The 138,874-nt window shown below is 44.3% G+C and overlaps 12 protein-coding genes and 1 non-coding gene across 25 annotated transcripts in view; 7 read left to right on the plus strand and 6 right to left on the minus strand.

Moving 5' to 3' along the window:
* The first annotated feature begins 1,790 nt into the window (after positions 1 to 1,790).
* On the plus strand, positions 1,791 to 8,296 carry adhfe1 (alcohol dehydrogenase iron containing 1). Of its 2 annotated transcripts, XM_049012217.1 has the most exons (15): positions 1,793 to 2,006; positions 2,180 to 2,217; positions 2,371 to 2,417; positions 2,498 to 2,551; positions 2,918 to 3,072; positions 3,159 to 3,355; positions 3,630 to 3,707; positions 4,138 to 4,243; positions 5,072 to 5,224; positions 5,417 to 5,515; positions 5,597 to 5,675; positions 7,131 to 7,227; positions 7,312 to 7,469; positions 7,575 to 7,643; positions 7,677 to 8,296. In XM_049012217.1, exons 1-15 carry the CDS (start codon positions 1,954 to 1,956, stop codon positions 7,689 to 7,691), a joined length of 1,398 nt encoding a protein of 465 aa, XP_048868174.1. In that variant the 5' UTR covers positions 1,793 to 1,953; the 3' UTR covers positions 7,692 to 8,296. The 2 variants fall into 2 exon arrangements, with proteins under 2 accessions (XP_048868173.1, XP_048868174.1); XM_049012216.1 differs by lacking the exon at positions 7,677 to 8,296 and having other exon boundaries at positions 1,791 to 2,006; positions 7,575 to 7,667.
* Positions 8,297 to 12,621: 4,325 nt separating this feature from the next.
* Positions 12,622 to 22,325, plus strand: LOC125740696 (serine/threonine-protein kinase Sgk3-like). Of its 2 annotated transcripts, XM_049012211.1 has the most exons (17): positions 12,622 to 12,845; positions 14,507 to 14,686; positions 15,490 to 15,573; positions 16,060 to 16,132; positions 16,941 to 17,016; positions 17,257 to 17,332; positions 17,413 to 17,459; positions 17,781 to 17,838; positions 18,135 to 18,218; positions 18,318 to 18,449; positions 18,679 to 18,791; positions 19,234 to 19,270; positions 19,785 to 19,871; positions 20,115 to 20,210; positions 20,559 to 20,714; positions 21,142 to 21,231; positions 21,395 to 22,325. In XM_049012211.1, the coding sequence occupies exons 2-17, from the start codon at positions 14,609 to 14,611 to the stop codon at positions 21,563 to 21,565; spliced, it is 1,458 nt and encodes a 485-aa protein (XP_048868168.1). In that variant the 5' UTR covers positions 12,622 to 12,845; positions 14,507 to 14,608; the 3' UTR covers positions 21,566 to 22,325. The 2 variants fall into 2 exon arrangements, with proteins under 2 accessions (XP_048868168.1, XP_048868169.1); XM_049012212.1 differs by lacking the exons at positions 12,622 to 12,845; positions 14,507 to 14,686 and adding an exon at positions 15,939 to 15,973.
* Positions 22,326 to 31,183: 8,858 nt separating this feature from the next.
* LOC125740587 (centrosome and spindle pole-associated protein 1-like) lies at positions 31,184 to 42,590 on the plus strand. 3 transcript variants are annotated; one of them, XM_049011924.1, is made up of 26 exons: positions 31,184 to 31,318; positions 32,731 to 32,854; positions 33,095 to 33,176; positions 33,438 to 33,556; positions 33,936 to 34,276; positions 34,628 to 34,711; positions 36,136 to 36,215; positions 36,418 to 36,514; positions 36,695 to 36,752; positions 37,012 to 37,283; positions 37,402 to 37,511; positions 37,644 to 37,728; positions 37,949 to 38,015; positions 38,093 to 38,240; positions 38,498 to 38,623; positions 38,725 to 38,837; positions 38,926 to 39,075; positions 39,166 to 39,309; positions 39,570 to 39,677; positions 40,025 to 40,091; positions 40,181 to 40,307; positions 40,423 to 40,556; positions 40,765 to 40,808; positions 41,062 to 41,125; positions 41,223 to 41,329; positions 41,480 to 42,590. In XM_049011924.1, the coding sequence occupies exons 2-26, from the start codon at positions 32,750 to 32,752 to the stop codon at positions 41,699 to 41,701; spliced, it is 3,054 nt and encodes a 1,017-aa protein (XP_048867881.1). In that variant the 5' UTR covers positions 31,184 to 31,318; positions 32,731 to 32,749; the 3' UTR covers positions 41,702 to 42,590. The 3 variants fall into 3 exon arrangements, with proteins under 3 accessions (XP_048867881.1, XP_048867883.1, XP_048867884.1); XM_049011926.1 differs by having other exon boundaries at positions 31,194 to 31,763; XM_049011927.1 differs by lacking the exon at positions 31,184 to 31,318 and adding an exon at positions 31,770 to 32,545.
* Positions 42,591 to 44,458: 1,868 nt separating this feature from the next.
* Positions 44,459 to 58,347, plus strand: LOC125740636 (uncharacterized protein C8orf34 homolog). Of its 3 annotated transcripts, none has more exons than XM_049012069.1 (15): positions 44,459 to 44,654; positions 47,000 to 47,201; positions 48,650 to 48,772; positions 51,526 to 51,654; positions 52,082 to 52,110; positions 52,334 to 52,476; positions 52,642 to 52,802; positions 52,942 to 53,077; positions 53,297 to 53,367; positions 53,617 to 53,681; positions 54,370 to 54,472; positions 54,770 to 56,049; positions 56,913 to 57,007; positions 57,794 to 57,862; positions 58,240 to 58,347. In XM_049012069.1, exons 2-14 carry the CDS (start codon positions 47,057 to 47,059, stop codon positions 57,825 to 57,827), a joined length of 2,514 nt encoding a protein of 837 aa, XP_048868026.1. In that variant the 5' UTR covers positions 44,459 to 44,654; positions 47,000 to 47,056; the 3' UTR covers positions 57,828 to 57,862; positions 58,240 to 58,347. The 3 variants fall into 3 exon arrangements, with proteins under 3 accessions (XP_048868026.1, XP_048868027.1, XP_048868025.1); XM_049012070.1 differs by having other exon boundaries at positions 44,460 to 44,654; positions 47,054 to 47,201; XM_049012068.1 differs by lacking the exon at positions 44,459 to 44,654 and adding an exon at positions 45,157 to 45,465 and having other exon boundaries at positions 47,054 to 47,201.
* Positions 58,313 to 63,522, minus strand: lactb2 (lactamase, beta 2). Of its 3 annotated transcripts, none has more exons than XR_007397723.1 (8): positions 63,321 to 63,522; positions 62,742 to 62,905; positions 62,423 to 62,546; positions 62,153 to 62,331; positions 61,135 to 61,283; positions 60,502 to 60,589; positions 60,051 to 60,172; positions 58,313 to 59,591 (listed from the first exon to the last, which is right to left on the minus strand). XR_007397723.1 is itself a non-coding variant. In XM_049012072.1 (7 exons), the coding sequence occupies exons 1-7, from the start codon at positions 63,440 to 63,442 to the stop codon at positions 60,129 to 60,131; spliced, it is 870 nt and encodes a 289-aa protein (XP_048868029.1). In that variant the 5' UTR covers positions 63,443 to 63,522; the 3' UTR covers positions 58,313 to 60,128. The 3 variants fall into 3 exon arrangements, 1 of the variants encoding a protein (XP_048868029.1); XR_007397722.1 differs by having other exon boundaries at positions 58,313 to 59,594; XM_049012072.1 differs by having other exon boundaries at positions 58,313 to 60,172.
* A 121-nt stretch (positions 63,523 to 63,643) lies between these two features.
* Positions 63,644 to 75,452, minus strand: trpa1a (transient receptor potential cation channel, subfamily A, member 1a). Its single transcript, XM_049010276.1, has 27 exons — positions 75,384 to 75,452; positions 74,553 to 74,715; positions 73,995 to 74,170; positions 73,573 to 73,680; positions 73,323 to 73,431; positions 73,010 to 73,155; positions 72,658 to 72,794; positions 71,907 to 71,955; positions 71,594 to 71,693; positions 71,031 to 71,131; positions 70,698 to 70,867; positions 70,152 to 70,316; positions 69,717 to 69,831; positions 69,183 to 69,349; positions 68,799 to 68,889; positions 68,659 to 68,718; positions 68,461 to 68,559; positions 67,896 to 67,966; positions 67,550 to 67,706; positions 67,081 to 67,167; positions 66,773 to 66,942; positions 66,482 to 66,611; positions 66,106 to 66,288; positions 64,733 to 64,801; positions 64,479 to 64,577; positions 64,223 to 64,332; positions 63,644 to 64,125 (listed from the first exon to the last, which is right to left on the minus strand). Exons 1-27 carry the CDS (start codon positions 75,450 to 75,452, stop codon positions 63,897 to 63,899), a joined length of 3,330 nt encoding a protein of 1,109 aa, XP_048866233.1. The 3' UTR covers positions 63,644 to 63,896.
* Positions 75,453 to 83,936: 8,484 nt separating this feature from the next.
* On the plus strand, positions 83,937 to 109,253 carry LOC125739694 (potassium voltage-gated channel subfamily B member 2-like). Of its 4 annotated transcripts, none has more exons than XM_049010077.1 (3): positions 83,937 to 84,352; positions 86,014 to 86,558; positions 105,933 to 109,253. In XM_049010077.1, the coding sequence occupies exons 2-3, from the start codon at positions 86,016 to 86,018 to the stop codon at positions 107,637 to 107,639; spliced, it is 2,250 nt and encodes a 749-aa protein (XP_048866034.1). In that variant the 5' UTR covers positions 83,937 to 84,352; positions 86,014 to 86,015; the 3' UTR covers positions 107,640 to 109,253. The 4 variants fall into 4 exon arrangements, with proteins under 4 accessions (XP_048866034.1, XP_048866037.1, XP_048866036.1 ...); XM_049010080.1 differs by lacking the exon at positions 83,937 to 84,352 and adding an exon at positions 85,006 to 85,048; XM_049010079.1 differs by lacking the exon at positions 83,937 to 84,352 and adding an exon at positions 85,499 to 85,615.
* An 835-nt stretch (positions 109,254 to 110,088) lies between these two features.
* On the minus strand, positions 110,089 to 112,684 carry rpl7 (ribosomal protein L7). Of its 2 annotated transcripts, XM_049010086.1 has the most exons (8): positions 112,618 to 112,684; positions 111,940 to 112,042; positions 111,671 to 111,837; positions 111,335 to 111,472; positions 111,053 to 111,162; positions 110,726 to 110,943; positions 110,328 to 110,362; positions 110,089 to 110,142 (listed from the first exon to the last, which is right to left on the minus strand). In XM_049010086.1, the coding sequence occupies exons 1-6, from the start codon at positions 112,629 to 112,631 to the stop codon at positions 110,735 to 110,737; spliced, it is 741 nt and encodes a 246-aa protein (XP_048866043.1). In that variant the 5' UTR covers positions 112,632 to 112,684; the 3' UTR covers positions 110,089 to 110,142; positions 110,328 to 110,362; positions 110,726 to 110,734. The 2 variants fall into 2 exon arrangements, with proteins under 2 accessions (XP_048866043.1, XP_048866042.1); XM_049010085.1 differs by lacking the exon at positions 110,328 to 110,362.
* LOC125740892 (small nucleolar SNORD12/SNORD106) lies at positions 111,538 to 111,628 on the minus strand. Its single transcript, XR_007397806.1, has one exon. It is a non-coding gene; the product is annotated as a small nucleolar SNORD12/SNORD106 (small nucleolar RNA).
* Positions 112,685 to 112,912: 228 nt separating the features above from the next.
* Positions 112,913 to 117,908, plus strand: rdh10b (retinol dehydrogenase 10b). Its single transcript, XM_049010083.1, has 6 exons — positions 112,913 to 113,497; positions 113,870 to 114,078; positions 114,261 to 114,359; positions 114,742 to 114,887; positions 114,994 to 115,125; positions 115,215 to 117,908. The coding sequence occupies exons 1-6, from the start codon at positions 113,203 to 113,205 to the stop codon at positions 115,336 to 115,338; spliced, it is 1,005 nt and encodes a 334-aa protein (XP_048866040.1). The 5' UTR covers positions 112,913 to 113,202; the 3' UTR covers positions 115,339 to 117,908.
* Positions 117,909 to 125,431: 7,523 nt separating this feature from the next.
* On the minus strand, positions 125,432 to 128,429 carry elocb (elongin C paralog b). Its single transcript, XM_049010088.1, has 4 exons — positions 128,318 to 128,429; positions 127,435 to 127,466; positions 126,988 to 127,131; positions 125,432 to 125,856 (listed from the first exon to the last, which is right to left on the minus strand). Exons 2-4 carry the CDS (start codon positions 127,436 to 127,438, stop codon positions 125,666 to 125,668), a joined length of 339 nt encoding a protein of 112 aa, XP_048866045.1. The 5' UTR covers positions 127,439 to 127,466; positions 128,318 to 128,429; the 3' UTR covers positions 125,432 to 125,665.
* Positions 128,430 to 128,810: 381 nt separating this feature from the next.
* tmem70 (transmembrane protein 70) lies at positions 128,811 to 130,411 on the plus strand. Its single transcript, XM_049010084.1, has 3 exons — positions 128,811 to 129,145; positions 129,437 to 129,539; positions 129,663 to 130,411. The coding sequence occupies exons 1-3, from the start codon at positions 128,942 to 128,944 to the stop codon at positions 130,106 to 130,108; spliced, it is 753 nt and encodes a 250-aa protein (XP_048866041.1). The 5' UTR covers positions 128,811 to 128,941; the 3' UTR covers positions 130,109 to 130,411.
* A 5,011-nt stretch (positions 130,412 to 135,422) lies between these two features.
* jph1b (junctophilin 1b) overlaps positions 135,423 to 138,874 on the minus strand; it is a 16,283-nt gene continuing 12,831 nt past the window's right edge. The window contains exon 6 of the mRNA XM_049010082.1: positions 135,423 to 138,434. The gene's annotated coding sequence lies outside the window, so the exon portion shown is untranslated. The remainder of the gene's footprint in view (positions 138,435 to 138,874) is intronic.

The raw sequence follows: 138,874 nt of genomic DNA on the forward strand, positions 1-138,874 counted from the left end.
AAAGACGTCCTGGGGGAATAGGGGAGCGATATGGGAGTGAGAGATCGACAGGCAGCATCAGAAGTTATGAGGACACTGTACCTTTCTGTTTGGGTAAAGCGAGAGCTGACGGGGGCGGGGGGGGATAGATTGAATTAGCAGACAAACAAGCAAACAAATACAAAAGGGATGCCAGTAAATACATAACAATATCTCTATGTAAAGCCTGAACTATAATTCTGCATCAAGCCCACGCCATGACCTCCACAAGTGGTGTATTATGTCATGAGCATTTATACTTCTGAGTCGTGTGTTCGTGTCGCTCAGCAATTACACCGTTAAAATGCTAGATGATACATAGTTCTGGATATGGCATTTCTGTCTTCTCACCTTGCAATATATTGGACCGTTGAATCATGCAATTGAAACATAAAAAAAACAAACATTTAACAACGTATCCATTTACATCCGGTTACATTTGTACTGCTCCAAACTTCCCATAGATGAACTTGGAAAAATGTCACACCACTACAAAGTGACTTTTTATGCATCTTCTAAAGTTCGTGTCTGCACTACTTTTTACTTTCTTTTCAGTCTTGTATAGTGCAAATAAACGTATCAGTGTATGTGAAATCAGCGCTGTCATCCTGAGTGTTTTGTGTACCTGTTATTACGATGCCTAGGGTGGGTTATTTAATGAGATAGATATAAATAGCGCTTCAGGGTCAATCAGCGATATAAGTACACCTGGGATGCACGCTTTCTTTGCTCCCCCAAAACAATTTATGCTACCAAGTTCTTGTGAACTGTGAGAACTGTGACGTAAAGTTACACATCTGGGAGGTGTACGTCAGGCTTCGGCTTAGGTGTACGGTACACAGCTGCGATGTACTTATGGCATCGATTCAACACAAATGTACAAATCAGACTTTAGTCGGCTAGCTAATTCATTAGGCATTCAGCTGGTCTGCCAGCCTCCTCAGGGAGCAGCCTTACATACCCCTTCAATCGAGTTCTGGATTGGCTGGTTGGGGTCACAGATGGGTGGAAACTGTATGTAGTGTTAGGATTGCATGCTTAGATTGTGTTTTACAGACAATCTTACAGCTCAGATAACGTCAGACATCATTGATCTGTGTTTGACGATCATACAGTTTGAGTGCCTTGCAAATCATCACAGTTTCAACAAACACCAAAATGGGAGGGGGCACGAGGAAATGGGCTTTAAATACAGGAGAAACCTGGGAAAAGGGGGAATATTGGTAGATATGCCAAGCCCCTGCCCCCCCAGTTCAGTAGTATATACATGCTGGTGGGGGGGGGGGGTGCCCGTTTTGCCCAAACTAATTAATGTGAACCTGTGCGTGAGCTTTAAAGGTAATGAATTCCCCCCCTTTAACCTTTGAGCACCTGCCCCTCGAAAAGTGTCTGCATAGCCCTGAGATTGCAGAAGATGGGCTGAATAAGCAGACAGCTATAAGATGACCAGCTATAAATGACCTGGCCAACCTCCCATGTAGGACACCATGCAAGCTGTTGCTTAACAAGAGTCTTGCCTCCTCATCCAGTTCAGACAGTTTTGCCAACTACTTTTATTAGAAAGTAGCTAAAGACTGCTCGAAAAGTCTCTAGATGACGCATGCGCATCTTGTGACGTCATCGCATCGTATTTGCATTTTGCCTAGTGTCAGATGGTGTAAGATCTTTTCGTCTGTTTGCTTCTTTCCTACTCTATGTGCTCACGTATACTGTTTTATAAAACAGTATTATCAATGAAGCCGTTTTCATTTATATATACTTCTGTTTCTGTTGTCAGCTAGGAATTTTCCAAAAAGTCGCTAGATTTATCTTCATTATTTTTGAAGCAGCACTGGGAGTGACCTACAGTGACATGTACAGGAGCAGCAGCAGAAACTCGTTTTCCCACAATCCCCCTGCAGCGGTTTCAGTCATAAGCAAAGGGCGATAATTGCAATGGCAGGACGCGATCGTGTGGTCAGTTTGCTTAGGCAACTCGAGAGAGCTGCGTAAGTTGTATTGCATTAAACTGTTCTTTTAAATCATTTTCCTGCTGTACTGTAAGATATGTAAACTGGAATAGAAAACTCGGCAGCGAAAGGACGGTTACTGGACAGCGTAGTTACTGCATTCTGTAAATTTCGATTTGTAGCCTGTTTGTTTTTCTTGCTTTCTTCCCTAGGTGTAGATGTCCTGCTCATTCACAGACATACCATCAAGGTAGCAGTCATGCACATCATATCTCTATATACCTTTTTCCAAATAATATTTTGGGAAATGTCGCTGTTATAATAGTTGAGCTGCATTCGCGCATTTAAGTATTCCTGCAGTTATTGTTACCTGGCTAGACGCTGATTTTAAGTTGTTTTGTAGTTTCAGTTCATGGGTCGGGAAGCCGGACAACCGATTATGCTTTTGAGGTACCGTTCCGAAGCGCCTGCCACCTGCTCAGCCCGTATGGAAATGTACAAGATCCACAACTTTCCTCCGTGTCTTTCAGATGGCGAGCTCAAACATTAGATATGGAGAAGGCGTTACTAGAGAAATTGGCATGGTAATGATTGTCTGTTATATGTGTTTTAATGCAGTAATTTGAAACAAAGAGCGTAATATATTCAGGGGTTGCAACTGCCTAGCATCTGATGTGACACATTATGCTTTCAGGCTCTCATGCAAGAAATCTTATTTCTGTTTTAGCTGCATTAAAAGCGCTGGGGTAGTTTACAAACCCTACAGACTATTTATAAGTTAATAAAACTGTCACATGCATGTAAATGAGTTTGCAGACTGTGACACTGTATATCTTATTTCATGCACTAAAATGTCCTTGAAAGAATAATTGTAACACAAGTTACCCATTTCATAAGAAAGGTTATACTTTTTTATTTTCACTGTTTTATTTACTGTAAATGGAGTGCAGGACATACGGAATCTGGGAGCGCGGAACGTGTGTCTGATGACGGACAGGACTGTGTCCCGCCTCCCGCCTTTCACAGCGGTGCTGGACTCACTGGCCAAACATGACGTCACTTTCAGGTGCTACGACCAAGTGCGGGTGGAGCCCACGGATTCCAGGTCAGCACCATCGCCTCCACCTCTCTCTCACACCCCCGTGTCTGTCAGGCCAAAGCTCTGCGGTCACCCTGCACTCCTGCATGCAGCTTCATGGACGCCATCGACTTTGCAAAGCGTGGAGACTTCGATGCGTATGTGGCGGTGGGCGGAGGCTCTGTGATTGACACCTGCAAGGCAGCCAATCTGTATGCCTGTCACCCCGAGGCAGACTTCCTGGACTTTGTGAATGCTCCAATTGGCAAGGGGCAGCCGGTAACACGGACCCTTAAGCCTCTAATAGCAGGTAAATCAAGGAAAATGGCTGTCCAGGCAGGGATGGTCATCCAACTGTGTCAGTTGAACTGTTGATGGGGATTTTGGGGACAGCAGGTTGCACTAAACAGTGAAGTAAACAAGATTTTAGTATCTCTTTAGAGAAGGGACAAAATACAATTTATCACTTATTTGCTTTTGAGAACATACTTGTTTCCGTGTGTTGTCATTATAATTTACCATATGTTGTTTTATATCTTATTTGCATAATCTTCTTGTTTTTTTTTTTGCCTTTGTATATATAGTACCTACAACTGCCGGAACGGGAAGTGAGACCACCGGTGTGGCAATTTTTGACTATGAGCCTTTAAAAGCTAAAACTGGTAAAAAGAAAATCCTGTATTTCTGTGGTCGCACATATTAGGGGTTATATGGTTTATGTAAGGTACACTTTCAGCTGGCCTGAAAAGCTGTTTTTGAGTTTCAGCCTGATATCAGAGTCTGGCCTTATTTGACGCTTTACCATTTCATTTCACAGCGCTTGCACCGCACCGGGGAGCTTTAACAAGGCAGCTAAACGTTGCGACATGTTCCTTATACTGAAGAAACTGGGAATTTTAAATGTCACCCACTCATATTTTCAGACTCTTCATGAAACTCTGATAATTAAGCTTTAACCTCGCTGCTTTACACTGTCTACCGATTTGCCGCTATAAGCAATATGAATATTAATTTTGTTGTACTTGTTATGTTATTGACTGCTTGTAATGTAGAATGTATATATCTGTGTATGCGTATTGTGTGTATTTTCAGGCATAGCTAGCCGAGCCCTGAAGCCGACGTTAGGGATGGTAGATCCCCTCCACACACTGCACATGCCTGAGCGAGTGGCCGCCAACAGTGGGTTTGACGTGCTGTGGTACGTGTTACCTTAGCCTCACCGTGGCTAATTTGTGGCAGCTTCCCACGTCAGTATCTCATTTATCTCCTTCATACTTTAGCTTTATGAGTTTCATGCAGATGTATGTAGCTTGCAGGTATCATCTACATCAATGGTTCTCGACCTTTTTTTACCATTCCAGCTCAGTCGCAATCCTATATCAGGTACAGGTTTAAATTAACGCTATGATGAAGCAATTTGCGCCAATCAACGCACCAATATGATTGGATGTGCCAGTGAATTTTAAAGTAAGCATCTGTGGTTTGCCTTCTTGGATTGGTTGAGTGTTCACTAGTTTTGCGCTAAGCATTTGCAGACCTAAGACCCATTTATATAGGACAATTCTAGGATTGGGGCTGGGAAATCTGATCGTTTTTAAATGCTTGCATTTCCAGTTCTGCCTCGTGACCCTTTCAGAACTTGCTGCCGCCACCCAAATTTGGGTTGCGACCCATGGGTTCAGAATCGCTGATCTACATCATGGGTAGGCAACGCTTATCCTGGAGTGCCGGTATCCAGCAGGTTTTCTAGCCTACCTGATGAGTTACTGTCTGCCTGAAGTCTAGGTGTGGTTCATCAGAGACCAGATAGAATACAAATCCTGCTGGATCCCGGCACTCCAGGACCAGGGTTGCCTGCCCCTGATCTACATCCATAGCTAACAATTAAATGCAGAAACCTGAGTTGAAATGTTTAACTGCAGAAACACGTCATGTCTTTCTGCAGAAAGGGAACACTTAGTTTTCTCTATAAGTAGTAGCCTGTCTGGGTGGGGTGACTCAGCTGACGTCGTGCCCTCTTCCTCAGCCATGCTCTGGAGTCCTACACTGCTCTGCCCTACAGCCAGCGTAAGCCCTGTCCTACCAACCCCATCAACCGCCCCGCCTACCAGGGCAGCAACCCAATCAGTGACGTGTGGTCCCGTCACGCCCTGCACGTAGTGGCTAAGTACATGAAACGGTGGGTCCCGCGTCTGTCCTGCAGCCCTAATAATGCTTGCCGACAGTATAATTAATATGGCAGCCATTTGTCTGACTGCTGATTGGGTGGAGTAAGGTCAGCTGACTGACACGTCACAGTTCCTGATCTCTGTTGGTGCTCTTCCTTCCTCGCTCACCTCTGACCCCTCTGATGTCTTCCACGCTTCCCCAGAGCCGTGAGGGATCCTGGGGACGTGGAAGCGAGGTCCAGCATGCACCTTGCCAGCGTGTTTGCCGGGATTGGATTTGGGAATGCCGGCGTTCATCTGTGGTAAATCTGTACACTCTGCCCTCAATTTAAACTGCGCCTCATAATAAGCTAATCAGTAACACCATGTTCTCTGTGATCTAGCCATGGAATGTCCTACCCCATCGCAGGCAATGTGAAAACCTTCAGGGCAAAGGGCTATGATGTGGATCACCCTATAGTGGTATGACTTCCTGTTTTTCTCTCTTTCTGCTATTCTTGGGATGTGACGGCATAGCAGTAATGGCAGAACATATTCGGAGTACAAAAAAAAAGTCGGAAAGGCAGTATTTAAAAGTTTCAAAGCAAAAATCTTTTGAAAGATATGCCGTTTTTTTGTGTTTTTTTTTTTTTTAATCAAGTGCACGCTTTTCCCTTTGGCCAGCTGGGGGCAGTAATGAGTTCTATATCAGCACCGCGGCCATGACTGACTGTGGCGCTGTCGTGTTGTGGAAATACAAACGCCACTGTTTAGCGACAACTTAAATACACCGAATGTCGCTGGGAGACTGAGCAAGAAGGCAACGTGCTGCATGATGTGCAGTTAAAATGAAAGAACGCGGAGTTTCCAAAATGCCATTTACATTTCATTCTTTATTCCATCGTCTTAAAATCTTCCGTGTCCAGCTTAAAAAAATTCTTATAAAATACGATTGCTGTAAAAATTGTGGCAACTGCGACGGCGGACAACAAATTAAAAACATCTTCCTTACTCAGCCCCCACTGACTACTATACCGGTGAGCAGGTTGTGGTCCTGTCACTATTGTGATTTTCGACCAGCTACTCCTGTGACATTTACCGTATAACACCAAAAACAAGTGACACATACAAAAGACAATACAATTAACACACCTCACTTTTTCCAAGTATTTACTATGAAATGTCAGTGGTGTCTGCCAATTGTAGAAACTCCATCTGCATTGTAAGATTCCAATTCTAATTTAATAAAACCTCTCAACGAAAGCAACACTTTCAAGTTGAAATTTGTTTCAAGCCGACTGCAACTTGAACCACGGATATTGATAAAGATAAAATGATGCCTGGTGCATATTCATTCATGCATCCTTGCATGCGTAAACAGAACTGAATGGCCTCTTTTGTCACACACAGCTTAGCCTACCTGAGCATTCGCAACATCCTTTGGTCAGACGAATACAGCCTTTTAAAAACGTTTTCTACATCCGTTCGTAAAGTATTCTGAATACGTTGCTAATATTGCCAACTTTGGTCAGCTGCCTGCTGTGAGATTTTCATTCTGAGATCAGTCTTCATGCTCATTTTTCATGTATGTAACAGTTTAATTACCTTGTAAATAGTCTGTAGGGTTTGCAAACCCCAAGGCTTCTGATGTAGCTAATTTTAGGTTTATAACGGAATATAAATTTGCTGTAAGATTTCTTGCGTGACCAAGAGAGTCCGGCGGAGTGTGTGTTATGCTAGATGTGTGAGTTGGCAGCCCTGAATCACTTGATATGTACTGTAACAGAATACATCACTGAATATATTTAGGGCAATGTATTCAACCATCACTTCTTTTTTCCAAAATATATTGCCCGGCCGTGTCTTTAAGTTACCAGGAGGGGGCAGTCTCGCACAGGTTCATTTGTCCCGTTGTCTTGTCTCATGCTACTCCCTCAGCCCCACGGCCTTTCAGTTGTGCTGACTTCCCCTGCGGTCTTTGCCTTCACTGGACCCATGTGTCCAGAGCGCCACCTTGAGGCGGCACAGATATTAGGTGAGATTTGAAAACCGGTGAGCCTGAAGCCTGCAGAACTCTGTAGGGGGGAAAAAAGCAGAGCGTGACCTGGCATCTTTGTAGGGGCCGACGTGCGGAGTGTCAAGCGCAAGGATGCCGGATCAGTGCTGGCAGATACCCTGAGGGACATCCTGCAGGACCTGCAGGTGGAGGATGGTCTGGGGGCCGTTGGCTACACCCGAGCTGATATCCCTGCACTTGTGAAGGGCACCATACCACAGGTGGGTGGCCTGTCTTGAGTCCACTGCCACCCCTTAGCATGCAGTAAGGGAAATGTTACACTGAGGTCACACACATCTGTGTCTGAGAGGGTCGTGTCATTGCAGGAGAGGGTCACCAAACTTGCCCCCCGGACTCACACAGAAGACGACCTGGCCCAGCTGTTCGAGGCCTCGCTGAAGCTCTACTGAAGCTCTACTGAAGCTCTACTGAAGCTCTACTGAAGCTCTTCCGCTTGGCGTTTCTCCCTCCCCATATTCTTTACCACGGTGTTCTCACCAAGACCGTAACTTGTCGCTCTCTTGCTGTTGCTCATCACCTTAAGTACATCGTGTTCCGATCACAAGTCTGTAACACGAGCAGCGATGCTGGTTGTGTTTATGTTGCCATGGGGATTTGGCCGAGGACGTGTGATGCGTTTTATTTTTGAACGTCTTCCCTGTCTCCGCTGTTTCGCCAGTTCTTGTGATTGAAAACTTCTTTCCCGCTATGAAGTTCGTATACGTCAGCTGGGGAGGCTTCCTGCAGATTCCTTCATTCTTCTGGATTTAATGGAGAATATATTTTTTTAACGGTTAAAGTGGGGAGAGAAATAACGCGTGTCCTGCATTATGGGCTGTAGGCAGAGCTGGCTTGCTGATAGTGCACGCTGCAAGTTCACAGGCCTCACCAGAGCCTCTTCTATTCCAGCCAAGTACATCTGTGTCCTTGACGTCAAAGAAATACAACTACATGTGTAATTTTTTAATTTCTGGACCTTTAATCATACTTTTTTTTTTTCTTCAAGTAATTTTATTTAACTTCAATAAATGCACATTGTTCAGACTGATTCATGCATCTTTCAATATCTGATTATGGAGGGACCTTGGCTTCACTTTAAAAATATGAAATATTTTTAAATTGAACCATCTTTTCAATACAGATGCTGCTGGCAAGTTCCGCAGAGGTTTATTGCATTCTAAAAATAACCCAGGGACTTTGTACTGGGTTCCAGTACAGATCAATTATGCAAAGAGGGGCTTAGGGTGTTGAGCGCCTTACTGCCTTTAAACGGCTTAGCTTTCAGTCATTCGGATGTTGGGAGAGACGGCTGACTGCTGCGAAGCTGTGATTCCTTGGACCTGATTTTTGGAGTCCCCTCCATCGGATGGATCTTCTCCGATCAGCCTTGTAGGCATTGAGCTTTCACTGAGATACGTTCCGTCTCCTGCCAGCTACATGCTACATGCACTGTGATGGGTACTTTTGGTTGGGGAAAAAAAGGCTAAATGTTCTGCCTTTCATTGGGTTGTGCGACTCAGTGTCTCGAGGTTGCGAGGATGTTTCGATCGTGCGTGACGATGTGCTCTTTAGTGTGGAAAATGCCCTGACCAGTTGGGTCTTGTGTTCTATGCTGACGGTACGTCTGGCTTGTGGCTTCGATATGCTTTTTAAAACATAGATTTGAGTGCAAATGTTCCAAAGAAGGAAAAATGAAATTAAATGGATTACAAGAGAGATGTGACCCACTGAAGATTAATGGCACATGCAGTACTTGAGCAGCATGTGTGTTCTTGGAATTAAAGATGCCAGTTATATGTAAGGTAGCGCACACGTGTGTGCATGGTCTAGGTATACCTTACCTTATGGGGACACAATGTCCCCACAACGTGATGAATACCCGTATTTTTTTCCCTTATGGAGACCAGTTTCCTGGTAGGGGTTAAGGTTGTCATAGTTAGCATTAGCATTGTTCCCATAGAAATGAATGAGTGGGCCCCATAAGGATAGGTATACCCTACGTGTGTGTGTGTGCGCGTGCGTGTGTGTGCGTGCTGAGCCAGGACCCGATGAACGTGTGGCAAAACAGAGAAGGTAGGTGGAAGGTAGCTGTTACAGCCTGTCTAGCCCAGTGTTTCCAACCCAGTCCCCAGGGATCTCCAGTCCATGTTTTTTTCATCTTCCAGCTCCCAACACACCTATGGCAGGTGTTTAGTGTTCTTGATTGGCTGAGAGCTGAGAGGGAGCACTGGCCTAATTGGTCAGTCCTGCCCTTGTGTTTGGGGAACATGGACTACGGGGTCCTGGAATCTGATCCATTTAATTCAGACATAACTATATATGTGAAAACTAACCTGGATGTACGGTACCTGTCTCTCGTTACTAAAATGTTACTGGTTAATATTAGTATACTTCATTTATCAATTTTGAACTTGCCATATAGAATTTATCGGCAAGCAAAACTATTTTGAAAGTCAAACTAATTCAAACTGGAAAGACTCTCGCGGTGCTGCATAATGGAGCGACTGATCTGGTGTCTATTAAGGTAGTATAAGACGTGAATGAGTCATGGGGGTGTAGAATCAAGATACTTCGGCCACTGTGGTAATGATTGCGTGATGCTGGCATTTTTCGTCAGTGGCGCTCACATTCCTTACATTACGGTATTAGTCGTCGCGGAGATCAAAACCGCACCGAAGGTGTTACCGTGCGGCACGTTGAAAGAGTATCTGCATCTTGTTAAAGGTATTTGCAGCATTTAGAAACGCTTCTGTCGCGAAGAAATATTTGCAGATTTAAATCCAAGGAAGGCAACTGGGAAAACGTTTACTTTTAGGTTCCTTATATAAATATAACCACCAGTATAGTTTGGCACATGTGTGAAACTATTACTTACATACACTTTGGATAAAACGGTATACTAAGCTGTAATATAAATAACTGCAATAATTTCCTTCGCCCTGTAGATGGTGGTAGTAGCCAATCCAACTACAGACCACACTGGCCGGATGAGTTGGAGCGGTGTCAAGGAGAGGGGGGGAGGTATTTCCCTGCAGCATGTGTCATGAGACTCATATAAGCCCCGTCAGAATGGCGGAACCCTATAAACGGAGATGATAATGCAAAGCAATCCCGGTTCAGTTCATTATAATCCCTTGAACAGGTCCACAACGTGTCCACAACTGGTTTATTTATAGTTATTAGATATCAGATCACCATTTTAGGATAGGGTGGGTTCAGGTATGATGGCACATTTTATTATTATTATATATTATTATTATTATTCCGGGTTCGAGTCTCCGCCTGGGTCACATGTGTGCGGAGTTTGCATATTCTCCCCATGTCGTCGTGGGGTTTCCTCCAGGTACTCCGGTTTCCCCCCACAGTCCAAAAACATGCTGAGGCTAATTGGACTTGCTAAATTGCCCATAGGAGTGCATGCGTGAGTGAATGGTGTGTGAGTGTGCCCTGCGATGGGCTGGCCCAGTAGAAGCTCTGTTACAGTATTATTAGTGAAGGTAGGCACAAAGTACCTTTGGATTAATTAGCTAATCCACTAAATAGCTGATCAGCATCCCCAGCCTATGACATCGAGCGATGCTTCAGCCTTAAGTGCACAGGCTCCCTCATTGACCGGGATGAGGCTTTCTCTCCAGTGCTCTCATTCACAATTTCCCAGCTAGGGTAAATCACTTCATATCTGTTCCGTTTCACCTCCTCCTTTGTGACCCAATGGATACACGCCCAGGCACCTGAGCCAGGGGGTATCTGTTTCAGGTAGCCCCTGAGAGCGATGTCCACCGGTCATGAGGCTTCGCCCAGGGTTCATTCAGCCTGCTTCACCACCTCTTCTTCGGGGTTCAGAGGAAGAGCGACCCTCAGGGGATCCTCAGATCAGTTGAAAACGAGGCATCCGAGTCCGTCTGACAAGGCTGTCGCCAGCCAATGAACAGTAGGGGGTGGGACGCGGAGAAATGGGTGGCTACCAACTGTGATCCAGGGGGCTGATCGGTTGAACAGTGTTGTCAGTTACTCACTAGGTACAGTCAATTAGTAATTCTGGCTACATCACCCGTATACAGTAATTAGATTAAGAAAGATTAAAATGGGCATATATGTTTAACATTTCATTATTAGTGATGGAGATCTCTGGACACTGCGGGTTCGGCTCTTTAGGAAAAGCTCATTATCTTCTGCCAGTGATTAATTTAATCCAGTGTTCAGAAATAAGCCTGCTTGTTAGAATTATTTTTGAGCATAAACAATTCTAGACTATATTTCTTATCTCAAGCCCGCCTCCCAAAAAATAAATGCCATTTTAAATCCAATTGGCGAATCTGTCCTTTATTTCTTGAGGGCGAACTCGCCCCCTATCGTCAAATCCTAGAATCTGCTTGTGAGAAGATCTGAATGAAATTGTTTGTTTTGATTATAAATGTTCATTAACTCATGGTGTATATATTTAATTATAGTCCTTTTTAATGTTTACGTATCAAGATACATTGTAAAATGTGCATTTTCTATGCAAATATAATGTATACTAAATGACATTAAAATTAATTTAATTAAGAATTCCTTGCATCCCTTTCGAAGTACAGAGGGAATTATAGTGGTGGAGAAATGATACAAAATGCAATGACAACAGTGAAGATTGGAGATGTACACTGAGAAAAAATTAACAGTCAGCACAACCTTACAGAATGATACGAGGAGACCGTCTTGGTTGCTGGTTATTAATTTGCCGACATTGGAACATTCTCGTGACTGATGTGTCTGACCTCTTTCTACAACATGCTTATCAGGACAATTGTTTCATCATTGACGTCTGGAGATAAAAAATCACACGCATGTATGCACATGTGAGCAAGTGAAGAATCTAATGTCACAGAAGGAAGTAACCGGTTCGTCTTTTATTAGCAAGACTGGAATGCAACAACCCCCTGGAAATCAGTTCCCCTCTTAAGCATATACAATGTATGTAAGTTCCAGGTGGCAAAATATGAATCTGTGAAATACACACACTTTGACAATGGGTGGCTCAGTGGGTAGCACTGCGTGAAACGTATTTAAAGAAGAAACATATTCAAGCAGACCACAGTGGCATTTATGCGTTCAGCAAGGCTTAACTTTTCCTCTTTCATTGCATTTCCGCAAAATAAAATGCTACCACAGTCCTCAATCTTCGCTGCGTAATTATATTGAATGATCGCTGTCAGGCACGGAGCATAAATACAAACGCTGATTTCAAGAAGCTTTCTGTTGACGATCTGTTACATCTCTATCCTCTCTCACGTGTGCGGAAATGTGCGTCATTCGCTCTCCCGGTGACTACCTGAGAATGCGCCCGTTGGCCACTAGGGGACGCCGTCACGCCGTTTTTAGGGCCTTTCCCTGCAGTCGCGTGACTAATTGCACCGGAACGCGCAGAATAAACTTTTTCGGCGTTTCCTGCCTTGCCTGGAATTTGTCAGTATGTCTAATGGGATATATGGTGTCGGCTGTCAGAGAAGACCACCGATCGTGCATGCTCGTCTTTAGCTGAACTAATATATCCCTCTATTATCGATTTTTTGCCAAGTGGAGTTTATCGGTTTCAGAAGCCTACCAAAGTGAAAGATGTAAGTTGAGTTCGAGCTTCTTTGTCAGTTTGCGGCGGCAAGTAGTAAATCGGATGTGTAATTCTGGCTTTCTTCCATATCTACACTGAAATATATTTTTGCATGGTTGGTTGTTGAAAGTGTTGCTGACGCTGGAAAGTATTCCGCATAAGTCAGTAACTTTGTCTCTTCTTGCCAACACCTAAGATAATACCAGTCTTACAAAGAATGACTGAACTTTAATCATAATTGGTAATAAAGGAGTTTTGTTACGAAATGTCCCTTGTATCGTTTGTTAACCTGTCATTTGTCCCCGAACTGCAGTTTATTGTCTCGTATATTTCATTATATCTGAAAAATTCTTTTGGTTCCTGAACAAATCTACTTTCACTTATGGTTATTTTTTATTCTTGTCTTTTAATTTCACAGCAACTGACGACTTTCGCAGAGCTGACTGAAAAACTATCAATGTGTCGCTTTACAGGCGTGCTCGTTATAACTTTACTTTGTAAGCATGCAAATTTTGCTTAGCATTTAACATATGTTTCCTCTCAGCAGAAAACAAGACTTAACACTGGTCATGAACTAAACCAGTTTGAAAATTTGCTTGCTTGAACTCGCAGAATAGCCGATGAATGCCACTCTTGTTCATCCTTTCGCCTGTTTTCCTTTACTGTAAAATTCAACAATGTCATCACTGTCTGTGCCATCTGGGGGCAGCGACAGTATTTGTCTTTTTCCTTTTAAAAAAAAAATCAGATCTTATCAGTTTCATGAAACGTATTAAATGAAATATTAAGCCTACACAAGAACAATCAATCTTACGTTAAAATCATGTTAATTTTTAATTTTTATTTTAATTATCTGTATTGTCCGCGTTATTTTTTTTTTTGAGCTATAGATAAATGCGAGGACTGAGAAGTTATGTATATTTATTGCTTAGTTATAGTTTTTGTACATGTTGTGATGACACTGACCTTGACATCACAGAGAGTTTTGATTGACCCATGTTCCTGGAAGAGTCTTACTTGGGCTTTTGGGCATGCTGGGACAAGACTGCACAAGACTCTGCTTGATCTATAATTGTGTGTGTTATTCGCACACTGGCAGAGCCGGAAGCGGCAGTTCCACTGCCCAAGTGTCTTTCCAGTTGTTGTGAAATGGCTCTCAGTGGAAATTTCAGGTTGTGCCTGATGGGGATGTCAGTCTCGGGCTCTGAGAAGAGGCAGGTGTATCTGCACTTGTTAACAGCAGGTTGTGGGTTCAAGTCCTTGAGCAAGGTGTGCCTCGTGAATCCATTCATTGTTAATGACCACTTACTGAGCTCATGGTTATTCGGAGTCTCTTCAGGATGGCGCAGACTCAAAGGTGCAGTGCGCTGGACAGGAACATGCACATACACAACATTTCAGAGCTATCAGCATGACGTTTTGGGTTTGTGGTTGGAAACTGGAATTCAAACAACCTCCATGTAGAAGTTGCCTGCAACTCTAGACATAAACAAATATAATGTGTCTCAAAGCCGGTTCTGTAGCTCTTGGATTAAATATTGTATCCTACTGGCCCCTCAGAAATTTTTATACAATTACCTCAATAAAGAAATTAAGAGCAGATTTTCTGCAAAAACCAGTTGGACTGTTGTGAGGCGCTGCTTGTAATTTTGTCGATTTCTGTCTTCCTAGGCATGAAAGAACCAGTCTTCTGGCAAATCTGGGACCGGCTGGGACTCGGATCTGAGGAGCTGCCTACAGGTGGGAGCCTGACTTACTGAGGGACTCGTCCTCATGGAGGGACAGGCGACCTGGCCTGACGTCAGCATCCCCTGCCACAATGAGCAGAGGGACAAGAAGAAGCGCTACACCGTGAGTAACCTGTATGGGAGCGTTCAGTCTGAGTACTCAGAGTACAGTGAGTACTACACCAAAGCTGACTCAGAACAGGAACTTGTACAGGAACTGTTTAGCTTTAGTGTTTAGGTGTACTATTATAGTGTGTAGTGTATATGCCAGTCAGAGACCTAGGCAGGTGTCCTCCCCCACCCAGGGGGGACACTAGTGGTGAAGATAGAGAGCTGCTTGTGTCACCTAATGGTTTGACTAGTACTGCAGACAGTGACCGCAAAGTATTCTTTCTGAACTTATCTCATCGTGCTGATTCTGTAATATTACTCTTCCATGTACTCACACTTAGTAACCAATGTGCATCGAAGTCTCGTATAACTTGCACGGAACAGTTAAAGCCTGTCTTACTAATTTGTCCACAAAACTTCCATCCATCCATTTTTCCAAACCGCTTATCCTATTGGGTCGCGGGGGGTCCGGAGCCTATCCCGGAATCAATGGGCACGAGGCAGGGAACAACCCAGGATGGGGGGCCAGCCCATCGCAGGGCACACTCACACACCATTCACTCACACATGCACACCTATGGGCAATTCAGCAACTCCAATTAGCCTCAGCATGTTTTTGGACTGTGGGGGGAAACCGGAGTACCCGGAGGAAACCCCACGACGACACGGGGAGAACATGCAAACTCCGCACACATGTGACCCAGGCGGAGACTCGAACCCGGGTCCCAGAGGTGTGAGGCGACAGTGCTAACCACTGCACCACCATGCCGCCCCTTCCACAAAACTTTGTTTACGTTATTTTTTTTTTCTTTCTAGGTTTACAAAGTGATGGTCAGAGTAGGACGGAGGGAATGGTTTGTGTTCAGGAGATACACAGAATTTGACAAACTTTATAACACGGTAGGTAACGGAGTGTTTTCATTGATGCTTATCCAGACATTGCCCCCCAGTACATTATACAATGGAACACTTACCTTATTATATGCTGCCTTGTTTCACCAGGAATTTAGACAGAAATTGTCCACCTCTTAGATCATCATACATATACTGATGCTTTGTGGGCTCATTGAAGCTAAAGTCTGTTAACAGTATGCGAACTCAGGTTCCTTTGACTGTGCTCTCAGACTCCACTCAAGAATATGGGAGCCTAATACTGACCAGCACACATGATCCGCCGGATATCGCAAACCTTCTCTCCGGAGTATTCATTTGACATATATCAGGGAACTAGTTTCATTTAATCTCCCTTTTCTTACTGATCCCAGTTCAGATACTGCAGGGCAGACACTTGGGTAATGAGGTGAGACACCCCGACTGTCTCCCCGAGGCTATGAGAGGCTGAGCTGCCCCCGGCCCCCTCCCACACCCTGCATTCTCTCTTTCCAGTTACGGAAGCAGTTTCCCGCGTTAAACCTGAGGATCCCAGCCAAGAGGATATTTGGGGACAATTTTGATCCTGGTATGTATTCCGGCCATATAAATATTATAGAACAGTCAGATCCAGTGAAGTGGTGAAGCAGGAGACACGGAAAATGACCAGAGAGCAGCCGGGTAGAGCAGCCGGGTAGTGCAGCCGGGTAGGGCAGCCGGGTAGGGCAGCCGGGTAGGGCAGCCGGGTAGAGCAGCCGGGTAGGGCAGCCGGGTAGAGCAGCCGGGTAGAGCAGCCGGGTAGAGCAGCGGGGTAGAGCAGCCGGGTAGGGCAGCCGGGTAGGGCAGCCGGGTAGGGCAGCCGGGTAGAGCAGCCGGGTAGAGCAGCCGGGTAGAGCAGCCGGGTAGAGCAGCCAGGCAGAGGGCAGAAGCATCTTTCTAGTTCCAGAGATGTTTGTCAACTTATCCAGCAGTGCCTCATAAATCGGAGGATGACATCAAGTGACCTTTAACGAGAATGGGAAGCATTAAGTCGTGTAAAGTGCACTGTTAGGACAGTGCGTAGCTGAAGTCCCATAAAGCAAGGAAGAAGCCCTTCATTAATATGAAACGGAGAAGAGCCAGGCTGGAGTTTGCAGAAAATAAAAAATATCATTTACAGTCGCAGACTCATAAATTGAGAAATGAGTGAAACTGAAAATTTTGCTATGGTCTCAGTTTTTTTTTAGAGCTGTACATTTATTATTATTATTAGATTGGATCTATTCAGTAATTTTACATCCAAAATAGTTTCTTGTCTGTTTTTAATCTGTTTTAATCGTATGATATAAGTGTGTGTGGTAGCCTGTTCAATCCAGATGTTAGGGACTAGATGTATTGTTGCTGATGTCCTTTGACAGAGTTTATAAAGCAGAGGAGGAATGGACTCCATGAATTCATCCAGAGCATCGTCTCACGCCCTCAGCTCTGTACCCAGTGAGTATCTTGAAGACCATAGAGCTCTCACTCGCGCGACGTGGTGTGTAAACCGTGCACTAAACTGACAATGAACACTGTGTACAAGCCGTTAATTAAACCGGCACTCAAAACAAACATTACTTGCTGTAATTATACTGTAATACTATAGTGGGTAGAGCTTTGCGTCATTTGGTCATGTGACCCACCCTGGGAGCTCGGGCGTTACCTGTGGTGTGACGGTTCGCCTCCTGTTTCAAGCCCGGAAGTCAGAACCTTCCTCCAGATGGATAAACCCAAAAACTTCTCCGATGGCTCTGAGGATGATGATGATAAGGTACGGCATGCTAACCTTCAGGTGGTTCTCTCGAAGCCTTGGAGATATCACATTGAGCTGGCCTGCCATGTGTCTTACAGAGTAGCTCCCCCAGAGATGTCAATCTGGGTCCCTCCGCCAATCCACAGTGAGTTCATCCCTCGTCATTTTTTTTTTTTTTTTGCCAAAATGGACAGTAATTGGGGGTCTAGACTAGTGACTAGCAAGTCAAAAGTTGAGCAAACATTAAGCTGTTTGTAGCCATTGTCACAAATGTATAAATTTTTCCACCCTTCGTATTGTAAATAGGGGGGAAAAGTAACTCCAGAAGGATCTCCGCCTGTTTTTTTTTTTTTTTTAATTTACTGATGGCATATGAAGGGGAGCTGGGAAAGTATCTGACATTTTGTTCTGGGTTTTTCCACTTCTGAGTGAAGAAAAATGTACTCATTTGTTCTGAACTTTATAGCGCCAAACCGACAGACTTTGACTTCCTGGCAGTCATCGGGAAGGGCAGCTTTGGAAAGGTACGTCCTCAAGGAAGCTTTCAGGGCAGGGGCCCTTCGCTCTACATGCGTGTGGTCAGGGCTGGTGTGCAACACACTTGGAATTGCTCTGTGTGATGGATGGATGGATGGATGGATGAATGAATGGAGGGAAGGAGGGAGGGGAGTCCCAGTGGAAATTTCTCCTGTAACACATCTACACTTCAGTTTTGTTAGTTGAACAGTTGCCTGCTTCAGAAGAGGTTTGAGTTGGTGTTCAGCTTTTGTTCATTTGGAGCCGGCTGTCATGAATTTGTTGATGTTCTCCCAATAATTAGGTTCTCCTTGCCAAGCGGAAGCTGGACGGGAAGTATTACGCTGTAAAAGTCCTGCAGAAACGAATCATAGTGAACAGGAGGGAGGTGAGGGAGAGGTGCTTGGTGACGCTTGATGGCATTGGTGTGCGTTCTGCTTTTCTGGGGTCTCACCGGTTCCTCATGTTCTCCGGCATTGTGTCCCAGCAAAAGCACATCATGGCTGAGCGGAATGTGCTTCTGAAGAGCCTCCAGCACCCCTTCTTGGTCAGTCTGCACTACTCCTTCCAGACCACAGACAAGCTCTATTTCATTTTGGACTTCGTCAATGGTGGAGAGGTGAACCCCGTCTTTTAGCTGGCTGACTGACTGCCCAAAATCATCTACATGTATGGAATAACTATATAAATACTAAGCAAAATCTGTGAGCACATTTCCCATAGTGACATTGCAATCTGGCATATTAGTAGACGCCTAAAAATGATAGAGGCTGAGGAATTATTATTATTATTATTATGTGTGTTACATTATTAGTACATTCATACTGGTATTAATTTTGTCATTCTAGCTGTTCTTTCACCTCCAAAGAGAGCGGACTTTTCCAGAACCTCGAGCCAGATTCTATGTAGCGGAAATGGGATGTGCTCTGGGCTACTTGCATTCATTGAATATTGTTTACAGGTAGGTGACATTATTGAAATGTCCCTTGTCGTATCTAAGAGCCTCTGGGTTGCTGCGTCCCAGTCACCCCTTTGGAGTCTGAAGGGCAGTTAGTGAGGCCAATGTTTCCTGGTCTGCAAAAGTGAATTGGACAGCGGATGGCGGCTTGCCAATGTCATCAGACACAAAATAAGTGCTTTCATAAAGTCTCGGGGGCAGTCGATTCGTTATAAGGCACCATTTGACAGAGCAATATGTTCCTAATTTAGCTTTGATGGTTGTTTTAATGCTTTCTGAAATGCCTTTCTCGAGTTCAAAGTATTATGTTGTTTGGTGAAGAGAACATCCTACTTGTGTTAAGGAAATACAGATTATAAGATTCCAAATAATTTTTTTTTTTGTGAAATATGAAAACATTGTGAAATGTTTGCATACAACTGCCAATCTATTCTATTGTTTATAGGGATTTGAAACCAGAAAATATCCTCCTGAACTTTGAAGTAAGTTAAGTATGGTTGTCTTTTTGTCTGGAGGGTGTGGCTATGAATTAATGTGTAAAAAAACAGTTATCAATGTATTTCTTAACGTGTTTAGCTTGTGCAAATGTATAATTTGTATGTGTTAGACCTATGTTTACACGAGATGTGGAAAAGGTCTTTTGCTGTTTCTTACATTAATACATTTTTTGCTTTGCAACTTACACGACGTGACAAGATGATGGTGATAGAACTGTATGCTTGAATAGGAAATATTCCCTTTTGCTTCAATTTTGCAGCAGTATTAATGATATTTTATAAAAGCGGTATGGTTATGGAGTAATCTGGGACGAAAGTACTGTCAGAGGACTACAGCTAACCTTGAATTCTAACAAGGATCACGCCCTAATGAACGTGATGAGAATAAGCGCACGACACGACCTCCCGGCCAGCATTCCTGAGCAACAAAGACTCCTTTAAACCCGCGGATAATGAGTGGTCTGTGCTTGAAATGTCTCTGTGTTGCTGTTTTTCAAAGGGGCACGTTGTGTTGACCGATTTCGGACTGTGCAAAGAAGGCATTTCCCGCGATGAGACCACAAACACTTTCTGTGGCACCCCGGAGGTGAGAGATCTGTCCAGAATCATCGATAAATCGGGGGGGGGGGGGGGGGGGAGGAGTTTCGCTCTCGGGCTGCTGCTTTCCCCTCCATGGAGTCCAGTGCGCTGCAGGAGTCCAGTAGGGAGGCAGGGCTGTGGAAGGAAATTGTGGGGATGTTTCCCACCGCCTGTCCTCTGCGGCTGTTCAGTCAGAATGACGTCCGTCTTTCTGAAGCTTGCGTGTCCATGTGTGTGAATTCCCTACCAGTACCTGGCCCCAGAGGTGCTGAAGAAACAGCCATATGACAGCACAGTGGACTGGTGGTGTCTGGGCTCTGTACTCTACGAGATGCTTTATGGCCTGGTAAGCAATCACCCCCCCTCAATGTTTACACGTTAAGATGAATGTCCTCTATTGATAGAGTTGCTTGCATGAAACAAAAGGTGAAAACATCTTAATGTGTGAAATTTTTATGGAACTACTTCAGGTTTAAGTGCCCAGACAAGCCTATATTGTTAACCACATTCAGTCAAAATGCTATTCAGTGTAGCACAATTTTACAGACTATTGCTAAGCACTTTCAATTTGAACATTTTGTTCAGAGTTAGCATTTTAGCCGTATGATTATAATTTAATTTGCAGCCTAGGGTAAGGGCCCCATTGGAGAGAAGTAAATCCTAGTGTTAATAAACTTTGTGTGTGTGTGTGAAGCCCCCCTTCTACAGCAGGGACACCCAGGAGATGTATGAGAACATCCTTCATAAGCCGGTTCCTGTCCACCAGGGGGCATCTTCCAATGCGTCATCAATCCTGCAGGGACTGCTGGAGAAGGACTGCAGGCTTAGGCTGGGTGCTGCTGGGGACTTTGTGAGTACGGTTCAGTGTAGAGAGGCACAGTGAGCCAGTGGGAGGCCGTGCTGCCACTCTGTCACTGTGTGTGTACCAGTGATGACCAAATGAAGCTTCATGAACCATTTGCTGTATTTTCTGACACCACTAGATGGTGCTCTCTGTTCATAAAAGGCTCAAAGCATGGCCCAAAGCAAACCTAGAGCACCATCTAGTGGTGGCAGAAAATGCAGCAAATGGTTCATCAAACTTAATTTAGCCATCACTAGTGTGCACTGCTAGTTGTTCTTCCTCTGACATGAGGACCTGAAGGAAACCCACCCGACTTCAGTGCACAAGTTCTGCATTCTCAGTCCTCTGGGTTAATAACAGCCGGAACCCAAATTGTTCATTTTCTTTATATGTCTATTTTGTTGTATGTTTATAAGGTTTTTCTTTGTTTTAGAATGAGATTCAAAAACACCCCTTCTTCTCTTCTATAAGTTGGGAGGACCTGGAGCAGAAAAAAATTCCACCACCGTTCAAACCCAACGTGGTATGTAGTAGTTTTGATTAGAGGTTGATTTTTGGCTAAAGCTTGTTGTACATAGATTAAATTTGATGGTTTTCTCCAGTTAGTGGTGGAGTGTTTTATCTAGTCTGTGAGAGTAATTTTTTAAAATATGTGTATCAAGCTAACTCTGACTTTTACCTTTCAGAACTCGCCATGCGACATAAACAACTTTGATCCAGAATTTACGGATGAGACCGTTCCCAATTCCATTTGCTATTCTGGGGAACAATCTGTGGTCAATGCCAGTGTCCTAGAACCCGATGATGCATTTTTGGGCTTTTCTTATGCTCCACCTTCAGATGACTCCTTCCTTTAAAAGTTTCAAACAGGATCTACAAATGGCTTAAGTGACAAACACTGTTTAAAAAAAAAAAAAGGGAAGTGTTACTTTCCTGGGGTCAGATCTAGTTCTACAACAAGCCGAAATATTCGTATATTCAAAAATCCAAAAAATTCATTTGGGAAAGTGCATCACTGCTGGGTCGTAAGCAAAACTGGGTAAGTAGTGACTGGGTCTCAGTCACTAGTTTTCAATGTGTTTCTACAGCTGGCATTTAAAGGAAGTTCTTACAGGAAGAAACGGGGAAAAAAGTCAGGATCCAGTTGCCAAAGTCTAAACGTGATTAAACAGTCGCTGACCACAAAACACCCTTTTTTGTACCAAGTCTTAACGTTTCTGTGTTTCGTTGAACAACAAACATCTGACGGCGACCATGTCCTGTGCGTAGTACTGTAAATAAGATGTAATGATGTGTCGTTTAATTGTAACTCCAGATTATGCTAGAGGTTATTGGAGCCGTTTCTGTAAAGTTAACTGAACTATACTCAGAGCTCCATTATAAATAAAGCATTTTTAATGGCTACATCCATTTGCCGTATTTGTGTCTCATAGAGTCTGTTAGTGTTGATCACCTGCTAACCTGTGCTGAGCGCTGGGTTTGTATTCCGCGTTACCTGTGACGCGGCTCGGGGTAGCGAAGTGTTGACCTCAGTCATGTGACACGAATGAGGCGCCGTTTACCAATGTACAGCCTTTCTGAAATGTAGGTAATTAAACATATAATAATTATTATTAATTCATTATGGTCATTGTCTTTTTAATGGTGGGACTAACTTAAGTATTGTGTAGGAGGGCTGTGGACTTACAATGCCAACCGGGAGATTCTTCTTTAGCTTTATACAGATGCCGCTTTCTGTTCCATTTACATTTCTTAGGTTTCTGGAAGCTAGTATTCTGAAGCCGTCAATGGTTTTCATCCAAGTCTTATATAGTAAATCTATGTGCGTGCAACCAAATGCTACTATATCGAGTTTTAATGAAAACCAAAAGGCCAATTGCTTTTTAAGAGAACAGAGCGGCTTCAGATGTCCGCAAACAACACTTATTCCCGACAGGCTTTCCAGGATGGGGACAGTTTTTTTGAAAGTAATTAAAGATGACTTCATCATGTGTGGCGCTGTGCTTCACTGTCGCCTCACACCTCCGGGGTTGAGGGTTCGAGTGCCAGCCTTGCTGTGTGTGTGGAGTTCGCATCTGTTCCCCACGTTCTGCGATTTTCATTCAGAAACACTAACCGTTAACCCTTCGTCGGGTGAGTGGCTAGAAGATGGAAGAAGAGAGAAGTTACGACGATTCCACTCAGGGGCCCTAAAAAATTTGAATCATAATTGGATCGGTGTGGGTTGGGAGTCCGATATCTCTAACAGCACCTTTTGACTATGGAAGTCGGGAAGGAAAAATGAAGGTGTGAAGGGCACCCAAATGATGGAAAAATGAAAAAGGAGAAGAAGCAGCCAGGATGACAAAGTATTGAGGATCTCATGTGGTTTGCTTACTAATGCAGCCAAAAATGAAAACGGACAATGAGAGGAACTTGTTGAAATATTCAGCCGACGAGGGTGTGCTATGAGTAAGGCTGACACCCCATCATTCACAGCTCTGCGCTTGATGCATGCCTGGAGAATTAATATTAATTTTACATTTTGCACATTGTTTCTCAGCTGGTGTAGCCTCAGGAACCGCAATTTTTCTTGTTCATTAAGTCGCACGCCCAGTGAAAGCAGTCCAGCTACCAACGTGCCGAGAGAGTCAGTACATGTATATGACGATAGAAAAAAAATCTAATTATTATGTTCGCCTGACTAAAACCGGTAAAGTACATGTGAACATGTTAGTCCGATTGAAATCGTACTAAAATCGACTTTCCAACTCGCACTAAGACTCCCGGATAATGTGACTGGGAGTCGATTTTACTCCTGCATGTATATGTTCAATCGGACTCGCACTGGCCAAGGCTCTCTGCACATGCCCTGCAGGTTTCCCCCTCTGGGCAGTAACAGAAGAAGACATTAATCCAGAAGTGGAGCGTAGCAGAGGTTGCGTTGTTGGCGCGCTCCAGGACCATACAGCGGTGTAGCCTGCCTTTGGATAACACCATAGCCACAAGGAGTAGCGTGCATCTCGTTTGCAAAGGTACAAAGCAGTCCTCCCACAGTCCACAAACATGCATTTATGCGAATTGTCTCTAAGTTTGTAAATCTCATAATAAATATGAGAATCAGAATCATTGCCTATCATAATGTATGCATGAAAACACAAATGATACATGCATGTATAGTATATAAGAACATACATACACTGTATAGTCAGTAATGTTTGGACACCTGACTGTTACACTCACAGGGACTTTCATGACATCCCATTCTAAATCCATAGGCATCAATATGGAGCTGGTCCCCCCTTAGCCGCTATAACAGCCGCCAATCTTCTGTGAAGGCTTTCCACAAGATAATGGGGTGTGTTTTTGCCCATGTGAGGTCAGGCACTGATGTTGGACGTGAAGGCCTGGCTCGCAATCTCCATTCTAGTTCATCTCAGAAGTGTTTGATGGGGTTGAGGTCAGGGCTCTGTGTGGGCCGGTCAAGTTCTTCCACACCAAACTCACCCAACCATGTATTTATAAACATTGTCTTGTGCACTGGGGCACAGACATGCTGGGTCAGAAGAGGACCTTTCCCAAAGTGTTCCCACAAAGTTGGAAGCACGGAATCGTCCAAAATGTCTTGGCATGCTGAAGCATTAAGTTCCCCTCACTGGAACTAAGGGGTCTAACCCAACCCCTGGAAAAACAGCCCTATACCGTTATCCCCCCTCCACCAAACTTTACAGTTGGCACAATGCAGTCAGGCAGGTAGCGTTCTCCTGGCGTCTGCCAAACCCAGATTCATCCATCAGACAGCCAGACAGAAAAGTTTGATTTGTTACTCCACAGAACACGTTTGGACTCCTCCAGAGTGCAGTGGTGTCCAGCTTTACACCACTCTACCTGAGGCTTGGCATTGCGTCTGGTGATGTGAAGCTTTTATGCAGCTGCTCAGCCATGGAAGCCCATTCCATGAAGTTACTGCCAGGGGAAGTTTGGCTTCCGCATTTGGAAACATCGCTTTGTTACTTTACGTGATCTGCCACTTCATGACTTAGTTTCTGTTGTTCCTAAACATTTCGACTTTGCAGTGATGCCACTTACAGTTGACCGTGGAATATCTAGCAGGGAAGAAATTTCACTTACTGACTTATTGCAAAGGTGGTATTCTATCACAGTATCACGCTTGAACTCACTGAGCTCTTCAGATTGACCCATTCTTTCACAAATGTTTATATACCTGACTGCATGGCTGTGATTGACTTTATACCCCTGTGGCCATGGGTCTGAATAAAACTCCTGAATTCAATAAAGAGGTGTGTCCCAATACTTTTGTCTATGTAGTGTATTAGTAAAGACGTACTGTATGATGAAACGGTGACTACTGCTGATAATATTAATCTGAAAATGCTTATTTAATTATTTGCTTTGCAAAATTTTGCAATTTGTGTGTGTGTGTGAGAGTGAGAGTGCAGCTAAAATGTTGGTGGCAGTCATACATTTACTTAAGTTGGTCAGCCAGTCCCTGGACCAGCTGGGGTTAAGGCTTATAATTAACAGCTCAGCAATGAAATGACTCTGTCAACCATGAGATTTGAACCAGCAGCCTTCCGATCCTGGGATGCACAACATCCTAACACACACTATTATGTAATGCACTTCAAAGGCATCTTTTACCCATCAAAAACAGCAGTAATATGCCCACCCCCCAAATATTTTATTTATTATTTTGTTTTAATATTTTGGAAAGAAACCAAGATCTGATTCCTTTCTATTTGGATTGTTAGCTTGTTGGTGTAACAAGAAGCCAATTCATCATATCAGCTCATACATTTTCTGCAAAGAGTTTTGAAGACATTTTATTGAGTTGGCAGAATGAACAATTGCTAGCTGAGAAAACATAGTGCATGGATGTGTTTGTTAGGACACTAAAAGCTACCATATAAATGATATGATGCTATCATTTTTGAATTGCTGCAGTGGTCATCCTTGTAGTTTGTGTATTAACATTATACTGCTACTACAAAATTTTAAGGCCTTTAACATACTTTATTTGCTTGACGTTTGCTTTGTTGAAACTAAAAAAAAAACGTGGTGAGCACCCCCGCCGAGCCTGCGATATACGAGCCACCTTATTGTGTTCTGCTCAGCTGTTACATTTTAAATTTCTTCTCGTTGTGTAGATTATGAACATCCACATTCAGACTTGCTTGTCCATACATCCGCAGAGGGACACACATTGTATTATGGATTCACATATATAGTATATATCATGGTTATGGCTTAATTTTAAGTGGATAAAAGTCTTAGTTCTGTAAATATCAGCAGCAGTTTGGCTCATTATGCAGTGAAAGACTCCTACAATTCAAGAGGCGTAAGTTATCTGCATGATAGCATTATTTAATGCACAGCATCATAGCAAATGTGGGATGTCTGGGAATAATTCCCAAAGGCTATTTGGTAATGAATCCAAAGCATTACTCAATGGGAAGGAGGTGTGGCTGTCTGTATGGTATCAGGGCAGCAGAGGGAAATGCTGCTGAGAAATACCTGAACTTATAATTCCAATAATCTCTTCTGAACTCCGCTAACGCACAATTAACCAGCGTCCTGAAAAGGAAAGCTTTCTCTTCAGCTTAGTACTTAATTGATTAATGAAACTGAATTGCATTTGATCATTCTTTCAAAGTCAGTTTAGCAGTGTGAACCAGTGCTATTGTATATATAAAAACATTTAAAACAGTCTGTTATAACATTGAATGACCAGGTTTCTTTGTGCTTCTTTTAGGCTTTGATTGTCACAATTCAATATTTGGTGACAATAAATTGTTTATTATGTGAATATTTTTATTTCAAAAAGTGTATTAATTATTAAGGCTATTGTCTGTTTCTTTATGGGGACGTCTTGTAGTGCAGATTTCTATTCCTCTCCCCCCCCATTTTTAAAGCTTTCTGTGCCATATATCTCTCTTTACCGAGTTGTGCAGACTTTCCCTCAAGGAGGAACCACCATTAGCCGCATGACTTAATGCATTTTGGATTGAGCTTTCTGTGATAGATAATTCAGGCAGACTTTTTCCTATTACAAGGAGTACATGTATATTAGGCTAGTAAACAGATACCGTGTCGCATAGCTCAGTAACTGTTATATCTTACTTACCATGCACTACCTTTGCCATTATTAAGAATAGCGGGAGATAAACAGTATATCAGGTGGAGAGATAAGCTGATTCCCGTGTGCGACGCTGAACAGGCAAAATGAACCACTTGTGAAAGCGAATAAAGACTGAAAAAGAGGAAGTTTTATTAAGATAAATATTATACGTATTATAAGTACTGCAGAGGATGACAGGTTTGTACATGTCGTAAAGGGATATTACGAGACACTGAAGATGATAATTGTAAGGAAAAGTAGTAAAGACGTCCCAGCGTTCTTGGTTGACGATTTGAGGCAAAATCTGAATCTCTATTGCTACATGACCGGCGAAGACTGGGGGAAATTTTTGTTGGCACAGTTTGGTACTGAAGGAGGCACCATGATGGGAGATTCTTAGGGCGTAAAGCTGACAGAGAATATATGCAAGATACACAACAGAGAGGAGCAAGTGCAAAGGATTTCATACATATAATAGTGCGATTACAGGCACAATACAGACAACATTCATCTATACATATATAACACACACTCATCATACACCATGTGCAATGTTTACAAACGGCAGGAGCTGCTGAAACGTCTGATAACACTGAGGAAGAAGCTGTTTTTGAAGAGTTTCTTTTTTTTGGTGTGAGTGACGCGAGTCCTTTAGCTGAGGGAGGTGGTTGAAACATCATGCTTGGGATGGGAGGGGGTCCCCGTAATCCATTTTGGCACATTTAGTGGTGCGTTAGATGTAGAGGTGTTCAGACGGAAAGGTGGCACCGAAGGCCCTTGTGAATATTTACTGTAGTTTTTTCCTTAGTGACAGAATCCATTCCACCATACCAATCTGGAATGGAACCTTCCAAGATGTGTGGGTAAGGGACCTCCCAAGTGGATCATTTAAAGTATTTCTTGGAGCTGAAAGACAAACGGGGGGGAATTGGTCACTTCAATAATATGTCAATCGGCAGGGTACCAGCGGTAAAATTTACCGACCGGGGTGGGTGCAGGAGTGCTGTGGGTAAAATTCTCAGACCAGGGGAGAGGGTGTCACGCCGGCAGATCATTTGGTCAAATTTTTGAATTTTTTACTTTACCCTGATGCTAAGGATACTCTAGAATTTTTGCGCACGTTCATTTAATTGTGTTCCCTCCACATCTCTTCACAATTTGTCTACCACTCTACCACTACTAGTTTCAAACACATAGGAGATGTAATATTAGTCCTGTATCGTCGTATCATTTTCTCCTTCTGTTGGGCTACTTTTTGCCGGTTTGTTTGGCAGTAAAACAACCAGTAGCCTAGACTCCAGTGTGAAAAAAAAGGCTCCAGGGGTTGGTTAATGAAACTGAAACCCTTGTTAAAATAGTGTTTGAGGTTTCATGCCTACATATGCACAGCCTGGCAACCAAGTGATTGAACATTCCTGTCAGGGTCAGCACCCGTCCAGCTCTGCCCTTTGTGTCTCCTCCCGGTTTGGCCGGCAGGTGTTGTCGGCCAGCCTGTTCCCTACCCTGTCTCTTGTCCTTCAGCCCCGGTATGCTCCATTAATTCCCTGGTTAACGCAATCGGTTGAGTAGGTGGATGGCTTGGGGACTGCATTTTCCCCAGTCCTGAGTTCAAGGCTGGCTAATGACCAGTCTTATCTCTTTCTTTGTATATGAGTTTCTGTTCCTCAGCCTTTTATGTTTCCTTTCGAGTTTCCTGTTCCAGGTTCTGTTCCAGTTTTATGTTGTTCTTTGTTTTCTTATTTGTTTCCCTAATGTAGTATTTCCCTGTTTCCTTAGTTTCAGGTCTCTAGTTCCTTAGTTTTGTGTTCTTTGTTTGGCTCTGTGGGCTAAGCCTGCGTGCCTGTAATCAGAAGGTCGCAGGTTCAAACCCAGCCTCAGACTGTGGGTCCTAGAGCAAGGCCCTTAACCCCCAGCTCCCTGGGCGCCGCTACGGGTGGGAGCCCTTCGCAGACAACTTCCTCTATGAAAAAAGAGCAAGTTGTGGGAGGCGTAAAAGACAATTTCCCTACGGGGATCAATAAAGCATCGATTATTATTATTATTATTGTTAGTTGCTTCACCTGCATCTTGTTGTCCTGTGTCTTTGTTGATTGGTTGTTTTTGATGATTCACACCTGCCTTTTGTTAGTCTTTGTTATCAATGTATTTGAGTGCCTGCCTTTGTTCATTTCCACAATTGAGCATTGTTCATGTTCTTTTGTGTGTTGGTTATGCTGCCTGTTCTCTGTATTACCGGTTTCCCTTTGTAGGTTGTTTATGGTTTTATTAGTAGTGTTCTGCCCCTGTTTGATTGGATACAATCCAACCCAGATTGGATTGGATAAAACTACAGCTGTCCACCTCACTGCATAATTAAATGTACACCTGCACTATCCTGTTTCCACCAAAACAGTTTGTCAGGAGCTCCACAGGGTCAATATTCTTAGTTAGGCTACTATAGCCAAAGCTTTGGTCACTTGTGTGAATGCCTAACAGTGCAAATCTCGGGCAAAGTGAAACATGTATTGTTCCCCGATGAGTGCACCTTCCCTGCCTTTCCCAAATCCAGGAGAGTTATGGTGTGGAAAAGACCCAAAAGGGTTGCCACCCATACTGTTGCATAGGTAGAGTCAGGGACGGATTACGGACCGGGCCAGCGGGGCCGCTGCCCAGGGGCCCTTGGGGTGCAGGGGGTCCATGGGGCCCCTAGCCCAAAACAATTTGCAACACTTATCAACAATGTATTTTCGTTTGTCTATTTTAGAGGGCCTACATTCTTTGATCCTTTGCCTACAAGGGCCCCTGACCCTATAGGGAGGGTGTTTGGCTGCCAAGGGCCCTTGAATTGTGGTGGTTGTGGCGGTGGTGCTGGTGTTGGTGGTGGTGGTGGTGGGTGGGGGGGGGGGCCCTCGCGAACGTTTTGCCCATGGGCCCACACAACCCATAATCTGTCCCTGGGTAGAGTGCAGCACTTGGGTGGGTCAGTGATGGTTTGGGCTGCAATATCATGTCATTCGCTAGTCCTGCTACTTGTTCTAGATGGGCTTGTCACTGCTGAGGACTACCAAACCATTCTGCAAGACCGGTGTTCACCCAATGTATTGTGAAGGTAGTGCTGTGTATCGGGATGATAATGCACCAATACACACAGCAAGACTGGTGACAGAGTGGTTTGATCAACATGAAAGTGAAGCTGAACATCTCCCATGGTCTGCACACTCACCAGATCTGAATATTGTTGAGCCACTTTGGTGAGTTTTTGGAGGAGCAAGTGAGGAACCATTTTCCTCCACCAGCTTCACGAAGTGACCTGGCCACTGTTCTGCAAGAGGATTGGTTGAAAATCCCTCTGGCCTTTGTGCAGGACTTGTATCTGTCATTCCCAAGATAAACTGATGCTGCATTGGCTGCAAAAGGAGGCTCTACACCGCACTGTTAAATTATGGTGGTCTATAATCAGGAATTTCAGTTTCATTGTCCAAGTCCTGTAGGTAGAAATGGTCTATTACAGCTGGGATGAAGATAATATCTATTCTGAAAGCTGTCGCTAAAAATGCAAATAACAGACATGTTGCTTGTCTTGTATTCATAAGTATAATTTCTGGAAATTTTGTCTTCATGGAGCCCCTGGACCCTGCCTTATGGTAGGTCTGCTGCTGGCTGAATAAAATAGTACAATGCTTTTATTTAAAGCGATGTACAATTGAGAGCAGAGTCAGTCAATCCATGGACAAAGTGGGGGTAAAGGATGTTGTTTAACAGCTAAATCGTTCTTCTCACGATCGGATTTGAACCAGCAACATCCTGGTTATTGATTCAGGACACTCCCTGAACCACACACCTCCTGTATGAAATTTAAGCACCTTGTTTTGTAGTGTTCATTAAAGGGTCTCACACAGCCTAAGGACACTTCCCTCTAACAATGATTGTTACCAGGAGTGGGGTTTGAACCCACAAGGACAATAATCTTAAGGTCAACGCCTTAACCACTTGGCCATCCTGGTACATGAAGTCAGGTGACTATAAATTAACAACTGCAGGAGAATGCTGCGCTACATTCCCTAATAACGGCATGAAAGGCCTTAAAAGAATGCTTTTTATGGCATTGTTTATGAAACCAGCTTTCCATGGAGACTTCGATGTAGCCAGTGGTTCGTAGCTTAGTGATTAATGTTGCTTTTTATGCATTAATGAAAAATATGCATGTCTGTCAATGGCTGTAAAATATCACACCTGTAATCATGTGAGTGATTGCGCGCCTGCGAATGCTTTAGATTAGTTTTACACTAATAAATAAAGAACGGAAACTGTTCTGATCCAGACACACATCCTCGATGAGGGTGCGGAGCCTACTCCGGACCACCAGGGGTCGCTCTGAATGTGGTTTCCGGTTACCCGCTTCCTCTGATTTACTGGCGCTCGAGGATCCGTCGCTTCTGCAACTTTCTCTGCATCTGTTGCCGTCCGCCAGTCGAGCCGTTTTCATGGGCTTTTTGTGGAATTCGCTAACATTGTGAGCCGTCAGTTTTAAACATTTTTCGTAAATCATCTGAGCGCTAGACTAACGACCCATTTAGATAAGTAGTTAATGGCTACTTTGTGTCCCAGATTGTGCTCTGAATGGATTTTTAAAAAACGAAAATCATTTCTTTTCGCCGGAAAGCATAGACCAAGCAGCCGAAATATTCGGCATTTTTTGGATTTGTGTGTTTTTGTTTAGCGGCGGTGTCAGTTCAGCTAATGGTGGCTGGTATGAGACGGACCCAGTTACCCAGATCTCTGGCTAGGGGTCCCGTAACACATGTGTTTACCGCCTTATTCTTTGGCTGACATTTGAAAATGCATTTTGGAAATCTGCTTTTGTGGCTAAGAAAGGACGGGACTGCAGTCCACAGTTTGGAGATTGTTGAAATGTTGAATAATAAAAGAAGAGTGCATGCATGTTTTGGATTGCAAAGGTGCATCGACCAATGGGACGCTGGTGCCGGACTTCGCCGAACACTTATTTTTACAGATTACATAATTGGAAAATACGATGATTAAACTGAGACATTTTCTTTACTTAACGGCATTTAGTTATGCTCTCTCAGCACCGTGTTTTACACATATAGTTTGTATTAGTGACTAGGAATACTTTCTTATAATGAACCAGACAAAAAGATCGTATAATCCATTAGAAAGAAAACAATCATTTATAGTAGTTTGCAAAAGAGAATGTGATACGAATGCAGTTCATTATACACATTTAATCCCTAGACAGAGCTAGAGTAAAACATTAGTCTGAGAAGTTGCCAGATCCGATGTTGGCGATGCATTGTGATTAAATTGGCTTTTGGCACAGTGACAGCTGGCAGTGGTGAATGTGTGGGCGGAATAGGAAGGACAGGCGGATAGTGCAGTCACAATTCATGCACGTTACGTGTGTATGTGGTGCATGTCAGTTCACGTGTGGTCTGTGAGGAGGGGGCAGCCTCTAGACCCAGAATTGTCCTATGTGGGGTGTTTTTATGCTGACTAAAATCTCTGACGTATCTGTCTTCTCCAGGTGTGAACAATGTACTGACTAGACCATTTTATATGCTTGAGCCATTTTTTGTTTACCAGTTGAAGTCGGGTGATGTATTTGCTCCCAAAAGAGTTTTATTAGCTGAAAGCTGGAAGGAGTTGAAAATATCTGGAACGCAGTTTGCATGGACAGCTCAGATCTAACTCTTAAAAACAGGAATTCTAATAGTGTCAGGTTGGACTGATTTTTGCTGACCTAAACCACTCTCTGTCCTTTTCATACCTGCAGCTTATTTCTTACAAAATGTTTCTCAAAACAATACTACCATTGTTTAAAATGAGCAATAATATTGGAATATTGGAACAGCTTTAACCGTGAAACCACATTAAATCTTGGATTACCGTGTATCTTGTCCTCAGACTACCTTTCGACTGGTGAATGGAGATGGATGATGATCTTGAGAGCTTTCTGGAAGAACAGAGGGCTAAAGTGGCTGAAGACAAGGCCAGCCTGGAGCAGGACCCTCCCTATATGGAGATACGGGTATGTACGTCCCAAGAGCCATGCTTAAAGGATTCTGGGAATAAAACTGTCAATGAATCATAATGTTGATGGATGATTTCATTTCACAGACATATAAAGTATTTAAACAGGCTGTGAGGGCCTGGACTGAACCTTCTGGCTTTATGTAGGGGGCTTGGTTGTTTCAGGTTGTCTCCTGTGGATAAGGTATAGGAGATGCAGTGTGAGATTATTGTGTGTGCCTTGCTTTTTTTCCCACAGACCAGGCCTCAGAGTAAGCATGACTCCACTGGTAAAGAAAACATCCCATTGGCCCCTGCGCCACACCACAGCCAATCAAAAGGTACAGCTAGAGGTGACGAATCCTGTTCATCCCCATGAACACCTGGTACACCAGGAATAGCAAAACCAATGACTCTGTTCAGGCAGTTCGGAACAGGAGAATAAAAATCAAACGGAGTGATTTTTCTTTCTCAAACGTGGCCAGACTGTCAGTGTTGGAGTTTTCTGCCTTGAGTGTTTATGAAGCTGCAGCCTAATCTATGGGGCAGGGGGGAGTGGTTAGGTTACCTGCTAACTTCGCATCCTGCTCTCTGCTCCGCAGAAGAAGGTCCCGGCCTGAGTTTGCCCCTGGGGGAGGAGTATGAGAGGAAGAAGCAGAGGCTTCAGCAGGAGCTGCGTCTGGATTACAGACGCTACATGGCTCAGGTCAAACCAACTAAGGTAATGAAAATCAGGGCTAGCAGTCTGACATTGGGGCTGGACACTCATGATAAACATTGGGATCTGCATGTGACCCAGAAGGTCATGGGTTCGAATGTCGGTAGAGTAATATCACTGTTGGGCCCTTGAGCAAGCCTCTTATACCCAACTACTCCAGCGACTCTGACCGGCTCTGCTCCCCGTCCCCACAAATATGGCTGCTAAGTTGGCTATAATTCAGAGTAGCTGTACTGTGCAGTAAACTGGCCAGGCTCAGTCAGTAGATGCTATCCAAGCTTGACATGATGTGATATATCTAAGGTAATGGCACTGTCATGAAATCCACCGAACTCGCCAGTAACATCTGGCCCGTACGGCAAACCGGTTACTGTCATACCAGATGCGGGGACCCAGCTGGGGGTCCAGAACTGCTCCAGAAAATTCTGAGGTTCCCCTCAACCCAAATCAAGAGGCACGTCAAGAGTATCGGCCAAAGAGAGACGCGGCCACTTCAACAGAGGAGGTGCCTTGGCCATCCAGGGGGCGGGGTCAGGGGATGGAGGTGGAGACTGACCGGGGAAGCAGGTTCAGGGATGTAGTAGTGGACTCGGGGCTGGACTGCTCCAGTGAAGAGATGGACCTCCTGGATTGGGACCGGGATGGCAGGAGACGTATCAGGCGCCATCAGGACCTTAGAAGTTCTGACAGAAGACGGCAGGAGAAATACTACGGAATAGACAGGTAAATATACTTCACTGCAGAATCCTGTAGCACCTAAATGTCTCTAAAGAACAGTTTGGCACATGCCCTCTAATATAGCGTTTCTCAGTCCAGTCCTGGGGGACCCCTAGACAGTCTATGTTTATTTTCTCTGCCAGGTTCCAGTCGTGTGTATAAATGAAACTGCTTAGAAAATCTGAAAAATGTTTAAGCTCCTTGCTTGTGGAGTAACATACTTTTTCCCTTTTTCAATTTCATACCCTTTATCAACATAATAAAATCGCTTTGGTAAATTTCATTAATGCATTTATTTTTCGTGCCATGTTCTGTGATATCACAAAGCTAAATCAATGGAATTGCTGTGTCTGATAGACTGCTCAGGCAGAAGGAGGTGGAGCCCCCTGCAGTCCTGGGGGACTATAGACACAGAAGACAAGGGACTGCGCTACCCAGGCAGTATGTTCAGCTATTTCATTTTGAAAATCCATCACTATGTTGTTCACAGCACCGTGGAACAGTATTTCTCAAACCAGTCCTCGGGGACACCCATATGGTCCACGTTTTTGCTCCCTCCAAACTCCCAGGAATTGGGAGAGAGCAAATACTTGGACTGTCTGGGCCTCCCCAAGGACTGGTTTGAGTAACACTGCCGTGCAGAAAGATATGCAGTAAAACCTCGGATTGCGAGTAACTTGGTTTGTGAGTTGTTTTGAAATTTGTAAATAAATTTGAACTTGATAAACGAGCGAGGACTAGCATTATGAGTATTATGTATATGCTTTGCCTGCCGAGCGTCACGTGATCACAACTGAGCCGATGGTTCTTCTCTCTTTCTCTCACTACGGTATTGTGGATAATCGTTTCCCAAGCTCGGTCCAACCTGGCCTCACTCATACAGTCAAAATTTAGTAGAAAAACACCACCCGAATAAGGGCATAGCAGTGCGAGCGTTGAATCTGTTTAACGACAATGCAATGTCCACATTTCCGCAAAATCAAAAAGGAGGCAAAAGCGGCTGTCATTGGACAGGTTCCTTGTTAAAGTCGCACAAAAAGAAAGATTCCAGTGAGTCAGATAGCAGTGATTCCGTTAGTCATAGTGAAAGTCGTCCTACAAAATAACCCTCCTCTTCTCCTCTCTCTCGTCTCCCTCACACCATCCATGGTTATTTTAAAAAGTAAAATAAAGGTTAATTTGTTTTATGTATTTTTACTTTTATATTTTGTATTAATCATTTTTTATATTAATATTTTTGGGTTGTGGAACGAATCAGCTGAGTTTCCATTATTTCTAATGGGAAAATTTGCTTTGATATACGAGTGCTTTGGATTACAAGTGTGTTTCCAGAACGAATCATGCTCACAATTTGTTGTTTTACTGTATGCCTCAAATTCTGAGAGTCTTTGTGATTTGCTGTTATTGTGGTTTCAAAGTGGGGTCCAAACTTATAAAAGGTTGCAGTCTTTCATGCTTAACCTGTTCGAAGTTTGGACCTGACCTTGGTTTTAGTCTCAGGACTAAATATTCTTTACATATAACTGGGCAAAAAACTCTGAAAACGGACTTGTAGAAAAGCAGTTTTATGTGTTTTAAAGGTTTACTAGTGAGATATCAGCAGCTGCAATGTTGAAAGCAAACCACCAGTGTGAATAGATTTGTTCCCTTGGCTGGCTGAGCGTCTGGCCTGTGTGACCTGGCCTGGTTTGGGACTGGCCTCTCTGGCGGGAATGGCAGGATGCAGACAGGAATCAGGCAGATTTGTCTGGGCTAAAAATAAACACCAAAACCCCCCCCTGTGGGGTCATGGGGGTGGCTATTGGGTTAGGATTAGGAGAGGGAGGTGATTTTGCCAGTACTTGACCCGACTTCATTTGTCCCAGGGTACAGACAATGGTCCCAGTTCGGTCCAGATTAGGTCTCGATGATGACAGGCTACAGTACACCTCTGGACTTATGATTGGTAAGATCTCTGCCTTCGGTGTTAACAAATGAAACATCTTTTTTTTTTTTTTTATGGCAGCAAGTTTGAAAGACTTCCATGAACTGGCTGTGGTGCTCTTTCTGGGCCCATGCTGGTGTGGTGTCGTCTTAAATGTAAAGTGGTCTCTAAGATTGTGTGACTGCAGTATGGGGGAGATGTACCATGACACCTGGGTCCACAGGCCACCCGGAGGCAGTGGCAGAGCAACGGAGGAGGAAGGAGCACTACCGGCAGGAGCTGGAGGAGCAGATTGCCCAGCAGAGGAAGAACAGGAGGAGGTCAGGGGCTAGCGGAGTATTTCGCATCCTGGGCAAAAAGATGGTGCTGTAGAATTAGCATGTTAGCATTTGGATGCTAGCGTGCGCTTGTTTGTGTGTGGCCACGGAGCAGCTGCTCCGGCGCTGAGGTACTCGGCGGCTGGTGATGTATTTATTTTTACTCCCCATTTCCCTCTGCAGGGAGAAGGACCTGGAGCTCGACGTAGCCGCCACCGGGGCCACTGACCCTGAGAAACAGGTCTTTTTTTTTCTGCTCTTCTGATAACACAAAAAAATGCCCCATGGATGGGTTCATCCTTATTTTGTTTTTACATTTGATTGTTTTAAATCTTTTGATTTTTGCATTTGGAAAGTCCTCCGTGTTTATATGGGGTCTGTAGATCCGCTCGGATGTATCACCTTTACAGTAACTGGTCCCATCTCTGCATGCTGGCTCAGAACCTCCAGCACCTCCGTATTTCAGCACAGGGGTGATGCGAGTCTGTTTCACCTGCCAGCCGGATCGAATTCCGCAGCTCTGGGCCATCGGGGGCGGGGCTGTGCTGCAGCGGCCCTGGGCGGGGGCCGAAGGTCTCCGCTGGGGAAGCGGTCTGAGGAGGTCCCCCTGCAGTCCGCTCCTGGAGAAGACGCCCCCAGAACGGCCACGCGTTGCCTTTCCTTCCCCCCTGCTGGGGGTGTATGAGTCCATCGGGGACAACAGGCTCTCTCCGGCGAAAGAGACCTTCAGCAGGGGTGTTTGGAGTGCGATGAGGGATGAGGCCCTCCACAGGTATAGTGTCACTAAAGGTCTAGTTTCCCAAACTGAGTAATATACCTAAATGTGTGTTTTTTTTACTGTACTATTCATTTATGTTACTATGTCATTTATTTATTTTCTTGGTGCTTAGTGTCCCTCCTCCCCAGCCGTCCACATTGACTGATGTCTACAGGACCTTCAGTGAACAGGCCTGTTTCTGCCAGGGGTCCAGGAAGGCCCAGCGGCCCAGCTCGGCCCACTGTAAGTAGCCCAAACATTTAGCAGCCTCGGTGTCCCTACTTGGGCCTTGGTATTATGCATGTTCTGTGCCGGGCAGCCAGATGGGTAATTGGGAGGATAAGCTGATGCTTTTGCCATGTGTCTGTCCTGCAGGGGGAGAGCCAGACCTTCCTGTCTTTGCCCCATCCCAGAACTGCTGTCCATCCCCATCACGGGCACAGCGAGCCAGCCAGTTAACGTAAGTGTCACATGTACTTTGGAGATTTGCAGCAGGGATGATCCTATAAGCCACAATGTAGGTGGGCCCACTTTCAAAGAGGGAGAGCTACACCGGCATCTGATCTCCACCTCTGGGATCAGGCTCTGGGATCAGGCTCCCTGGTGCACAAGGGATAGCTCAGCTAGGCTAAAATGCTCGACTAACTTTAGCCACCGCTAATGCTAATACCCCTCTCCAGGCCAGGGATGACGGCCACACCTACGGAGAGACCCACACCGACCTACCAAGAGGCCCTGAAGAAGCAGGTATGGTGGAGTCGGGAAGTCCGTTACAGTGCCTCCTTGTCTCCCCACCTGGTGTCACAGTGTCCTCCACCCTCCAGATCCAGGAAAGGCAGGAACGCCGGAGAAAGGAGCTGCAAGAGAAGGAGCAGTACGAAGCCAGGCTGGAGGCGGAGAGGAAAGCTTACACCCCCTGGGGGCGGGGAGGTGGCGGTGCACCCCTCAGAGATCACCTGGGCAACCTCATCAGTGCGTTTCCATCAGCCTCGCATGAGACGCGGAGACGCTCACAATACAGGCGACCGTGAAAATTTCATAAAGCTTATAGTGTTTACTTACAAGTTATGGCTGGATATGATGGAGTCATTATAAAAGCAGTGACCCCCGATCAGTGGATTTCTTAACCGCCTGGAACCGGCTGTGTTTCTCTCACGTCACGTTAGTAATGCTGGTCTGTGGTTAGCAGTCTAACCTGTTTGTGAGAAACTATTGCTGTGTTTCACCAGCTGACCTGAACCAGATGCACAAGTCCAACCAGGTGGCATACCTACGTCCCGAATCACTGGGCCGCTGTGGGATTGGGCCCCTGGACAGGAAGAGTGAAGGGAACTCGTCTGACCTCAGGGTCCCAGGTACTCGTCCCCTGTACAGCCCCTCTGAAGGGATCGTTGTAGCTCTCTGGTTCTTGTGTCCCACTTCCCATGCCTGAGCTCAACCTCTCTGTGGCTCTCAGATGGTGCACTGGCTGATGCGTCTTCAGCGCCCCCTGGTGGCACCTCAGTAGGATTCTCCACACCCTCACCCGCTCATCAGAAAGACAGTTATAAGGACTACCTGAAACAGCAGGTGAGGGTGCAGCTGTTGTCATTCTTCTGTTGTGGGCCCTGCTGGCTGTGAAGTAGCCCATGTTCCTGAGGGCCCCCCCCCCACCCAGATTGAGGAGAAGCGCCGACGCCAGGCTGAGGAGCGACAGCGGCTGAAGGTGGAGGAGGAGATGGAGGAGCGGAGGCTGGAGGAGCAGAGGGCGCAGATCCGGCGGGAGTATGAGGAGGAGCAGGAGAAGAGGAGGAGGAAGGAGATGGAGGTCGGTGTCCTGAGCAGAGAGAACCACGGGCTCCCCATGACGATGCTGCAGGTCCCGGAGCTCACGCCCCCCCCCCCCCTCCTCCGTCAGCAAAGGGCCAAGAATGAGGAGCTGTTCAGGCAGGCAGAGGAGCGGCGGCGGGAGGAGCAGCGCAGAAAGCAGGAGCGTGAGAACCGGGAGAGCGAGAGCCAGAGGAGGCAGCAGGAGATGGAGCGGCGGGCCCGGCTGGAGGAGGTGCTCTGCACACGATTAAACATCTAATGCTCCCGAAATGCCCACTGAGGCAGCTGGAGCCTGTCCCAGAATGCCAAGGGGCTGGGTGATGTCACAGGCTCATAACGGGAACAAAAAAGAAAGCGAATGAGAATATAAAGTATGCGAGAACAAAAATCTCATTCTATCTGTTGAGGTAGTTTGTAGGTTTAAACTGCATGGGGGGGGGGGGTTCATGTAGTCAGCTGACCTCATTAATAGGCCCCCCATGCCGTGGCCAGGTGCCCAGGGAGCCCTCTCCGCCAATCCCCACCCTGCAGAAGAGACCCACCTCCCAGTACAAGCCACGCCCTCCGAGCAACAGTGGACACCCTGCACCTCTGCAGCCTGTGAGTCTCTATCCCAGTGCTTCCAAATCCGGTCCTTGGAGACCCACAGTTGGTCCACGTTTTTGCTCCCTCCGAGCCCCCTAACAGACAGTCCACCTAGCTCGGAGGGAGCAAAAACGTGGTCTGCCTGTGGGTAGCTGAGGACCGGATTGGGGGAAACGCTGCTGTAGCCTATTATACTGTTGCTACATATCTTGTAGCCCAGGGGTTTATCATTAGGGCTGGAAGTTGGTTATAAATGGTTGAGAGGTAATTGATTGTCAGTGTTGCAGGATTCAGTTAGTCTGTAGTGACGATGGTAGCGATTAGGGATTGATGGCTGTGGTGGGCCCCCCCCCCCCCCCCAGGAACACCATCTCCCTGGATCACAGTCCCCACCCGTTCCTGCCAGGAGGAACCAGCTGAGGGCCGCAGGTACAGTGTTAACTGCCATGTTCCATGTTACCTGTGGTCGCCCAACTGCTCCAAGCTGATGTTTGTCTGTCTGCGCCTGCCTGCGCCAGAAGAGAGACGGGGCATCCTCAGCGAGCTGTCTGCACTGCGCAGACAGCTGCGCAGTGAACAGCGACGCCTGGAAGAGCAGCTGCTGCAGGTGGACATGGAGGAGCTGGACACGCCCCTGAGCGTCGGGTACGAGGAAGTCTGCAGCTCTGCATGTCTGTTAGTGCAGAGCTCTCAGGTGTTTGTGTATGGCAGGGGGGTTACATTGTGTTCTGGCAGTAAGACAATTCCATTTAATTTGTAGAAGCAGCGAGCGCCCCCTGCTGGATGCGTTTGACATGGCCAGACTGCGCCTCCAGGCACCGGTCAAGAGACCCGCGACTAAAACTGAAGAATCAGTTAACATCCAGAATGGGCTCGGCCAATCCAGAAACAGAGGCAAGTCCAGGGATTGGCCAACTGCCTGGAGTGGGTGGGACCACAGACTAGAGCCCAACACTGCTCACTCAAATATATAAAGATGATACTATCCTTCGCTATCACTGCTCCTCTTCGAATAATGGCTTCCCGAGCATGCCCACTGATCACATCCTCCATGGCACATCTAGGAAAGCCGAAGCTTGTCTGACACGGTTTCTCTCTGTAGGTGCGAGCCAGCTGTCAGATCCGGCCCGGCAGACCCACGGCTCGGTGAGTGGCGTCTGGCCCACGGGCTCGACACCAACGCCAAAGAAAATCCACGGCCTCTTGCCGGCATGACGCTACATTACCGTCCTACTGTTATCTCCGTATTTTCAGGCCAGCGTTTTGTTCTTTGCCTCCTCCGGCTTTTACCAGTTTCAGCTTATTTTTCCCAGCCAGATTTGCTGGGCTCTCCTCCGAAGTCACTAGCGCTCTGTCGGTATGACATCGTCCTAAACCCGGTGCATGTTTCCTGTTCTAGCGGACGAACCGCGTGGAGCGTCCGGAGAGGAGTTCGCTCCTGGAATCGGAGAGCGCGTTCATTGGTAAGGCCCAGGTACACCGTGATACTTTAGGCAGGTCGTGACATCAGTAGCTTTGGTATGTGTCCGCCGTGCGGCCTGAGCTAAGCTTGTTACTCAGGTCCAGGCGGCCAGGCGATCTCGGTCCCGCCAGACCCAAACCCCAACACCCAACAACTCTCGGCACGGGAGCGACGGAGGATGGCGAGGAAGGCCGACTTCCACAATGCAAGTCATCACCCTTGTTCCCGCTTTGTCCTTTTAGAAAGACATTCACAGATCGCGCTCATGCACGCACATGTTGGCGGGTCTCGTCAGTCTTTCCCACCGAAAGGTGCCGCAGGGCTAACTAACCCCTGACCCATCTGCGCTCTGCAGGAGACGAGATCCAGAGGGAACAGGCAGCCCACGGAACGAACCAACAGTTCCTGCATGCGCTCTGAAGCCGGCTCGATGGGCATGGTTGGCGGTGAGACTTGGCTAAGACCCAGTACCTCGGATACGCTGAAGAGTTTGCTGACGGATCAGGATCAAGGGGAGAGCCCAGCAGGAAGGGCCCTGGGGTCTACCTGGGAGGGCCCATCCACCTACCATGGCTAATCGCACGTCGCCCCTGCACGTCCTGTCCGCACACTCATCCCAGCCTCAAGCAGTGCTTGGGTCTTCCCACGAAGGAGTATCGCAAGTTCCAGCACCTTAAAACTGGCTCAGACTCCCCAGTGAAAATGTTCACTACCTCTTGTTCATTTAAAAAAAAAAATGCTGGATCAGTACTGTCATAACCCCCAGCGGAAGGAAATCTTGAAGGATAAATATTTGAAGGTGCTCAAGATGGTTTTAACAAACCTTTTTAGTGAACGTTAAGACAAAACGAGCACAAAGGAGATTCTGCAGAAGACAAACCTGAGAAACATTATAATCCGCAATGCTACCTTGTACTGAGGTTCGAGCTCTGTGCCAAAGGCTAAACTGTACTTAGATCATCTGACCAGCAGGAGGCACTATGCCTCATGTTGCAGTTTTACTTTCTTTTATCCTCCTGGGGCCTGTACTGCGAAGCGGGGTTACTGGTTTATCGGGGTAACTTGTCGGATTTAAGGTAGTCTGGGCAAAATGTAAGTGAACGAATATGAAGTCGATTTAAACTGTACCACCATAAATTCGACAAGTTACCCCGATAAGTCAGTAACGCCGCTTCGTAGTACAGGACAGCTTTTCGGATCCGTGGCCTGAACGCAGACGCCGGCCTGAGGTTTCAGTTGGTTGCCGATATGGAAGCCGATGAGATTAATATGTAAAACGGGTAGATAGTACAGTATTTATACAAGAACATTTGGTTACTGTTAAAGCAGTGAAATCCAAAGATGCTGTATTTCGTAACGTAGTCTTTCATATGCACCCGTATAAGATGTATAGTTTGAAATTTTAGCGTAATTTGTTTTCCTTTGTGTTCTCCATAGAATATTTAACTAAAAATATTTTAACAGTGTTTTGGTGCTCGTTTATCATACTCTGGCTTTGTCCCCACACTGCGTCTTTACCAACCCATTACCGCTGCACTCAGCTAAATTAGCTAAATTGAAAGATTACTTTCCCAAGAGCTTCTAACTCCCTTTTGGACCGGGTCAGTCCCACATAGTCGCAGCTCTGCCGTTTCCGTTTGCCTGACCTTCACGGTTAATCGCCTGTCCCACTGAGTAACGTAGTATCGTTACAAAACTATGCAAGCTTAAGAGACACAGGATAAACAATAGTAACATCATAAGTAAGGTTTTGTTTCTCACAGCGTGCGATATGTTGTGTGATGTCAACCACAGGGTTTAACCCAACAGGTAGAGCCAGTATGCAATAATATTCCACCCACTGACTTCCGTTATTACTCAATTAACTCAGAACACCATGCGAAATTGAGTATGGTCCAAAATGCAAGTGAAAATGTTCCCCCGCAACACATAACTGTATTGCATCTTTTAATGTGATTTTGGCTGCACGCTGAGGCAGGTATGTTCATTATTTAGGCTTGCTTTTGCTACTACAATTGGCCAAATCTCAAACTGCAAGTACACTAAGCGTGATCCCACCTCTGCAGGTTAGTGAGGTCTACGCGGTAGCATAAAATACGTCATATCTATGGTTCAGATCAAAACACCATGTCTGTTGTGTTTAAATGTGATTTCCTAAATGGATTCAACTGCAAAAATTGGGAAAAAAGGGTAAACTCCAGAAGGCGACTGTCTTCCACAAAATGTATTAAACTAGTAATTCCAGACGTTCTCCTGATGGACGTATTACATCTCAGCGTGAAGAAGCAGAACATTTACTCCCCGGCCTTATCGGCAGCTTTCAAACTACTAAGTAAGACACCAAGTCATAATCTTCTCAGTACGAATGTCTTTGGTAAAAAAAAGATAATATTTTGGCATAAGTATCCCAGCCAATAAACTGATAATGTCTTACCTGCATGGGGTGGTTCAGTCTAAGTGCAAATTTTACGTTTGCATGTCCGTAAATCATTTACTCCTGATTTCATCCGTTAGCTTCGGGAGAGAGAGTTTGGGCGACTGCTGGATATACTGAGATTGCAAGGCTATGGAGTAGTTTTAAAACGGGTGATTTAGTTGTGCTGCGAGTAGTGGAACTCTGGAGATGAAAAGTTTCGCTGTGACAGAAATACGGACTGTCATAAGAAGTTCAGCTGCGCGCTGCACACGTCCAGAAACCCGTTTTTTTTAATGAAGCGCAAAACAGCAGCGCTCATCTCTATGCAGCCCATATGTTTAGACACCTGCTACAATTAGGTTATATTTAGACACCCACTAACTGCTCCTATACAGGTGAGGAAGTGGAAATGCACTGAGGTAAACTGCATGGAAAGCTCTTCACGAGTCCTTTGTCTTCCTCACAAAGCCTTGTATTGCTGAATCATCCCATTTCCCGTTGTATCCAGTTTTTAATTAAAGGCTCTTCTTCTGCAGCCTGGTAACGTGCAATAACGTGTAATTTATATAACCTCATCACGTTGTAATGGTTAGTAAACGGTCGTATAAAAACGTTTATATTATAAACAAATTTCGATTATAATCTTCATACCATCTTATCTTTTATTGCAAAATAACTGTAGGTGGGTGGTATGAATATTAAATGGAAACGTATATAGCCCAGATCTAATGATTTATTAACTTTGTGGCTCGCCTGGAAGGTGACGCAGGCTGGGTATATTTTATTTGTATAAATACTGGGCAATGGTTGCAGTGACGCATTGGAAAAGGGGTCCGCTCACAGGGCTGCCCGGTAGCTGCTGTATGTTGGCTAAGGGCCCTACCTGAGTGAAATAAATCCTGGTAATTAAGAATCCCGTGCCGGGCTCCTCAAGCGCCCTCCGCTCCACACTAATCAGGCAAAGTGATTGAAAGGGCCGCTGGCTGACGGAAGATGCTCTGCCTTCTTGGCTCGCTTCCAGTCTCTCCATTAAGGACGTCTGGCTGGAGCGGCGCTCAGAGCCGAGGATCCCTGGGGTAGGACTCCTCAATGTCGCCACTGGCATACCACTGCTGTAAGTCCCCAACACACCGCTTAAAAGTACACATGAAAATCACTTTTGTACGACTTTAGGCGGAGCGGGAAAACCCAAGACTTCGGACATTAGAGCATTGTAAATGATCTCGATTAAGTCAAGAATATATAAATAACTCAAGTGTTATAAATTCGCGAACAAGTTCTACTAATAATAACACAGGTGGACCGGCGCCCTAATTCTAACATTACCTGTCTTCAGTCATTTAGACATTTACATTTAGAGCGCTATGATTTAAATCGTTTACCAAAGACGTACGGTACTGAGCTAGTTCATGAAGAACAGTTAAACACTTATTTATAAGTATAATACGGAGGACTTGCAGGCTTCAGTCGATGGCGCACGCAAGCATAAATTCATGCAACTAAACACACGTTTCCCTGTCGGTCTAAGGACTGGAGCTGCAGCTACGGAGCGGCAGCACAAAAGCAATTAGGGACGAACCAATCCAGCCGGGGGCGCGCGTGGCGTTCCGGGGACGCGCTTTTCTCAAGCGGGCGCGCGCGGCGTTCCAGGGACGCTCTTTCCTCCAGCGGGCTGGTCACCCAGTCAAACTTACTACCCCCCAAATCCCCCCCAGCCACTTTCCGCATGTAACCACTCAGAGGTTACATTTGCCTTTAAGACCATCTTCCAGTTTCTGCTGCATATTTCGTAAGGGGCTGCGAGTCTGGGATCTCTCGTTTTACTGTTTTTAAGCGTCACGCGATTTTATTAGGCTATGGCATCTTGTCAGCAGTCGAGGATTGAAGCATACCTGGAAAAGAATAAAATCGGTCCTCTCTTCGAGGTAGGTGCAACGCGCATTTCCGAATAGAGACGGTGCCTCGGTTACTGATTAGGGTATCCGGACTGTGCCCCTTCCGCCAGTTAGTAGGCAGAGTTAATTTAAAATACTTAATTTTCCAGGGTTAGATGAAGAAACTATTTAAGAATCTACGATGTAAACGATGTTTTTTTTTTTTTCAGTAATTAGTAAGTATATTATTACCTGGACGTTTATTTATCACAAGTTTTATATTAAGTTAAAAATGTCAGATGACGATGATAAAAACTAATAATAATATAGTAATAGTTTATTATTATTATTATTATTATTATTAGTAGTAGTAGTAGTAGTAGGCCTATTAGTAATTATTACCACTGTTACAATGTCTGGTACCACTCCTTCCAATTAACTCACCCAGGGAGTGTCGGTTCGCGATGAGCGTGTTAGTTACAGGATCAATACTATGTAGTGTACAGGAATTTGCACACTTGTGCGTAATAAATTTCAAGGAACTGGGCTGCTGCTACATTGACGTTAATATTATTAAGCGTTACAGTCGTAAAACACTTTGATCTTTTGATCTCATTCTCTCCCGAAACACTTTGAGACTTTAGTAGGACCAACGACATTGTCATTTCCTGCTTGTACAATTTGATGGAGAATTTCTGTCGTGATATATGCGCGGTTGACGTTCACCGCTTACTGCTGGCGCGTGCGTTCGCATTAGAAAAGGCACCAGGGGACCCAACGCAAAACTGCTGAAATGGCGATTGTCTTGAATCAGAATATTACAGCTTTGCTGTGTTAAATTAAGTGTTTCTTGTTGGTTAAGTTCTCTCTCATGTTTGGCTGATTTGAGTGAGAAATACTTATTAAAAGGTCCCTGGCACCCCGGGGGAAGGGGGAGGTGGCCAAAGGTGAGGCTGTGATTATATCTGTGAATGCTCCCACAATATGACTTTGCAGCTGTGGCCATTTTGCCTCCCGTTGGCTCTGTACTGGACTGCCCCCACCCCCATCCCCATTATCATAACCGACAGCCCTGCAACTGCACGTCGTAACCAAAAGACTGCTGTCGCTGTAGCTTAGCCATCTTACGGCGGGGCTGGTTTCCCTGTAGCGAGACACTCAGCCTGTCCTTCCAGGGGGTCTGGCACTGGCTCGGGGATATCTGTTCCAAATGGGGTCTTTCCCACTGAGCAAAACCCGAGTCGAGTTGCATTAACCGTCTGACCAGCAACGGTTTGCTGTAACTGTCAGAAGATTGAGGAGTGAGCCTCAACGTTTAGAGATGGTTCATTGTCGGTAGATGTGAAAACCCAGGTGGGGGTAATGGCCTGGATATCTACACTGCTCTGCTCCCACCGCGGTGCTGCTAACCGAGACAATATCCCGTAACAGTAGTAGATCTCAGGATCTGAAGGTCAGAGGTCCTATTTGGTTCTGTCTAATCCACCAGGAGCTTTCTTCAGTTCTTCAGCGTAGCCGTCACCTGTACCAGGTAGGGAACCTGTGGACAGAAGGTTACCTCGCCCTCTTGTTCATACCTACCCAGAGTGCCTGATTCCCTACCCTGGCTCTGCTCTGGCTCCCCCTGATGTCCCTGTAGGAGATGATGACCAGGCTGATCAGTGAGACGCCCGACCATCCGGTTCCGTTCCTGATAAGTCACCTGGAGGGCAGGCAGGGTGGTTCGGCGTCGCTGCACAGGGTCCTGCTCGGTCCAGCTGCACTCTGGGCCCAGTCGCCCAGCGCTGGTAAGTCCCTACGGACAGCGGCAGTGTTTTCTATCTCTCATATCACACGTTTGCGTGGAGCCCCCTGTTGGTCACAAACGGTCCTGGGGTGGCGTCCCAGAAACAGCGAAGATTTATCATTGATGAAAATAGGATGATGGTAAAAATGAATCTGTGATGCTAAAAACTGTGACAAAATGTACCGATGCGTTCGTCAGTGAATAAATACGGGACAAAAAAATGTAAGGAGGAGACAAATTTTGAAATGTGGACATTATTGGATAATATTGATCTAATTGATTTCAAGCACGTAATCCATACATCCATCCGACAGTAGAAATTAGAGAAGTGTACACATTTGTCGTGTACAGTTTGGTACTTTTATTTTCAGTTCGGTTTGCACAATTAAACAAATACATTGTTGGATACAGCGAACTCTAAATTCACGTTAAAAAGCATTACGCTAATTGTGGCTGTGAGTTCATGGTTAATGCTGGTTACAGTCAGTCATACCTGCTGGATTGGGAACATTTTGGTTTCACAATAAATTACACCAGCATTCGAGGAAAAAGTAGTAAAGACTAAGACTTACTGTCGGCTCAGATATTATAGTGAACGCAGATATGGTGCTAGAAACACATCCAACATGTCAACTAATTTGAGACGGCATTATCCAAATGTGTGTACAAGTAGATGAAAGCAGGCAGTCTCTCCAAGGAATTTAAGTAGGAAAATAAACATGCTAACATATGGATCAATTTCACATTTGGCATGACTGTGTGAGGCGGCAGTAACGGGTTAAAACGCCAATAACTGAAGCGCCATGAAAGAAACAGGAACAAACTGATGTTTTTCTCTGTTGATGTGTCTGAAAGGTTCACTGCCATGAGCTGAACCAGTTGGGTTTCGCTAGTCTGATACTTGTTTTTTTGAGAGAGTTCACTTCAGTTTTTCTGTATTAAAGTTGCATTCTCTGGTGTTTTTTGTGTGCCGGATTAATATGAATGAAGATGCCTCGTGGAAATTTTTTGTACGAGACTAAATTTTGGTTTCATTTTATTTAATTACAAGTTCATATAAAGCCATTTTAGAATTAGTGCCGTGTTTCAAATTAGCAATGTTTTCATAATTACAACAGCTGTTCAATCTGTGTCCTTAACGACCTGCATGTTCAAAGCTAATGCTATGCCATAATAAAAGAGCTTACAGATGTTTCCTTCAGGAATGTGTAGAGAGGACAGCGGTAGACCAGTGTGTGTGTTTACACAGAAAATTAAGCGAAACATTCAAAGAAATGTGAATATTTTGTATTACTACTAAAGCTATTCTGCAGATTTAGTTGACTGAATCTAATGTAGATTGGTGAAACATCCTGTAACTTTCAACTAAAACTAGACGTTACATTAACAGTGGTGTCCGTTTTAGGTATATATTTTTAAGTGTTTTGTTTGTTTTTACGTTCCCCAAAGGGTCACGACGTGACCTGAAAGGGCATGAGAAACCATGGCAGGATCATCCCAGAAAGCCCAAAAAGTCCAAGAGTGACCTGGAGGTGTGCACTCTGTCACCCCCTTCGTCTGAGTCCAAGTCCTGTGAGTCCCGGGTGGGGGGGGTTCCATGGGAGGATCAGAGAACCGTGTCACATTTCTGGGTGCAAACCCAACCCAGTCCTTGGGGATCCCCGTACAGTGCAGGTTTTTGCTTCCTCCCAGCTCCCAATGCAGCTGTTTCAGGCATTCTGTGTTCCTGATTGGATGAGAGGGAGCAAAAACGTGGGCCGTCTGGAGGTCCCCGGGGACTGGGCTGTTTTCCTGTGTGATTGATGCCACCCCCGTGCTGAACTCATTCACGTTGCTGATGTAAAAAGGGAGCAAATAATAAGCTTCTCTCATCCCGTGCTTGACTCTGGAAGTGATGCTCTGTGTGCGACTATTTTTGCATGCTTACGTGACACCCAGCGGTGCACAGCAGGCCTCATTTGGCCTGCCGGCGTGTTATAAACACAGGGCACTAAGCATACCCCAGATAACTGAACGCAGAAATGGCACTAATGGTGTAACATCGTAACAAATGACTTGGGGGGGGGGGCGTAAGGCCAATTGAAAAGAAATGGAACGTGCTTCCATGTTTCCGCCGTATAAGTTGTATAAAATGAGCTCTTCCTCGGTCATTTTTTTTTTTTCGACGTGAAATTACAATGCAGAAGAACGGCTTCAGTACTCTGGACGTCGTTAAATATTTCGGTATCGTCAGCGTGACTCACATCTTTTCCTCTTGGCTTACTTCCGTCTGCATGGTGAGGATGTAAACCTGTGGTTGATCATCACCAAATCAGTTGTGCTCGTCGTGGCAGCTTATAACCGAAAGCTCTGGGGTTAAACACTGTAGTTAAACTGACAAACTAAATGAAGGCAGTAAGCTCTCAAAGATGACAGCACTGCAATGCGATGCAATTAATTGATTTGCATTTACACAGTGGCGTTGGAAGGAGTTGCGGGGGGGGGGGACTGAATTTGCTCCAGTGGCCGGTGCGATGTACAGTTCTGGGAAAACTTAAGAGTTTCACTCATTATTCACTTCATGGGTGTGTGTCTGTTAATGTTTTTTTTTTTTTTTTTTTTTTTTTTTTTTTTTTGCAAGCTGCAGCCTGGTTCTTCCTTGTTTCCCATTAATGACGTCGCTTCTGCCCTCTACCTGACCACCTTCTGGTTGTTCCCAGTGTCTCCTGCTTGACCTTGTTCTTGTGTACTGCTGTCTTAGAAATGTTGAACCAGGAAGCAACCTACTTATCAGCGTAGCCTTCTGCCAGCAGGAGCAGTATTAAACCCTGATTTTAAAAATATGGATCTTTAAAAATATAGGTCTCTTAATTTTTTTCCCAGAGCTGTATATTGTAACATCACAGTGGGCACACATGCAACAGTAACAATGTGAAAGAATGCAGTGTAAGAGAGATTTTAAAATGTAAAAGTAGGTTTCATTTAGAATAAGATTAACACTATTTAGGGTAACTGATCCATATCATACAATGATTTTTTTTTTTTTCCCATTGTGATCTTTGTTAGGTATACGTTTTGTCCTCATGCTCTGGCATGCCGATATTTGGGGGGACACTGCCCACCCCCTCCTCCATTTGCTGCACCCCGCCATTTACATATTTAGCAGACGCTTTTGTCCAAGGCGACCTACAAATGAGGCAAACTACATGCTGTCAAGGAGTCAACTAGGGGTAATACATACAGCTAGGGTTAGCAGCCCAGGTACTGTTGCATTCAGTGTTGCAGCAGGAGCTACAGAATTACCTCTAACAAGGGAAGAACCTTATTAGACCGTTCGACAACCAGAAGTGCTACCTAAGAACATTCAGGCAGCATGAAGAGGCCTCGGTCTAGTAGGGGAATTCATGGAACGGATGGACCTTTAGGTATTTCTTGAAGGTGGAGAGGGAGTTTGATGACCAGATGTGGTTCGCCAGCTCATTCCACCATTGGGGAAGCCCATAAGAGAGCCATCTGGAGTGACACTTCTCACATGGTGGAGGGAGCTCCAGACGGCGTTGGTTTGCTGGTCAAAGGGGGCGCGATGGGACATAGGTCTTGAGGAGCCTTTTGATGGAGGTGGTTGCCTGTCCATTGAGGGATTTATTAGCCAGAACGTCTAGGCTGAATAAATATTGGTTTGTGTTTTGAATAATCTGTAGTGGCCTATTGTTTAGTATCAGTATACATTTTTCATATCTTTTAATCACATGCCACACATGCACAGTAAATCTGATCTGCATACCAGATGGATGTTAGCTGACCTTGCTGTTACTTAAGACCTGTATCCTATTTATTGCCACTTATTTTGGTTGTCCCAGAACTTATAGAATTGGCTATAAGGCGCTTTTGCATATTTTTTTTTCTTCCATGCAATATAAATTAAATGTTTTCTCTTTATAAATAAGATTTGGGAGTATCTGAAAGTGCCTGAACGTTGTACCTATATTGTTTTTATGTCGATGATGCTTGTTTTCTATTTGCACAAGTGTGAGTGCAGGTGCATAGGAATTCTTTGTGTTTCACGTATCTCTCCAGATCTCTCATGCCCTCCAGAATTGCACAGACACAGGTAAGAGTAATGCATAGGGTCAGCCATTGGGGTTAGGGACCTTGTTTGGGGAGTCGGTACTGATATTGTCCTGCTAGTCATGGGTTTCAAACCAACAGGCTTCTGGACATGGACATACAGTCACATAGCGCCATTATCTTTGCTGTGTAGGTCAATGTAGGTCTCTGTAGGTTTTGGACGGTTAGTGTTACTGTGTGTGAAGGTGTTTGCAGAGTGTTTCTGCTCTGATTATCAGTGTCGAGGTTGGGAGAGCGGTCTTCCCAGGATTCCTGGTCCCGATCTGACAGCCATGACTTTGATGAGCTCAATCACATCCTGCTGGAAAGCAAGAAGTTGGGAAAAGCCCTGGAAAGCCTCTCCCGCAGTAAGTGTAGTGACCATGTCTGAAGGTTCTGGGTGATAGGAGAGCCTACAGCAGGGGCCTTCAACTCCAGTCCTGGAGAGCTACTATCCAGTAGGTTTTCTATTTTACATGGCCTCTGATGAGCCACACCTGTTCCTGGTATTTACCTGAGAACAAGTGTGGCTCATCTGAAGCCAGATAGGATAGAAAATATGCTGGATAGTAGGTATCCAGGACCGGAGTTGGAGACCCTATTGAGAACCAGGACAGAGTGATAACATAGGGCTTCGTATCATTAAAATGAAGAATGTGAAAAATCTCATGCAATGCTGTATGGATGAATGGTTACAGAAGAAGGATGGATATCATTTTAAGAAATACGGACTTACTGATGTAGTATAAGAAACTTCTGGTGATTTAGCTTACAGGCAAGATCTTTGTTTTACAGGCTTGGCAGCGTCAGATGAACTTGACCAGGTAAAGAGGGCTTTTTTGAGATTTTTCTTGAAAATCAACTTGTCTTTTGATTTGTGTGAGTTTTTTTAGCTGCAGAACTGATAGTCTTGTGAGCCTCAGAAATCGGTGTTCCTCACACCTGGATCTTTCGGTTAATGATTGGTGGTCGGCTCTGGCTGATAACGCACAAACTCTGTGATGGATCTGAGTGACAGGCCTAACCTCCAATGCTCGTCCGATCAAGGCCTTTAACTCCGCCTTGCAACGGCCTCGAGTGATTGGCCGGTGGACTGGCCGTGCAGACAGTGATACCGATCCACTGGCTTCAGAGATGCTCCATCCACCTTTACCCAGGGCCCACAGAGAGACCAGTGAGCCAATAGTGAGGTCTGTGTGCATGTCTGAGTCCTGAGCATGCTCTTTTTCACTATCAGGATATATATATATATATATATATAGAGAAAAGGTTCATACAAATGTAGTAACTCCTGAAGAAACTTAAATGTCGGCCTAAAAGCATCTCTCTGTCTAAACCTACACTTCCACCCCCAGCCTGAAGATGGTAACGAAAAGCAGGAGCCTGAAACAGCAGCAGCTGTATCATAAGAAACAGCTGGCGGCCATGTTGTCTCAGGAGTCCTGCAACTCGACAGGTAGCCTCTATGTCTCAGACTCAGACATTGATGATGAAGATGAAGCCATGGAACTGATGGGTAAGAACAGAGGAAAGAAACCCTCATTCTCTCTCACACGAGAGCCTCTCCTGGGACATAAACCTGTCACCTTTTGGTCTCAAGGACAGTTCCATAACCTCTACGGCACCTGCTGCCTGCTCCTGCCTCTGTCCCGCAGAGGACCTGGATGATCTACGGATGGAGGGCGTGACCAACCTAACGCCAAGCCGCACCAAGGCCAGCCACGGGCGTGGCTCCCAAAACCCCCAACCCCAGGCCAAGCTAACCCTCAACATCTGCTCCAGGTGTGCCAGGTGTGTGTGACCCAATAGCTTCACACCTCTGAGCCTGTATCCTTTAGACGTCCTTAAACATCTGAACTGCCTGTCCCTGACAACTATGTTCTTCTCCACAGTCTGATGTATAGCTAGGTCCCTCTCCTGACTGAGCTATTTCCTCAAAGCAAAATGCCAACGTTTATTGTCCCAGAAGTGATACTGTATCCACTAGCTCCCATCTCCCTTCCTGTCCAGACTTCAGGGGGACGGTCTTGCGGACACAAGAGAAGAGGAGTCTCGTGCCCAGGAAGTACCCGAAGTCCAGTGTGAGTAGTGAAATAACGTTGCATGCAACACCAACTGAGCACCAACAGATGGATTCATCCTCATTTGGTCTTGAACATTTCAGGTCTTTAATTTTCTGCACTCATTTTTTTGCTGGGTGGCTCACAAAGGCCTGCTGGTGACAGATATAAGCCTTGGAACCATGAGAAAGTTCAGGAAATGCAGTCGGAATGTGAAAGTTGGGAATGGTGTGTCGTTGTAAACGTGTGAGTGGCTGCTGTCTTGAACAGACCCAGTTCCAGAGCTGAGGACGTCTGTGGAGGAAGGTGAGAGTCTGTCTCAAGTCAGAAGACCAGTAAGTAAAATCCCGATCTCTTTATCTATTCTGAATGACCTGAGATATCTCCGTATGAACTTCAGTCAGCTCTTCCATACTGCCCTGCTTTTATGGTCGTAATGTTCAGCGGTCTCTGTTTCCTTTGCGTTGTTTACCTCGGGATGCCATGGGGGAGAATAGGTTTGAAATTGCGTGGCCTAATTGCAATATCCGTGTGCCCAACCTGATTGTAAATCTTGATAGGTTTGTTGGCAGTTGTGAGCATACTGAGTCAGGTTGCACGTTTGCCTCCAATCCCACCTCCACTCTGTATGTGTGGAGGTTGCATGTTCACCCCGTGTGACGTGGATTTCCTCCTGCAGTCTGAGGTCATGCATCTGAGCTTATTTGTGCCTCTGAATTGTCCATAGAGTTTGACTGTGTGTGCCCCCTTATCCTGGCTCAGACAGGCTCCAGGTGACCCTGAGCAGAATAAATGGTTAGATGATGGATGGTGGTTCTTTATTGGTTATTGAATTAATCACAGATAGCTTTGATTTTCATTATCTCAAGCAGGTTTTATTTTTTTTTTTTAACGGAAGCAAGGCACTACATTGCAGAAAATAGAGTGGACAGTTTTAATTTCGTCATAAGATAAGTTCTCATTGTAACAGAAGGCCCCTGAATACATCTTATATTTTGTAATGTGTCTCTATACTTTACCCAGGGTGCACCTGGCTGGTCCTCTGGGTTTGCACCAATCAGGGACTGGAGTTCTATGGGGCTGACCCAGCTGGGGGAAATGGCAAACGGGGGTGGACACACTGCAGGTAATTCCCACATCATGGCCTAACCTCGAGTACACGCCTCCATTCAGTCCAACACCAAAAATTTACAATGACACCATGTCACTGATTTTTACATTGTTGTATCCTCAATTATTCAGTACTCTCCATGCGAGTATAGGATTAAAAATAATACACATTTTCACCTACATTCTCTAACCCTTAACGGTGTGGAGAGATTCTAGCTATCATATGACAGCATGAAAACTTAGCAGTGCAGTGAAGGTAACTTCAGTGCAGTTACTGTTTGATACACCCTCATTGTGCTCATGCTTTCGGCAGATCTGGAGAAAGAGGTTGCCAAGGCGACTGAGGAGAAACCAGGGAGGGGTCCCCGCAGTCCCCTGAGCAGTTTGCTCCCGCCACCCCCCCTCGCCCTCCAAAATTTGCCCCTGTCAGAACAACTGTCCAAGCTGACAAGTCCCCTCCCCATTCTGGGAAACAAACCCACCTCCCTGCTCCTAGGGCCTCTACACATGCCCACCAACAGCAGCAGCAGAGCGAGGACGCCAAGTGGGTCCCTGGTCCTGCCACCGGTCACGCCCGCCGGCCACCTCAACCAGGCCGGAAGTCCAGATGCCTTTCTGCAGAAGAGTAGGACTGTCACACCCACCAGTCACTCAGGGTGGGGCAGAACTCTGACGTCAACCAGTCAGATTCAGCGAAGCAGACCTACCACACCCACAAATCAGGCTGGGTGGAGCATACCTACCACCCCCCCTAAACAATCTGTATGGGGTATTCCTGCCACACCCACTAAACAATGTGGATGGGATATTCCTACCACACCCCTGAAACAAACTGGATGGGACATTCCTACCACACCCCTCAAACAAACTGGATGGAGCATTCCTAGCACACCTACCAGTCAAGGCGGGTGGAACATTCCAATGACACCCACCAAACAAACTGGGTGGAGTGTACCTAACACGCCCACCAAACAAACTGGGTGGAGTGTACCTAACACGCCCACCAAACAAGCTGGGTGGAGCATGTCAAGCACATCCACCAAACAAGCTGGGTGGAGTGTCCCTAACACTCCCACTAAACAAGCTGGGTGGAGTATATCAAGCACACCCACCAAACATGCTGGGTGGAGCGTTCCTAACACACCCACCAAACACGTGGGGTGGAGCGTACCCAGCACGCCCACTAAACAAGCTGGGTGGAGTATATCAAGCACACCTACCAAACAAGTTGGGTGGAGCCTTCCTACAGCACCCTCAAAACATGTTGGATGGAGCATTCCTAGTACACCAACCAATCAGGGTGGATGGAACATACCTACAACTTCCACCGATAAGCCTGGGAGGAGCCGGTCAGTCACACCTACCAATCAGGCTGGGCGGAGCCGATCTGTGACACCAACCAATCAGACTGGGAGAAGCAGATCGGTCACACCTACCAATCAGACTGGGAGGAGAGGCTCCATCACACCAACCAATCAGACTGGAAGGAACAGATGTGTTACGCCCACTGATCCAACTGGCCTGATTACTCCAGCAGGTTCCAACAATGAGGTCTTATGGCCGACTGACAGTCCAAACTCCATTCTTTCAGAGGTAATTAGTGAAGCTCTCAATATTGCATACTCGATAATGCTTCTGGAGAAAAAAACTTAGCAATTAATACTTTTTTTTTTTTAAACATACTATAAGTAACCGTAAACAAATCGTAAACACTCAGTATGTCTTCATCAAGGATAAGCTTGGGGATGATGAACATCTGTAGGATTAAGCTTCCTGACTGAGGCTCACCAGATACCTCTTGGGGAGGGGTGTCAAACTGCAGTCCTGGGAGGGCCAGTGCCCTGTGTAGCTTAGTTCTTTCCTTGTTCCACCACAAATGACTCGGCTCAAGAGCTGTGTGGTAATTGGCACATGGACTTGAATCAGGTGTGTTAAATGAGGGCCCCCCCCAGGACTGGAGTCTGACACCCCTAGTCTAGGGTCAGGTCTGAATAGTTCTTGGTTGGAGGTTCGCATGGATGTTTTGGTTCTCCAGTTCTCTAGGGCTCTAGTTCTCTAGATTAGCATCCCATAACATATACGCCCTGCTGACCGAGAGCGGATGCAGGCTTGTTATGATCTTGTGACGGATGGAAGATGGATGTAGCACAGGTCCGTATAAATGGGACAGTTCAAGGGATTTTGAAAGACAAGCTGGGAGAGTTTGCTTTTAGTGATTTTATATTTATTTCTCTGGTACCACTGGAACACAATTCCAGTGTCCTGGAATTTTCAAGAAATTTATCCTAATTCCAAACTCATTGGTTGTGCTGTTTTCTAGACACTCTTTCCAATGTTTAACCCAAAGTCCTCCCAAAGCAGAACGGTATCTGGGGTATTCTCTCCCCGAGATGGTCGAGAGTGCCATGTAAAAGCTGGACCCCCAACCCCCACGCTCTCATACTGACCCCCTACAGGCTGAATTCTACCAGCAGCTACAGGCCATGAAGCAACCTTGGATTTTGCCCAGTGACACGGAGAGCGAGGATGGCGTGACGGGACCCGAACCAGTGTGAGTTTGCGCGCTCGACTTCCAGACTCACGCAGACGGCTCTCCGGGGGTTTTACACAGCGGGTGACGCTGTCAACTCTCAGCTCCCAAGACGCAGGGCTTGAATCGCTGGTATCTCTGGTTTGTCATCCTTTCTGGAAATGTTCTGTGTTTCTCTGTGTACACTGCCCCTCCTGCCCCCCAGCCATTTAAAACAGTCAGGCAGGGAAGTGAATTTCTACACCGAAAATGGGTCTTTTGAAAACCATCAGTATTAGCTTGAAAACATGGAATACTGAAACTTACAAAAGGCATCTTGACGTACGTGAAGTACATGAATAATTAAATATTTGAAATAATCATTTGCCTGACAGCAGGCGGAATATTTCTACCACATTTCATCTATCAGACTAAAACAGGGAAATCAAAAATGATTAATTAGGAGAGTTTTATGTGGGTATTTTTTTTTGTACATTTTTTCAGTGCAAACAGACAGCAGGTTTGCGGTGCATTCTGAAGATTACAGGGTTTATAGAAAAGTAGTTCTGGGTTTTCTGTTTAATTCCATTTCTGACTGGTTTATGTTAAAATATAAACAGAAAAATATTTGCAGGGTAAATTCTTTCCTGCTGGGAAGTAAAATCCTCAGTCTTATTTATGCATATAAAAGTACATTCACTTTTTTTAGGGACTTCTATAATTATGTATACATTTTTTGCTATGCAAATAGTCTTATTGAGTGTTAATATTTGAACCACATAAATGTTTAACCAAACAGAAGCACATATTTGCATTTCTGCCGTACAGCTCTTCTCTGGGTAGCAGTCAGGGGTGGCGGTAACTGGATTCGCAGATTCCCCCCTCATTCTGTCTCAGGTGAGCCTCTTCCATTTCACAAACCCATGAACACAAAGTCCGACTTGACAGAGACCCCTGTAGCCGAGAGCCAGAGCTGCCCGAAATCCCTGAGAGTTTCTGCGGCATTAAGCGCCGAACGTCCTCCAAGCCAGACGTGCCCAGATTCCCTCAGAAAAAGGGACTGGGGGGGGGGGTCTGAATGTGCACTTTGAAGATGAATCAGACTCCCAGAGCTTATGAAGTCCCTTAAACCTGATTTATAAAACGCCTTTGGACTTGTCGAGACTCGTCCGGAGGTGTCGTTGCTATTTCAGCCGCCCATCCCCCACCGAGGCAGGCTCTCTCCTCTTGGTATCGTACAATTTTGGTGTTTAATTTTATTATCCCCTCTACAGGAAACCGGAGGCCTGAGGACCAACTGATCCACTAACTCCAGTGTTAGCAGCTGAGCATGTTAAGTGTCGGAGGTCAGGAGACAAAGCATGGTTTTATTTACAACTACAATAAAAAATAAAAGAAAATGCTTTTTTTTTTGTCGTTTCTCCTCTTCAGTGCTTTTCATGAAAAACGCACATTTTGATATGTTTAATATAATACAATATATTTGTCATATCACATACAGACTCAATTTACAAGAATATACATGTTCTAATGCACCGATGCAGTGATTTCCGTATCTATGCAAACATATGACTTTTCTGCCTCCATTAATGCAAGTTCCAGTGCAGGAACAATAAAAGGTCTGAGCATTTAACAGAACTCTGGGGTCCCGGGCTGCACTATGGCCCAGGCAACCTGCAGTGCATTTGAGCACTGTATACCAATAAGATGTATTTAGTGTGGGCGTACAGAATACCAGTGGCGGACACAGCTTTGATATCTGCTATCGCCAAAGTTTATCACTAATAAAAATTATCGGAAGGTGACGATAACTGCTAACTTATATGAATTTAGCTTTGGTTTGGTTGTGGGCTCTGAAACCCATAAAAACATACTTAGAGCGCTGAAATTATAACCCATTCAGCAATTTAGCTCTGCAGGACTGGAGCCATTACCTGGGGGTATTTAGGACTTTTAAACCCATGCAGTTGGGAATCACTGGATTCTGTAGAGTATCTGGAATTTATTTTCTTTCCATGTTATTCCATTTGTCGGAGTCCTCCTATTCTGTCGCGTACTGACATTTTGCCCCCATAGACTCTGCTTGGGGATTATAGACATGGGCCCATTTACCCGGAACTAGGAAGGAGGGTCTTAGCTATTTACTAGCCAATAGCTCTGTCAATCAGAACCCGGAAAATAAAATAGAATTAGCCCAAGATGGATTTCTTGCTTAGCCAGAAACTTGTATTTAATTAAGGCAGTCTGGGCTAAATGTAAGTGAACGAAGAAAAAGTCCGTTTAAACTAGGGAACCCGAAATACAAAAAGTTTAGCGACCAAGCATGAAATCCATACAGGCCCAAGTTCTGTGCTTAGTTCAGGGTGACCCAGTTTAAATGGACTGTCTCCATTCACTTACATTCAGCCCAGACTACTGTTATCAACCAATCACGTCTCGTTCACATGTAGTCAAGCAACGGTGTGCCAGACAGACCGTTGCAGACATGCTCGGAACAAATCTGTGTGATTTTAGGATTTACGGGTGTTTTTCACTGTTAAACTTGCAAAAAAATATTAGTGGATTTACAAGCAGTGGAAACCAATTGGTCTGTTAACGGTTTTCAAAGTCAGGCGGCAACGATGATCTGCTAAAAAAAAAAAAAAAAAAAAAAGTTAGCTTCCCTAATTATTGGTTAGCAGAACCTTGCCCACCACTACAGAAGACATTATGGATTTTATAGATTTGAAAAGATACGCAGGGATGCAAAGATGCCAACAGCGGAACTGAATTATCTACCAATTACTATGTTTGTCCCACATCAGCTGTTTAATAATCTGATCCCACCCTAAGAAAAGGGCTGAAAGTCCATAAAGAGATGCATCTTTTCATATGTCATGTGAGCCAAGTGAACTCAACCTTTGGGTTAAATCTTATAAAAGGTCATACTTTGTGTTTAAAAATTATCCTGTGGCGTCAGACCTCGCAAACACTTGCGGTAGCAAAGCGAACATCGGACCACAGTGGTGTGAAATCAGCAACCGTCCAGGCTAAACGGCAAACATCAGCCTGAACCCCAATGGAGAAATGCCCAGTAGGTGATGACCTTCAACAGCGGGTGACAGGTCTGAACATGGACGATCCCTGGGACTGATGTAGATTGCTGCAGATGCTGCTGAAGCGGTCACAGGCTGCTCCTCCACCTGCAGCTTTCCGACGAGCCGCTCACTGCGCGGAGGAGAGGACAATGGGGTCAGGACACTGTGGACGCTCCAGATTGGACACGCACTCTATAAACCACACATTCAGATCCATCCTTATGTTGGATCACAGGGGGGCGGAGCCTAACATGCTATAAACAACCCATCCCTCCTCCAACCTCTTAATCTGGATGAATTTAGATGGAGGTATAAAGTGTACATCCGCCTAAATCCAGCCACACGATAAACCACCACATAAAACATTGCATATAAACACACTAATACCTATAAAGTAACTATAATTAACCCTATAAACTGCTCCCTTAAATGCCATAGACACACCAAGGCTTCACCCACCTCGGCCAATCTTGCCTTCCTTCTCCATCTTATTTAGGTGATGCAGGAGGTTCACCTCGGCCGCCCCGTGTAGATGTGGAGGTGTCTCCTGAGAGAGAGAGAGAGAGAGAGAGAGAGAGAGAGAGAGAGAGAGAGAGAGAGAGAGAGAGAGAGAGAGGAAGATGGAGGAACAATGGCTCCGTTAGTCTCTCATTATCAGGCTCTGCTGTGCTTGTGCTTACGAGTGTTTATGCTGACGCACACAATTACAGAAACTGACAACGGTCACCCATGGCTTTACTGTTCACTATCCGCAGACAATCGGCTCAGTTTAAATGCTTAAACTTACATCTGACGTTGGTAGGGAGTCGTGCCTTCGTTGACATTAAAATATGGATTTATAAAGCCTGGTTATGCCTTGAGAATAATGATTATAAATGATCTTGAATTAAATTCTGTAATGCTGCCTTACAGCCATCGGGATATTGCACTGTTCCATCAAGCTGAAGTCCGCATGAAAAAGGCAGCAGCTCATAAATTCAAAAGGCAATAAGCTGTTATTAATTAAGCAGATTGCAGAGCAGCGTTTTGACTGCGGAGGTACTGTGTGGATGAGCTGCGTGTTGAAAGGACGCTTCCTGTGCATGGCTGTACCTTATAGACGAGCTTGACGAGCTCAGCGGCGGTGAGAGGTTTGCCGGCTCCTGCCTGCAGAGCAGCCAGGATCTGCCGCTCACGGAGGTGCCTGTGCTCGATGTACTGCCGGATCTTACCGAGAGCATCCTGGACCACGGGGCCGTGACCTGGAGACACGAGCACAGACGGTCGGTCGGTCTCGCAGCTACACACAGACCAGAATCAGGACCAGAGTTCGCGGGCCTGGTACAACTGCACGTACTGGGAATTTGTTTTGGCAGCACTGGTGCTTACATTCACAGACAACATATAAGAACAAAGAACATAAATTAAGAAAAATATGTAAGTAAAAATAAAATAGGCATGACTGTGCCCTGTGATGGGTTGGCGCCCCATCCTAGGTTGGTCCCTGCCTCATGCCCGTAGCCTCCAGTATAGGCTCCGGACCCCCCTGCCTCATGCCCGTAGCCTCCGGTACAGGCTCCAGACCCCCCTGCCTCATGCCCATAGCCTCCAGTATAGGCTCCAGACCCCCCTGCCTCATGCCCGTAGCCTCCGGTACAGGCTCCAGACCCCCCTGCTTCATGCCCGTAGCCTCCGGTACAGGCTCCAGACCCCCCTGCCTCATGCCCGTAGCCTCCGGTACAGGCTCCAGACCCCCCTGCCTCATGCCCGTAGCCTCCAGTACAGGCTCCAGACCCCCCTGCCTCATGCCCGTAGCCTCCAGTACAGGCTCCAGACCCCCCTGCCTCATGCCTGCAACCTCTGCAATCCCCCACGCAACCCTGAATAGGACAGGCGGTTTCAGAAGATGGATGGAAAAAAAAGTTATAAAATGAAGGAATAAAACAGTACAGAGCAGCAGAAGTTGTACAATACATCATATAGGTCATTAAAGGGAACAGAATTATACTGAATATTGGAATAAAAAAGTATGACCCCACGACAACAGTTCATGATATGGAGACAAACACGCACACGTACACGCATGTCCTGGACACGGTAGCCTGATCCACCGTGACACGGGGTATCTAACCTGGGTAGATGAGGTCGGCCTTGCAGGTAAGCAGTAGCTGCAGTGACTTCATGTAGAGATACAGGTCCTCAAACACAGCCGTGCCCTCACCCAGAATGCAGTCTCCAGAAAAAATAGCCCCCTCCTCCTCCAGCATTAGGGCCATGTGGTCATCTGTGTGCCCGGGAGTGAACAGGATCCTGTGGGAGAAAGAGATTCGAGCGTCTGGACTCCTCCAACTGTCACGACCCCCAGGCAGGCATCTACTGAGCATTTCGAGTGGAGACTCACCTGAGGGTGGCTCCCTCCGTTTCTATAACATCCCCATCCTTTAGATACGTGTATCTCCTTTCATTCCCAAGTGGTTCTTCCATGAAGGGTGTGCGGGGAAGCTTGCTAATGCGCATGTCGGTATCTGCATGGAAACACTTACAATTTTTAAAGATTGTAGGACTTCATTCAACTGTTGCTCCAGTTACGTATTTAATCGTCCAATGTATGATATGCGTAACGTACTTTGATTGTTTATAAACATCACCGCCGATATTCGTGTAGTAATTTGCGTAGTGAAACCGTCCCAGGGCCAAGCTTGAGGGGCTCACCGGCTCACCTCTGGCAAACTCCCTGCAAATGTCGGCGATCCCCCCCGTATGGTCGTGGTGCCAGTGGGTCACCACGATCTCCTGAATGGTCGCGTCAAACTGAGTCAGCGCCTGCTTCAGGCAGCCCAGGTACTCCGGCACGGCAGGTTCACCTGTGTCTACCAGCACGCGCCTGAACAAGCCAAAAACAATCCGTATAATAAATGCAAGGTGGGCCTGCACCTAAAGTCATACCTCTGTACAGAATAGAATATGCACACTGTGTAAGTCGTACGATTTGATAGACATTAAACCCAGATTTGCAGGTGGTCCTGCGATTTAGCATGCTGAATCATGCTGTAGCAAAGTCGCACTTTGATCTCGTAAGAAAAGCAAGCAGACGGTCGCAAGTTAGCCTGGATTAGCCAAATTAGCGAGTTTCAGGAATTAACTCAAAAACAATTATATGTGTGCCGCATGCACTCCCGGGTTTCCCACACGTCGGTATTAAACATGCATACAGCAGACAAGCATTTCCTTAAATAAAAGGGATTAAATAAATTACTTCTTTACTACACAGCTATCCGAAATGCTAGCTGACTGTGTACCTCTTCCCCGTCCCCACCAAATACGTGTTGGTTCCCTGGAGTGTCATGGGCCCAGGGTTGCAGCCCAAGACTCGCACCACCCGGGAAGACAGCTGCTCTATCCGAGGAATGAAGCTGGTCATTTTGAGCCACTCTCCGACAGAAATGGTCAGTATGGGTGATCACTGAATGAAAAATAGGTTTGCGATGATGCACTAGCGCCGCCCAGTGGCCACCAATGTGATCCGCTTACCATTGCGCAAGGAGGGTAAAGTTCAGCTATGTTTTCAACGACACGTCAGTTTCAATTTCTGTTCATTAATAAAAATGCACCGCGTTAATATAATAAACACAACTCGTTTTGGAGATCTCCATTGCATTTATTTGTATCACAACTGAGAAAGGTGCATGAGATTACAGAAACGATGAACGACTGTGACACCAAGACCAAACATATTACTTGCACTGACATGAAGTTTCACGTTAAAATTAAAATTACAACACCGTATTCGTAAACATAACATTCTCCAATTTAAATACGTATGGATGTGTTTTACTGTATCACTTCCACACTCTTGTGATCCCTGCCTTGTGATGTCACATCCGATTCGTTGCACGCTCCGCGTGTGCGACGTCATTTCTTTTCATCACAGCCTTCAGCACCGGCCCCCACCGTCTAGATTTACAAACTTTATTCTTAGCGGGCACATCACGGAACTGCTGCGGTCCATCTGATTCTTCAGCCTCCAAGACGATCTCCATTTTCTGGATGATCAGCTTTAGAAGGCTGTGCTGATTCTCCAACACCCGTGACATTTGCTTTAGCCTAGAAAACACGAAAATGTCCCACAGTGAACACCAGGGGGTGCTCAAAACTCGCGTAAACCTAAGGGCATGGTTACGGTGACAAAAGAATCCCTCACCTGTTCTTCTGCTTATTTAACTCCTGTTCCACGGGGTTTAGCTGACAGCGGGATATGCTCAGAGGACTATGGGCCTCACTGTATTTCCCCCACAACCAGAAAGCTTTGCTCTGTTTAAAGAAATTGCATTATTTCTCGACCATGAAAATGTTAATGGTACATATGATGGTGTCATTTTGGCTTATTAGGTAAGAGTTCAGCTGAGATATATAAATGTCATATCCTAGTAAAGGTCAGTTCGGTTACATGCCTTTACTTTGCATGATCTGTTTGGATAGACTACGATCGAGTCCTTGTCGACACGTCTCATGAACCAGTGTGGCATTTTCTCCTCCAGATTGGTGTGAAGGTCAATCTGTAAACAGCACAGAATTTTACAATACAGCCATGAGAACAGTTTCATTTGTGTATCGTCTAAATGCAGAACCTCATATTGTATTTTTGCAGCAGCTTTCTGTAAGAATTATTTTGTACCCATATGGAACTAAAGTTCACCGGACTATGCTTCACCTGCATAGCTATGCGCTTCAGAACAGCATCCTTCTGTACCTCTGCAATGTCCCCAACGGCCAGACCAATCTGTTAGGCACAAAGAGACACTGTGATGTGAAGGAGTGTGGCCTCTTTGTGAAGTATAGTTCTGTGAATGAGCCATGTGGTTAACTCAGCTGCCGAGCATGCTGGGATATGCGAGTACACGGCTGCCGAGCATGCTGGGATATGCGAGTACACGGCTGCCGAGCATGCTGGGATATGCGAAGCCATCTCACTGGTGCTGCAATATTATTAGACATACAAAACTGCAAAGCATATGATGTGTACCTTTGGCTTCAACCGGACAGGAACTGTTTTGAAGTCTGGCATCCTGATCAGGACTGACAATTTATCGTGCGATTATACCGTTATTGTTTTGCATTATTTCAGTAAGACAATGTGATTGCACATTGTATTCATCGACATTTAATCCGTTGCATGTTATAAACCGTAAAAAGGCTATAATTGTCCACTTTTCTTAAAATTTACATTTCCTTTACAAAGTAATGTGGGAGGCAGTGACAATGACATTCCAGACTGATGGACAGTATGCAAACTATTACAGGTGTGGTGACACCTATCTCATCAATATCAATTGTGTAGGTCACTTACTTTGAAGAAAAAAAATAGTGCCACTCCAAAGTTCTAACATTCAAACCACATAACATTTCAGGATGTCTTATTCACCTATGTTTATACGCTTCAGAGCTCAAAAGCCCATCCGTCCATCCATTTTCCAAACCGCTTATCCTACTGGGTCACAGGGAGTCCAGAGCCTATCCCGGAAGCAATGGGCACGAGGCAATGACCAACCCAGGATGGGGGGCCAGCCCATCGCAGGGCACACTCACACACCATTCACTCACACATGCACACCTACGGGCAATTTAGCAAGTCCAATTAGCCTCAGCATGTCTTTGGACTGTGGGGGGAAACCGGAGTACCCGGAGGAAACCCCACGACGACATGGGGAGAACATGCAAACTCCACACATGTGACCCAGGCAGAGACTCGAACCCGGGTCCCAGAGGTGTGAGGCAACGGTGCTAACCACCGAGCTCAAACGTCTCTGCTAGAAAAAATTTTAATGTGATTTTTTTACAATTTCCCAGCACCTCTGAAAGTAGGCTTTTGACAAGTGTATGTTTAAAGTTGATTTTAACAAAAAATAGAATAATAGCATTCTAAGTAGTCTCAGATTATTGGTGTTGAGTTTGTGCTGAAGAAGAAACATGTGTAGCACTTGGGATAAATGATAGGTGAGATATTTAAAAATGTCCAGGCATGTCAGACTACCTCGAAAGAGGTAGCCCTCTGAGAGGCCTTAGAGGGTTAAGAATAGTACATACTAGTAGATTCATGAGCAGGATGGGCACCATGAGCAGAAACCAGACGAAGAGAATGTAGGAATCGTAGGGGAAGGGCAGGTTGCCCTTGAGGTATGGCTCGAGGAAGTTGTCCTGGTAGTTTATTTCCCCAGCCATCATGACGAAGGTCTGCATCACGGAGAGCTCCAGCCTGTTAAAATATTTCTGCAAAACAGAAGAAACCCCATGAATTTTGCACGCACTTGCGATTACCTTTAGTACAATGGAGAAGATCAGTGTTTCCCGATCCAGTACTTGGGGACCCGCAGACAGTCCATGCTTTAGCCTCCTCCCAGCTCCCACCGTCTGTGAGTCCCTGAGGACTGGGTTTGGAAATGTGCCTTGTATGTGTGCATACCTGTCCAACCATGAGGGCATAAAATGCAAGGGCGAAGGCGAGCATCAGGAAGAAGAAGAGGATGATGATGCTGATGAAGGTGCACATGATCTCTCTGAACATCACCACATAGATTCCAAAATGTTCAAATCTGTACAAAGGTCGGAGGACACTGCAGATAGTTAGAGGTGCATATGACCAATATGACAATAACTAACAGCAATAATGTAATCAAGGAGATTGACAGTGATGATGTCATCGAGCCAGTGCCGTTCGCCGACATGGACGTGTGACAGTGAAGGGAAGTCACACCTCTGCAAGTAGAGCAGGAAGTTGATCCAGGATGCGAGGACTCCCCAAGCCCCTGCTCTCCAGTGGAACGTCCCTTGGCTGTTCAGAAGAAGAGCAATCACAAAGACTAGGGAGGAGATGGCAGATTGCCAGTCAAGGCTATTGCAGATCTCTTGGAAGAATTTGCAATGCTGTAGGATAAGGGAGCAAAAACATCATGGTACTTAAACAGCAAGGGAGCCAGGCAGCAAAAGATTCACAGACAGTACAGACACAAAGGGAAGGGTACGAAGAGCACAGAACCCCAAAACTCATGGGAGGGCTGGTACCTGTCGACTTATCTGTATCACCCCCTTGCCGACTATGTACAGGTTCATGACCAGGACCAGGAACATGCAGATGGTGGCAAAGATAGGCTGTGGGAAGCAGATGTACCAAAGTGTTTAGGTTTGAAAAAGATGCTCAGGTGGATTTTCTGTAAAGCTACAGGTAGTGGCTGACTGATGACCATCATTTAATGCATCAGATTGTAATCATGGTGAGTCATAATTAAAGAATCTTAAATGTATTAAATTAACTTGGACGAATTGGAAAACACAAAATGAATGATTGTAAACGTGTAGCTTGGTTGCAATGCATTTGGTGTTTAGCTTCTTGATTGGGCAAGGAGTGGTCCAACTTGTGGGGGTGGGGGGGGGCATCTGGGCTACCTTGGACTGTACCACCATGAGCTGTGGCAGGTAGGTTCTGAATGTACGGAGGACTGTCGTCTGGACTTTCAAAAGCTGAAGACGCTACCTTGTCCGAGTTAAAGGTCATGGTGATGTTGGTTCCATTTGCAGTGGGTGATGTTTGGTAAGTGGGCTTCATGGTCACAATGAGGTAGGACAGTGGCAGCAGACCGAGGCAGTAGACGGACAGGTTGAGTAGATGTGCTTTGATGCCATAAGCATTCCTGTGGCAGATTCAAGGAGCCCACACTGATTACATCAAGCGCAACCTTTCTACAGTAACTTATCACATGCCACGTCATCCAAGTTCTCTGAAACAGCCATGTAAATGTACTGCTTCATCAGCGGAAAAGCTGGAATACAGCAGATACAGTCGGTCTGCGAAAGTGACGCACTGCCGACTCCGTGCTCACCATTTCATTTCCAAATATTTTTTGCAGACGGGATGAGTGAGCAGTTCTATGCGATTAAAGTGCACCATCGTCTGGAACAAAAGGAACGAAAAAACACAAAGGTTTTCAGCCTTTATGAGAAGATTATGGTCTCTGCAGTTACATACATGCGATAATGACAGATATGGTACTTATGACTAATAATGATGCTAACTTTAGTGACTTCTGATGTGTGTAATACTGCTCCCAACACTATCTGTACTGACAGGCAGCTGTCTGGTTCTTTGGTCATACTTGCAGCATAAATCCTACAATCCCTTCACTGGAGCACAAACTGGGTTCCAGCAGAGATTGAGGGAGAAAATGGTAATGGTATTTTGAACAAATTTTTGGCAGAAGAAAATCAAGACATAAATATAGGTTTCTGACTAATTTGTTGACATGGAATAGGAAACTCTATCTGTTGAATGGGTGGAAGGTCCTCTACTTATTCATGAATTTCAAAGCATTTTATTTCTATCCAAATAATATTTTGTTGCAATATCACATATTCCTTGAAAAAAAAATCACTGACATCTCCGCTTACATTGAGTGCCCAAAGCGGCTGAATTGTTCTGTCCTTATCTTGTTTGGCTTGCTGTACAAACTTAACCGGAGCTTGCAGCCACTGGAAATTATACTCGATCTGTGAGTGAAAAGCAAACCCGAAGGACTCAGCATACTTGTAGAGTGAATGGTTTCAGTAAGCAAGCTCTCAACTCCCAGACAGGAAATGCAAACTTACAGAATAATTGTGACTGTTGGGGTCATCATCCGATTCCTTGACACATGTGTCTAGAAGGAACTGATACAAACACTGCACTTCTTAGCTTTTCATTGTCAAGCAAATGCCAATAAGGGGTCATGACAATGATGTGAACAAACCTTGAAAGACTCTGGAAGGTTCTCTATCAGGCTGATCACAGGGTAGCCTTTAGCCGAGTCCAGCTTAAACGTAGTGAGGGCTTCTTCACATCTGCAATACCAACATTTCATCAAAAGTCTCTGGTGGTCCCCTTGTGTTATAGGATCTTCAGTCTGCAGACCAGGACTGTCATTTCTACTGTTATGATTTTCTAGCATCAATCTTCCCTGCTTTGTCCAAGCTGACAGGAGCGAACGCCCCCCTGATATACCTCGGGCCACAGATGGTTGTGTTTATATGCCTAATAAACCATGCTGGAAGCTCAGGGTACAGTCCTCTCTGTTTGCGACAGACAAGTTGCCTAGGCACATTATGCTCGGCTACCCGCGCTGCATTGCACCAACCTGTCGTTCTCGATCGTGACATTGGTCACCTCCTTTCTCCCATGATGCACTGCTTCATGCAGGAAGGAAGCGTCACTCTTGTTGAGTGTGATCTGAGCCCCCATATTCAGCAGCAACTTGACCGCCCCGGCTTGGCCTCCCCTGGCAGCCACATGCAGGGCTGTGCTCTGTCCCATCGGGCCAACAGTGAACATCGCATTTACTGACATCCAAAGCAATGTACAAGTGAGGGGAACCTTGTAGTCCGAGAGCAGAATTGGCCAGTGTCTCTGGAGCAGTTGGGGTTGAAGGCCCTGCTTAGGGGCCTAACAATGATATTATTATAGGATTTGAATCCACGACTTTTCAAATACTGGCACCGATACCAAACCCATTTTGTTACATGGGTCCCATCTTGTAGTCAATGTGTCAATGTGTGAACACATACTAAAATAAGCATCATACTCTAATATTGGCGAAGTCGATTTATGTGTTTGGCTGTTTTTTTTTTTTAGCATATTTCAGGAGGTAATGTTTGTGTACGCTGGCTCATACCCCATCCTCATCCACCCTGTCCAGTAGCTTGATATTTGACCCCAGGAGAACAGTCATGGTCTGCGTGTAACCTTCTGCTGCGGCGTGATGCAAGCTGGTCCAACCTTTATAATCGCTAAGAAGCACAGTGAGAAAGCAGGCCCGAATGACTGGTGAATGGGACGACCAAAATGATGGGTTACTACATATCTGCCAACATTACAAGTCACTTGGGGTCCTTCATTTTCCCTAGTGTATTGGCACTTTGTGGCCAATAGGGGGCCCCACAAGAATTCATGATTTGTGAGGTGATATGCAATGACACTAACCACTGCAGTGTTATTTGCAAGACTGTGACCATGTCTGGCATAGGATGTACCTAGGCTCCTCCCCATTTTTACCCATATAAATACGCCCCTCCCTCTTATTGAACAATCAAGATAGGGTAACACTCACCTGTGAAACAAGGCCCCCTTCCTGAGCAGAAGCTGCACCACCTTGATGTGCCCGCCACGAGAAGCCAGGTGTAGGGGTGTCAGGCCGCACTCATCTCCCTCGTTTAATAGCTTTGTGTCTGTCATGTTCTCCAGGAGCCTTTGGCACGTGTTGATCCGTCCGTACCTTTGGTGTATAAACATCAAACATGTATTCTGAACAAAGAGGCAAAATTTAAGACGCGGATTAAGATCCACGAGGGTCAATGAGGGTCTCACCTAAGCCGAGACGAGGCCAGGGTTTAATCTAAAAGCTCAGTTATTCATCTATCCAGCTGGTATCTATGACTTTCAGAAGTTAGGGTTAGGAGGCCAGAGTCAGTTTCAGGTCAGGGGTCAGTGTTGTGGGTATAGGCAAAGGGTGAGCACTCTTATCCACAAAGGTCCAGTGTGTATGCAGGTTTTTGGGATAACCTATAGGTCAGCTGTTCAAACCGAGGTACCCAACGGCCCTTTCTGGATAAGACTGCCCACTCCTGGTGCAGACGGTCCTCTGGCTGCTACGTACTCAGCTGCAAAGTGAAGTGCAGACTTCTTCTCTTTGGACTTGTGGCCCAGCGAGACGTTGAGACCCAACATGTTTTTGACAGAATCCAGGATGCCGAGTCTGCAAGCGTAGTGCAAGGGGGTGCAGCCTTCCTGATCCTCCTCACTCAGCAGGGCCTTCACATCGTCCAGCTATGAAGAAACAACCAGAACGGATCTGACAGCTACCATCTGTCATCACAGTCTAGTTAGGCCTTGATTGTTCTTCGCCATACTTATTTGACTATAGACAGGTGTGGTGGCCATTTTCAGGAGTGACATCAGCTTACGAATGAGACTACAGCGCTGCCATTACCTGCAGAATATCTTCTGAAAGGTTTTTCAGTCCTTTTGGTTGCAAAACAGCCAAATGCAAGAAGTTGCAGCCAGAATTGTCCTTAATTTTCAGATCTGCTCCTGAAACACACAAATACGTGACACTTACAATCTCCCTTGGTATTCACGTGAAACAATCAATCAAACCTCAAAAATCTCTCGGTCTAGACATCATGAAGGGTATTCGAATCTTTAACATCAGGACAAATCACAGGTCCATGACTGAAAGGCTGGCAATCCGTTTGTGGCCCTCAGTGAGATGGTCCTCAGGGTCAAACATATGTCCTCTTTAACTTAATGGTACAAAGTGATAGTAGGAGGATTGTGATCTACGTTACACTCACCCAGTAAGAGCAGAAGGATAAGATTGTCCATGTATTACTCTCCCAATGACAATAGGAGGCTTGGGCTTCTCTACTTTCCATTCACCAAGTAGGAGGTTCTCTAGGATCCATTCACCATGCGTCAGCAGACAGTTAAGGTCCTTTATGTTCCACTCACCCAGTGCCAGTAGGAGGCTACAGTTCTCTACATTTAACTCACCATGTGACAGTAGAACGTTCACAGTTCTCCAAGCTTGACAGCTGGTAGCCAGAAGCAAGGGGGAGTTTCCTTTACAGTCAATGCAGTTGATATCTGCGCCCTGCGGAAAGGCGTTATCCAATCACTGTGCAAGCAGACATCATCCTGAGCCTCTCTATTAATGCCAAACAATTTCTACTTCACATAATTCCTGTATTTCTTTCTGTTAGTGCTTTTATCAAAATTTTAATTTGGCATGAGATCTGATTAAAAGGGGATGTACTGGTGCAGGACTATTTGCACGGTGAACTATTGTGCATGCACGTCACTGTACCTTCAGAATGAGGAACTCTGCCAACTCCATGTGATCAAAAATGGTGGCCCTGAGAGGAGAACCACCAGACAGAGAAGATTCTGGATCATTATGTTTTGTTTTAATGCTACCGGTGTGGATTGAGTAGGAGAGACACAGTCAGTGATATTTATAAACATGACCATAAAGCATAATGAACTGCATTGCTTATTTAACTTTATGATACAAAGCATTATGAATCATAACACTGCGGCTGGCCCAGCTGTACCTGTCTTATTAAATGGAAAATAGAACAGTGTGTTTGAGTGATAAGACATTAATAGTGCTGGAGAGTATTTCCTCTTTACACTGTGACACTGGAAGAGATAAACTGCACAGTAGGAAATGAAGAGTATGTTTAAGACTCGTAAAAAGTGGTAATTATTGACCTGGACTCATTTAGACAGCACTTGGCTGTGGAACTACACAGAGTAACGTAGTGTCTTATAATTAAGGACAGTTGTCTATTTATAATACACATATTTGGCTTAACAAGGTTGCTCAGAAATCTGTAAAAAAAATTTAACTGTGTTCTGAATGTTAACTAAAAAGACATTATAATAACAACAGCCAAGTCAGATGAATCAGTGTGATGCGGAATAGTCTAGAATAGAGTAGTTTGTGAAAGATGAGATGTGAGTCAGTGTCAGTGCTCTGTCAAAACCAAGAAGTATGTTGAGTATTCAACTTCTCCAGTACTTCATCAGTCATGTGGCCAAAAGGGAGGTGCTACCTGTGCAGGGGTGTGTGCAGTGCCCCGTCAGTGATGTTGATTATGTCCTCAACCCTGTCGTACGCCGACAACATGAGCTTGACCACCTCCAGTGCCCCCTGTGTGCAGGCCAGGTGGAGGGCTGTGGATTTGTCACTCTGTTTCAGGAGGAAGAAGTGGGTCTGTCACACTGCATTACAGTGAGGAAGTGGCTCCGTTATGCAGAATTACAGACAGGAAGTGGATCTCTTACACTGCGTAACTGCGTTATCAATATTACACATGGTGGTTCCCATCTGTTACAAGAGGAAATATCGCCACTTCCAGTGAACACTAGACATATAAAGTGAAGAACTGCAGGAAAACGGTTTACCTGCTGCTTATCAATTTTTGCTCCTTTAGCAATACACAGTTTTATGACGTCAATGCTTCCTCCGCGTACAGCTAAGTGAAGAGGGCTGCTGAAGGACTTGTCTGCGTAGTTTATGTGCGCCTCCACCGTGTGGCCCATCTCCTCACCTGCATGTGAGCAGAAAACCGCAGGCGGTGGCGTCAGTGAAGCCGAAGGGTGAATGTCAGTATTCACAAAAACCTGCACGCGTGGTATAACTGGTATCCGAGGCTTTCAGGGCCCCTCTGTGGTATGTTGTGCTGTTTCTTTGCGGGTCTGTGAAGGTGTTTCTCGCCTCTTTTCAGAATTGCCTCCATGGCCCTCTGTGACCCAGCGAAGGCAGCTGCGTGGACGGCAAAATGCCCCAGCTTGTTCTGCCGGCACATGACCGCTCCGTGCCTGAACTGGAGAGGATGGCAGCAGCAACACTGGTCGTCCTCCCGCTATTCACCAGTATATTTATTAAATGCAGGGTTGCCAATATACATAAGGCATCCCAGAACATAGCTTTTCATAGCATTCTACTCAGAATTCTCGCTGCTCACCAGTATGCTCAGTGCCTCACAGTTGTCGACAGAGCAAGCCAACATCACAGCCGTGTTTCCATGGTTACCCTGAAGGTTGATGTCTATTTTCTTGTTGGAAAGTAGCACCTTGAACAAAAAGTGATAGAAATGCTAACATTCCGGTTTAGAAGGTCCGTCGGCTCCATAATGACACTGATGAGGGGGATCTCCGTGGGTCGGCAGGACGCGAGTCCTGCTCCATATCTTTCACTGCTTCTAATCCAATCTCAGCATCATTCTGAGGCCACTTCTATCAATTGCATAATCCCAAAAATTAATTTAAAAAACGACCCATATCACAGAGCAAGGCATAGTGGGTATGAGATATCTGACGTCACCCACAGACTCGTACTCAGCCAGGTCTTGTGGGCATGAGATGCAGCGCTCTCCCACACACTCACACTTAGCAGGGTGTTGTGTTTCAGGCTGACGGCCAGGTGGAGTGGCGACATGAGGGCGGCATTGAGGATGTTGGGGTCGGCCCCTAGGCTGAGCAGAGCCTCACAGCTCTCTAGAAGGTTCCGGTCCACAGCCCAGTGTAGCGATGTGCTGCCTTCAACATCCTGTGCATCCAGCTCTGGGAGGAAAGTGTGCAAAGTTCATTTCTTCTTATCGTTGTGAAGTGACATTGAAGCAGAACCTTTTCCTGAGAGTCCTTGAGTCTTTCATTTGTTGCACAATTTACACCCCATACAGTTTCTCAGAATGGTCATTAGAAGCCACATATGGCTCTTTAATTTAATTTAATTTTGCCATATATGGGATGGAGGGAGGTACAACTAGAAATTCTGACCCCACCCCCTCCTCCGCCCCATCCATTAAATATCGGGCCCCTTGAAACTGCCGGGGTATCCATGCTCCTCCGGTGCCCCTGGGAACAGACACTGTTTTTTAACTTCTCCCCCTTATGCTGAGTTATGCAAATACACCCCCCCCCATTCAATGATGTCACCTCTTACCTTGTGCCCCAGCTGCCTTGACGATGAGCTGCATGGCACGGTGGCACCGTCCCACGGTGGCGTAGTGCATGGGGCTGGCCCCGCCCACATCCCGCATGGACAGCTGCTTGGGGTACAGCCTGCCCAGGTGCTCCAAGGCTGCTGTGTTCCCTGACAGGGCCCACTGGCGGTGTGGAGGTTAAACTGCATTACAGACCAAGGCTGCCGCGTTCCCCTACAGGGCCCACTGGCGGTGTGGAGGTTAAACTGCATTACAGACCAAGGCTGCTGCGTTCCCCTACAGGGCCCACTGGCGGTGTGGAGGTTAAACTGCATTACAGACCAAGGCTGCTGCGTTCCCTGACAGGGCCCACTGGCGGTGTGGAGGTTAAACTGCATTACAGACCAAAGCTGCTGCACTCCCTGACTCCAGCAGCATCTCCCTTCCTGCTATTTGAACTTTTAATCCTTTTGATTGTCATTAAACACTGCTTTCCCTGATGCCTCATACTACAGACGGTATTCGCTTTATGATGATAGTGAACTTACGACATTTCAACGTTACTATGGCGCAGTAGCCATCAGAGAAAACCTCTGAATTTTGATCTGTTCCCTCTCTATCAATATGTCGTAAAATACTTTCTACTGATGCGGGGCGAAGGCAGCATCTACACAGCCACACTTTCACTCTCTGCAGCAATTGTAAGCATAAACATCTCATAGTCTTTAACAACATATCGTTTAGTTATTTATTTGTCGTTTCAAATTCATATTCGGCTTATGATGTTGTCAACTTATGATGGGTTCATCGGGATAAAACCTTATCATACGTTGAGGAGCATCTCTACTTACTTCAAAGACATGACTGGAAGGCTGAGCTGGATCTTCCTCATCTCCTACACATTGGTAGCTTGAGTCCATTGGGTCCACTTGGCGTCTAGAGCCACCACATGTTAAGGATCACATCCATCATTTCGGTCGCATAATCATTCAGTATGATAGACACCAGCATCATGCACCGAGATGTGGCTTATGGATGAAATGGACGCCAACGTCATTGTGAAAGTATGGTCTGCGTTGCTTTACAGGTTAAATAGAGTGAAAAGTCATGGTTTGTTTTTCTGCGTCAAAACAAATATAGATGCATCCATTAATTGCAGCTCTTTGGTCACGGAAATGACCATAAACACAGTTGCGGCTGCCAACACATATAGCTAATTACACAAGTGGCCAAAATTGTGGAAACGCTTCCAGTTTTTAGCGATAGCAGAACTTTATTGAGCTGTTGCTCCAGTTACTTTTTTAATTGTCCAGTGTATGATATTATTAACATTCTTTAATAGTTCATAAACATTACTGCCAATATTCGTGTGGTGATTTTTCAAGCGCAACGCTAAAAAATGCTAGGTGTTTCCACAATTTTGGCCACCAAAAGGTGTAAGTGATGGTCTTATCCAAAGCATTTGTGTATTTTAAGTCTTTGCCGCTGAAGCAGTTCTGGATCCCTGCTGGAGCAAGAGTCATCTCGTGATTCAAAGCAACTCCCTCATAGTCCAACGACAGCCCAAGGTTCTCCAGAGATGTACAGATCAGCCAGCGCACAGGAAGTTTCTTATCCGAGATAATCTGATTTCAGCCCTTACATGAAATCAGTTGATTGTCTAAATTACATTTACTTTGACATTGGTAAGGAGACTGGGTCATTTGTGTCAATAAAAATGTTATTGTTTCAGGAGAAATGAAAACAGAGCCGTGAATGAAGAAGGAAAGTCATCATACAGAATCATTTTTTACCATAAGACATGTCAGTAGCAGTAAACATTTAGGCTGTCATCATTAGCTGGTCATAGCGTGCAAATCATTCTTATCTGCCAGAATATTTTGATGATTCGCAGAACAGCCCCATGGCCGCCCACCCCTCTCGCAAACATGCATGAATTCGTTTCACAACATTAACCTGACAAGCACAGGAAGTCATGAAGTCGACAACGTTGCAGGTGACAACATGGACACAGAAGATGCCTCTCACCACACCAGTGCGTTACTCTTCCAAACCTTCTGTTCCACTTAGTGTTCCTGGGCATGAGGTATACAGCCAGGCGGTCAGCTGATGTAGCCTCGGTGTCGCGACAGTAATGGAAGATCAGCACGCTGTGTACTCCTGCAGATACGACATGAAAAGATGTCGGTTTGATCTTGAGCTGCCGCTTTACTACATGCAGACAGATCTCACGTCTGTATACAGAAAAGTTACCCAAAGAGCCGCTTCAGTCTGAGCTGGTAACTTAATTAAAGAGACTGATTAGGAATTTCAATCCAAGTCCAGCAGACAATGTCATTAACAGAAACAGCACGATACACGGAGCTCAAATTCAAGTTCAGTTAATTTTTCATTCCAGCCATATCTAAGATATAGTGGGTTGAAATAGCTTCCTCAAGACTGGAAAATGTGCAAAAGAGGAGGGAAAAAGGAATGAAGGAACGATATGAAGACTGGGAATTCGTAAAGTGCAACCCAGCACCTAAGTTAAAAAGTTTAAAGCAATTATCTTCCCCGACTGTACAACAGTGAAGACCGTACACCGGTGTGGCAGAGACGGGCGTGTGCGTTTTCTGGAAAATGTGGCCAGGTCACAGGAAGGCGGGGCTTACCTCTGAGAGTCGGTGGCTGAGGATTGTGTTGTCAGGGATGAACTGTGCGGCGAGACTGAGCTTTTATAGCGACAGGCAGTGTACGTACTTCACGGGAGAGCGGAAGAGGTGTATCGTGTCCCCCCAGCAAGCCCTGGCAGACAGAGCAAAGCTGATGGCCACTTTACAACAAATGAGCCATGAAACGGCTTAATTCGGTTGCAGAATATTTAATTTGTTAATGATACCTCTTCTTTGAGCAAATGCATTAGCGGTATGAATATTATTTACGGAGAGGAGCCACCACCCACAGAGCCTATGGCATCGGGTTCCTATCTGTGGCTGTGGAATTAACATAAAGGTCTGTACAATGTGGGGTTTATGAGAACATGTCAGACATCAACACAAATTAAGAGTCTTACCTCTCCTCAATTGTTTCTCTGCTGGTGTTCTGATTCTTTCACCCTAACCGGTTCTTTAACCGGTTCTTACCGGTTCTCCTGATGTACTATAACATTTTACACGCGTTAACTCTTTGTTTTATGCACTTTAAATGCAAATTTGAGAACGGCAATGAAAATTATGCATCCCTATATTCAGGGGCAGATTATCGTGTTCCATTTTTCCCAAGGTGGGGAAATGATATTTGCTGGGGTCCTAGACTGTAGCCTAGGCTAGCAAGTGCATTAATCGAAACCATTTTGTTACCAATATTATCAGCGATGACAAACCGTCGTTCAGCAGCTCCCACTTTATGTGACCTCTCCCCAGAATGTCAGTATCTTTTTGCTTTGGGGGTCCTCGTAATGCAGTGGATGCTTTTTACCCAGTGGAACCGGAGAAAAGCAGTACAGAGAAAGATCACATCCAGATGAACTGCACACTGCGGGAATTTCTCAACCCATGGAAAAGAGATAATGCTTGGGAGCAGCTTTTTATAGTTTGAAGCTGATTTCTTGCAGGCACATGCACCACGTTTTATAAATGCTCTGAAAGTGCAACTCACAATGGTAAATCTGAGGACTACCCTTCTAGCTAATAGCAGTAAGTAGCCTTAATGGTGGAATCATATAACAGCATCCATCCATCCATCCATCCATCCATCAATCCGTCTTCCAACCAGCATACAAAGTACAAGACCATAATGAACCTAGAGATCATTAGGAAGGACACATTCTGGACTGAACGCCAGTCCATCACCAGGCTCGTAGTACAAAATCCATCCATCCATTTTCCAAACCGCTTATCCTACTGGGTCGCGGGGGGTCCGGAGCCTATCCCGGAAGCAATGGGCACGAGGCAGGGAACAACCCAGGATGGGGGGCCAGCCCATCGCAGGGCACACTCACACACCATTCACTCACACATACACACCTACGGGCAATTTAGCAAGTCCAATTAGCCTCAGCATGTCTTTGGACTGTGGGTGGAAACCCCACGATGACAGGGGGAGAACATGCAAACTCCACACACATGTGACCCAGGCGGAGACTGACCACTGCACCACCATGCCGCCCCCACAGTACAAAACGTCATTCCTAATTCAAGTTCCAGGTAAAATATTTCACCAAGTAACTCTGCTTTTGGAAACCATCTTAATCTCTATTTCTCCACATAAAAGCACAATACATATCAACAATAGCAACAATATCATCTGGCTAAATGAATCAATTGGTTTGTGCACCGGAAATTATGAGATAGAGTGACATGAAAGTCTTCTTACTTACTGAGATTAAACAAGTTCAAAGTTGTTTAGGAAATGATGAGCACGACAGGGACACTGTTATGGCAATGGTACATAAATGTATAAGGTGCAAAACAGGGAATACAAACACAGGTAAAAAGATCACACTTCAAACTGCACCTCCCACACGGCCAGGTATTCTGCCTGTCAGTCTTCCCCTCTGCTGCAAACTCCTGAGTCCTCAGCGCTGACAGAACTGGGGCCTCGGACTGTGACTTACACAGCTGAGGCAGCAGAGCAGGACTCAAGCTGAAATGGGTATAGCTGGTGACAAGGTCGCACAACTAAATGGGATCAGGGAAGCGGTGAACGGGAAGCAAGACCTTAAGTGAGCAAACCTGAAAACAGAGAATGCACCACAAGTCAAATCCAAGAGCAAATCCAAGCTGCCGAACCAAACTGCACAGATTCACACCCAGAAAGCCACCAAAACGGAGGCAGAATAATCAAACATCTAGACCAAGCAAGAAATCAGAAAGTTTAAATGTCACGCCCAGCTCATCTGATCCTCGTGTGTGCCACGCCCAGCTCGTCCGATCCTCGTGTGTGCCACGCCCAGCTCGTCCGATCCTCGTGTGTGCCACGCCCAGCTCGTCCGATCCTCGTGTGTGCCACGCCCAGCTCGTCCGATCCTCGTGTGTGCCACGCCCAGCTCGTCCGATCCTCGTGTGTGCCACACCCAGCTCGTCCGATCCTCGTGTGTGCCACGCCCCCTCATCATCCACGTGTGCTTCCCCGATCGTGCCCAGCTGTTGCCTGTTATTTCGGCTTGTCTTTTGTATATCAGTCCACGTCTTGCCCTGTCTGATGTCGGTCATTGTTGTTGGAATGTGCGTCTCTCTACCCACGTTAGTCCAAGTGGTTGTTCTACTGCAGGGGTGGGGAAGCTGTTCCATGGAGGGCCGGTGTGGGTGCAGGTTTTTGGGGCGGCCTCTCAATCAGCCAATAACAGTGGGTCCCCAGGACTGGAGTTGAGATCCACTGCTTTATTATTGGCTGATTTATAGGCCACCCCAAAAACCCGCACCCACACCGGCCCCCCCATGGAACAGCTTCCCCACCCCTGTTCTACTGTGATGCACCAAACATGTTCAGATCATTTTTGTTGTGGAGTCCAAGGAACAGGCAGCAGATGTCATCAGCTTCTCAATGGGCTGCTTTTTATGGGCGCACACCTGCACTGCACTATGTGCACAACAGAAACCTGCGCTCATAGCTATTATGTTTATCAGTAGCTCAGTAATTGGAGTTCTTCAATAAATGCTATAAATATCTTCAATTATGTACGTTGAAGGGCGGCATGATGACTAACACTGTTAGCTCACAGCAGTTCTCTGTTTTTGCACATGATGCCCGTTGATTATGTCTGTTCGTTATTTTATAAAATAGGAAATACCCTTCTCTGCTGAGAAACAACCAAATCCGTAGTGGCTGTAGTCACGTGGTTTTATACAGAGATTTAAGGCTAAACTTCAGCATTTACTGCGGCTGGTTTCCCTAAAGCTCTATGAACAAGAACGGATGTAAGGTAGTGATAAGGCCTGTCTCATTAACATTAAAATCATCAGGCCATAAAATTATACATTAATATGTCAAGTCTCCTCTGCACAGATGGGTTTACAAGTAGAAAGGAAGCTGTGTATTCTGTATCTACAGCATATGTGTTTTAATATTGTATCAGGTACTTGGAATAATTAGATATTGTCTCTAAGCAGTCAGTGCGCTACCAGTCTCCACCTAGTGGGAAATGCAGCTACTGCAGGAATGCAAATATCGGGCTTTTTTTCCCTACGATTCACATTTTAATCTAATCTGGCAGTAAAAATGAAAATGGGTATTTCTCAGATTGAGCAAATACTGTACTGCAAACCGATTTTTAGCGCTAACTCAGCATGTAATGTACCAAAATCTTCTGTGCAGACTGACACTATCAGCCTTATTCTTATTCCCGTAAATGTGCATTTCATATTCTTTATTAAAACCATGGATATTTATTCTAAAGTTCATAGTTTCAACGAATGTCGGAATATTTCATAAACTCTGACAAATGACATTTTGCCACAGTGCGATGTGTTTTTCATTGCAATTTTCTGGACAGTTTGCATTTCGAACCTTTGCTGACGCAAACGTCTACCCATGCTCTCCAATAGAGGGCGCAATTCACATCTCTAGGCAATGTGTGCATGCCCAGCTCCCTCTTCTGCACGGGCTCAGCCCACGTGCGATAGCTATGGTAATAGCCTTCAGAACGACGATTTCTTGAGCAAGAGAAAGGATGCTGCAGGAGCAGAAACCCGGAGTGAATTGGAAAACTGTTTGAGTGACTGAATCTGTCAAAAACAAGGACGAGTCTCAGCCTGAAAGCCAATTCGTCAACATGAGAACTGAATGGAAAGCAAGACTCCGTTCTGATCCCCCTTGCTAAGTGTCAGACAGGATGGAGAGGATACTCCGGAGAGAAACTGAATACTCGGAATAATCCATTCTTTGCTCCCTGCCAGCAAAGCCATTAGGTGGGGGGGGGGGGGGGGGGCAATATGAGCACTGCAAGCCCGCCCTTCTTCCCAGACGCTCCTGGAACATCCTCGCAGCCCGAACAGGAGGCAGAGGGGGGAATTTGCATGTCCAGCCCATATTGCCTTGCAGTATCAAATGGAAAGACAATTCCTTATAATTTTCCCTCCAACTGGCAGATAATCAATAGATCTTTCTTTACTTGGACAATATTTTTTCCCACTTTTGCAACAATAAGCCAGGTATGATCATGCACCACCTGGGATAGGCATAAGACAAAGCAATTGAAAATATCAGGAGCTAACTGGACCTTAAGCTATATATTTTTTGTATTTCTGAAGGAAGATCAGCATTGGGGCTAAAATACCGGGGGCTACAGCCCCGAGTGATCGGACCGAACCCCCCAGAAACAGAGGACCCAAGCTGTCCCATCATTCTGGAACTTACTCACTCCTTACTAAAACATATTAGCAATTTCTCATGTTCACTTACTGCAGCTATTTACGCATGATTCACACGTTTCAGCCTTCCAGGAAAAGACTGGCAAACTACCCTCGGAGGATCCAGATGTAACTAGTTCTCAGGCATGTGATTTGCATGTATAGATATTCTGCACAATTGGTCACGTAGCAGTAAAGGATCACGTCTTTTTAACTGTGTGTATTTTTAGTTTTAATACGAAAGGTGCCAATGGCTCCTTGTCTAGTGCAGTTACTGATCACACCAGTGAAGCATAATGGAAAATAAAGTAATGTCTTGCTCACAGCTGCCCAGTAGCACCTTAACAACATTACACTTCAAGATAGTAAAAGGCAGGCCAACATGGGCTGGGAGCTGGTTTCCTGTTTGCTATTGCAACATAGTAAACTGTTACATGAAAAAAAACATTGATTTCTAAAAGCTGAAGGATTTAAACCTTGTTTTCTGTTTTGTTCCCAGTGACAGTATTATGTAACGGCATAAATCTGGATAATGTTTCTATGTAGTAAGACAAAGAAACCGGAATTGAGTCCCATCAAAACACAGCATCAATGGCGGTGGTAAGGAAGCCGTATCTTAATCATTAGAGGAAACAATTTCTCTATTGTCAAATGCAGATGTTGGCACGACAGCAAATCTAGCTGTGATTGTCATCACCCGATTCACGCCATTGTTATCATATACTGGTCAGACATTTATTGCACCAGCTTGTACCTTTCCTTGTCACTGGGGCTGTACCCACAAGGGTCTGCCAGTTGTACCCTTAACTGTAGGCAATTGTACTTTTTAAGGTACAGAAATGGACTCTGAGGAACACCCCAAAGGTACAAACAAAATTAATGTACCTGCAAGGTACAAAAATGACCCTTGAGGGTACAGCCCCAGTGACAAGCAAAGGTACAAATTGGAGTTTCTTTTTTGTCCCCCAACAGTGCATATATTAAGACTTCTGGTTGTTAGACATTAGTGTTACATCATAATTGTATGAACACATGGGCCATCTCACTGGACCACGAATAACCTTAACCCTGACCAGGTGGTAAGAGCATGGATGGATGGATGGATGGATGGATGGATAGATGGATGGATGGATAATATGACAACATAAATCAGAACCCCATAATAGAGTCACACTGTGATTTTGCACTGCGTCAGTGATTTCACACGATGGACATTCCAGTGATCCTTAACTGAGAGATTGAGGTGAGTCATTTGATTTCCAGCCATTCCAAGCAGAAAATTCATAAAGAATGAAGATATCGGCGATGAGCCGTATCCGCCTTGCCTATCAGAGTCTCCCTTTGTAGCCCTGGGGTTGATGAGATCTAGAGCCGCTGCCCAGCCACTTAACCTGTTCTAGGTCTGAAGACCTTCATGAAGAAGGTTGCTGTCTGTGGAACTGAAGCCAATTGGTATGGATAATACTGGGCTGATAACCGGAGAGTCCTGCCTGATCACCCGGGCCACCTGGTCAGCAGTGTGATACCCTTAAAGCATGCGGCTGTTTCTGTGAGCTATGTCCTTCTTGTAACGTGAAGGTGTAATTCGAGCCTTGCTTCTGTGGACGCTTGTAAGCACCCTGCACAGGTCTACAATACTGCGGGACTAAAAACGGAAAAGAGGCGCGTCAGTCGGATTTAAAAAAAAAACTCATTCAGATTTATCACAAATGCTCGTGTTTTTTTGATGGCTGAGGCAAAGAAACATTTTTTCATGGGCATTTTCCCGACTTTGAAACAGATCTGATCGTTCTACTGGAGGCACTTCTTTAGCAAACAAATCCGTTTTGGTGTCGAATCTGGAATGATCTGACGATCCACAGCAGCAAAGCTTGATTTCACGCTATAACGACAATGACAGTCCAGCCGCAGAAGAACTGTTGCACGTTCTCAGAAGTTCATTGAAATGATGCGCGCAGGCTATTAAAATACCTAGCAAATAAAAGTCAAAATACGTCGAGGTCGGCAGGTAAAACCCAATCATCCTGTGCTTTTACTACTTTACAAATAGTATTAATACGTAAGTATGGCACAACTATTACACAAGCACTAAACATTCTCATCGACATTCAGCTCTTCGCACAGAGGTATTCCTTGGTGATCCCTGTTCCTGGTGAGGAAATTCCCGCTTCGGGTGATCAGCTGCTGTCGTTGGTGATGTAGAGCACAATCCCATCAAACTTCACCTCTAGGCAGTAACGCAGAAGCGCCTGCCCTCTGCCTCCCTCCAGTCCAAACGGAGCGCGCCGATCGGTCTTTGACTCCATGGTGCGCTTTCGTGCGCGCTGCCGTCCGCGGACATCTAGGGAAACTACTTTCTCCTCTCCAGCTACAACTTGGGATTTCAAGACGCCGATCGTTTTTTTCTCGTATTTCTGCAACAGCGATGTCGGATGTATTTTTCCTTAACGGAGCTTCTGCTGACAGATTGGAGTCTTAGCTTCTCGGTTGAGGTAATCATAAGCTGTGTATTATTTGGTCTATATAATGCAATATCTTTGTTTAATACGGCAAAGTGGAACACACGCCTCTTGTAATATTTGTTACAATAAGCAGCTGAATACTAATTTAGTGGGATGCCCACGCACTTTAACATGCAGGGCTGTGGATCTGAGGGTGTCACTAGAGCAATAGTGCCAAGCAGTATAGTTAGAGTTTTAAATGCCGAATTACAGCTCATAGTAAATGAATAATTAATTTTAAAAAATAATTTGTGTAGCATACGTGTTAAAAAAAAACATTTACGGGAGTTGAAATTAACCAAAGGATCGTCTGAATTCCGTTTGCTTGGTATGATCGCTAAAATAAGTTTTCTTAGCATTAAATCCTATTGTTAATCTAAGAAGGAAATGAATGAAAACCAGTATAGAGGATCGATTACTTTTCATGTGTCACACATAAAAACAAGCAAAGGACTGTGTTTCACGATACCTTTTCGCGTATTCTTACTCTTGCAAACTGGTCTGCCAGATTTTGGCTGCAAAAATCATATTGCCTTTGATTAAATAGTCTAAAATAGTTTAAACTGGCAAAACAATAGATTCAAGATAGTTGAATTTGCCTTTTTGTCGGGATCTGCGATTTGAGAAACGCATCGAGAATATGAGCGACGTTTCTGCTGGGTGACATGCATTAACGGGGACATTTCGGTAGGCAAATTTTAGGATTAAACGTGTGTGCGCATTGCTTTATCTGTGTCCGCTTTGAATACTTTTATATTCCATTAACTTTAATCTAAAAGAGAAGAAGAAACGATTCGGTCAAATGTGAAGCGCACTCATGACGTCTATAAATTAGCTACCTACCAGCATGCTGGTACAGACCTTTAAAAAAGACCGGTTGAATTTTGCATAGGCAAGTTTTTTTTTGTTGTTCGTTTGTTTTTCTTGCACAAGCCGAGATTTTCACAAGACTACCGTTACGGAGGTTTGGGAGTAATGTAAACACATTAAATCATATTTTGTAGGCATTCAATTTAACACCAAAAAGCAGGGCATAATAATCGCATAATATTTCAATTTTATTAGTGCGTTTAATTTGTGTTTATAAAAATGCGACGGGACAGAATCCGCTGCACGTTAATAATTTAAGATTGGACACGGAGTTGCTTTCAGATTTGCTCATCTGTGTGCACCGGTTTCCACAAGCTATTTGATCCAGGGATGAAACTTATTCTGGATACTGCCGGTTGGAACGGAGAGAAATAAAATCACTAGGTCTGCTTTTTCCTTTTCAGTCATCTTTCATTCATCAAAATGCTTGTTTATTGTATGATCCAGGGATACCGTAAAGGGGGGCAGTTAGGACGCCTGAGTGACAAGAGCCTTAAAATATTTGGTACATAATTCGGTTGTTCTGGATTGGGGGGGGGGTCTCATATTTTATGCTTGCATGGGACCCACAATCTGCTGCAGCACCTTTGGTATGATTTACCTGCTTTCAGCCTCAGAGTGTGTCCAGTATTGGATCATTCTCTCATATTTTTTCTTTCCAGTTTGTGTCATGGAAAAATTAACCTGAAGAGGATTCATATAATCTGCTAATTTCTCTGTACCCACGTTGCACCTAATCTGTGACTGACCACTTTCTTGGTCATCATTTCCAATCCCCACAGTCATGGCGGAGAAAGGAGGATCAGAAGGGCCAGAACTCGCTGAGATCATCCGAGCCAAGAGTCAGTGTCGGAGAGTGCGGATCAACGTTGGAGGACTCATGCATGAAGTCCTCTGGAGGACCTTGGACAGGCTCCCCAGAACCCGCCTCGGCGGACTTCGGGACTGCGATACCCCTGAGGCTTTGCTGGAGATTTGCGATGATTACAACCTGAGCGAGGAGGAATTCTTCTTTGATAGGCATCCAGGTGCCTTCACCTCCATCCTAAACTTCTACAGGACAGGCAAGCTGCACATGATGGAGGAGATGTGTGCCTTATCTTTCAGCCAGGAGCTCGAATACTGGGGCATCGACGAGATCTATCTTGAGTCCTGCTGCCAGGCACGTTACCATCAGAAGAAGGAGCAGATGAACGAGGAGCTACGACGGGAGGCGGAGTCCTTGAGGGAGAAGGAGGGGGAAGATTTCGACAATAATTGCTGCCCCGAAAAGAGGAAGAAGTTATGGGATCTTCTGGAGAAGCCGAGCTCCTCTGTGGCTGCCAAGGTGAGCTGGTGAACTCGTAGGACTTTAGCTGTAAGGTCTACTGATGGTGCTCATATGGGCAGAACTGTCCAATGAGCTCGCTACTTGGCTTGCTGTTGGCGCCATCTCTGGACAGAACAAACAAGCATTTGGCCGTGTTTTACTAACACTGCACAGGGGAACTCCTGGGAAGCCAGTTACGTTACTGTAAAGGTGATGTTCATACTGACACACCTTGGGTGCTCTATTATACCTACTGAATTCCATGCGAGACACAATTGAGCCAATTCATGTAGCAATATTCATCATGGAGCATTAGGGCTATACTGCAATGAGGTTCCAGGACCCAGGACAATAGAGCGGTAATAACAAACAGCAATAACACGACAAACCAAAAGACATGCTATTGTCCTGGAGACACACTGTACAAATGGTGCATCTATTTCCAGTTTATCCACATAACTGTATGTTCAGTTCTTTTTTCCAAGTAGCCAAGTATTTAGCTTGCTGGCAGCAGCAAACAGTTAACCTCCCCAGTCGAGGGTCGGTGGTTCGAGGCCTCGTGGGCTGGAACGTTTTTCTCGTGGCGGTTTTCATTTCTGCTGAGCTTCTGGCTCTTAATTAGCTGTGACAGAGGTGCTGGCTGAATTAATCTGAATTCAGCTCGGATAAAAGTGAGATTTGTTTGAAAGCAATAAACAAACCAATAATTAAGAATTTATTTATTATAATACACTCTTATTATATAAATAAGATAAAAGTCTTAGCAAAATGTAGCACAGTCTAGCTTTTCTTTTAAAAATGATAAAAAAATAACTGATGGTTTATTATTTGCAGTTCCTAAACAGCTATTCTGAGTTAATTCCAGTGCAAACTGATTTGAGTTTCTTTAGATTTCATTTAAATTGGCAAGTGATGAGTCCATCCAGGCAGTTTGGGACATAATTAAAAGGTGCCCTGTTTTGCTGATGATCTGTATTTGCATATATCAGATCAGTCAGTAGATAGCCGTGTCTGGAATTGTACGTGCGACCATGTTGTGCAGATAGATTGCAAACTGCTGCATTTGTAGGGTAAGTTCCAACGAGAGTATTTTGAGGATATGACTGACTGGGAAACTGCTTGGTTATGTAATACTTTGAAAGCTTGACGGTACCACACAGGATGCATAAAGAAGACGGATGACAGGACCTCCCGTCTGTGACCAGGAAGGGTGTCTGAATAGGGCTGAGAGTCAAATCCGACAGAGAGGGGGCTGATAAAAAAGTAACAGGGGTAAGCAGGGGTGTGGGAGGGGCGTGAATACCCTGGCAGATTCAGGGGGGGGGCCGGGGCTAATCTGCTGGGGTGGAGGGGGGTCTATCACCTTGTATTTCTTCAGACTGAAAGGAGGAAAAACTTCCTAACAAAGTCCCCAGATACGACAAACCATATCCAACAAAATCCCGGTTATATTCTTTGGCAAGTCAGGGTGCGACATCACATCGCAAGATACCGCACAGTGACTGAGCAGGAGGCCCAACAGTATCGGGTGAACGGGCTGAAATCTGTTGAACGGAACTGAAGAAATACAAGAAGTACAAAGAGAATCTGGTCTTTGAGCAGCTGGGGAAGGCAGTTTTTGGGCCAAGGAGCTGCCATTTAAAACCCCGTTTATCAGTCGCTTCCCCGAAGACAGATCTGTGCCCCTCTTGTTCAATTATTGATTTTTGTCTTTTTATTATAACTATGCCTGAAATATACACTCGCTATAGAACAATCAGCCTGTTTGAAAATGTGCTGACCATTGTGAGTAATTATAAATATTTAAGTGAGATATTTAGTAGGGTATTGTAACTTTTCTCTGACCTTTACTGCTGCAAAGAAATGTAGAAGATATCACTCTTCCTGGTCTGATGTGCACTGATTTCTGGGAATGTGACAGCATTACATGGAATGGAGATGGAATATATCCTGGTGACGATGCCTCACGTTTTCATGGAGGGGGACATAAACATTCCGATTAGGGGGTATATGAAATGAACGGGGTACGAACTGAATATGGACAATCATTAGTCTCAGAAAAAGGAGTACCAGTTTGTACCTTTGCTTGTCACTGGGTCTGTACCCTCATGGGTCTGTACCCTCATGGGTCTGTACCCTCATGGGTCTGCCAGTTGGACCCTTAGCTCAGGAAAGGCCAATCTTATCCACAAACGGCCGGCGTGTATGCAGGTTTTTGGGGTAACCTTTAGTTCAGCTGTTCAATCCCGTGTGTGAGGACTCTTCAGCCAAACAGTCCTCTAATTAGTAATCTAATTATGGAGTTTCTGCAAAAACGCATAGACCCAATGGCCCTTTCTGGGTGAGATTAGCCACTCCTGCCTTAGCTGTAGGTAAATGTACCTTTTAGTCTAATGTAAGGTGCAAAAATGGCATTTTTGAACATCAATAGTACAAAAATGCATCTCATAGTCCATTTATGTACCTTAAAAGGCACAATTACCTACAGCTAGGGTGTTATTGGCAGACTCTACACTGGGGTACAGCCCCAGTGACAAGCAAAGGTACAAACTGGTACTCCTTTTTCTGACAGTGTATGCAGATACTGCAAATATACAGCTGCAGAGAGGTGTAGGAAATTGTATAAAAACAGTAGTATAGCAGAGGGACAGTGTATGCCTCTGTACGTTAGGATTCTGTGCCTGTAATCAGAATGTCTTGGAGCAGAAGGTCCCCCAGCAGTGTGATTTCACTGGCGGGCCATTGAGTAAGGCCCTTAACTGCAATTTCACTAGGGACTGGCTGAGCAGTTTTCTCAATTGTGCGTCACTCTGGATGAAAGCGCCTGCTGAATAAATAGTGCAGTGTTTGATAGCAGGTGTAAGGTAATGACTCTGTATTCAACAATAAGTCAGTGGGGATCTGAGAGTAAGTCTAATTACTAATTTAATACTGCAGAGAGTTCTGCGATTGCTATCGAAATGAGTCCATGGAAAATCTGTCTCAAAAGAGGCCTTTCAAAACCAACAGTATGATCCGTACTGAAGATTTCTTTCAGCCTTAGTGAGTCCGTAATAGATTTAGTGGAGTCTTATTTTATTCCTCTTAGAGCCTGGGAAAACCAGCATCAGGTGGTCCTGTTGGAAAGCACTCTCAGGTTAATGTGGCATGTTAGAAGGAGGCGGCCGTGAAGATTATACGGCTCCAGGTGAAGACTAAACCTGAATCTGCGGTATTTAATTAATTTCAGTAAAATTTCTGTGAAAATCACGAGGAAAAAAAGAAGTTCGAAAAGCGACTTTGTTATGCGGCTCCCGACTCGAACGCTGATTGTACAAACTGCAGTGGGGCTTGTGTGCATGGGAAGTCCGATGGGGGGGGGGGGGGGGGTGCCCGGGGGGAGGTTGGCCATCATAACACCTCACACACCCCCCTAATGGACACCAGATCCACTTCCTCTTGCGGTCCAGGAAGGGAGGCTTTTAAGCGTGTTTGTTCGTTCCCTGACGAGGATGAGATAATGCGAGCTGAGCTGAAACTTTTAATGGAAACCCCAGACTATGAAAAAAAACTTCAAATGGAGAGCAAATTGACGACGGGCCAGGAAAGGACTTTTCTGTGGCTGCAGAGGAACCTCTGCTAATGACGATAACAACAAGAGCTACTGCTTCCTCAACATCGCTGGAGCCGGTGAGCTGCTTTGAGCTGCGTTGCATACCAATCGTGATGTCACATGACCTGCAGTATTATTTTTGTCACATGACATGATGGATGCACTAAACCTGGTATGGCTGCTGCCCTGGGAAAACTTGGACTTAAGTGTTAGTTCTTGTTGACCTCATGACATGTAATCAGTGTTGGGGAAGTTACTCACAAAAAGTAATCTATTAAAGGCAGAGGTGGAAAGTTCAGGTCCAGGAAGTACAAATCCAGACCAATATTTTGTTTCAACCAACCAGTTGGGTATAACGAGTCACAGTCACAGAGGACTCAACTGGTTGGTTGAAACAAAACCTTGTTCTGGATTTGTGCTTTCTGGACCTGAACTTTCCACCTCTGTCTGTAATGGATTACTTTGATGAGTAACTTCCCCGACACTGCATATTTTAAGGGCAATTTAACAGGCTGATTAAATTTCCTGCTGATACCAAATTAGGCGGCACAACAGACACAATACATGAGCAGGAGAGATAACAAAAGGTTTATACCAAATCATGGAAAGAACAGATATTCGGCTGATGGAAGGTCGTGTTCTTCCCAAAGACTCATGCCATCCAGTCAACTCTGCCTGAGAATCTCCTTTGTCAGTCTGTGTTGTTCCTTGAAGACAAGGCTAGGAGCCTCACAAAGATCACTCGTTCTTTTACGTGATAGCTTGCTGTTGGCCACTCGGCCTGCAGATGCCCTGGAAATGCTTGCAATTAACCTTGTGTAAGTAGAAGGAAATCATTATCTCACCAACACTAACTCTAATGGCTCCCTTGTGAGTTGTGTTAGGTCTGTTACATAATGTAATAGTATGTAATGCATTTAAAGCGATGCTGACAGGTCTCTGTTTACGATTGTCTCTCTGTGGATCCATCTTGGCTTGTCCTGTAGCTGGATGTATTTGAGGTGGGGGATTATCGTAAATATGCATGAACCAGCGTTTGCTCATGTCCTTTTCATCATATGACCTCAAAACCAGTCAGCCAATCAGGCCTTCAGCCAATCCAGCCATTTGCATGAGCAGCCCCGCAGCTCCTACAATCTTTCAGTCTATGGAAGTTCAGCTGTCAAAGTGAAGGTGAATTTTCCCCCGTCCCTAGATGTGGGCATGTGCGGTTTCTTGTAGTGACATGCCTACGGTTGGTCAAAAATGGCGAGCCACATTATTCCACCTGTTACTTAGATAAGTGCTGAACTTTACCTGGAGAAGTTCTAGATAGAAGTCTGTCACACGAAGAACAGAAGATCAGTAGCCATTTTCAGTTATCCTCAAAGGGATATAAATTCGGTGCTTACCTTCCAGGACGTGCAGTGTCTTGTCAACCAAGTTATGTACTTCCTAATGTTGATCTACCAATTTATGCATGAATGAACTTTGCTGACAGCCTGGAGTTTCCCACTGGTAACTAAACCTGCCAATTTGTTACTCTGCCTGAGGTAAATGAGTCCCTTACATTACCCAGAGGTAATTAACCCATCGGTCAGATATGATGCATCATCTGACGTGATTTTAAATGCCGCAGGGCCAGATGTGATGGTCGAAATCCGGAGTGAGACCCAGGCGAATCACGGAGTGGCTCATTAGATGGCTCGCTGTTGTCACATGATCCATGACAACTGCCTCCTCTACTGGATAAGAGGCTTCTCGGATCCTCAGATTCCAGTCAGAGGTGAAATCGGGATCAATTATGGAGATTGGATATGGAGATCAGTGAGATGCCAGCTTGTGAAATAAATGCAGAGTCACCGATCTCAGTGTAGAGAGTTCTGCGTTCAAGAAGATGAGGGTGTAGTCATGCAACTTCCAGTGATGCAACCAGTAAGAGCTTCTAGGCTCATTAGAAGATGATCTGAGTCTCGCTCTGTAATCCCTCGTAAAGTAATGAGACTATTTAAGGTTCTGTACACGCCGTCCTACCGGCGAACTTAGAGCATCCTAGTGGTGCAAATACACACACCTGCACACATGTTGTTTTGCATATGGACTCCCGCACAGATCTGCATGACAAATTATGTGTTTGCTGTAGTATAAATGCGGAGAAGCTTATGTTGGGATGGTCAACAGCAGTGTCAGATCATCCACAGTCTAGTCAGTTGATCTGTGATTTACGGAGGTTAGTAACAACTGAGCACAGACGTCTACAAACCCAAAAACCTGATGACGGACATAAACCACCGAAGGTCATTCGAGTGTCAGTTCTGAATTATTAAATTAGTTTAGGGTTTTTTCTGCATTGGTCATGAAAATAATTTATGTTTTTTGATATCACTAAACTCTACATTTGAACAATGGCTCCATCGGTTATTAAGGCCCGAGTCTCAAATCTCAGCTCTGCATTGCATTGGATGGAGGTATTAAGGTGGAGGTACTGTCCCTTCATCCTTTTCTCCTGAGCTGGTAGACAGCTCATTGGCTCCTCTCGCTCATCCAAAATGTCGTCTGACCACTGATCTGCTCCATCTTCATTGGCCGTCTCTTGGCAACACTGAACATTCTTGTATTTGTGCTTGCCTCGCATGAACCTAGTCCTTGTGGTGTTTTGATTTGAATACATTTCCTGTTAGGTTCCTGCAGTGCTTTATAATGTTTTGCATAATTCTTGTTCCATTGCTAACTTATACGTATCATTGACCCCTCATTGAAGGTTCAGCCTTGCAGCACTTGTATCCAAGTTAGTTTCTTCACAGCTCTGTGCTTGCGATGAATTATCTCATAGGTAACTTCAGACAAAATTGTCTGCACAGTAAATAAATGTAAAAGTAGCACGAATGTCTGAGACGTTTGACCTTATTCTTTATTTGGATAATGTTGAATATTATTCTGACAGGAAGGAGAGATTCTGTGTTTGTCATGGTGTCCAAGAAGCGACCCGGCGGCTGGTGTTTGATAAACAAAAGGGGTGTATTGAACTGAAGAGGAGCAGGGAAACAAATGTGGTTGTGAGGGGTCAAAACGAGAAGGCTAGTGTAGGGAAGGACACAGGCAGACAGGAGGAGCGACGTTAATGACCAGACTGGGGCTGATGAGACAAACAGGTATTTAAATACAAAGACTAATGAGGGGCAACAAGCAACAGGTGTGACTCATCAGGGCCACGTCAGGGAGGAGACAGGAGGGTCAGGCGGACATGACAGGCAGGACGCAACATTGATGCCATTTCAAATAACATGATTAGTTTTTGCAATGTAAATAGATAAAGATATGAATTCTGACAATAATTTTCTAAAATTACCTACCTAAGGTAGGTCCTCGTAGACCCACAGACAGTCACGTGACATGTTTTTGCTCCCTCTCAACTCTCTGCCAGACAGTCCACATTTCTGCTCCCTCACAGCTCCCGTTAACAAAAACGTGGACTGCTTGGGGGGCTCCTCGAGGATGAGATCGTGAAACACTGCTCTATGGTACATTAAGAACAGCTGACATGAGTTTTTGTCATAGATATCGTAGATATACTCGATTTGATTTTCATCCATTGTTTCTCAGAAAATGCATCGTAATTTTGTGTTTCTGTACTGTACCTAGTGATCTGACTGGAAACAGTGTTATTACAGGTGTGGCAGGAAGTGGCTGTGAGTGTGTGTGTGATGTATGGTCACGTCTGCGCTGTTTCTCAGGTACGTGTCAGCAGCCGTCCGTTCCTGTCCTCCATGTCTCTTCCCACGTTTTGCCAGCAGGTGTTGCTGGCCATCCTGTCCCGTCCTCTGTCTTCGTGCTGGACCCTTTGAGGGGGTGTTTTCCATATTCCCAGACTGCCATGTGGCTAAATGGGTTTAGTGTATAGTACAGAGGCTATAACCACCCCCCAGTTTGAGACTGGCTCTAAATCAACATCATCTGTTTACTTACTTATTTGGTTTTCTGTTCCCAGTTTGTTAAATTTTCTATCTTAGTTTTTCTGTACCAGGTTTGCCCTGTTCGTGTCCTATTTGATTTTGGTTTTACTTGTATTTGTTCTTTCCTAGTGTAGTCTAGCCCTCTGTTATGTCCCATAGTTTGTAGAGCTGTGTTTGTGCTAGTTAATTGTAATCCACCCCACCTGTTTGCTGTTAACCTGTGCTCCTTTTCGATAGGTTGATTTGATTGTGAGTCACACCTGTACGTTGTTTGCCCCGATTCCCTGTGTCTGTGCTGTTCAAATCTCATTTGTGTCCATGAATTATTTCATCCAGGGTAGCTCTGTGACATAGCCCCCCCCCCCTCCTCCCCATGACCTTTAACTGCATAACAGATTAGATGAGGGATGGACATACTTTTACTGTAAAAATATATAAAATCAGAATTTCCTTCTGTTCACTTGATTCTGACACGAGTGCTTGAAGATGAATCTTATTTACGTTATGCAATCTGTCAGCCCTATGGAGATGTTGTGTGACTCAGCACATTAGGACACTGGGCTTGTGACCAGGGTCAGGCAGCCTGTAAGCAAATGCGGATTTAGAGCCAGCAGTGAAATCGCACAGCTGACCCAGGAATTTGAACCGACAACCTGCTGGTTAACAGGCACGGTGTGTTAATTTGCCGGTTCAAATCCCACATGCTCACAGACTGCCAGACTCTGCCTACTCAACTGTATGTTGCTTTGGATACAAAACCTGCTAAATTAATAAAATGTTAATCCATTCTTTTTTAGAGTAGCTCTATATATAGAAAGGATGATTAGGAAATGTGCTGTACATTTATTTATGTGTATTCCTGTAGAAAATATACATTATTATATTCTAGTTCACACAAATGTTTTTTTTAATGCTGTTTCTGTACAAGAAAATATATAGTAAATGTGCATGTAAATATAAAGTAAATTCTGCTTATAGATCTTGAAGTGTGCCATATTCCATCATAATTCCGTTATGAACCCCATGCACAGCTTAGGGTACGGAAAATAATTTTCACTGCCAGGTTTCATAAGCTTGGGGGCGGCATGGTGGTGCAGTGGTTAGCACTGTTGCCTCACACCTCTGGGACCCGGGTTCGAGTCTCCGCCTGGGTCACATGTGTGTGGAGTTTGCATGTTCTTCCCATGTCATCGTGGGGTTTCCTCCGGGTACTCCGGTTTCCCCCCACAGTCTAAAGACATGCTGAGGCTAATTGCACTTGCTAAATTGCCCATAGGAGGGCCTGCGTGAGTGAATGGTGTGTGAGTGTGTCCTGCGATGGGCTGGCCCCCCATCCTGGGTTGTTCCCTGCCTTGTGCCCATTGCTTCCAGGATTGGCTCCGGACTCCTGTTTGGAAAATGGATGGATGGGTTTCATAATCTTATCTAAGCATCTCTGTTAAAGTATGTTTGGATTATTCTTTTTTTCCGTTCCAGTAGAGATTATTATACGAACCACATATTAATATTGTTTTTTCTGGGATTTTTGGTGTAAAATGCTCTGATCTTGCCACAGCAGGTCCAGATTCTAACTCAACTCCTCCACCCCTGAAAATGAGTTTTCTCCTATTCAAACCATTACACTGTTAATTTACTCTTGTATTCTGGGTTCTCTGCGATGGGCTGGCCCCCCATCCTGGGTTGTTCCCTGCCTCGTGCCCATTGCTTCCGGGATAGGCTCCGGACCCCCCACGACCTAGTAGGATAAGCGGTTTGGAAAATGGATGGATGGATTCTGGGTTCTGCCCTTGTTGCATCACCCAGCTTCTCTTAACGGTCAGATAACACCCCTCTCTCTCCAGACATTCTCCTGTAAAAACTTCTTGATAGAATTTTGAATGATAGCAAGCTGCCCAGGGCCTGAGGCATAAACGCAGCCCCAAATCATGATGCTCACTCCACCATGATTTATAGTTGGGATGGGGTTTTGGTGTTGCTTCTTTTTTTCTCCAAACATAGCAATGTATCTGCCGAAGAGTTTGACTTTTGTACCATTTACCCACAGAACATTGTCCCGGAGGCATCGTGGAACACCCAGGTGGTCCTATCATGTTTCAGGAGCCATCCATACTGAAATCCAGATACTTATAAAAGGTTCACGAACGTTTTGCACCTGTAACTTGTTTTCTTTATCTTATTTTTTATCTCGAAACGATAAATACACAGATGGGCTGGCCCCGTGTCCTGGGTTGTTCCCTGCCTCATTCCCATAGCTTCTGGGATGGGCTCCGGACTCCCTGCCACCCAGAAGGATAAGTGGTTTGGAAAATGGATGGATGGATAAATACACATGGAAAACAATCTTAAAACAATCCTGATCAGTGTGATTTTGTCTGCTTACTTGCCACTTTTATCAAGGAAAACAGATTAAAGACAGTGTGTCAAGACTCATACAAGGATTCCTTACAGGTGACAAATTTCTGTCCCTAAAAATGCCATTACAAACATGACGTCTTTAGATTTAGTGACTAAGGTGACCTCATATCCCACCTTCTCTGTTTGTGTGTGGAATCTGCATCTTCTGTACATGCTGTGTAAGTTATTTCTCATCAAAATGTGCATTGTAATTGCCTGTAGTGTATGATTGTGAATGTGTACCCTGTGATGGACTGGCATCCCATCCAGGGTGTCCCTTTGCCTTGTGCTCTGTGCTGCTTGCAGTAGGGCTCAGGCCTTCACATGACCCTGGCCTGCATAAGTGACTAATTAGAAGATGAATGAATGGGTCTTCCTACATGCCTGTACTATTCAAGATCATCTGTTAAAGGTAACAATGTAAGTTTTCAATTTTTAATGGGCAGATAGAAGAGTAATTTGACTCTGTTGGTCATCTTGTAATGGAGACATTTACAGGAGTGGGAAAATGGGAACTCCTAATGCAATAACCCTAAAAGCCTTACAGACAGCTCTGAAACTAGAAAGGAAAAAAACAGTTACGGTGTTCCAAAGGCCCACCTACGTTCATCCCTTGTACAAGAAACCTGGCCTATACGTCTGACAGCACTCAATCCAGATGAATGCCCCGCCCACACCCTTCCTACATTCTACTGTATAAACCCTGCCCACAAATCTGACAGGACCCAGTTCAGATGTTTATAAGCCCCACCCATACTCTTCCTATATTCTATAAACCCTGCCCACAAGTCTGACAGGACCCAGTTCAGATGTTTATAAGCCCTGCCCACAACCTTCCCACGTACTGTGAACCCTGCCCACAAGTCTGACAGGACCCAGTTCAGATGTTTATAAGCCCCACCCACATTCTTCATATATTCTATAAACCCTGCCCACAAGTCTGACAGGACCCAGTTCAGATGTTTATAAGCCCTGCCCACAACCTTCCCACGTACTGTGAACCCTGCCCACAAGTCTGACAGGACCCAGTTCAGATGTTTATAAGCCCTGCCCACAACCTTCCCACATACTGTGAACCCTGCCCACAAGTCTGACAGGACCCAGTTCAGATGTCTATAAGCCGCGCCCACAACCTTCCCACATACTGTGAACCCTGCCCACAAGTCTGACAGGACCCAGTTCAGATGTTTATAAGCCCCGCCCACAACCTTCCCACATACTGTGAACCCTGCTCACAAGTCTGACAGGACCCAGTTCAGATGTTTATAAGCCCCACCCACAACCTTCCCACATACTGTGAACCCTGCCCACAAGTCTGACAGGACCCAGTTCAGATGTTTATAAGCCCCGCCCACAACCTTCCCATGTACTGTGAACCCTGCCCACAAGTCTGACAGGACCCAGTTCAGATGTTTATAAGCCCCACCCACAACCTTCCCATGTACTGTGACCCCTGCCCACAAGTCTGACAGGACCCAGTTCAGATGTTTATAAGCCCCACCCACATTCTTCCTATATTCTATAAACCCTGCCCACAAGTCTGATAGGACCCAGTCCAGGTGAAAGCCCTTCTGACAGCCGACTGCCTATGACCTTTGCCTGGAAGGCAGTAAGGGAAGTCTCCCATGCGGCTTCTACTGGTGAGGCAATTTTCGACTTCTAGAAAGTGTGAAGGACAGCAGCTGGATTCTGAACACAATGTATTGCAAATATATGTATCTGAACCCATCCTGTTTGACATGATGCAACAGAATCAGAATCAGCAGAAGAAAAATGTATTTGTTGAGTTTGTTTGGTGGCTGAACCACCTTTAAACCAGCAGTAACTCGTCCCTAGAAACATGCTTCAGCCCCGCTGGTTGTGGCTGTCTGTGACTGACTGCCCTCCTGCCCCAGGTGACACCTAGGCACAGTGGACATACTCTGTCTCTCTTCCTTATGTGGTCACTGAACTTTCATGTCGCTCTACATCATGGCGTCATGGTTTCTGTTTGTAAAAGGGCCGAGTCACCTTAGGAATTCAGATGAGTTTGGACGTGTTGCATCTAGACATTCCCGGAGCAGTTAGAGGTTAGTACCAGATCTGTCCCCATCCCACAAGGAAACACTCAAAAATTCAATACCTTCCATGTCACCCTTCTATAAATAAGCCCATTATTGATCAAGGTGGTCTTCTGTTTCTTTGCTGAATCTGATGTCCTACTCTGAGTGAAGACTGCTTTCCATAAATAACTCAACCTTCATCTTCTAGGTTTGAATGTATAATTATAAAATCACCAAGAGTAAAAAAAAATACTTGAATTAGAATCCAGACAGACCAAGGTTCATTCATACAGGGATTCATTCAAACCCCATTCATACAGCGAAACCTTGGTATGAAATTTGGATTTAGGTAGCTCTGTGAATGTGTCTGGGAATCTTAAGCAGCAATTTCATCCTGCCTCATTAAGACCAGACTGGACATTATCAGGATTTTCGGGCACTAGTATAGTGAGTCACCAGCATTCTCCATGGGTTATCTCTCGTCATCTGCTAATGCTTCCTAAAGGGCCGCAGTTGATTATTGACACTGATTTGCAAAGAAGTGCAGTTTATTATTAAGGTTGTGGTTCGGGAGAGACGGATAGAACCGGAAAGGTGAGAATACAGTTCGGGAAGAATGGCTGTATATAAAGTATTTTCAGTGTAACTTTGTATCAGTGCTGTTGGCCTCGTAAGGGGGATTCCGATGCTCACAGTTCATGCTTCCAAAAGGTACTGTACAGTATGTCCCTCACCCGCCCCAGTAGCCCTGACCAAAATCCTAACACCAGTCCCTAGCAGCAAAGTGTCAGTTTTGATTTATTTTATCCTCCCCTCATAGAAATAGCTCCCTCTTTCAGTTTTACTTGCTGTGCCGTGGACCCTATTCCTCTTCCATCCCCATTACTCCTGGAAAGGAGGATTTTCTCATGATGCATCCACACGTCTCAATCCAGCGGAATCCCGATTCAACCTGCTCTCACGAACAAGTAATAATTTGCTGCGATGATATTATCCTGCAGGAAAATGTATCACGCTCTGCTATGTGAACGGACGCCTTTCCCATCTCCCCGGATACAGAATTAACATTTCACGGGGCCTTTCCATCGCTGAAAACCCTGTAGGCTTCAGCCATCCCACTGATTCGGTGATCTCCCCGTTCCTGGATCGATGCCTCTGACCTCTCTAGTACCATTCGTTAATTAGTGGTTGTGTTATTTCTGTTTTGGTGCTTTGTAGGTTTGTAATTGTTTATATTCTAGCTATGTACTGCAACCAAAACCCAAAATGTATTGCATACTGTTTTGGGGTTGAAACTGCAGAACTTAATCTCTTCAGGAACTATCAGTAGGTAACTCTGGCTGTGACCCTCAGGATGAGTGCTGGTGTTTTGCTGTAATGAAAGCACTGGTAAAAGGTGATCAGTGGTGTAGTTAAACTAGTTTAGTAGTCAGGTTGTAGGAAGTCCTCCCTCACTAACTCATTGGAAGCTTTCATCAGTATTCTGTGTGTTCTTAAGGCTGAGCAGATGGCAGCTATCGGAAAAATCCGGATCGTCATCTAATTACCTAGGTCAGTGCCAGAGGCCACATTTGTCGAGCCATCACCGGGTCACAGGGTCACATGGTGCGTGAGGCCTGTTTATTTTGCCTGCTTTTAAAGTACATCGATTAACAAATATATTGACTTCAGCAACCTAATGCTGAGTGCTTGTCTGAAACCAAAGAGAGCCAGCAAGCCACTTTTAAGATACATCAGGTGCAGACTTAAAATAAATACACGATAAATAGAGATTAAAAGGAACATCCGCTATTAGCACTACAGATAATCGCGATTAGAAATAAAAGTTGAATGAGACACTCAAGAAAGTGCAAAGCCTCTTCTTTCTTGCATGACGAACACCTTTTAATGTGTTTGCGCGTAGAATATCAACAAGGTTACGGACAGCTTCAAATGAGCTCTTCTCAGAGGACAGCAGTAACAAATAAACACATTAAAATACAATAATTTCCGCTTTCATGTCCTGGCACCATTATTCAGGGGATTAATGAGGCATCACTTTGCTCGAGTGAGACTGACGCAGCCGACGTGTCAAAACGCTCTACCGACAAACACAGTGACAGGATTAGTGCGTTAGCATCACCAAAGAGACCATGGCCCTCAAACGGCAAAACAGCTCAGGGCCCGTTATTCAGCCTGTCATCCCTCCCCCGCAGATACAGCAGGTAGACACTGGTCAGTCAGAATCCCAGGGGAATTCTTTACAAACGGGAGTCTCTTATTGCATTTGATTGACAAGCTGATTCCTCTCGCTCCGACAGTAAGAACACTTGAGATATGAAATATTATGTGGTTTTATTTGAAATGAACACAAACTGTCACTGTTAATCGTTATCTGGACGAGCACGGCCGTCCGCATTATGGTTGCATCAGCCGGCTAAAAGTTTTGCCGTGGATTTTAAAAACTCTGTCATGCCGTCATCCACATTCAGATCAGTTCATTTCAAACTCTCAGGCTGTATATTGCGCATCAGTGAGAGATCAAGGATTTTGAACAATTTCCGGTGATTATGCACAGGTGTTCTTCAAAAGCCCTAATGGGAGCACATGTAATGTGCATAAATCACACTGACTATGAATTCTAGATGACATTGCTTTAGACTAAATTAACTCAAGTGAAAGACGTCTTTATTGTTTAACCTTTCGATCTTACATTTAAAGTATTAACAGAAATCCAATCGTTAACTGAAGTTACATTTTTGAAAGGAAAAAGAAATTATTGTCATGAAACAATTACTTTTTTCCAAATAGAGCCTTCACATACCAATCATTTAATTTACTAACTCTTACATGTATATGCATTTCATGTAGTTAATCACTGAAAATTCTGATTGCATTATACGAATCTTGTAAAAATGTAATTAACTGATTTTTTTAGTTAGTTTTTAGTCTATAGATCTAATTACTATAGATTACTATAGATCTAATTTTAAATATTGATCCCTAAAATATTGGGTTTAAACTGACAAAAGGCAGAATGATGAAGAACAAAGGCATGATTTAATAAGCTTATTCTGTTCTGTCTTCTGATCTCTGCCCAGATTTAAACAGGCCGCTTTTCCCTTATCAAAGAGATGCTATAGAAATGACCTTTTGATTGGTCAAACTGAAATACCACAAGGCAGGGGAATCCCCCGACAGGATGACAGTCCATCACTGGACACACATATGCTCACATTGTGACCAGTTTAATAGACAACAGTTTTCTTGATTGCATGTTTTCAGACTGGAAAAGGAGTATTTACTACACAGAGGAAACCCTCACAACATAGGAGGAAACACACACACACACACACACACACATACAGACCTGGTCCCCACAACGTCAACAGAACAGGTTTTTATCACATTGTGGGGACAGTTGGTCTGCACAATGAAATGTAAACCTGGACCACACACACAAACAGACACACACACACACACAGACACATGTGCACACACGATGCTGAAAACGTGAGGAAACACTGCTTAAAACACAAGCTTTTAAGAACCAATCTGTTGGAATCCAGTGTTTCCGAAGGCTATTTTGACCATGGCATCATTTCTAATAAAGACAGATGGTGATTAATTGGCCTGAAACGTAAAGCACACAGGGAGTACGATGGGTGTCATTAAATGGGCAATGAGGTGTGTAGCTATATATGACTATAAACAGCTACAGTGCTGTGAAGCAGTTAATCGTGAATATTCTACAGATTCTCCTTCGTGGAAAGTGTTCCAGGAACCCACTTGTGGCTTTTTGGTCATTGCATGATGGGTATTATGCGAATGAGATAGCAATGAGCCTTTAGAAACATCAGGTAAAACAGAGGCTCATTTGTGCTGTCATGCAGGGCTTACTGCAAGTCCAAAGGCCTGGAAAGGGCCAGGAGGAGAGGGAGGGGAGGATATTTTAGGATAACTATAATAGGATTGTGCTGATATCTATAGCAAGGATACAGAGGTTAGAAGTGATTACTCGTTAATTCCCCACAAGAGGAAGTAAGAGATAATTTGATACCTCTTCACGGAGCATTGTTATAATACCCACCCAGGGGACCAAAGCACCAGGTGTCTCCAGCAACCACTCTGATTGGCTGATACCCCAACTACTGTGCCCTGTTAATCTCCTTCTCCTGGGCTTTGAATCCTAATAGTAGCATTGGAATGAGCTGGTGCCGTTCCTCTATGTGAGAGTGTATGTCCTTTTAGCACATGCAAAAGTCTGTGCCCCTCCCCAGAGAATATAACACAAGCATGCACGTTGAACATGATCATACTTTCTCTTCAGTTTTTGATCTGTCATAGGCTCTAGCATAAATCCTCCACGGCCGCGCCCCAAGTCACTATCTCTAACGCGACTGGATAACAGATAAAACAGTCTCTCCCCCTTCTATGCAGCTCACTTCCTACTGCTTCTACTTAGGAACTGCGGTTTCTTCTGTACCATGCGCAGGAAAAAAGCTGTGGGTCATGATGTATTATTATTAGCGATCAGTCGATCATCCTCTTAGTATGTTTAATGTGTGGCTTCCTCCATCCAGAAACCATTGACCACTAATTTTGTAAGTGGAAATTTTGGAAATAGGCTAACACACTTTGCGAGCAGAGCTGCGCAGTGGGATCATAACACAGAGACGCTTATGCTGGGAACTGGGTGTGGTAAAAAGCGAAGTCAGGGGGTCACGATAGATTCACTAGTAGCGAAGGCACAAACTGGGAGATCCCAAGAAGCCTGCAGCTCCTCTTGGTGGACAGAACTGAATAATACAGATCTGTTGGTTACCGCATCCCAGTGAGACCGCCCACCATGTCCTAGCCCCGCCCACAGCTGCCCAGCATCTGTGCAGCCCTTGAACATGAATGCCCCAGGAGTTACACACGGGAGATTAGCTGTCAGAGCTCATGCTGCTGTCTGTGATAACGTCCATAGAATCACAATGTCTCTCGCATTTCAAGCTTTACAGGATGCAATCAGGCCAGCAGAGAACCGCTGACTCAGGTTGGAAATGACAAAACCCAGTGGAAGAGAAGCACGTTGTCAGTGCTTTGTTAATATTTAATAAGGCTAAGTGAACTGATGTGGTTCAACTACTTGGCGTTGCATCATTTCACACTGTGTGCTGCCTTGGGGTGTTTATTTACTCTAACAGAGGGATCCAGTAGCAGTAGTCGTGCTACAATGCCTGACCCAAACGCCCAGGGTTTTCTTTATCAGCAGCCCTCCCCAGTGTGACACAAAGCAGCCGGTATTCCTGACTGGTGCAAAGCACTGCTTCATTCTTATTAAGGAAGCATTTCAGGGCAACTTTATTGCTTCAGCCTGACATTGCAAACGTTCTGTGCTCATTACACTCTAAATGCAGATCCAAAAAAAGAGAGCAGTGGGAATCTCAGTCTAGCTGTGCACATCGATGCGGATCTGTGTGTGCGTGCGTGTGTGAGTATGTGCGCGTGTGAGAGTGTGCGCGTGTGTGCATGTGTTTGGCCTTCAGATGAACTCTTAAATGACCACTCCAGGTATTTCCAGCTCCGTGAGTCTTTGTACGACATGCAGTCACATACAGATGCCTGCTGTAAGGCAGATCGTTAATCGTCTTGCTTTGTATTATGGCTAAAAATAATTTTTATAATGGGATCCAAAATTATGAATTTCCCCTATGATAGATGCATATAATTATTACTGACTTCTTAGGGCTCCTATGTGCTGTAGCGTTTTGATTTGCTTTGTAAATGATTGTTTTCCGTTTTTCTTAACGCAGTGCTAATGTCAAATATTAGACTTATTAGCTGCAGGGACGTCTGCAGTTCCTCATAAATATTAATTAGGCAAAAAATGTTTTTTTTTTTCATGGTACTTCCAAGAAATGGATTTTACAGTATTTTAAGGGTATATTGTGGGTACAAAAATATGACAAGTATATTTCACGTTTGTAGAAATCGTATTTAAACCCCATGATTGGTGCTGCACGTACCTTTGTATGTATTACATTGTGCGTGACATTTCACCAAATAGATTTACCAATGATATAGAATATGCTTGCATAGATGTAGTTGTCGTTACATATTGATTATGATTTCAGCATCAGCGTAACGACCCTGAGAATGCTGTGCTCTGCAGCACATCAAGACCTAGGAGAAAAATACATCTCTAAATGGCCTCTGAAAACAATATTTTGTCTGCAAAACGTCATTTCAGATGGCCTTTTAGTGTCTGACTTACAGATCGTATTGGTCTGAGTGGTCCATCTGAAAGGAGCTGATTGTGTCCTAAAGGCACGCAGCTCTCAAAGCTCTTCTCAGGAGTGAGAAGCAGACTGGGGAATTTAGGTAAATCATAATAAAGGCCTGGCAGGTGCTTCACGCCACTTCATACTGTCCCACAAAACAAAAGCACACATACAGTAGGCAGCAGCAAAGGACACCCAGGGGTGGGAAATGACCAAGCGCTGTAGCAGAGAAGCAACATGTATGGTGAAAATAGTGCAAGGTCGGCACAAACGAAAGAAACTGAAATGCAAAACAGACGGAAAACCCTATAAATACAGCAAAGCAAACCCTAAAAACGAAACACATGCATTATATTAAGTATTTTATTTTGATAATACATGTACCTAATATTATTGGTGGTATTGGGTTCTTGGATTGCTTTCTGTTGCTATATACCGATTCATGCGATCATTTCTTCTTCTTTAAAACCATGAATCGTGCCCTCAGTTGCTGAGTCACGTGGCTGTGGCATAATGCATGCAGCATGCTGACAGGGAGTCGAGTGGTTCGCTTCCTGTTTGGCTGAGCATTACGATGGCTGACATTCCTGATCTAAGTGATTTGTGTTGGTGCCACACATCAGGCTTCCAGCATCTCAGAAACAACCACCTTCCGGGGATTTTCACCAAGTGCAGTACCGAGAGAATGATTTAACAAACAAAAATTGTTAAATTATTTATTTTATAATTTAATCACAAAAATAGTGGAGGTACTACCTCCAGTACACTATCAGAAAAAAAGGTGGCACTGGGGCTGTACCCTTGTAATTGTACCTTTTAAGGTAAAGAATTGGGCTCCGAGGAACCTCCCAAAGGTACAAACAGCATTAATGAACCTGCAATGGTACAAAAATGTTACTCAGAGTCAATTTCCGTTCCTAAAAGGTACAATTACCTACAGCTAAGGTACTACTGGCAGACCCTTCAGGGTTCAGCCCCAGTAACAAGGAAAGGTACAAATTTGTACTCTTTTTTTCGAAGAATGTACTGTACTTCTATGGACCAGTCTTGTGATCAGTAATTCGAACAATTATCAAATACATTTGTTCCTCTCTGGCACTCAAGAGCAAATGTTGCCCCATGCACCAACTCTGATGTTGTCGTCGGTGACATGACCAGCTAAATTGTCTTTGATTTTCCTACAGATCTTGGCCATCATTTCCATCCTGTTCATCGTCATGTCCACCGTCGCCCTGTCATTGAACACCTTGCCAGAACTCCAAGACATTGATGAATTTGGGCATCCCACAGACAACCCCAAGTTGGCCCACGTGGAGGCAGTCTGCATCGCTTGGTTCACCATGGAGTACCTGCTGCGTTTCCTCTCCTCGCCCAGTAAGTGGAAGTTCTTCAAGGGTCCTCTCAACATCATCGACCTGCTGGCCATCTTACCCTTCTACATCACCATCTTCTTGACCGAGTCCAACAAGGGCGTGCTGCAGTTCCAGAATGTCCGGCGGGTGGTGCAGATATTCCGCATCATGCGCATCCTCCGCATCCTCAAGTTGGCACGGCACTCCACGGGTCTGCAGTCGTTGGGCTTTACGTTACGCCGTAGCTACAATGAGCTGGGTCTGCTCATCCTCTTCCTCGCTATGGGCATCATGATATTCTCCAGTCTCGTGTTTTTTGCCGAAAAGGATGAGGACGCCACAAAATTCACCAGCATTCCGGCTTCGTTCTGGTGGGCCACCATTACCATGACAACTGTAGGCTATGGAGACATTTATCCGCAAACCCTTCTAGGTAAAATAGTCGGTGGCCTCTGCTGCATCGCAGGTGTGTTGGTCATAGCCCTGCCCATTCCCATCATTGTGAACAACTTCTCAGAGTTCTATAAAGAGCAGAAACGGCAGGAAAAAGCCATCAAGAGGAGAGAGGCCTTGGAACGTGCCAAGAGGAATGGGAGCATTGTGTCAATGAATATGAAGGACAGTTTTGCCCACAATGAGGATCTGATGGATACAGTGGTTGATGAAGGGGACAAAAATCAAGACCTGGACAATCATCTTTCCCCAAGCAAGTGGGACGTGTCCAAGCACATCCCTCCCACTAGTCCAAAGGCTTTTGGTGTGAAGTATCAGGTGGCTCCTCTCCACAGCCCCAGCAGAAGTCCCCAGCATCTTAGTGCTCAGACCCTGGAGAACAGGTACAACAAGATGACCCAGTCCCCACCGTATTCTCCTGGACTAGCTAAACTGAGTGTATTAATCTCAGCAGAAGAATGCAATAAGGCATTAGAAAAAAGCACAAACTCTCCAGTAGACCGTCCTGTCACAGATGGCAGGAGCACATCAAGCAATGAGAGCTACACCAGCTGCTCCACTGAGTTTGTCGAGGATGACAAGGTTCTCAATGGTCGGGAGCAGGCCAAACACCCCCGTGCCCCACCTCCACTGGACCTGAGTCAAATCTCATCCTTGGAATGTGGTGGAGCCCCCTACAGTGGCTTGTATGACAGTGGACACCATTCCCATCCGCCGGTACACTCGACCCTTGTCAGTGGCACCCTCAGGAGTTCTCTGAGAGGGAGCCACCAAGTGGCCAAAGGTCTGAAGGTTAACTTCAGCGAAAGTCCAGGCACGGATACTGAGAGCCCCATCAGTGGAGCAAGTACCATCTTCCAGCCTGACAGTGGCGCTTCCCATTGCTCCTCTCCTTATTTTGATAACTCCATTCAGTCTTCAAGCCTGGGGTCTCAGTTTGAGTTGGTCTCTCTCAGCAAGGACCCCCATGGGAATAATCACTTGGACTCGCCCAAACGTAGCACACAGAATTGCTCCCAGGGAGTAGCCCATAGCACTGGAGCAGGCAAGACTGAACAGAAAGGGGAAAATCCCTTGTTTACATAAGCACTGCATGGAAGCCCTTTCCTCCCCACTGTGAAAGCAGAATGTGGCCATGCAGAGATCATCAACAGGTGACTGTTTAGCGCGATCTCATGACCAAGCAGAGGAACCAATAGCGGCACATCTGGGATCTATCAAATAGCAGGCATGCAAGTTTGGTCAAACAGATATTCTGCATGGCATGATAAGTTTCCTAATTCTGTTCCTCGATGTCAGTGCGACCACCCTCTGAAGAGCTGCTGAAAGTAGCTTCACACCTAGAACAGGAAGTGTTGCCATACGAAAGCTTTTTTTTAATGAAATCTACAAGTTTTAGCCTTGAATTTCTCTTCTAAGAAACTCCCTGATATTCTTTTAGTGAAGCCCTTCAAGCAGCATGCATTTGAGAATGTATGTGAAGGTTTAGTCTGTGTATAGTTCTTCCTATGGGGGAGATGATGTAGCACTGTGTCTTTCAAACCTGTGAAATCAATTCCAAACTAAAAGTGAAGACAGAATGCACACAGCTACATAACGATCTTGACAAGACAAACATATTATTTTTAGCATAAATATAACAGGTTCTCAGCTATTAATATTTACCGTTAGACTGCAGCAGCACCATGGATCCATCTTACAATTATACCAGATTTAGGCAACATGACGCCAACATAACTTTGTGAATATGCTCTCGTACAAAGTCTGCTGCTCACAGCAAAGACATCACCTTCACCACCATTTTCAGTGAAAATTTTAAAAGTTGAAACGCACCATGAAAGTTCGGTGCCTTGATGAGCACAAACATCCTACTGGTACCTCATACGATTATATGACTCCGACTGCTACTTCTGACTAGTATATACAGCTAACTGCTGCTTTGAGATTTGCATATATATCTTGGCGGTGTTGCTTTATTAGTGATTTTAGCCTACTGGGACTTCCTGATCAGAATTAACATCTCGCTATCACAGTATTATGTGGCGGGTGGTCAAAAAGTGGGAAAGGTTTCAGCCGTCCGGCACATTTTACTTACCATCCCATGAGTAAAATGACTAGATGACTAGTCTATTCAGTTAAGCAGAGCACACCTGTCAGTACTGTCTGGTCTCCATTCTCTTGCAGAAACATCTTTGCCTGGTTAGCCAACAATTCACCACTGATTACTCGTCTGACTCATACATTAATATGACTAATTAGATTTGGTGTATTGATATGTCCATGACAGATACATGCATAAATTAATGCATTGATATGGTAATTGAACTTTTGGCCAAAAGATACCAAACACGTTTGCTTGATATGGATACAATAAAAATCTTGTACACATTACTTCAGTGTGGTTTCGTTAGTATTTATGCAGGTATGAAGTGCTAATTAAATGGTTCTCTGAGCATCTCCTTGGACAATGTTTGAAACCTGCCAAGTTCACATCGCGCTTCTAAAGGAGTGTATAATGCCACACTTCGCCGCCAAACATGCCGAACGTTTCCAGTCAAACAGGACCACGGTAAGGCTGCTTCTTCAGGTGGACACATTAACAACTTTCTAGTCATGAAAGACTATTCCTAATTATTCAGACACACTCAATGCATTAAAGTACACAGGCTCAGCGAACTTCAAAACGTGGGATACTCAAAATACAAACTATCCTAAAGATTGACTAAAATGGCGCTCTCTCATCTTTTCACCTAACCTATAGCCTTCTAAAAAATGTATTGGGCTTTGCTTATACAGTGCTGAACGGCGATCTGCTCAGGCGATTAGGATAATATTGACAAGCAGGTCAGAGCAAAGATAAACATCTGAAACTTTTACATTCATTTTTTTTTTGCATCAATTCCGTAGCACTTCAAAGTGGCTCCATTTTGGTAAATTCATGAATGTAATGTGTTCAAGACCTTGTGCAACCCGGACACAAGACTGTGGGTTATGCCAATAGCTCAGTAAGCACAGGACACATTTTCAAACTTAAGAGGAAGACGCTACCCCCTTGTGGCCATTTGCCTGACGCATACACATACAGCATTTTTGACTAGCGCATGTGGAAGGTTAAGCCCCTCACTGGATTCAGGCCAGTTTGAGTGTGAAGTTTGTCATTTTTAGCTTTAAACTTGGCTACATAGATACAAGAAAATAAAAAGAGACCAGAGAAATAGATGGAATCACATGCATTTAGGGTGAGGCCAGCAAGGACAAAGGGATGCTTTTGGGCTTGAGTTAGCCGGTTAAACAAAATCAGATGGAGAATTAAGCCTAGTTAAGTTTCAGCAGCAATGAAATTGGAGATCTTTGCATCAGTATCCACGAGGCACGATGTTAACAGAAAGGGACCGGAATAAGTTTAGGTAAAACACTAAAGTCAGCCAATGGATATTTAACTGTAAACCTCACCAACAAGTTCAGGGCCTGATGGTCCAATACGGTACTCGGACAACCATTCTCTGTTATAGTAAAGATTAAAAACACAAAGTGATTCTGTGAAAGGTTTTTATTTTGTACTTTTGAGTAAGTCCAGACTTCAGTTCTCCTGCAAAGAAAAACGAATTGAGTCTCCCATCAACCAGAAAATTCAATTAACATACAGAGCCATCAGTCCTGTTAATAACACCAATACATCTCAGAGTATGAGAGTAGCAAAAGTACAAAAACACCTACAATACCACCACATTACTAATTAATGCTTTACCATAGAATATCATGCAGGGTAAGTACCTTTCAGTGAAGATCGATGGCACCTCACTTAAGGGCTTTAAAAAAAAAAAAAAAGCTAATTTCCAGAATTTAAAAATTCACAAAAGTGAACTGATCCAACTGCTATAAAGGGTATTATTGGGCATCAGGTATGATAAGGCTCGCTGGTTTATACTTCAGTATAATACCTACTGAACGGCACTTATCTAGCCCTGCTTCAGTGAAATATGCAGTGGGATGATGCTTCGAGAAAGGGCTTTAAAGATCAAAATCTTGAAGTACAATAGGAAGCCAGCTTCACTGTCCAGTACAAAAAAAAAAGACTAGTTTACAAGTTTCATTCTAAACATAAGGCTACAGTTATACTGAAGCAGAACAAAAAAGGAATAAGGGGATAAATGTTACACACAAAGTCTTACCATGAACGCTCAGTTCATCCTTCTGATCAGCCGGTTAATCTGGTCCTCCCTGTTTCCGGCATCGCCTCCCTCAACGAAGTGTGTGGTCTTCTTGTTCATGCCCCCACGGGGAGAGGACAGCTTGAAGGGCCACAAGAAGTTGTTGGCTGCCTTGAAGTTCTTCCCCACGGTGTAGATTTCATGGATCAGGTCCTCAACGCAGATGATGCCATATTTTCCTGCAACGAAACCACACTTAACAGGAGGGAACTGCAAGAAGCCATCAGCTCATCAATACTTCAAAACACTCAAGTCGTTCTCGGCTATATTGCCAAGCAAAACGCTCACCAAGGGATCTTTCAATCAGGGAATTGTCGGTCAAAGCGATGCGTTGCTTCTTAATCTTGCCATAGCCACGCTTGTAAATAAGCTCACGCAGGGATTTCAAGTTGGGATACCTAGCAACAAACAGGGCATTTTACAAAAAGCAGTCATGGTATAGAAAGACCATGCACTCAACAGTGCATTTCATAGGTCCAGACCACCCTATCAACATGTCCTTCAGCATGTTAGGTTGTAGTCCAAGCAGAATTAGCAGTAGGACTCAGCAACCTGACATAGAAATCTCACCCCCACGCGATGTAGGGCTCAGCAATCCTGAGCATGTTAATGGAGGCCTTGTTCAGTTTGACGAAGACGCCGTTGAAGATCTGACGCAGGCGAAGCAGCTGTAGGACCTTGCGGACCTTGGGCCTGACTCCATTAATTCTGGAAACGTAGACACACACTGAGCATACAACGTGACATTCAGCAGCTTAACCTGTACAGGGCTAGCTGTGATTTCAGACAAAATTGGCTTATGTCATAAAGGCATCCCCATGGTCGATAAGACGGGGAAAAAAATCCATCATCATTAACCACAAACTGAGGCAAAAGGTGCTGTATGGGGTTAGCAGCACTACATACCCCCTAATCCTGATGACGAAGGCCAGTTTGGGTTCTGCGGGGACATAGTAGTTTCCAACCTTACGGGCCATTCGGGACAGGCGGATCTCCCGTCTGTACATTTCCTTGTATTCCTTATGGTAGCATTCAGCCCTCTTGTAGATCAGCTTTCTTCTGGATTTGCGGGCCTGGAGACACAAGACGTGTTACCCTCACATGTGGCGACAAGAGGCCACGTAAAGCGCACATACTGATTGGATCAGCGTTACTATACAGTCAGGTGTCCGTACCGACTTCTCTGCCAGCATCTTCTTGATGCGCAGAGCTTTTTGTGCCGCGTAGGCCTTTCGCCTTTTCAAAAGGCTTTCGGGAACAGTTGGTACCTTCTTCCCTCTGAAACGGAGGCACGTATAGGGTTTAATAAATTACCGCACCAGTAAGCATGCGTTATTGCAGCGAAGCATTCAAGAGGCCTAGTAATCATACTATGCAAACTTAGCATAATAATTTCAATTCCATAAGCAAATACCTATTAATAAAACATCCAGATATGAACAAAAACAGCATAAAACCCCATGTTAAACTATACTGACAATGGAAGGGCACGTAAAACAAGGTTGAAAACACATGCTACTGTATCAGCTATTTCAGATACAACAGCTTATTTGTTGCCAACTATAGACAGTAAACGCAAAGGTAAACCACAAGTTATAAAACTCAACTTAAACTACGTTTAATGAATTCAATGTCTGCGTATTGCAGAAATAACAACACGTTTGTTTCCACTATATCTAAAGCAAGAGCGGACATGACCCAAATTTGTGCCAATATGGCAACGGGCTCATAAGAAATACAGGCGTAAAAGTAACTTTATATGTATTAGCTTTCAGGTTACGGTAAAATATTTGAATAGATTAAGAACTACTAGACGATGGAAAAGGATTTCGAAAGCAGAAAAACGAACTCACTCTTCGCCCGCCATTATCCCCACCGTAAAAGAGGGTTATACGCATGCGCAGACCGCACTTATAAGAGACGAAAGAGGAAATGGGTGTCTTCCTGATGCCTGATTTTATACATATATATAAATGAAGGAAATCTTACATAGTAAAAGTGTTCCAAAAGTCAAAACCATAAAAACCCATTTAAACCCTTATGTTTATGATTTTTTTCACCATGAGGAAAAATCTAGATATACTACAAATAGCTACTTCCGAAAGCGTACAACTTTCCGGAAAATAATTAGTTCAGGCAATAGAATATTGACCTATAACCAAAGGTCCTTGTGAGTATGGAAAGTTTAAATGGTGCTTGTCAACAGATCGCGTTGTTGGTCTGGATTTGTTTACTAGCGATTATTTGCGAAAGTTTTCTTAACTGCATTTTCTTAAGTCTTCTGTTGCGTAAAGTTCGTGTTTTTGTAATTAATTGTCCTCGTTATGCAATGATTAGTTACATTTATTTTATTCAATAAAAAAAAACTAATATAATATAAAATAATTTTGATTGTTCTGGATCTGGATCTCTGGATTTTATTGTTGTTTTTCCATATCATGTCAGACACAGTGAGTATCCTTTCGGAATTTTTCCTGGTGACTTTTAAAGTACTTTGGGCTTTCGTACAGTCTGGGTTGAAATGGTTTGTACGGCAAAAAGAGAAAAGCGTTGCAGGGCAGGTGTGTTTGGTCACTGGGGCGGGCAGGGGTCTCGGCCGACTGTTTGCTAAGGAATTCGCCCGAAGACGAGCAGTGCTGGTCCTCTGGGATATCAACAGTGAAAGTAACGAAGAGACAGCGGAGATGGTGCGCCGGATCTACCGGGACACGCCCAGTCCCACAACTGGAGAGGGTGAATTTTATTTCGCTAAAACACTTCTTAGTCGTTTTAGTGTAGGATTTAGCCGTTGTGTGTTGCGGGGACGAGTTTACTCGTAATGCAAGTCACTAATGATCTTTTGAACACTGAAGTAACTGGGTTTTTTTTGGATGTTATAAATGACTTTTGGAATGGCGATCTGAACTTTCTGAGAAGAAGCATATCGACTGTAACAACAGCGATGTGTACAGCATTTGGGTTCTACACTTACAGTACCAGACACATCTGAATAGGCTTTTCATTGTAATTTTTTTTTTTCCCAAAAAGCTCTAATTTTAAAAGGTATTTCCAGATGTCAGTCCCAGGAACATTTCTAACATAACGTTCTGGATTTCTCTGTTTCAGATGGTCCTCATCTTCAGGTATACACTTACCAGTGTGATGTGGGAAAGCGTGAGTGTGTGTATGCCTCGGCGGAGAGGGTGAGGCGTGAAGTTGGCCCCGTCGACCTACTAGTGAACAGCGCTGGCGTCGTCTCCGGCCACCACCTGCTGGATTGTCCAGATGAGTTGATTGAGAGGACTTTGATGGTCAACTGTCACGCCCACTTCTGGGTGAGTTTTTCCCTTGGGGAGAAAACCTCTGCTCCTTGCTACTTCTCCGGTTTCCACCTGGACACTTCTCACACTGTATCTGTCTGAATTCGAGAGCTAAACTTTATATTTGAGTGTACAGTCGCAGTCTGCTGTTGTTTCATGTGTAACAAGCCACCAACCAGTTTCCTACCTTTTAACAGACCACCAAAGCCTTCCTCCCAGACATGCTGGAGGCTAACCACGGCCACATCATAACTGTGGCGAGCTCCCTGGGGCTGTTCAGCACCGCTGGTGTGGAGGTGGGTTCAGAACAGGAGGAGTCCATGCAAAGCCTCGATTCTGCTGCTGAAATGAGCCTGAAGACCACTAAATGCTGTTGAGTGGCCGGTTGACATTCCTGTGTTGTATGACTACTGTGCACCATATTTTTATGGGCCTTTCCCATTGTTTGTGTCGTATGTTGTAGATAAATTAGTCATATTCTATATGGCAGGGGTAAAGAAGTCTGGTGGTATTCTCCCTTGTTTTGTTTTGTTTATTATTGCTTTGCAGTTAACTGGTGAGCTGTTCTGCTGTCCGATTTACTTCAGAGCAGCAAGAGGGTAGTTAGTCTGAACTTGAGCTAACGCAACCCTGCATTCCTCAAACTCCTTCCCCATCACCACTACTTCCTGATTGTAGGATTACTGTGCCAGCAAATTCGGGGCCGTCGGCTTCCACGAGTCCCTCAGCCATGAGCTGAAGGCTGCAGAAAAAGATGGGATCAAAATGACATTGGTGTGTCCCTTTCTTGTGGACGCGGGCATGTTCAGAGGCTGCAAAATCCGGTAGGAGATCGGTTTTAGTGCAGTCATTAGTGTATGTCTGTAGTGCACTCTGGCAGGATGCTGGAATTCTGAGAGCTTCTTGTCATCCTTCTTCCTGTCTGCACAGAAACGAGATTGCATCCTTCCTGCCCCCCCTACAGCCAGAGTACTGTGTACAGCAAGCTATGCAGGCCATCCTGACTGACCAGCCCATGATCTGTACGCCTCGCAGCATGTACATGGTGACCTTCATGAAGGCGTACGTTTGCATCGTTTCCTGCTCCTTCATGCACATGATCTCCTCATAAACAGTCGCCTTACTGAGTGCCATGTTTGTCTGTCCTGCAGGATCCTGCCGTTTGAGGCCATTGTGTGCATGTACCGCCTCCTAGGGGCTGAGAAGTGCATATACCCCTTTCTGGCACGTCACAAGGAAGCAATGAACAACAATGAGGCCAAGAGTGGGGTTTAGAAGTGCTATTACCCTGAATGCAGTGCTTGGATTAAATGTATGCAAAGGTTTAGCCTTAGTCTATGACAAAATGTATACTGCGTTAAACGTATTCAGCTTTAATGAGTGTTGGCAATCAAATCCTGAGAGTAGCAGTGTGACAGTATGCTCGGGAATGACCAGAGCTGTCCTTGCAGTGAAGTGTGTAAGATTTTCAGGTAGGGGGCACGGCGTCTACTACTCTGTCCTTACTCTGTCAGTGACTTGGTGATGTCTTAAGACTGCCATCCTTGCAGTGTGTAGCCTGTAGTGAGTAAGTACAGCTTGGGGATAAATGTATGATGATGAAGCGTCCCAACAGCTGTTTCAGTCTGTAATCTCATGTGCCTTAAGGGATGGATTAGACTGGGCATACTACAGCAATACTGTCATATCTATGCATATCGGAATCTAAACTCTATTCATATTTTCAGTTTATTTCTACTCGCAATCTAACTGTAGGAGATACGCCTTTTATTATTTTACCTTAAATTTAAAATCACCTTTGAATGTTCAGTGCTTGAACTGGGCTGGTCCTCAGCAGTACACGGTACCAGTACCCCTTTGTTTTTCTCTTCAGAGTACTGGGAACATTTCATGTGTACTGGTACTGCTCATGATCTACCGGTAGCATACTGGCACCTGTTTTGTTCACACTTCAAGCACTGGGAGTATTGTTACGAATTCCATTGTGCCGGAGGCAATTGTGTATTTATTTTGTATGTTTGTAATTTTAATTATTTAATGAGTTCTTTGTCCTCAATCACGGAATGTTTATGGTCCCGGAAGCAGGGATTAGGCTACCAGGACAAGCTATGCTCCCTGTGTATGGGGGTGTGGCTAATGGATATGTAGGAGGAGCCTAGCCCAAATGCGACTTTTTCACGAACCAGTGTAATGATTAACTGCTGCATATTTGCTGAAGCAGGGCGCCTCACCTCTGGGACCCGGGTTCCAGTCTCCACTGGGGCTCTACGGGTGTGGAGGCTGCATGTTCTCTCCATGTCATTGTGGGGGTTGGTGGCCCGGCCTGGGTTGTTTTCTGCCTTGTACCCATAGGCTCTGAACCCCTCACGACCCTGAGTAGGACATGTGGTTCCAGATAATAGATTTATGTGGTACTTCCTGGCTTTCAAATGCTGGGAATGAGGCAGTTTGGACCATCCTCTTTGTCTGGTATAATACACATATACACTTTTCCAACTAAGGTGACTGTTCTATTGGAGGTGCTGTAGAGCCTCTGCGTTACCTCCATCAGCTTTATGTACATTTTCAGTCTGTACAATTATGTTTTTTAATTGTAGCCACTAGATGATTATCAGGCTAGGGCTGCTTGATTGTGGCAAAAATCATAATCACGACTATTTAATATGATTACTCATTGATTCTGCAGCTATCATGGATTCATTGAACTTTAAAAAAAAAATGGTCTTTTTAACAGTGTATAAATGCATATAATTCAACTGAGAAACAAGTGAGCAGTTTTCCAGAAGGGGGTGTGTTGGATTTTTAACAACATAAATGGGAGCATCAGCGTGAAATGTAATGTGGCACAAAAATTATTTGATCTCGATTTTTCTTTTGATAATAGTTGGAAGCCAAAATCATAATTGAAATTTAAAATTTAATTAACTGCCCGTCCCTAGGTTAGGCACACAAACACCTGTGCCTCTTCCACCCTTAAAACTGGACTCCTGGGCTCCATCAGAAATACACTGCCAACAGTCCACATGGCTATTTAATGCTATTCTCTGTGTTGATAATTTGATCTGGTTCTCTGTTTTGATATTTTGCACTTGGGCTGGGAGAGCAACACAAAGAAACACGTGTAACAGTGTAGCTTTCAATATACTGCCATCCCCGTTGTCATTCCAGAAGTGCCAGATCAAAGATCTCGGGAGCATTGAGTCAGTGCCTCATTGTCCTTGTCACCACAGTGAAGATGGCAGCAGCAGCGTCATCACCATTGAAGTAGGTTTAATAGCTGTAAAGTGCTGTTTAATGCTCACTTCTGTAGATCTAGGGTAGTACCGTATCAGTATTGTACGAATTCCTCACGCATTTCAAATCACATTCCAAATTTCCCTCCTGTAGAAGTAAAGGTTTCTTTTATAATAGAAAAGGAGACCTGTGCTATACCATCAACATCTACTATCTGTAGCAGGAACCTTAGCCAAAAACCTTTCTTGATAATGCATTTTCATTTTTTTTTTTTTTTTGCTAACTTTTTTTTTTTAAGAAAGTTTAATGATTTCACATCTTTGTTTCTGAAATATACTGATTAAAATTTGCTTTAAACATGTTCAATTTGCAATAAATTAACTGGACGAAGATGAGTCTACATCATTTGTAATTCAGAAGTGTTTGAAAGTATGAATGATTGCAAAGTACTGTAGACAGAAGGCTGGGTAAAGAGGAAGAGGTTTGCAGATGCAAACAGTATGCGAAGGATGTTAAAAAGAACATTATAAATTAAACAGTAATGGCAAGTTGGTATATTAATCAGGTGCATTAAACTTGTTTTTACAAATAAAACCATTCACGGGCTCTTATCTGCCTAACAGTTATCCATCCATCCATTTTCCAAACCGTTTGTCCTACTGGGTCACGGGGATCCGGAGCCTATCCCGGAATCAGTGGGCACGAGGCAGGGAACAACCCAGGATGGGGGGCCAGCCCATCACAGGGCACACTCACACACCATTCACTCACACATGCACTCATACGGGCAATTTTAGCAACTCCAGTTAGCCTCAGCATGTTTTTGGACTGTGGGGGGAAACCGGAGTATCCGGAGGAAACCCCACGACGACATGGGGAGAACATGCAAACTCCACACACATGTGACCCAGGCGGAGACTCGAACCCGGGTCCCAGAGGTGTGAGGCAGCAGTGCTAACCACTGCACCACCATGCCGCCCCACCTAACATTTAGAAGAAGAAAATTTAATACCGATGTGATTGGACTGCATGGTTGTTCATTGTAAAATTAATGTATTGTCCAACACAAGATTTATAATAATAAAACTAGTGCTAATATTAAACTCATAGCCAGGGCGATTTCAGCCTTTCGTACAGCTCGATAGTCAAAACTGCTCTAGGAACCTGAACCTGTAAACCAAAATGACAATTCATGTCCATAATAATTACACCATTGGCTGCCAAGGGCAGAAAATGAGAAACCTCTTTTGGAAATTTCTATTTATAACAAGCTGTCTGTCCAACCTAAGTTGTTATTATACCCAAATAAGTTAGAAAATGGTCTTAAAACCTGAAAATGACATTTTATAATGTAGAGAAATATGTAGCTTAAGTAAAATAGGAATTTTTTCCTTATGGATCATTGTCTGTTGGTAAAAGGATAGATGGAAAAACTGACCTTTTTTTCAAGACAAACTTTTTTCTTATAAGTGCAAAAAAACAAGACAAATTAATGTTGTGTGTTACTAACAAACCGCACCTTTGCCGGGCCGACATAAGCGACAGGGACCAGGAGTGTAATACATAGAAATCTTCTTCATTTATTTCATATATTATATTCCTCAGATGGCGAGTACATGCTATCGGGAGGGGTACGCTGTCTTTGAAGACTCTCGTTAAGATGATACCTGGAAAAGTATTTCACAGATTTTTTTTTATATTTTGCAGAGAATTTTTTATGAGTGACAACCTGGAACTTATTAAATTTTGAGACAAAACTGATGCAACACCACATAATGATAGGAAAGACAATGGGAAGTTTTGGCACTTCATTGTAGAGTGATAACTGAAAAAGTATTTGATGGATTCTTTTAAACTTTCTAGACACATTGTGTGGGTGAAGAACTGCAATTATGTAAGGTTTGAGACAACTTGTTCCAAAATTGAAGTAACGCCAGAGGTATAATTTTAGTAATACGGAGGTACGTGGCGTCTGCCAGGGCAGTTTCTAGCTGTCAAAAAGATCAGACGCTAAGTTAAGTTTATCTGAGGCTTTGCTTTTTTTATTTGAAGGAAGATTAGCATTGGGCTGAATGAATCATCATTACTGTATTTATTTGATCTTTAATGGATCTTACTTTCACTTCACAAAGACATTATCCATCCATCCATTTTCCAAACCGCTTATCCTACTGGGTAACTGGGGGTCCGGAGCCTATCCCGGAAGCAATGGGCACGAGGCAGGGAACAACCCAGGATGGGGGGCCAGCCCATCGCAGGGCACACTCACACACCGTTCACTCACACATGCACACCTACGGGCAATTTAGCAACACAAAGACATTATATGGATGAAAATCTACATCTGAATATAGACCCTAAATCAACCCCAAATTGGAACTCCAGTACAGTGGGCAACAGAACTGCAACTGCAGGACAGAGAGCAGCCAAGAGTGAAAATGGAACCTGCAGCCGCCATCTTGTGAACACAGTCACCTGTTATCTACAGGTAAATGTATTCTGTGGGGTTTTTTTTTTGCAGACTTCCCAGTAATATTGTACTGGTCAATTATTCTAAAACTGTGGGGTGCGAGATTATGTACAATAGGCTATATAATAAAGTTTATATTGATTTTTCGTTGCTAGTCTCCCCGTTTGCTCTGTAGCAGTCTGGTAGCTGTCCTGTGAACCTGTATCTTGGGGAACTTGATTAAATTTATTGTGGGACAATTCAATCATATCACTTTTTTTTGGCAAGGAGGCAAGAGTGTGTACGGTAAGCTTGTAATGTTCTCTTTAGGCTGCAGTGTTCTCGGTCACATGGTAGCACATGAACGAACAGATCTGGTGACCCTAATTACATTAATGATGGCCGTATGCCAAGTGAATTTTCAAGCCATTTCGCCATCACATTCAATTCTTGAATAAAATCGTAAGGGTTATGCTGGACTTAGGATGACCAACGAATCCATGTCGGGGGGGGGGACACTATAAGCTACTTCAGATTTTATAACTGAAAGGCTTCTCTGCTTGGCTAATTAGTTCAGTTCTTCTTGTGCTTTGACTGGTTTGTTTCCTTGATTGAAAGACTCATCCAGCTGTTTCACATTAACATCAGTGACACATGCATGATTGCAGGAGACTGACCAATCAGCACACAGCAAGAACTCAGCGCTAAAGTGAAATCCAGGTCTTTTTAAGTGAAATGGTAGCTTACAAAACCTGTCTTAGCTTAATATCCTCCCCCCCAACATGGATTCGTTGGTCATCCTAGGTGGAATTGTGGCATCTTGCTGTCTGTTCAATCATTTGGTTCATGGCGGTCAGGATTGCGGTTTTAAGTGACTCTTTTTCTCATCTTGACACTCCGATCAAATCAATTGTGTTTAAAATGACCATAGGTGTTTAGCCTTGGCTCACGAAAATAGTGACGTGGATGGTCAATAAGTCAATAAGATGGCACCAAACGATAAGTAGCAAAGCAGAAAGAGGATCTCAGGTAGGGTAGATTGACATGGAAGAGATTCCAAAAAAATAGTATTTACAGTACGAAGGTGCGATATTTTGAATGCAGGCTGTATTGCATTTCCACTGCTATTTAAAGTTACTTGTCTGTTTTGCACTGCTCTGTCCTACTGTGCAGTGTTACTTTTCTGTAGAAAGAAATATTAAATAAAACACATTTTGCTGTTTATTGTTTTATTCCATGTAAACCAAAAGCATGTACATGTTCAGCAGTAAAACATTACCTTTATTACAAAAGTAAAGCAAAATCTAAATGAATCTAATTGCAATCTTGCAAAGAATGACCCTACAAGATCCCCAGGCTTTGCAAAATCGTAGTTTGTGGGGAGAAACTCTGTAAATAACACATTATTATCTTTGGAAATAAGTCTGATACCTGGAGAACGTTACCTGCCTGACTCCATTGTGCCAGCTATAAAGTTTGATGGAGGGGGGATAACGGTATGAGGTTGTTTTTCAGGGGTTTCAGGGGTTCAGGCCTGTTAATTCCAGTGAAGGGATCTCTTAATGCTTCAGCATACCAAGACATTTTGCACAATTCTACGCTGCCAACTTTCTGGGAACAGTTTGGGGAAGGAGCTTTTCTGATCCAGCATGACTGTGCCCCAGTGCACAAGGCAAGGTCCATAAAGACACGGTTGATGAATCTGGTGTGCAAGAACATGACTGGCCCACACAGAGCCCTGACCTCAACCCCATCAAACACCTTTGGGATGAACTAGAATGGAGATTGCGAGCCAGGTCTTCAACTTCATCAGTCACTGACCTTACAAATGCTCTTTTGGATGAATGGGCAAAAATTCCCACAGACACACTCCAAAATCCGGTGGAAAGCCTTCTCAGAAGAGTGGCAGCTGTTACAGCAGCAAAGGGGGGGACCGACTTCATATTGATGCCTATGGATTTAGAATGGGGAAGGTCCTGTACGTTTAATGGCCAAGGAGTCCAATACTTTGGCCATATTGTGTACGAATTAAAGATGCATATGTATACTTTGAACCTCATATGTAGGATTAGACTGACAAGTGACCTCTAAAATCATTTTATGAGTTATTTAGCAGGAAAATGCTAACGTTGTTATTTCAGTAAAATCAATTAATTCATATATTTTACATTGATTTGATCTCAGTGGGACATCAGACAGAGCTATGTGGCTTATACAAGGCTGCTGTAATGCACAGGCTGAAGCCTAGGGTCAGTATCTTAAATAATCAACCCCCCCCCACCTCCCCACCCCGGTTAACAGCTTTCACCATCCACAGAATGACTACACCACTGTAGAAAACAGTTTGAAGGTCTCTGACAGCTCAAATAACCCAGGATATATATCTTAGTGATTGTATAATTATGTCATTCTTCCATTGCGACCTGCTGGATTGCTCGCGTACTTTTAAATCCTGAGAACTTCTGCTGCCTTCGTTCTTTTGAGCCTCTTGCTGAGTGGACGTTGTATTGTGAATCTTAGCATTTAAACCATAGAGAACGCCGAAAATAAACATCACCATTAAAATCAAAATAATCATCAAAGTTAACAACAGCCAAGACCACAATACTAAATAAAGATCTGGCAGCTGTAGAAGAGAACAGCAGAAGGAAGGTGGAGGAAATGGTGAAAGACAGAGTGGCACAAAGAACAGATGACAAAGAGAAATCCAACCCTACTCCAAGGGTTTGTATCATGCCAAAGGTGTTGGCTGTATTAAAAAGGTACTGATTTTTATTTATTTTTTTGCATCTGTGTATAAAGTGATCTATTTCACTAAAAACAAGATAATCAGATTGAAAATGCTGGAAATTTTGATTTGCAGCCCCAGACTGGAGCATGTATAGTTGGGTCCAAACAACTAGAGGAGGCAGAACCTGCCAATCAGAAGTCTTGGTCCCGCCTCCTCTAGTTGCTTGGACCCACCTCCTGTATAATCTGATTGGTTATCTCTTTGAACCAATAATTTTTTTCTTATGCCCTCAGAACATTTTTGTGTAAGTGAAACTCCCAGGAGCACCGTGAACAAACATGAAAGTTGGTAAATAAACGGAGCCGTTTCTTGCTATATGCGGACTATGTACATGCATTGGGCCCCCGCAGCACTAGGGCCCCCCCAAGCTGCAAGTTCAGCCTCAATATATTTGTGGAAAATTATAATTACCTGTGTTCATTTGTAGATTTAAATAGCTAAACCTAAATTGTAGGTTTAAATTGCTTGGGTCAACTTGACATCTTTAATTTCAATTTCAGATTCGCAAATCTAGCTTGTTTTCTTAAATTGGAACAAATCAATGCATCACCATGGATCATCTTAAAGGGTTTGAACTCCCCCTTGTCATAGTTTTACAAAATAGGGGGCCCCAAACATAATCTTGCACAGGGGCCCCAAAAAAGCTAGAAATGTGAATGAAGCCCCATACAATACACTCTTTATGAACTTTAAACTAAACAATCACAAACTCATGTAGCTTGTATACGGAAAATCAGATGAATAAATAAAACTTGATTGATTGTCTATTGAACTACTAACGAGCGAGTAACACTGTCTGGCTGGAGGGCAGTCCTACCAGGATGAAGATTCACTTTCATGTCGAAACATTTTAACATTCCAGTTATTTCTTTGTGGCACCAGTTCCTATAATGTGCTGTCATTATTTATCAAGCTCAAAGGCCGCTATATTGTTAATAAATAAATAATTAGCCTATGAATATTCATAGATCTTGTCACGCCTACAAGAATATTGTTAGCACTTCTGTGAATAAATCCTGTTACATAATTCGACTGTGCAGTGCAAAAATATGAGAAAGCCACCTTCCTGGTTAATATGTCCTGTAAACACACCTGGCTTATCTGGGACATGAAGTTTACATTTAAAGTCAGCAAATACTAAGTAATGTCGCTGTTTGTGTTTTTTTAATAGCCAAAAAGGGTAACGTTTACATTGTATTTACGAACAATGACACAACTGACGTCTGTTTTCATAGGCATTTATCACAAAGCAGGATTTCTTGCTTAGCCACATAACTTGCCAGATTTAAGGTAGAGTGGGCTAAGATGAAGTCCTTAATTCCGACAAGTTATCTAGCAAAATAAAGGTAACAAATAGAAATAGTTCAACATAAAAGCAGACGCTGTGAATACCAAACACTTTATCTGTTCCTTGTAACTAGCTAAATGTGGATAGAGCACTGAAGCTATCTGTAATTGTTATGTACACTGAAACTTTGAACCCCATAAGTGTATTTATTGGCTTAATTCCCCAGCTTGGAGCGTTCAGCTGATTATTTGTCATCACCTTTAACCATTGGCTACGCAGATCTCGACATTTTTTGATTTTCCATAACAGTTCTGCTCACTTCCTGGAGAGTTCATGTTATTAATGAATAACATGTCGTAAGTTATTGCAGTTACTGCAAACGTTTAATTCTGTATCCATCTAGCAGTTTGTTTGTGTGAACATCAACGTGCACAGGACACAGTTTCCCTTGTAGATTTCGCTGATCGGAGGGTGGGGGGGGGTCTCCTCAGTAGATTTTGCCTGCCCCCCCTTCTGGCGATTAGACCCTAGGCTTCTGCCTAGTTCAAGAGCATCTTTTTAGATCCAACCCCGAATGTCCATACTGTACAGGTCCCATTTTGAGTGTTGATTTAAGAACCTTATGTTCTTAATATCTCCTTTAGTCGGGAGTTGTACGTTGTATCTTTGGGTCACGGGACACAGGAAGCAGTACAATATAGCAATTCACAACAACGGTAAAGAGGTTTTTCTATGGATGCCAAGACAAAACCTCACTAGGGACGTCATCCCACAGGGGACTCCATGACTTCTTGCATATTCTCGAAATATTAAAACATCGGATTAAATCATTTTTACCAGCTGACGTGTAGAGCTATTAATCCAGGGATTGCGTCTATAAATAAATGGCAGTGAATTAATTGTAATAATTGTAATTGACTAAAAAGTTGCCAGTGGTTTATTAAAATTTATTGAATCTAATTATGTATGTTTTTTATTAAAAGCATGCAATGTATGATCTATCATTCTGAGACAGGTGTGTTAAAATATAATGTATTGCAGCAGACTATAGGCAAAAGTGTTTAAAAAAAAAAAACCCTAGACATTAAAACATCCATCTTTCAACCAATTACCATATACAATACCCTAGAGTCTACTGCAGGCAGCATAGGGCCCAAGGCAAGGGTGCATGTTGGGTGGGATGCCAGTCCATTGCAGGGCACACAAAGTCACAAACTACACACAAATTAGAGACACCAGCACACCTAGGTGCATGTTTTTTGCATTGTGGTTGGAAACTGCTGGAAACCTGAGCAACATGCGAGAAAGAAATAAGCTAATTTAAAAATGAGAATAATTAAATGTACAGCAACTACCATCCTTTATCATAATTAAAAACAAAAACTAACCAATAGCTTTAGTTCATTAGTTCACTGGCAATTTCCTTGCAGAGGATCCATGTTCAGAATACAAAAAAAAAATCTATTGGCTTCTACTTTTGCCGGTAACCTGCATCTATCATAAAACTCATTAAACAGTTTCTACGACAGCTATTGAAGTATGCCTATGTTGTTTTCAGAGCCAGTACAAGGAAGGATGGAGTTTTTTTTAAAACACAAACAGAACATGCAATCACATTAGTTTATTATATCAAAAATTATAATCTTGTCCATGACAAAAAAAAAATACTGCAGTGAAATACAGCATTCTATAGAAGAAAAGCAGAAGCCTTCGAATCATACACAGCACACACCACTAACATCTCTTTTTTTTATGGCAAAAATTCAAACACTAAAAATGTAACTTGAAACACAAATGGATCCTAAAACCCAAAGCCTCCTAATGCAACTCCATAACTTCTCTAACAATCTAAGAAGTTCGCAGCCATAAGGAGCTCCAGTGCTATCTCCGGGGCAATGGGGAATTCTGGGATTTCCGTTGAACTGTTGGTGTAGCGAACTTTGTAGGTGAAGTACATGCACACTTTGGAGAGGACATGAGAGGGGATCTCTCTAAAATTGACTTCGTTGGTTTCATTTTCCGCAAATTGTCCTGGCAAAAATAAAATAGTGTAAGCAAACAATGTCAAAGAAGCACTGTTAATCCATAAAGACACAATCTAGTAGACACGGACATTTCAGCTTGGTGTTCTTCTCACAAAAGTATCTCATAAATTCGGCGTACCCTAATGTTAAATAAACGTGTCAGACTTTAAACCGCAAGTACTGCCACACCAAGAACATGTTTTTTACCTTGCTGATCCACAATATCTCCTCTTTTAAAAGATATTGTGGTTGCCAAACTGTCCCTTTCTTCACCGCCACTTCAGTGCTTATGGCTTCACGATATACCAAAGCATGAGTGCGTGGTTCGCGCCGCTAACAGAACTTAATAAACACAAGGATACGGCAAATTTATGCAGATTTCTGACTTTTGAGCATCACAATATGCCTCTAGATAATATTTTAGGCGAACTACTGATCTGCTAACCAAACTGTGGGCGTAAGTAAATGCCCATACAGTACGGAAAAGCCAGCATCCTGACAAATGTTTATGCTGTTCATCTACAGCCCTGGTGATTACTGTGCATGTGCCATTTAATTGCGATTAAATTATGATGTGATACTGTGCTCCCCTATCAAGAACTTTTTCCAAAGTAAAACAAATGCACTGGACTTATATGTATAGCATATAACTGTAAAAAGTGGACATTACAAGATGGATGTCTACCCAAGCAAACTGCAGTAATCGCCAGTATGCTCTCCTTTGAAAAGATGAGAAGAGCACATCAGCTATGACAGCAAGCTGAGTTTTTGAATATTGTTACACGGACAAGGCAGCACAGCGGCTCAGCTGAGTTCAAATCCCACCTCCACCCTGCATGTGGTGTTCGCCCTCTGTTGTGTAGGTTTCCTCTCACAGACTGAAGGATAATTATCCATGAAATATGATTGTGTGTGTGTGTGTGTCACAACCTGCCTGGTATAGCCTGCAGCCTATGACGACCAGGACTACCTGCCAGAAGATAAGACCTAGACACACACTAACATGCATACACACTCATGTGGTTTGACTGTATGGATTCGGTCATAGCTTTGGAAACTACATTAATCAGCTTAACAGTTCTGTAAATGACAGGACTACAGTTACAGTACTGTGTTAGGGCCTGTCTCAATCACTCACCAGGGCCACTCAGCATAGCTTTGATTGTGCCAGAAGTCAAGGCATGCTCCCTCTTCACTATAAACTCATGACCATCAGAGGAAATCAGCTTCACATACATGGCATCTGGCCCTTCACAGCCACCGTAGGTTTTCTCTTCGCCATCTTATAAATGGAAAATATCTTCACTTATGATGTACTAGATACACTAGACTACTAGTACAAAATTATAACTACATCAAAGCTAAAAAGTAAAATTCACACTACAAAATGACCAACATTACATTTACAATGGTAATAATTACATATTTGTTTTTAGAACAGAATTTGAATTAAGATTTTTGAATTGAGGAAGAGATTGTAAATACACCTAAATTTAACCTGGTCAGAACTACAACCACATATATTAAATTTGTGTATTTTGTTAAATTTTTAATTAAATTAATCTTATTTTAAACTTATACTCACCCATTGTGCCTTGTAGTTAAAGTACTTATATCCTGAAAAAACAAATCACAGATTTCATTCATCATCATAAAAATATAAAAATACAATGAAATAAAAAAAAGAAAACTAAAATCACATTTGAAGCATGTAACTTAGGCTAGTTTTATTTATATTCTGTAGCCAACACTGTAACATAGTTCTGGCTAAAATACCTACGTAAAACGTTTATCAATATTGTACAACGAGTGAAGGAAAATAAAGGCACCCAATAATTACATATGAATTTACGCCATATTTTCTACCAGAAAATTACAAGTTCTTGCCTAGCTACTGGAAATACCAGCTGCCTTGCAACTAGTATCATTTCATAGCACGCATAGCAGAAAAATTAAACGTAAAATGTTATTATTTTATTACACTGATGCAACTTAAGTCCCAAACCTGAAATGCCATTTGCGGACAACATACCAACTGGATATACCAAAGTTGGGGATGGGATCAGAAAAAAAACGATAGGGAACAAAATTGGAAATTAATTTCATGGAGATTTAAATTCCAACTCCAGTTCCATTTCCTGATTTGCACTGGAATTGATGAGTGCATTCCGGAACGGCCCCAATCTTGTGAAATACCACGTAAAATAACCGGCATTTAAGGCTTAAATTACAGGAAGAGACATTAAGAAAGAAGCTTTTACAGCTAAACTGTAACATTTTCCACTGAGTCAGAAAAACGTCACTTATAACACGGCCTAGGCGGTATATATTTTCATCAGAACAGATGAAGATCTAACTAGCTAACATTTTCATTTAGCATTAATTGATCGGCCTCGAACAAAGAGACACCGCCGAGTTTCCAAATAGACACCATCGCAGTGATTCCCGTTTAAATCAATGATAATAACCTGATAGGAGCCTGCTGGTGATCCGCATAGAGCCGCCGCCGCCGCCGCACCAGGGCCCCCACTTCCTTTCCGCTCAAGCCCAGTCACCGGAAGCGCTTTAAGAGTGTGCAGCACCATTTAGTGCCGACAGGAAACGAAAGGAAGTCTTGCCATTAAGGCCCAGGCGAACATGGGGAAATAAATTTGCAGTTTTTCTAATTTATTACCGACAAAGTTTCCCAGGCAAACATGACAATGCAAACAAATAATACATATGAATACATCTCAATGTATTTTATATTATTACCTCACATGTAGCGTCTTCTTATTGGTATTAAGTTAACTATGCTTTCATCCAATTTTCTGTATTTTTAACCATGTAATTAGATATATATATTCGAAAGCCGTATGACGAAGCTCGCATACGAAATATCGAAAAGCGAACGCCTTTGAGGTTTGTTTCAAGTGCCCAGAACTAAAATTATGTCGGCGATCGGACTGGCGGAAGATACTGATGGGGTACACAAGCGCGCGTACCCTTCCGGAATCTTCATCTGGGTCACGCCGTTTTGGTGCCTTTAGCAGATGTTTTGGTGCATCAATTCCTATCTAGGAGTCTAGGTAGCTGCATGCGTTATATCGAAAATGACAGCCCTATATATAATACGCGGTGTGTATCCTCAGGCTGGCTGTACCAGCCTCATTGGAATAGGTCAGCGGTTAGTCAGGCGCTGCTATAGTACATTGCACGGTCTCAGCTCTCATCTCACACATATACCTTCGGAAAATAAAAAGCATGTTCTTCAAGTCGTCAAATCTAAGTTCTTGTGTAAAGTCGTATTGAATAAGGTAACTTACTCTTTTGAAACTACTTTAACTTACATTAAAATACGTAGTCTTTATATAATTCTCCTTTTGAGTTGAGTTATTGTATTTCTAGTTATGCATTTACGTTTTGTCTAGTCATTTGTCTAAGTGGCTATAGATAGCACACACATTTCTTTCTTGTGTATTTAGAGGTCCTACTTTTGCAGTTTTATGGTTTGTTGGTGTTTGGCATTTTGGGTGTGTAATAATCGGCATATACTGTAAATGGTTGCCTGACTGGTGGCAGATTCTGAGTTGTTTTCTTATGGACAGCCTCTGCGATGCTCTATCCCAAGGAGCTTCAGTTCATCAGCTGCTGTGTGCTCTGATCATGGAAAGCTGATCTACACCGGGAACCTAGGAAAGGCTGTGCTTGGTATGCGAGACCCCTGCTTCGATACCCACACAGAAGGGCCAGGCTACGCCAAGGGCTCTTAGCAAAATGAGTTTGTCAGTACGTCCTGCGAAGATGTAACTTTGCGGTTTCTTCTCTCTCTAGGGGTTAAGTTCTTCTCCTACTCCAGCAGCATGTTTAGCATCTGTGTGACACCCTACATCCTGCTCAAAACGGGCCTTGGGGTGCAGAGCCTTCCCCTGCAGGTGGCGTTCTTCAGCATCATCGGAATGTTCACTTTCCTGACCCCGGTGCTGCTCCACCTGATCACAAAGGGGTATGTGTTACGGCTGTATCATGACCGCGACACGGACACTTACGCGGCTGTGACGTACAGTGCTCTCCTGGTGGAGAAGACCACGGTGTTTCACCAGCGGGATGTGAAGGTGCCTGATGTCAGCAAGATGTTTACTACCTTCTATGCCAAGAAGAAGTCCATGCTGGTGAACCCCGTGCTGTTTATGTTGCCCCACGATTACAACCACCTCATGGGCTATGACCAGCCCTTTACTTTTGACGTGGAGGAGCTCAAGAAGCCAGACAACAGCTGAGACCACGGCAGCAGCCTTCGTATGATTTCCCTTAGGGGCTGACAGAAATTGAGACTTGTGCATGAAGCAGGGTGGTGATGAGGACAAGAAAGAAAAAAAAAACTTTCTGTGCTAGTGAGTAGTGGTGCTAGTGTGACATGGAGCAGTACAGTTGAGACACATGATGATGTAAGTCACGGTCGGTCCTCTTTCTGGTTATCCTTCTATGGACCAAGCTACAATGCTGTTGCTTTCTGGAGATGCTCAGCTCTGTTTTTCTGTCTCAGTGAATGCGGAATAAGTAAAGTAAATAATTCAGTTTTATTACATGTCTTTATTATTTCATTCTCCCAGTATTACTGGAAAGGCAGTTTCTTTCACCTGGCATAATTTATCCTTGTGCAATAAAATACATTAACATCTATTGGCAGGATGCTGTTGTCCTGTCAATGAATGTCGGCGACAGGTGGTTGGTAGCACCATACTATGTGAATATGTCTCTGTAGAGCAGTGTTTCTCAGCCTGGTCATCGGGGACCCCCAGATTGGCAGGAACCTGGGAGGAAGCTAAAACCCAGACCATCTGGGGGTCCCAGAAGACCAGGTTGAGAAACTTCTGCAGAGGAAGATATTATGTGAGGTGACCCTACCAATCAGAGTTGATATAGAATTGAATATTGCAGCTGCATTATACAGTTCAGAAAATGGTTGTGTTTGTTGTCCTTAGGGCTGATAGGGATGAGGTGGTTTTAAGGGGTTAGGATGCTGTGCCTGTGATTGGAAGGATGTCAGTTTGAATCCCGTTGTTGGTATGTGGAGTTCACCATTGGGTCCTTATGCAAGGTGCTTAATCCTAATTGCTCAAGGGACTGGTTGCTCAAGTGCATATAACTTTTTGGTAAACGTGCTGGGTAAAAAGATAATGTTTACTGCCTTGAGACAAAAAAAAATGAAGATTCTCCAAACTGTCCTTCCAGCTCTGCAGTTTCCAAGCAGAAATATTGGATATTGATAAAAATGGGGGAAAAAAATATGGTGCAGTATCTATCCGTGCAGCTAAAGAGTTTGCTGACCTGCTTTTCTTCACCCTTCCAAGGATAGTATTTACGTTTTCATCTCTTTGAGAGAAACGAGGAACCCGAAAGAACCAGGGACTGCGGGAGGTGAGGGCCATCTATTGAGGTCAAGGGCAGCTTGATACACAATCGTGCAGATAAAAAGGACATGTGAGAGCGTCTTGCTTCAGATTGCTGCTAAGAGCATTGCAGCCTTACAGTTTACCTCTGAAGGACGTTGGTAATGAAGGGCCTACTAAGTGAAATAACTCCAATGTAGTTTGCCTGACCTGCATCAACATGCAATAGATTTAATTGTTTAGAAGATACTTTTGTCCAACGTTATATGTAACTGAGAAAGTAGAGCAAAGCCAGTTCCTGGAGCAATTGTTGTAAAGGTCTTTCTTCAAGGGTCCAATGCTGAAATAGGTATTCAGACCCTAAAATTTGAACCAGCACCCATGCGATCACAGAGTAAAGTCCTAACCCACACAGCCACACATTGCGCCAAAGAATTTATCTGGCCAAGCCAGCTCTTTCAGCACGCCACTAGTGATCTCTAACCAGTTGAGCGATCCAGCTCTTTGGCAGGTGCAACGCGGTCTTCATTCCTTCTGCAAGCTTGGATCTCTGTGAAGAATGAGGCTGAAATCTATATGCAGGCCTTTACAGTATCCACCCTGTAACACGGCTACTCTGCTGCTACAGAGACCAATGCACACATGTCAGTATTTCACTGGCATCCTTTCTCACCTCTGCAAAGCCTTTCCAAAATTGGAAAAAAGGACATAACATGTCATTTCTCATACACAACCTGTTTTTAAACTTATCCTTAAAGGAGGTTCTAATTGTTACCCCTCTGTTAGACGCCAAAACTTGCAGCAGCACTCTCATCAATACCCATTATATTATGTTCTATATATAAACGGCTCAGCGAGGCAGGACTTGGGGCCAGGTGGCGATGGTGTCTTGGCTTGGGCCCTGCAGAGGCTGACGGGGCAGGGCAGGTGCTGCTGGGATAGCCGAAGCCGGTGGCCTGACCTCCTAAGCCTGTCAATCATCTCAGGGGATAGAGTCATTTATCCAAGGGTCATCTCTGCTAGCAGGCAAAATGTCGATTTCATTAAAAGACTATCTGCACTGGGGCGGGACACTGACTTTAATTAAATGAATGTGAATAGTGGCAAGGAAAAAAAAAAAAAGCAAACGGATACATGCATTAAGGAAATACAGACGCTCCTCTACTTACGAACTTTCAGACATACAAACGAAGAGGAGCAAGAAGTCCAAATTGTGTTCATTGGGCTCCCATTTCCTGTCCACAACATTTTTTTTTCTGCGTGCCAATTCCGGTTAGTACGACTTCTGGCTACTACTCCTCCCACGGAGCAGCGTAGCGTGCGTACAACAGCACCCTAGTTCTTTGTACTTGCATATACTGTACCCTTAAAATGACTTACGAACAGCCGTTTGGAACATATCTCGCTCGTAAGTAGAGGAGCGTCTGTAATTAGTCTTCTTAAAAGGCTCTCTGTATTATGGAGAAGATAACACCTTTTATTAAAGAGCTCTCCATTTCAAGAAAAGCAAACAGCTTTTATTAAGTGTGCTATCTGTATTAAGTAGGTGATGACAGGTGGTTTCATCAGCATGTTAGATTCTTGGATAATTCAGACCATTGGATGTCACACCCCGAAACCTAGATGGTTTGGTCTATTGGATTATATTATATTTCCATGCGAAACAACATGCTTTTTTGAGAAAGCTGGGTCCGATAGTCATCAGAGGTTGGATGTCAGGTCCCCACTAGGGAAGTTTGGATTAATTATCACAGTCGCCTCACCTGTGCCAGAGATGTACATCACCCTATAGAACCGGGTGTACTGGGCACAGAGGCTGGCAGGGACGTAATTAATTAACTCGTTAAAATACACCTGTTCTTTACTCTTCTGCAAACTCAAAATCATCCTAAACATGTCAGCTTGGTCTCACTCGAGACCTGATCTTCCCCAGCCGGGGGCAGGTTCATGCATAGGCTAGCCCAGGATGTAGCCTAGGGCCCCACCAAGGGAAAAATGCAACAGTTGCTTAAATCAGCAACACCGAAGTTCCCATGCTAATGTCAAGCCAGAGTCCCCAGATAAGCTAATCTATCTTTGTCCCCAGCGCATTACATCTGTGACCTGGTCAGGCGGCATCTTTCCTTGTGTCTTCTGAGGTATCTGGACGCACATTATGCCCCCGTTCAGCTGAGCTGTTGTTTCAGGTGGCAGCTGTCCGCTGCATGCTGCCGTTCCTTTCCGAGATGGAGTTCGGCTGTGCTACATCCCGGCTAACAGGGAACGTTCCCAGAACCTTAGCCAACGTTATGCGATGGTCTTCTCAAAGCTGGCAGAGAACCTTCCTACTGTAACGTTAATGGAATAAACGGTTCTGGTTCTGTCAATGCCAACATGATAACATTATTACCTTAGCATCCTTTTCACACAAGTAATATTGAAAAAAATTGTTTTACAATAAAATATTTTATATAGGTGTTATATATGTATACTGTGAACATCCAGCCTTGGACCTATAACCTCATAGATGTAAAGCAACAATGTTAGCTGTTGTTCTATCGGGCTCTTTACAGACACTCCTCACTTAAAGACCAAGTTCTGTTCCTACAGCTAGGTTGTTAAATGACTTGGTCAAATACTGTACTGGTTGTGGGTTTGTGTCGGCCATCTTTAGATATTGTTTTGATGTCACCTTTGTACCATATATAATATTTTTAGTATATTTATAAATGTTTACAGGTAGCAGGTAATTATTTTTCCTTATTTTTACCGGCATCTTATACAGTACTGTGGGGTGCACAATAAAGAATAAATATATAGACAAAATTTGCAGTCTTGGAGATTGCGAATATTGACCGGCTGCGGGAACAAGACTGAGACTGAGAAAAAGTGATGCGAGATAAGATGCGTAACACTGAGATGACTGGTTGGAGTGCTGGTCGTAAGTCCGGGTGGTATTTAACCAGCTAGGCCATTAAGTGTCTGTATTTGTTCCTATATTATTTGTCTTACTGTAGTAGTATGTGTAGTAGTGGGATAACGTCATGGGGACGTCAGGAAAACTGAACACTATGAACGTTTCCATACCTTAATTGTAATGTTCAGTAATTGTTCCAAGAACGAAAAATTGTTAGCAGGGATTAGGTCTCTCTTTGGCTTCTCCAAAACACCTGCTGCATTTGTCGTTGTTTTCATCTCCAAAATCATTCACGTTTTGCGCATGCTGAGCATCTATCTTTGAGCCCACCTGTTAGAGCATCTATCACGCTATCTCTGCAGGCTTGTTGAGGAGACAGCACCATCTTACCTTTGTGACCTCATCAGCTTTTACACCTCACCTGGTTCGCCGTGCTTGTCAGCATAACGACATTTGCTAGCTGGAAATCAGTTGAAAACCCCCCTATTACTGACAGGAAAGCTAAATCCCACATCTCCAACAAAGATGTCAGCCGTGTGAGCTACACCAACGCCCTTCCTGCATCCTCCATGTCTGTCTTACGCAGGCGGTTCTCTTTAATTCTCCATTTTTGGGGGGAATGTTTGTTTCTGTATTTCCTGTTGTAGTACCTATCAACAGTGGCTCCCTATTTTCTATCTTTATATTGCTGCCTATTTCAAGATAATGAGTTTGTAAGTTCTTTAATTCTAACCAACCTTCAGCTGTGGTTCTTAAAGAGATTATGAATAAACGTTCAGCATTTCTGTGCCACATTGTGCAGCATAGTGTGTAATGATACAGTGGAATGCGTTATTTTACAGTTGTATGTATGAAGTAACACTGCAGAAAGCATCACTTTCCTGACTTTATTTTGTGCTGATTATGCACTAACAGTAGGTTTATGAGATGACTGGTACCAAATACCTGTAATATACAAGCGCAGAACAGCAGCTCTGTGGACAGCTATATAAAGCCAATGTATATACATACTGTATGGGGCTGATGCTTTTTAAGGTCACTGCCGGTGTTGTGTTGCTGTTGAGTGTGACCCGTATGGAAACAGGCGGGCTCACTTCTGCCGGAGCTGTCATGGCAGTTTGCGGCGAGCTGGCCATGCAAGACGGGCCCTCAGCGTTCCAGCAACGGGCTAATTTTAGGGCCGTGGGAGGTCTGGCCAAGGAGCACGAGCCAGGCTGTTCAGGGCCTCAGCAGAAAGATGGATGGCTGAGGGGATCTTAAGTTTTAAGTGACATCAATCTGAGACATGGGCTCTGCTGTGTGCTACTCTTAGTCTGGCATGCGTGTGAGCCGAGCTTCGGGAAAACAAGCCCGCAAGCCCACTCAGAGTAGGATGATTACGTGCCATCCGACACCACCTGCCTTCGCCCGATGGGAATCGGTAAAGCAGCCAATGGGAAGTGGGTTAAACCGGCCCGGTGACGAGCGGAGCACCATTCTCCCGCCCGGCGTGTGTTTCAGAGCCTCGTCTGTCGGAGGCCGGCGCACAGCTTGCGTTTCCTCGCGACACGGGACCGCTATAACGTCAATTAGAATTTCTGGCTGTCGTCCGCACGTGGGACTCGGCGCCATGGCGACGCACATCACAGCCCCGCCAGCCAAGCTGCCGCCTCGGTCTGCCAGCGGGTGGGTCGAGGTTGCCAGGGTAACCGCGCCAACGCCGGAGTGGTATTGGCTCGAGGCTCTGCCTGGCAGGGCGGCTGTTCGATGGGGAGCCCGTTGACCTCAGGATGTCTCATTCCGGGGGAGGAGGTGAGGCAACACAGACGTGGGGAGAGAGACTGAACAGCCCTGACAGCGTCCCGTGGCCGTGAACAGAAAGCGAAACGGCGAGAAAGCACAGAATGGCTTATCCACACCTTTCAGACAGTGGTGCAGTTTTATTCAAATAGTACGATTTTTAAAGACATTTGGTTGAAGTTCAAAATGTGGTGTATGTATATATATATGTGTGTGTGTGTGTGTGTGTGTGTATATATATATATATATATATATATATATATATATATATATATATATATATATACATACATACATACATACATATATATATACACACACATATATAACCAAACAGTGTATAATTACAAACAAGTTTGTTATAGTCAAATGAAATGTATAATACATTGTCCAATTATAAACAAATTATTTGAAAAGCTAAAATACAATAATTGATAATTTAGAAAAATACCAACAGATTTGGGATTGTGCTCTGTAAAAATGCTTTAGAAATTCTATATATTTTATGTATAAATGACAGCAACATGTGCAATTATTAAAAAAAAAAAACACACACAAATAGCCCAAATACTTTTTAACAATTACAGCACTTTTGTGAGAAAACTGGTTCAAATTAATAACAAAAAAAAAATAAAGTAAAACAATACAGCCATGTACAGAGCATTGTGAAGAGACTGGTTAGATAGTGAGACGCGTGTTGACATCAGAGCTCATCACAGTTAGAGTAGTGTGCTTTAAATGTGTGAAACATCGCGGTGGCTTTCGTGGCATCTCTCAGATGGTAGTTCTCCTTCTTCAGGTGGCATCGCTCTCTCATTACTGCACGGGCGTGCCCTTGCGGCTAGTGGCTACATGCTACAGGTGCTACAAAACTACCTTCTGGCAAAGATTTCCCACAATGCCTTGAAACATTTAACTGAAAATAAACCATGCAAAATATAAATAAAATAGAAGCATAAGAACAGAGAAGCTTTCTTAAGCCCTTGTTTAAATATTTTATATCTATGTATACTACACTTTTTATATGATGTATAAATAATCTTTATTTAAATAAACTCTGTATACAATGTATAAACTATTCTTTTGTGAGAATAGCTCACAGACACGCCAAGCTGTACCAACAGCTAGACCAAATGCACTTTAAAATCCTGTCTAAAGATTATGGCAGTCCAACGGCTCACACGCACACACATACACACACAGCACGATTAAGACAAACTCTTCTTCCCATCTGAGGACTATAGTTTTATTCTTTCTTTTTTTTTTTGCTGAGGTAAACTTTAGTGCAATAAAACACTGTGAAGGCATCTGATCCGTGGAGGCTTTCACGCACCATGTCGCTCTCCCTGAACGTGTTCACCACCACGTTCCTGGAATAACTGAAATAGCGAGTCTCCGCTCTCACAACATGCTTATGAGCACCAGTCCTGAGCTATAAGGCTTTCTAAAGTTCACCTACCTGCTTACCTGCCTTTCAGATTTCTGATGAAACACTAGAAGCAATATTTAATCATTCTACAAAAATTCCATGCATGAAAGTTACTGCCCGTGTTACAACATACTCTGACAATTTATTTGCGGTATTTAAAATCACTCAAATATTTAAGATATCAGATTCCTGCCTGAGTTACAGGCAGGCCAACAATCCGTACAAATGAGCCAACCAATCCTCACTGCAGAAGCTCTGAACTACTTTCTATGACGACTGACCACGCAGCCTCACAGAGCTTCTCTCAGGAGGTAATCAAATATCAGTACAAAGCTACTTCACATAATGACCAACCAAACTTGCTGCAGAGCTGCTTTACATAACGACCAACCAAACAGCACTACAGAGCTGCCTTCCAAATGAGCCAATAAGATACCACCGAAGACGTGCTTTCTGTGAAAGCCAATCAAATATGACCAGAAAGCTGCCTTCCACCAATGGTTTTTGTACAATAAATTAATTTGAAAACAATTATTATGGGGTATGATAAAGTCATTGACCAAATGTAGAAACCATTTTCAATATTGCACTTTCATTAATATTTAGAATATTTTATGTATTGTTTTGATTATTACATTGCCCATAGAAAAGACGACTATTTAAATTGATCACAATCCAAGCAAAATAAATATAGTACTTAACGGCCAACAGAAACAAGACATAAAGCTATTAAAACTACCATGCATATCATATCGGAGTATCCTGATTTCAGAGAGGACTTGGGGGAGGGCCTGCCCTGTGGGGGCGGGGCTTAGCCTGGTGATTGGCACATCTGGGTGCGTTTGATGTCTCCTTCTGGCAGCCGCTCGCATATCTCGCTACCGCCGCGTCATGCCGTAAAATAGCCCGGCAGCTGTCGGCCTCTGTCACACGGCGTCTCCTGGATGTCCAGCACATCCAGACAAGGGGAGGAGCTGCGCGTGTGTGCAGCCGGGGCGACGATCAGCTGCTTGGGTTCCCCAGCGCTCGGCCGCCCACACGCCCCGGCCTGGGTGTAGCTTCCGTCCTCTGCCTTTGCCTGCTTCATTGTTTCTAAAAGGCGACTCCAACTGAAGGGTGAAAGTGGTTAGAGGGCTCGATCACTATCCGGAGCAGTATTCAGCTGCAGCTTTCTATGAGTACAAGCAAGGACCTTTCATGCAGGCGCACTCAAGAAACAAGCACTGGACAGCAATACTGCACACTAAGGATATGCTGCTTTTAGCAGATAGCAATGCGTGTACCCTATTTCCACCCCAGGTTCAGTAAAGCACGCCCCCAACTGTGTGACAAAATTTTAGCTATGATCTACCACTCATTTTCATTAGCCAACATTTGCAAACTTCACAACTGGTATCAACTCTGCAGTTATCTGTCATTTTTTTAAAATTTTAAATTGAATATAAATTCAATTTACTAGATGGTTCATGAGCACTCAGTTTTCACCGTTGGGGTGTTATTTTCTACAGCCAATTAAAATGTGAGCCTCTTTCCCTCCGGGCCAATGGGA

This window comes from Brienomyrus brachyistius, chromosome 4 (assembly GCF_023856365.1).
Source record: "Brienomyrus brachyistius isolate T26 chromosome 4, BBRACH_0.4, whole genome shotgun sequence".
NCBI classification, from domain to species: Eukaryota; Metazoa; Chordata; class Actinopteri; order Osteoglossiformes; family Mormyridae; genus Brienomyrus; species Brienomyrus brachyistius.

Bases quoted from the DNA above. Each gene is read 5' to 3' on its own strand.
- LOC125740587 (XM_049011924.1), top strand. From the start codon at position 32,750: ATGGAGATGGATGATGATCTTGAGAGCTTTCTGGAAGAACAGAGGGCT. The intron at 34,712-36,135 runs GTATGTTCAGCT...CATTTGTCCCAG, and splicing joins GGGACTGCGCTACCCAGGCA to GGTACAGACAATGGTCCCAG. The intron at 40,809-41,061 runs GTGAGTGGCGTC...TTCCTGTTCTAG, and splicing joins CCCGGCAGACCCACGGCTCG to CGGACGAACCGCGTGGAGCG.
- LOC125740636 (XM_049012068.1), top strand. From the start codon at position 45,397: ATGGCATCTTGTCAGCAGTCGAGGATTGAAGCATACCTGGAAAAGAAT. The intron at 53,078-53,296 runs GTGTGTGTGACC...CTTCCTGTCCAG, and splicing joins ATCTGCTCCAGGTGTGCCAG to ACTTCAGGGGGACGGTCTTG. The intron at 57,008-57,793 runs GTGAGTTTGCGC...TCTGCCGTACAG, and splicing joins GTGACGGGACCCGAACCAGT to CTCTTCTCTGGGTAGCAGTC.
- LOC125740696 (XM_049012211.1), top strand. From the start codon at position 14,609: ATGGAGGGACAGGCGACCTGGCCTGACGTCAGCATCCCCTGCCACAAT. The intron at 17,017-17,256 runs GTGAGTATCTTG...TCCTGTTTCAAG, and splicing joins CGCCCTCAGCTCTGTACCCA to CCCGGAAGTCAGAACCTTCC. The intron at 18,219-18,317 runs GTGAGGGAGAGG...ATTGTGTCCCAG, and splicing joins TCATAGTGAACAGGAGGGAG to CAAAAGCACATCATGGCTGA.
- rdh10b (XM_049010083.1), top strand. From the start codon at position 113,203: ATGTCAGACACAGTGAGTATCCTTTCGGAATTTTTCCTGGTGACTTTT. The intron at 113,498-113,869 runs GTGAATTTTATT...TCTCTGTTTCAG, and splicing joins CAGTCCCACAACTGGAGAGG to ATGGTCCTCATCTTCAGGTA. The intron at 114,888-114,993 runs GTAGGAGATCGG...CTGTCTGCACAG, and splicing joins TTCAGAGGCTGCAAAATCCG to AAACGAGATTGCATCCTTCC.
- tmem70 (XM_049010084.1), top strand. From the start codon at position 128,942: ATGACAGCCCTATATATAATACGCGGTGTGTATCCTCAGGCTGGCTGT. The intron at 129,146-129,436 runs GTAACTTACTCT...TCTTATGGACAG, and splicing joins GTAAAGTCGTATTGAATAAG to CCTCTGCGATGCTCTATCCC. The intron at 129,540-129,662 runs GTATGCGAGACC...TTCTCTCTCTAG, and splicing joins CCTAGGAAAGGCTGTGCTTG to GGGTTAAGTTCTTCTCCTAC.
- lactb2 (XM_049012072.1), bottom strand. From the start codon at position 63,442: ATGACCAGCTTCATTCCTCGGATAGAGCAGCTGTCTTCCCGGGTGGTG. The intron at 60,590-61,134 runs GTACAGCCATGC...TCTCTCTCTCAG, and splicing joins TCGTCAAGCTCGTCTATAAG to GAGACACCTCCACATCTACA. The intron at 60,173-60,501 runs GTGGGTGAAGCC...TCCTCCGCGCAG, and splicing joins GGAAGGCAAGATTGGCCGAG to TGAGCGGCTCGTCGGAAAGC.
- adhfe1 (XM_049012216.1), top strand. From the start codon at position 1,954: ATGGCAGGACGCGATCGTGTGGTCAGTTTGCTTAGGCAACTCGAGAGA. The intron at 3,708-4,137 runs GTAAAAAGAAAA...GTGTATTTTCAG, and splicing joins GCCTTTAAAAGCTAAAACTG to GCATAGCTAGCCGAGCCCTG. The intron at 4,244-5,071 runs GTACGTGTTACC...CCTCTTCCTCAG, and splicing joins AGTGGGTTTGACGTGCTGTG to CCATGCTCTGGAGTCCTACA.
- LOC125739694 (XM_049010077.1), top strand. From the start codon at position 86,016: ATGGCGGAGAAAGGAGGATCAGAAGGGCCAGAACTCGCTGAGATCATC. The intron at 86,559-105,932 runs GTGAGCTGGTGA...ATTTTCCTACAG, and splicing joins GCTCCTCTGTGGCTGCCAAG to ATCTTGGCCATCATTTCCAT.
- trpa1a (XM_049010276.1), bottom strand. From the start codon at position 75,452: ATGGACTCAAGCTACCAATGTGTAGGAGATGAGGAAGATCCAGCTCAG. The intron at 70,868-71,030 runs GTAATGGCAGCG...GTTTCTTCATAG, and splicing joins TTTCAGAAGATATTCTGCAG to CTGGACGATGTGAAGGCCCT. The intron at 64,126-64,222 runs GTGAGGGATTCT...CGTGTTTTCTAG, and splicing joins TTAAATAAGCAGAAGAACAG to GCTAAAGCAAATGTCACGGG.
- elocb (XM_049010088.1), bottom strand. The intron at 125,857-126,987 runs GTGAGTGATTGA...TATTTTTGCCAG, and splicing joins AGCTATGCTGAGTGGCCCTG to GACAATTTGCGGAAAATGAA.
- rpl7 (XM_049010085.1), bottom strand. The intron at 111,473-111,670 runs GTATGTAGTGCT...CTACGTTTCCAG, and splicing joins TTCGTCATCAGGATTAGGGG to AATTAATGGAGTCAGGCCCA. The intron at 111,163-111,334 runs GTGAGATTTCTA...GTTTGTTGCTAG, and splicing joins GAGCCCTACATCGCGTGGGG to GTATCCCAACTTGAAATCCC.